This window comes from Equus asinus, chromosome 10 (genome assembly GCF_041296235.1).
Source record: "Equus asinus isolate D_3611 breed Donkey chromosome 10, EquAss-T2T_v2, whole genome shotgun sequence".
Classification (NCBI taxonomy): domain Eukaryota; kingdom Metazoa; phylum Chordata; class Mammalia; order Perissodactyla; family Equidae; genus Equus; species Equus asinus.
The window spans coordinates 43,505,341-43,634,185 of NC_091799.1; the positions used below are offsets into that span (position 1 = coordinate 43,505,341).

A 128,845-nucleotide genomic window follows, 5' to 3' on the forward strand; every position below is an offset into this window, starting at 1 on the left:
CTCCTAAATTCCCCCAAAGCTGCCCACTTCTCACCATCTCCACTGCTCCAGCCGCAGCTCGGGACACCGTCACCTCTCAGCAACATTGCTGCCACAGTTTATTAACCGGTCCATTTGCCTCCAATGCCGCCCCCACAGTCCATTCAGCACACAGAGGTCACAGTGGTCCTTCCAAATCAAAACTCAGTTCACATCCTTTTTAAACTTGATAGATCTTTTGAGAGCAAAAATCTAGATAGTTGTATCTATCTCAATAATAAAAGGATGCTAGCCACAGGAGGTGAGTATTTGACACTCTTTTTGTGGATATAGAGTCAATGCTGGTTTCATGTTTTCCAACAGTGGAAAATGTCGTAATAAGTCCAATTATATAATTTTCCGCCTCAAAAAAAAAAGAAAAAGAAAAAAACTAGTTCATACCCCTCTCCTGCTTAAAATCATCCAGTAGCTTCTCAGAGCAACCAGACATAAACTCCAAACCCCCTACCTTAGTCCTCAAGAGCCAGGTGGCCTGCAGCTGCCTTCTCTCTGTCTTCTCTCCCCTTTGCTCTCGCTCCAGCTCCTACCAGCCTCTTTCCTCCCCTTAGCCACGCCAACCAAGTTTGCATCTCGAGTGAGGCCTTTCCGTTTTCGGTTCCTCCTTGTTGGGACACTCTGCCCCCAGGTCTTTACAAGCCTGCCTCCTTTCCACCCTTCCCAGGTAACAGGATGTGCAATGGGACTGTTCCTGTTGTCCGGGAATTCCAGCTAAAGGTCAGAGGCGAGGACAAAGAGGCTCTAAGCCAAGAAGCACACCACCTGCTGAAGCGAGCTGCCCACCATGGCACACACTGCCTACCCGGGCTCACTAAAAGGTGACCTGCTGTCCCCATCGCTCCTTCCTAATCTGTACGAGATGACTTGGGAAGGAGAAAAAGGGGAGACGGAGGCAGAATCATCTGTCCTGCGGGGAGGGCAGTGTTTGTGGTGAGAGGTGACCTTCCCCTAAGCCAAATACTGGGACACTCTGGGGGTTCTGCCCAGAGAGGGGGCCCTGAGGGAAGGGGAGACTCGCCTTCTGTTCCCTGGTTGGCTATTATTTTCTAATGTGCCCTTGGACTTACCGAAGGAAGGTGGAGGAGAATGGGCACTGTTTCAGGATGGGAATGAGGCAAAGGGAGAGCTCCCTGCACTCCTACTGTTGCCCTGACAAGAAGGGAAGAATTTCCATTCGGGCTAAGTGGACATCGTGGACGGTAGCTGGGCTTGGGCCCACAGGTCCTCCAGAGGACTCACCAGCATTTGAATGTCTGCCTCAGAGGGGGAGTCAGTCACTGTGAGCCCGAAACACAGTAACAGCGGGCCTAGAAAGGACGGCAGCTGTGGCCAGGTGGGTAAAGATACTCTCGTCCAGTTTCCTCTCCTTCTGCCCACCCCAAACACACCAGTGAGCTTTGAAGCCAGATACCCGAGGGTTACCATAGAAATGTGGATGAAGACAGTGGGGACTGAAGTCAGGTTTCTGAGGGTTACTGTAGATATTCAATGTGAACATGATTGCCTTTCACAATTTGCTATTTTCTTGTTTGAGCTGAGGGGTGACTCAGGGGTCATGAGGACCTGTGAGCCTGTTTTGCTGAAGAGAGAACGCCTTCAGGGAGGTTGTGATGACAGGATGATCAGCCCCCCAGTGGCTGTTGACGCCCAGAAGTCAGATTGCCCAGGAGCTTCTCTACAGTGAAAGAAATACGGACTTACCCTTCGTTTCTCCAAAACTCCTCCTGCCAAGCCCCTTGGCTCTGTAAAACGCCCTGCTTTCTTCTCTGGTTAAGGCAGATTTAAGAGAACCTCTCCTCCCGCCTTCTTGTTTTGGTGAATTCAAATAAACCTTTCTCCGTCTCCATGCAGGGAGGGCTCAGCGACTGACCTACTGCGCGTGGGTGTGTGAACTGGAGACTAAGAGGTTCCCTATGGAGCGGGGCCTTGAAGAAGGGAGGGAGGGATAGCTCAGAACCTGATCACGCTCCTTCCCCAGCTTCATTGCTAGCAGTCAGGATTCCAGTTCAAGACCGCTCCATGGAGGGCAGGGGAAAAGGGAGAAGAGGTTTTAATCATTTGAGATTGAAGTCTAAAAGTAGACTGGACCTTTAAGAACCAGGAAGGGGAGTCTTCCTGTGTCTGGCCGGGCCTGTCTGCCCCCAGGGAGCGTTTCCCACCGCTTCCGACTCTGCCCTGCAGTGGGGAGGGGCCGGATCCCCTGAGGCTGTGCTGCCCAGGCCCACAGGCCCGACTACCTGGCTTCTGGCTCCTTTGGTAGGTGAGGGACTGCAAGCAGGAGGAAGGGAGGAGTCAGGCATTTTCCTTCCATCCTCTCCATCTCCAGTGCAGTTGCTGGCTGCCGGCTCTTCTTCTCTTCTGCCTCCAGGCTCAGTGCGGTCCAGCTTTTGCTGTTTGAGCCTCGCCTCTGGGCTGTGGGAACACGTCTTCCTCCATTTGCCCCTCTGTTGATAATATCTGGATAGTCTTACTGTGCCCTGTTCAGCTTCTCAGCTTTTCCATCACTTGTGTAACTTATCATCTGCATCAAATTCCCTCTGTTTCAAATATTTAAAGTGCTTTTTGTCTTTTGAGCGGACCTTAACTCATCTATTTCCCCAGAGGTTTATAAGGGTCTATGCTGTAAAGGACGCTGCTATAAATATCGCAGAGTCGGGGATAGCATTTGTAAGAAATCAAATAGTTTTATATTAATACCTTCATCAAGACATTTCAATAGACTAGTTACAAACACCCCAACTCAAATGTCATCTCTTCAGAAGGGTATCTCAGCATCCCTCACCCCAGTCGCATCCCATTACCTTATTTTGTGTTTTTTAAAGCCGTTTTCAGTACCTGAATTCATCTTATCTATTTATTTGTGTCCATGTGTATTATCTCCCTCCCCTCCCACTGGAAGATAAGATCCTTGAGGCCAGTAACTCTTGCTGTATCCCTATGCGCTCAATAATTAATAACTGACCGGCCAGCATCAGGACCTGGTGAAATGGAGTATGCGCCATCCTGAGACGCTCCACCAGCAGCAGCGGGATGTGATAGTTGTATGTCTCTTGGTTGTCAAATCTTGAGGGGGTGAGATCGTTTTTATTGTATGTAAGTTAAAGCATTCTTGGAATTGTATACATGGGAGAGAGAGAGAGAGGAAAAGAGATACAGAGAGAGAGAGAGACACAGAGAGAGACAGCGTGTAATACCCACAAGGGGGAATGTAATGGGCAGATTTTATTTTCACTTGCCGATTTACCATTTTTTCCTTCTGTAGCATCCTCCTTTTTTTTGAGGAATTGCTCCTATCCCACCCATAAAAATAGCTAAGAATGCAGAATTTGTGGAGGTGTGTAGATTTTTTTATAATCTTTTAAATTTCATTTGTGGTTAGACTCTTCAGATTTTCTGTTTATTTTGGCGTCTGTTTAGATCACTACATTTCCACAGAACATCATCTACTATACATATATTTTAAAATTCACACTAGTAAATTGTATACAGAATCTTTTCAATTTTAAAATGACTCCTGTGTCGGTGGTTTATGGCCTTTTGCATTATAATTTTGTACCTATGTGTTTTTCTTTCTTTTGCTGGAGGTCAGCTTGCCAGGCTTGCTAGAGGTCTGCTTAGATTTGCTTGTTTTCAAATACCCAGCTCTTTGTTTTATTTATCAGTTTTACCATGTTTTGTAAACTTTGATTAATTCATTTTTACTTTTTATCTTCATTAATTTTTTCTCCTTCTGATAGAGGATCAAAGATATTAAGATGTCACATTTACTGTTGCTGCCATGACTGAAGCCGAAAAGCAGCACAGAACCGTGCGGAGGGTGGGCCCTGACTTGGACCTGCCTCTAAGGAAGGGGTGAGCCTGGACTGCTGAGTGGGGGTGTAGGAGCTGCCTCTGTGTCTGCACCTTTAGCAGCCCTCTAGCCCATCTCTGACTTCAGCCACGGCTGTGGTAGGCAGTTTCACTCTGCTTTTGCTGCTGGTGTTCCACCTGCAGACTCATGCCACTTGTCTTTCTCCATTCCACACTCAGACCTTCTCCCAATGCCCGGAAGCTTTCTGGGCTGGCTTGCAAGCCCAGCTCAGAAGTGCAGAGGAGTTAATACCCTATAGGCAACCCTCAACCAACACAGAACGGTGGCTGATGGACAAATGCTCCAGCCTCCAGTCCAACAGGTGGACACTTTCGGGAGATATTCTGCACACTTCTCAGAGGTCCTGGTGGAATTGAACTCCCACCGCTGACAGTAGTGACCTCAACAATGCATCCATAGATGAACTCTCCCCTTCTCTGTCTCACTCCCCCTGTCCCTTCACTCCTGCTTCCTGGGATCACCTGTACCAAGTCTTGTCTCAGGCTCTGCTTTGGGGGACACTACAGTCTGGGAAATGTTTGATGTGGACACAAGCAGGACTAATGGTGGAACTTCTAAGTTAGCCTCCCTCCTGCATGTGGGATGCCTTGAAGAAAGCTGCAGCGTAGATGAAAAGGAAACGCTATACCGTCTAACAGCTGGGACACCGGAGACCACGCGGTTCTGCTGCAGGCCCCATAACCACCGAGGACACTATGAGAAGCAGCACCCTTCCTCGAGCTCTGAGAAAGCACCCCTGCTTGGACCGACTGAGACCTGTGTCAGCGACAGCTGGGGCGGTGTGGGTGACAGGACTACCAGAACAGGGTGATCCTGTCAGAGCCCCTCTCTTCAGGACTGCCATGCCTTCAGCACAGCTCTCAGCAGCTCCAGCTCTCCACTAACAGCCAATGGAGCGCCGACCAACACCTGGCAAGTGAATCTGGCTGCGGGGACATCCCTAAGGTCCCCTCCCCCAGCAGGTGTCCACAGAGCAACGCTGAGTAGGACTGATTCCTGGGCAAATGTAAGCAACCCTGGAATATTTGAAGGTAGAATTATTGAAAAATATTTGACCAAGACAAGGATTGGACTTTGTGCTAATTTGACACCTAGCAGATCAGAGCTGTAATTGAGGCTTAAAAAGAAACGTGAACCCATTTTATCATCACAAGTTGGTAAAGTCAGGAATGTATTTTACAACCACTTTATCAACATTTACTCCAACATTTCCCAAAACTCATTCATTTGCCTAGTATCTAACAACTTACTATCTGTACTATTCGTTACTTAATATTTTTCTTTAAACCAAAACACTTTTTCAAACTTAAATATCCAAGTAAGCTTCATACTGAATGAAAATTAATGTGGAATTATGGATCTGGTGCTACTTATATTTTTCTAACACATATGAAAACAAGCACATAACTATTAGAAAAATCACCTCAATTTATATGTGGTATGCATATTTCACACTGGGAAACATCGATTAGCCATGACTATAAGTTTTCCTGACTTTGTTTCTCATTAGATTGCTAAGGTATTACAATGCTTTTTGCTTTCTGAGATCTTAATTCTCCGTGAATTTTCCTTTGGTCATAATTGTTCCGCAAAGGTTGTTTCTCAGAAAGAGTACTTTCGATACTTGACATTCCTGAAAGTATCTCTCTTTTGTTCTCAGTTTGCCTACTGCAAAATTTTAATATCATAATTCTCAATCTACAGGATTATTTACATATTGCCCCATTGTCTTCTAATTTTTAACATTGCAAATGAGAACTCCAACGCCAGTTTGAATCTCTTTCTGTAGGAAAGTTTATAGGATTTTTACATTATCCTTGAAATTCAGAAATTTTACCAGCTATGTCCTTGGGTGGAATTTTTGCAGCAATTCTGCCCAGGACTCAGTGAACCACTTCAATCCATAGATAAAACATTTTTCAGCTCAGGAAATTTTCTTTCGTTATTTTGTTAATTGACACTTCACTTCTACCCATCATTCTTACTTATTCTAAGACTCCTGTTATATGAATATTGGAACATTATATCCATCTCTCTCTCTCTCTCTCTTTTTGTTTTTTTGAAGATTAGCCCTGAGCTAACATCTGCTGCCAATCCTCCTCTTTTTTGCCGAGGAAGACTGGCCCTGAGCTGATATCCGTGCCCATCTTCCTCTACCTCATATGTGGGAACCCCGCTACAGCCTGGCCTGTCAGGTGGTGCTTAGGTCCACACCGGGGATGTGAACAGATGAACCCCAGGCCTCTGAAGCAGAACGTGCAAACTTAACTGCTATATCACCCGGCTGGCCCCACCTCTCTCTTATTTTTTATCTCATGAATTTATCTTTTTGTCTTTGTTCTGAGAAGATTGTATTAATTCTTGTGAGTTTATCTGATAATGCACTCAGTCAGTTTTCCATAGTATATATGCATTTCTGTTTTATTTTGGGGCACATACAATCATGTATTTTATTTTCAAGGACTGTTTCTTGTTCTCCATTTCATGCTTTTCTTCTCCTCTAACAATTCACTGAGATACAAATGCTGATGAGGATTTTAGGCTGGGTAATTTTAAAAAACTGCAGATGAGAAGCAGGCTCTGAGGACTGGAATTTGCTTGCTCTTTGAGAGATATTTGCATTTATGAGGGAAGGGGGGATGACCTTGTAGGGACCTGAAATTGGCCACCCCAGGATGTGTCTCTTTGGCATCGGGATTGTTTTGGGCTGATCGCTTTCGATAAACTGGGACAGGGAAGGAGGCTCTGGGGAATGGAACTTGCCCTTCTTGGGACACATTTATGTTTGTAAGGTAAATCTCTATCTGTAAAAGGTGCCTCCCTCTCTGTACCAGGAAGAAGAAGGGAGATGACCTTGTCCCTAGAAACTCTTAAAGGGGAAGGCAAGAACTTAAGTTGGTTGCTGTCTGGCAATCTCATGTAACTGATTTAGGGTGGTGGCTTCTAACCTTTCTAACCTTTACTTAATCCGATTTGATTCTTGTCTAAAAGTCATGGATCACCCAATGACCAGACCCCACCTGCACTGATACCATTGTAACTTTTGTTCATGTTCTTTCCTTTGTCTTGTAAAGAGATGACTCACATGCCCATGCCTTATAAAATTAGCCCTAACCCTCAACTCGGGGCAGCAGCGGCTCTGCCTGCCCATGGGCCCTGTCCCCATGCTATTCCACACTATTCTCTAAATACAAGAGCACTACTGCCAGATCTTGAGAGTCCAAGAAATCTTTCTTTCGACTCCTCGGCTCACCGACCCCGCATCAATGCAAACTTTTTGAAAGTTAGCTCCTGCTGTCTGTAATATTTCTTTTTAATTGGCTCTGATTGGTCTGCTGGTTCTCGTTTTGAGGCTGCTTAATCTCTTCAGATGACTAACTGGTGCTTGTTGTTATTCACTGATATTTATAAATACGACAGCCTATATTGAAAGGGATTGAGAGCTCTTCTGAGCGCTGGCAGCAGATGCACAGGTCACTAGGAGCTCTCCTCGCTGCTCCCAGCCCATCTTTGCCTCCAGCCCCTGCTGGCAGTCACGTGGGCATCAGCATCAGGACAGATGCACAGGCAGGCCCTGCTTTTGCTGTGGTTGTCAGATATCCAGTCATACTGGGTTCACATCTTCCAGAAAGTTCTTGAGGTTTCTGTCTAGTTGATGTTCTTCCTTTTAACAGTAGTGTTTCAGGGCTTTTTTCCCCCTTATTTTTATTGTTTTCATTATTTCAGTAAGATTTGGGAAGTTATTGTAAACTCAGATTGTTAACTTGAAATGAAGCCTGCGTGACTTCCCATTAGATTGAGTCAGATATGTGGGTTCTGCAGCACCAGCCCATAGACCTCCAACTTCCCATTGCTAGAGTCTACACCTCTTGGCCTGAGAGCTTTTCCTGGCAGCCTGAGCCCACTCTGCCTGGGCATGGCGGGTCAGAAGTACCGGAATTTAATGCACTCCTGCCTTTCAGCGACTGGTGGGAGTTGGTGTATAAATATCATGGCTTCCCAGGCTCCTGGATGGGAAACTCTGAGGTGCTCACTCCGCACCGGCTCCCAGAGTTCCCGAGAGGAGAGTGTGATCTGCTTACCGACATCAGTGGTGGCCAGATGCCCCCTTTAAAGCCTGCCCTCCCTTCTCTGTCTCACTTCCCCACCTCACTACCCCTCCTGGTTTGTCCTGGGATCACGTCCCACATAAACTACTTGCAAATGAATCCTCATCTAAGGGGAACCCAAATCAAAACATCAACAGAGTGTGGCAGGCTTTTTGGAAAGTTCTTCCTTCTGGTGTGGAGAGGGAACTGGAAGGGAGAAGCTGGAGGCCAGGGGATCAGCACGGAGGTGTGAGCAGCAGGCCCACAGAAGGTCAGAGAGGAGCCAGCTCCCCTTCGTCTCAAAGGAAGACCAGCACATGCAGCCAAGCAAGAGCGTGCTGAGATATTTTTTAAGTATTTTGACATTTACAAGAGTAGAAGTGACCATGATGGAAATATCCAGACTTTGCTGAACTTCCTAGCACTTCCTTTATTTATTTTATTATTTGTTTTTATTGTTGCTGTTGTTACTATTACCAAGGAAGCGCTCAATCAATATTTGTTGAATGAATGAATAAATAAACGACTCCTAGGCTTCTGGTTGGCTGGTGGTACCATTCACTGAGAGAAGGACCAGAGGAAAAGGAGCGAGTCCGGAAGGAGAGGTAGGGTGGGCAGTCTCCTCTAGGAACATACCAGATAACAGGGCACTTCAGAGCCTGCTTGGAACTCAGGGTGCAGGGCAGGCTTAGGCAGGGGGACAATCAGACTATATCACAGTCATTGTGGCATGTGCTCCTGTCAATCAGAAGGAATCCAGCCCCAGTGCCAGAGCTGAATCCTGGAGCCCCTATGGAGCCAGATGACAACATCTTAGCTGTTGGATTACAAGGAGGATGAGCAGAGGGGCAGGGCAGCCAGGGTCTTGGGACAGTGGATATTCACCAACAATAGGTTCAGCTGCACCAGTGTGTACAGACTGAGCCAGAGCCCCGGCTTGGAGACAGGCAGAGAAACCAGGCAGACTGGAAGACACCATCCGGCAAGGCTGGAGAAAGGACCCCCAGCTCCTCCCAAGAGACGACTGTGCAGGCCAAGGATAGTGAGCACTTTCTGGATGCTTACTCAGGGTCAGAACCCCATTCCTAAGGCTTCCAACAAATCAGCTCAGTGGAGAACAGTTTCCATTACTATCTATTTTACAGATAAAGAAACTGAGCTGCAGGGAAGGGTTCAATGTAGGGGACAATTTTTGGTAACCTGGAGATTTTCAGTAACTTGCCTATGATTACACGGCTAGTACGTGGCAGAGCCAAAATTCAAACCCAGACAAAGAGCTGTCTACACTTGACTTCCCTGTAAGTTGGGATTCAAGGTGGAAGGCAAAGGGGGAGATCAGTCAGGGCCGATCAAAGAGCTTTGAGGAGTCTCAGTGGTGTCTTGGTGACCCAGGAGCTCAAGGAGTTACACAGAAAGGTTCTTCAGCTGCTAAGTAGGCAGGGATTACTCACATATACTTGCCCCAACTGGTAAGGTCTCCGAGGAGTTGGGGGAGAAGATATAGACGAGATTTGAAACAGTCCGTGGCATTAGAATGGACTTGGTGGATTCGAAAAGTGGGAGCATCATTTACCTCTGTATCTCCAAATCCAAACATAGTCTTGCGTACGAAGTCATTATTCAAGAAATATTTCTGAGTGGATGAATCAAAAAACAAAAGATCTGCTTGCTCTTTCTCAAACATGGCCCTGATTACATCTCTCACCTTTTAAAACCTTCCTAAGGCGGCCCACCAGTTGCAGGATAAAGTCCAAAAGCCTTATCCTAGAATTCAAGGCTGGTGTGATCTCTCCTCTGTCTATCATCCACCACTACATCCCCCACACTCAGCCCTTCCCTGCTGCTGTGTGTGGCAGATTCTATTTTTCTGGTGTTCTTAACCTCCTGAGCTCCCATTTTCTGGTCATTGCAAATGCCCTCACATTTGGGTGGAGTAATTGTTCCTTCCATATATCTCATCTCAGGTAGGGCTGCCGATCACAGCCATGGGCACACAACACAAGTGGGACCAATTAGAATCCCTTTCAGGAATTAATATAATCCCAAAGGGGAGCGGAAGACTTCTATTTCCTCTGTGGCCACTCTCTGGGGTGGCGGAGCGATGGAAGCCTGGAGTTGTCTGCAAATAACTCCTTGGTTGGAGGCAAGCAAGTCATATACAGAGAAAAGCAGAAGCAAGACAGAGAGAGAGAGGGAGAGAACAGACTAAGCGACCACGCAGCTTGAGTCTCTTGCATTCCTTGCCCTTCCTAGTTTCATGAGCCAATATATTCTTTTTTTTTTTTAGCTTATGAATTTAACTTGTGTTTCCCTTATTGACTGATACTTAGCTGCTCTGCATTGCTGACACTTCCCTGAATTCCATATTGTCTCCTACTTGCACTTCCTACAGGTCTAAGCAACATAGTTCAAGCCATATAGAGTCCAGAGTGTGTGCGGATTCTCAGGGTGGCTCTTGTGATCCATTCTCCTTGTTTTCTTGGTTCTTCTTTAGGCATCACCATGTGGCCACGTCCAGGTTGGCAGAGAGCATCCCCTGGACCTCCTCCTTCATGCTCTGTCTCCCCCACCTCCCATACCTTCTCAGTCCCTTTGCTCCTTTGTGCCTTTCAAAGTCCACCTCCTCGTGGGGCCTGGCCCCTTGATATGAGTTGATATGGGACAGCTGCTCCTGTCCTCCTTGTTCTGCTTCTGGATGGGGGATCTTGGCTGCTTCAGGCTTCAGAACTTGAGGGTCTTCAATATGGACTCAGAGAAAGTACCTAAAGACCTCTAACACTGTAAGGATTAACCACATGTGGAATATCTTCCCTCACTTATTAATGTTCCCTGACACCATTAGTCATCGTTACAGCCTTAAGGTACATTCAGGACTTCCAAAGAGGGGTGCAATGGAGGCCTGGAGACCTTTCCGGCATCGTGTTCCAACTGTGTGACAAGATCCAGGTGTTAAACACACCAGATGTTCAGAGGAGGAAGCATGACAAAAAAGTAGGCAGGTTCAGGGGAACGGGGGATATCCCAGAGGAAGCAGAGTCAGCATTGGCTGTTGGCAAGAGGGCACGGGTGGACCTAGAGTGGTTAAGGCTTTCCCAAGATGGGGCAGGGCATGGACGACAGCCTGGCAGAGGGGCCTGGGTGGCTCACTTAAGTAACCATGAGGACATCAGGCTGGTGACCTTGGCAAGTGACAGGAAAGCCGATGTTCAGTGAAAGGTCTTGAATGCCAGGCCCAAGGTTTCACTGTCACTCTCAGTCTGAACGGGGCTGTGGCTGACTCAGGGCCCCTTCTGGGAGAGCCGGTTGGTTATGGCCTCCTCCGCTGCACAAAGAGGACTGAGAAGCCTGGGCGTGAACCTCAACCCCCCGCCTGCAGGGAGCAAAGGGGTCTCTCCCTGAACCATCCCCTCTACCTGCCCCTTCTGTGACCAGAGCCGTGGTAGGCTCTGACTAAAATGGACAGCAGCTTCACTTCACGACCTCAGGACCAGAGAAGGGGGAACCCCTTCCCTCAGTTCCGGTCCATGCCAGGCAGCCCCTCCCCCAGTCACTCTGTGGGTGGGCTGGCTCTCAACAATCCACCTCTGGGGCTTTCCGCCCTACAACGGTCTTCATTCCACGACTCATTAGAAAGATTCTCTCTGCTCTTCCATTTAGGAAGCCCCTAAGTGGAGCTTCTGGCTGCCTGCTTTTTTTCTCCTCAATTTCCTTCCTACCTCAGGGACTCTCAGGGTGGACTCACTTGCCAAGTTTCTGGGCCCGGCCAGCTGAATGGGAGGAAGTATCCCAGCATGCCCCTTGCCTGGTGATTCTGTTTCTCCTGGAGGGTCAAGCCAAGAGCCAGAGAGTCACACACGAGGAGCTGGCAGGGAGCAGATAGGCAGCCTCACGCAGTGGTTCCTTGAAAAGATTCTGGGCATTGCAGCAAGACTGACCCTGGGTCTGAAACCAGCCCCACGCTCCCCAGCCGTGTGACCTGGAACAAGTGACTTCCTGAGCCTCAACTTTTTTTGTTGTTCATTTGTCAAGTGGAGATAAAAATACCTACCTTGCAGGTTATGGGGAAAGGTAAATAGGACATATAGTGATGTCAGTAACTGGCAGCTGATATTAGGCTTATTTTATCCCAACCTCCCTGAGAGAAAAAGGCAGACTTGTCCAAAATCATGCACTGAGACTGTCAGAGTTCATCCTGTCTCCCACTCTGGGTTCTTCTGCCCTGCCCAGGCTGCCCCCACCAAGTGGGAGACAACAGGCAGGAGCAGATGAGCATGATGGGAAAATCTTCCTGCTCTCTGATCATCTCCTGCGGGCTATACAAGTAGCGGTGACAGGGTCAGCAAACCCGCCCCAGGGCCACTTCCACATCAGCGGTGGAGGACAAAGGAACTAGGGGGAAAAAGTCAGACAGAAGAAAGCGCCTGGAAAAGATGTTTTTATGTTCACTTACATGGAAAAAAAAAATCAAAGTATACAGCCTGAAGATATACGTGTCTCAGAAAATTCGTGCTCATGAACCTGCTTGTCCAATCGCAGTGATAATTCAAGAGTTGCCAAATGGAAGTCACAAAATCCGGGGTGGGGGCGGCGGGAAGGGCCGCCAAGGGACAGGTGGGAATTATGTGCTACTTCTTTTCTAGTTTCAGATAATTTGGAGTTTAAACTTTTCCAGCAAGTCAAAGTTATATAAACAGATGCCATACTAAAATATGATTGTGTAAAAATATAAAACTCCTAGAGCATGATGGCAATAATATTTTAGGAAAAAAAAACATCGAAGTCTGGTAGTATCAGAAAATACAAATAGGATCATTTGAGCAGTTCTGTTTCTCTGCATGAACAGCAGTTGCAAATGATAGATGTGTATCAAAGAATAAAGCAGTCTGCACATAACTTAGCAAGGGGGAACGTTTCTAAACCGAGACTTTGCGTGAAAACATGAAGGATGTCTTACACTCAACAACGATGGTTAAAAGGAGGAAGTTACTTTCTGAAGGATGCAGTGGGTGGAATGCCAAGGCCTTTGTTTCCAAATCGCTCTGAACTGTGTGGGATGTGTTCACACTGCCCGGGGTTTCCTGCAGAATCTAGCACCAATATATGGATCAGATTTTATCCTTTATCTGAGTCCTTTACGTCTTCAGTTTTGAGTGTACTGAGGTATGTTTCCTTTGGTTGCTGTTGTGACGAATGTGTAATAAAAAACTAATATTTACAACATTTAAACATTTTAGATTTCAGTGTCAACTTTTCACGTCAGAAAAATTGGGAAACTCTTTAGGAATCGTCAGAAGGTCATTACTTCCTAGCGTCTGTCATGAAACTGTTTTCGATACACAGAACGATGAGCCTATTAGCGCAGCTGTACGTTTTCTGGTCCAGGATCTTCCCCGTGCTCAGCGGGGAGGCCAGCCCCGTGACTGCCGTGTCGGCGGTTCGCCACGCTTCACAGTACTTATCCACAAGACGCACGCCACGGGGGCTGGAGCCGTGCCAAACGGCCTTCTGGGGCCTAAAAGGGAATTTTGCGACATTACTTTTGGGAAGGACACTGCTTTGCGGCATATCTCAGTGAGCAAATCGGCATAAGTCTAGCGAATCCAGTCAAACTCCCGAACCCTCCACGGTCTGACCCACAGCAACTCTCCATCCTCTTGGCTCTTTCCAACCAGCTGAACGTGCTATATTCAACCACACTCAGCTTGCACGTGTTCTCACATCATCCTCCCCGCTTTCCTGAATCTGAACCTTTGCCCCCGAGGCCCCTTAATCTGGAGTGGCCTCTCTTTCATTTTCAGACCAGCGATTCCTTCCCATCCTTCAAGGTCCATTAAATGCCTCCTCTTAGAGAAAGGCTTCTTGATTCTCACCCCCAAGTAACGATGACTATTTCTTCTGTGCTCCTAGCAACTTATCTGTTTCTCCATTTTACAATGACAATATTCTGTCTAGAATAACAGCTAGCCTGTGTCTGTCTTCCCCTGTAAACTGTGAGCTTGTAAGACTAGGGGCTGCATAGGTTTATTACTGTGCCTGCCAGGCCTGCCACCGAGTGGACACTGAGGAAAGTTTGCTGAGTTGTTCCATTCTGAGGAGTATATATAGTTTTCAAAGAATTAGACTGCAGCTCACAGCATAGGGTTAAAGGATCACCAAGAATAGCATTACTTATCACTTATTAAGTGCCTACTGCATGCTAGATGTTCTCATATTTATCATTTGATGCTCACAGCAATCCTATGGTATAGATACAATTATCTTGCCCATGTGACAGGTGAGGCAGCTGAGGCTCAGAGAGTGGGAGCGCCCTGCCCAAGGGCCCATATTAAGGTACTGGAGTCAGGTCTCCTGGCTCCAAGGCCAGGGGTCTCTCCATGGCCCTCGGCTGCCTCACTGAGGCTTTATGCTGGCAGCATCCCAGGGGGACAGCTGATAAAAGCAATCCACTGTTAGAATGTCTCCTAAAACCGTCCCTCGTGCCATACACTTCGAGGGCTTCCACCCCGACTTACCAAGAAGGATCTGTCATTACGTCTCGGCCATCAAAGGAATATATCGGAACATGGGTATTGAACTGACCTCCATGGCCAGAAAAAACTGAGTCCCAATTATTAAAAAGCACTTGGCCCTGTGGAGACAAAAATGCCATGTTAGAATCATTACAGCACCGGCCTGCAAATGGACCAGCTATTTATTCATTCTTCAAAGCCCAAAGGCAACCTCACACCGAAGCCCCCGGTCCTGATCCCAGAGCCTGGACGGAGTGGGGACTCAGGAAATGTCTGCGGTTGATTTATAACCCATCCTTGAACCCGTCTGGTTTCATGTCTTATTTCTTGAGGTAATTTCTCTTATTATATGTGTATAAAGCTTCCTCCTCATCAAAAGTGTGTTTTAGGTCTTTATTTTATTATTGTTATTTTTAAAATTTTATACATATATACCGAGCTTTAAATTTGTGCCAGGCCTTGTGCCAAACTACGTTGTAGGCGATATGGAAATGAATCTCTTACTCCTTTCCCTGAAGGAGCCCAGTTTCTTTCAGTTATCTGTATTCTAAGAATACAAATAACTTGAGTGGGTGAATGTGGTGGAAGAGAACCTTGGGAGAGGAGATGGAAATGCTGGGTGTGGGGTCTGGATGGAACTTGCTAGCCTCAAGGCTCCAAATTCGAGTGCTGGCCTCACAGAGACCAAAGGGTCTCACAGTACCTTTGAGAGCCAGCTAGAGGTCAGAACCCAGGATGCATGTGAGCAGTAACAGCACTGTCCCTCTGTAGGGACCTGGCATAACTGAGGGATCCTATGAGACCCTGCCTTGCAGGTAAACGAGGGCAGCAAAACGTCTGCCAGCCGTTGGCAGCTCAGATGCGCAGAGAGCAGCAAACCAGGGTGCAGAGCCAGGTGGTCTGCTCTGGGACCAGAGCTCACCAGCTGTTCTCTGGTGCCACTCAGTCCATGCCCTGTAGAAGGCATCCTGGGGTGGAACCAAGAGCCCCAATGCGGGAGTCAAGGAAACTAATTCTAGTTTGTAGTGACTTCGAGCAAAGTGCTTTCTCCCTGTGGGCCTCAGTTTCCTCATCTGACAAACTGAGACAAAAAATAACTCCCTTTTCTATTGTAAGTATTTTTTAAGATAATGGATGTAAAGTGCTTTGTAAACAAATTTAAAAGCTATGTAAATGAAAGAGGTTATTATGGCTCCTCTTGTCTGCTCTAAGAGTCATAAGCCATCTGAGCAGGAAGGGCTATGGTAAATATAAGGGAACTGGGCCACAGAGAGGGAAAGTGACCCACCCAAAGTCACACAGTGAATCAGGGCCAGGCTGGGTCTCGCACCAGCACACTTCTAATGATGTCAGGATGTGGCACCTGCCTACAGTCCCTGTGGAGATCAATGTATGCGGGAAGCACTGGGAACAATATTTATTGGTACCTTGAGGTTCACTATCGGAAGGCTGTATCTCTCTGCTTTTCTCACGACTGTGGAGAGATCTTGCAAATGGGAGGATAAGAACGCTCGGTAGGTGGACAACAGGCCCGCGGCCCTGGCCTGCTGGAAGCACTGGAAATCAGCTCGAAGGTCCCCAGAAAATGGCGTGTTCAGAGCAACCAAGTGCAGCTGGAAAAAGCAAATGAGAGAAAAGACAGAGCAGCTAAGGAGGTAAAAGTAAGTCCAACCCCACAACCATCTCACGCTCCCAACAAGACCCCAGACTCCTTGGGACGGAAGCACACTAGATGTCACCCTGTTCAACCTCTACCTGCTGCTGGAGTGCCAGTCCCTGCCTGCCCATCTCCAGGGAAGGAGAGCTCAGAATTCCCAAAGCAGCCTGTTTCCGCTCTCCGAGCAGAGTGGTAGAAATTTCCTCCACACAGGAGAAAACAAAACAAAACACTGGACAAAATAAAGCATTTCAGAGATCTGAATGCAGCCTGCAGGCAGCTCATCTGTTGGAGACTTCTGGGTCTGCCCCCAGTTCCGTTTCCAGTACAGTTTTAGCTGGCTTTGGCCCGGGACCCCAGAGCTATGCCCAGCTATCTGCCAGCTGCCTTTTCTTCCACCTCCCAAAGGGGCCTGGGCCGATGGCGAGGGGCCAGAGGGAACAGGCATGGAAGGAGAAGGTCATGACGTTTAGTACTCAGACTGCTGGGAGAGACCCTCCGGGAAACTAGGGGTCCTGCCGTAATTCTGCCACCCTGGTCAGCAGCCCAAATCAAAGCCGTTGTCTAGTCTGTTTTCTCCCACACTTTCCCTCCCCAAACTCAGCCCTCCCTACAGCCTCCTCTCCCGGCCCCGTCTGCTGCACCCTCTGGAACACACGCCCGATCAAGGAGCAGTGGCCCTCCTCCTCAGCCTCATCTCAGCAGAACTTTTATCTCGTCAGCGTGGGGCTGGCCGGGCTGGTGCAGGACCTGGGCCGGAGTCTCCAGAAAAGAGAACATTTTGAACCACAGGACATGAAAGGAGCCCCACGTGGTGGGCAGGAGGTGGTAGTGCTTCTCTCCCCATTTCCGCACGGCCTTCATGTCCAAACAAAGTCTGTGTATATCTCCAGCCAGTGGGCCACAGCTGGCCGTGAACCACAATGTCCAGACTGCCCGGTGCAGTCCGTGCACTTCTCTGCACATTTTTCTCCATTTCACCACCCCTTTCCTTCCCATTCTGAAGAGGACAGACTCCAAGCCTGCTACCTCCCCCAGTTTCTTTTTTATTCATCCCTGGCTCTGCCTTTATCACTGTGCTAGACAGAGGTCCAGCACCCCCCCACCCACTGAGACGAGGCTTCCTCTGTGGCCCCCCCAGCAGCAGCACTATATGCGCCTACATTCCCAGCCCTTAGCGTGGGCCGGGGGCGTCAGCACACTGCTCACTCATCACGACCACTTCCAAGCCACCAGACTTTGAGCCCCACAGACAACCCTGGCCCTCTGATGCCCTTGCCGCCTGGTTATACCGCTCTGCATTGTATCTACAGACTGCAGTACCCAAGGGGAGAGGCCCTAAGGTCTCATCACCCTCCAACCAGTGTGCTTCCGAGGGCCCCACCCAAGGGCCGTCACAAGGAGCCTTGATGGAACGCAGCTTCCCCGACAGCAGGGGACACCTGGGAAAGGCGCAGCGGGAGGGCACGGCTGCCCTGCCTGCAGGTCCACCATGCCCACCTCTCCTTTAAGGAGATACAGAGAAACGGCTGGAATGATGGTCCTTTCTCAAGGGTGGGCTCAAGAGCATTCGCGTATTCGTGGTTGTATGTCTCTCACTGCTGGAACATTTTTAGAATGCATAGGTATCATTTTTATAAAGACGATAACTTTTCAACAACCAAGTGTTAAAATGGTTATTGTGTGGATGGCTGTGGTTTTGGAGAAATTAGAGGAGATTTACTATTTTCTTCTCGATTCTTTTTATTCATGGTCCAAATTTTCTACAATGAATATATATTACTTTAGAATTTATGAAATACTATTGTAAAATCCTTTAGCTACTGCCCTCATGTCTCCCCTTCATAGCTAAGCTTTTTGAAGAGTTACCTACACTCGCTTCTCTTTTTCCTCACCTCCCACTCACTCCTCGACAACTAGAGGCTGGTTGGCGGCCCCCTACACTATAGGAATGCCTGTCTCTACATTCTAAATTTGAAGGACACCTTCTAGTTCTTTCGATGGACCTCGTGGCCGCATTTGACCCTGCTGGCTTCCACCTTGCTTGACATTCATTCTTCCTCTCTGGCTCTGGCCTCTCAGTTTTCTTCTCATATTTCTTCCTTCAGTTCCCTTTTGTTTTCGCTTCTCACGGTCCAATCTCCTCTCACATGCAGATTCTCTTTAGGGAACCTGACCACCCAGCACAATTGCCACAGCTCTGCTGTAGATTCCTAAGTCTAGATCCCCAGACCAGACCCACTGAGAGGCTTCACGCCTCCATATCCCACTCTCTCCTGGCAGTCTCCACTCAGATGCCCCATGGGTACCTCTGACTCACTCCGCCCCAAGTGAGTTCCTGCTTGGTGAATGGCAGCCCTACAGGAAATGTGTTTCTGGTGTCTGCCAAGCCCATGCCTTGTTCTTGAAAGTGCCCCTACAACACTTGCTAAAAAGAGTGGCCTTAGGCCATTGCATCTCATTCTCTTGGCCACTTTTGATTTGGCTGGGAGCGGGCAACTGTCCCAAGCCGACCCACATAGACTCTCTCTCCCGAGACTCTGAACTGAGTCAGGCGGTATTGGGCTCTGCAGCTGGAAGGCCCCATAAGGCCGGGGCCAGGATCCGTGCCATGGCCACCCAAAGGCGTGTGCAAGCTCTGTAGATGTAACCTATGTCTGGGTGATGGGGTGGGGGTGGAGGGGAGGACAGAGTCCACAGGCCCTGTTGTACTTTCTGCAATTGAGTTCCATGAGCTTCCTGCAATTATTTGAACAAGATCTTCACTTAAGCTAGCGAAAGAACAGAGGGAGAGTTTCTAATCCCAGCAACAGAACGATCCCTGCAAAGGAAACCATCACCACTCCACTACCCCAGCAGAAACCTGAGCATCCTTCCTATCTCCCTCACCCTCACTGCCCCACATGCAATCAACGACCAAAGCTGTCACCCCTGCCTCCTTAACTCTCTCGCATCTGCCCGTCTCTACATGTTCACTGCTGTATAATCCTAGGTCACACAGTATGGGAGCCACCTAACCAGTCTTTGGGCCCCTGGTCCTGTCCCCTCCCATCCATTTGTGCACTGTAACCAAAGCAATTTCCGAAATGCCAATCTTATACATCCTTTTCCTGCTTAAGACCCTTCATTACTCCCCACTGCCCAGTGGAAAAGGTCTAGGTTCTCAGCTTAGCTTACAGGCCCTTGATGACTAGGCTTTGACCTCTGCAGACTACACTTCTCCCTTCTCTGCCTTCAACACATCTCCTTCAGCCAGACTACAACACCTGCAACTACAGACCTGGGCAGCACTTCCCCTTGCCTCCCCATGCCTCTGTTCCATGCTCCCTCTGCCTGGAATTTCTACTCTCTTCCTCCCTCCTGGCTCACACCGGCTCTCCACTGTCCTTTAGGTCTTAGTTTAAGGGTCACCTCCCCTAGAAGGCAGATGTCCTTGACCTGCCTCACACCCCAGCATCCGCTGTCTGTCTCTCCTAAACTTGGCACGCTGTATTGGAACTGTCTACTTTCTGCCTGCATCTTGAGGGTAGGAACTGTGCACAAGCACGGGGCCTGGCACGCCGTAGACACACATCAGCCTTTGCAGAATAAATGCCTGAACTGTACTTACTGCAGGCCTCTCATAAGTGACACTGGAAAAAGACGTCAGTGGAACCTGAGGCTGATGCGGCTGTTGGGTAAAAGAGGAAAACAAACAGTTCTGAACACGCATTCCAGCTGTTCTTCAGGGCACAGGGAGCTGCAAGCACAGGTTTCTTGAGAAGCTACTTTAAATAGTTTGCCATCGTCCTTGGGCCACTCTTAATTGAAGAGTTTCAGGCTCAAATGAAAACGTGATCCTCAGAAAGGGAGGGGATATTCTCAAGTCTTTTAGAAAGGGCACTGAAGCAAGGAAGCAGAAGACCCTTGTTTTATAGCCAACTCATTCACTTAATAGAACGAGTCATCTCTCCAGAGCCTCAGTTTCCTCATCTGCAAAATGGGGATGACAGTACCTGCCTCAAGGGGTTGCCATAGGGTTAAAAAATGGACATTGTAAGTTATCAATGTTCTTCTCAGGCAAAGAACTCCTAGAGTGTCAAAAATTAAAGGGTTCTTCGAGATGGCTTATGCCGACCAAGGATTTCACAGATGAATAAACTGAGGCCAAAAAAGAGGACGCCCCTTGCCCAAGAGAACTCAGCTACAACATGGGAACACTATGTCTCCAGCCTTGGGGTCCAGTTCTCCCTCTACCCTGTTGTGAGAACGTTCTGTTGGCACTTGGTAATTTCTGGGCTCCCACTGGATACTGAACCCTGCAGAGCTGGCTGTCCAGAGACTGGGGAGCTGGGTGCTGGATACCAAGGGGGCTCAGGACATGCTGACGAAGGAGCGAGAAGCAAGGCAGGGAAACCACTCACGTTGCTGGAAAGCGCAGGGGGCGGAAGGCTGTCGGCTGGAATGGGGATCAGTTCTCCCAGCTTTAAGGAAAAAAGTACATTGAAAATGAGACATCAGCTAGAAACTGTTTGGCTAGTTTCGACAGAAAAATGGCATTTACGGGAGTAGAGTGTTATTTTTAGAGGGCATCTGGAGGCAGTTTCTTAAAGGAAGTTTAAGAATTACCTGTAATTTTTTCCAACCATCTCTGACACGAATGAAAAACTCAGCGCTGTCCTTCAGGTAGATGAATGTCCCTTCTATCACCAAATGCGCGTTCTGCAGCATGTCATCCATGCTGCTAAATGCTGTAACCTGCCAGACAATTGTAAATCCCAAATACTGCAGGCATCCTTAGAGAAGTGGTACCATTTGAAAAACTGGTCTCTTTGTAAAGTCAAATACGAGCCATGCCTTCATAGTCGATGAAAAGGCTCACTGTGCCATACAGAGATATACCATTTCATTAACGCCCGAAGGCCATTCTCTTTGACGGAACAAAAGCATGAATTATCTTGAAACACAAATCTAAATTATAATAAATGAATTAAAACAAAGACGATAATATTCTGCGAGTTCAAGGCCATTTCAAACCCGTAAACAGAGTTTGCTCTGTTGGGTGTTGGATTTGGCAAAATCACCGGTAAGTTGTGCCCACTGCCGTTTTTGTGAGCAGCTCGGTGGCAGTGACATTGTTAAATGGGTTCTCTCACGCTGCTTCTGAAAGAGTTTCACATTTGCTTTCATTTGGAATGAGAAATACAAGCAAATGAGCAAGTCTACTGGGGTCTTGAATCTTTTTGCCTAGCTGGGTCGTCCCAATATTAAATACGCAACGAAAATGAGGGTCTTTAATTTTTCTGTCTAGAAAACCACCAAAGATTAGACAGCCATCTTGGCCTATCCAGGAGCAGACATGAAAGCTGCAAAAGTCTATCGAAAAGCATCAAGTCTCAAAGAAATACCAGCCAAGAGAGCTTTTACTTTTCATTTCAACTGAGAAAGATTATAAAAAATTAATTTTCACCTAGCCTTGAAGATAATGACTTTGTGTATCAATATGGCTTTGAAATTCCCCAAAGGCACCAACCATCAGAATTCATCAACCACTGGATGGTTCTTCATTTGGCAGCCGGATATCCAGCCAAGACCAAGGAGCGTTCCTAGGACTCCTGACATCCTCGTGAGGCATCTGTCCCTCTTTCTGTGCGTCAGAAAAATCTCTGCACGCTACACCCTGTTCGAACGATCTGCAGGGTGATGAACGTACAAGAGACATCCTTCGGCAGAATGGAGACGGCTGAACCACCCAGGGTAGATCTGAACAGCACACGGCCCGGGGTGCTATTTTCACCCTCCTTGGCTTATGTTTTATGATGTTAGATGATTGGTTCTTGTTACGGTTTAGTCAATTAAGGAATCACAAATAATTTTGTATTCTGTATCTTTTTACTTAATAAGTCATCCAAAAAGATAATAAATACTCTCTGTTTGTGGAACTGGACCAATTCTATTGTCATGGAGATCTAACTCCAACAGAAAAGATGTGCCAGCCCCTAAACACTGTAGCTGAAGTTCTAAGGAAACCCATCCAAAGCAGAAGGATGAACACACACTGACAGTAATACTGACCAGGTTTCTGGATCCGGGAAGTCCTGGCTGTCCTGGAGGGCCAGGCGGGCCTGGAAGTGCCACGGCTAAAACAAAGCAGAAAAGGGAAGTTACAAAAAGCACGCTCTGACACATGCCTCAGGTGTCAGCGGTCCCCTGAGGGGGGCGGGCGCAACCCCAGTGCAGTGCCGCAAAGCTCACACCTTGCGGCCACGTCTCGGGAGCTCTGGGCCCAGCAGGACTCAGTCACATTGGCTGGTTCGGGGAGGAGCTGGGATTCCTGCTTGTGGCCTTGGATCAAGCCATGCCTAGGACTCTCCAGTTTTACAAGTGAATAAATTCGTGTTGCTTCAGTGTTCGTATAAGCCAGTTTGAGCTGAGTTTTCTGTCAATTGCATCCAAAAATGTCCTGAATCCTACAACCTCTTTCACCCAAGAGCCCAGGTGAAGTAACCACTGCAGAGAGGTGAGCACCAGCAGGCTTAGGAAGGGGCTCAGAAGGTAAAGGGGCGGCTGCAGGAGGAGGGCAGGGAGTGCAGGGACAGGAGCCTGGCCCAGGGGCCTGGAGACATGGACTCAAGTCCCCAGTTCGTCAGTTTCCAGCTGTGTGATCCTGGGGAAAGAGCAAGCTCTCTGAATCCCGGTTTCCTCCTCTGTGAATGTAAGCAGGCTTTTCTTCTTCACTGAGAACCGAGTAAAATAACAACTAGGAAAGTGCTTTGCAAATTGCAGGGCGTTCACCCAGGGTTCTGAGCTTTTGAAGAGTCACAGCTTAAAGAGTTCAGCTTAAAAAGCAGGTCAACGCTACTGCCCTCTCCCCAGTGTGCACGTGCACATGTGCACACACACGTCTACAAAAAGTGTCAGTGGGATGAGAGATCCCTGAGGCACGTCCTTGAGTTCTGCAGGAGTCCGTAGATCCCCAACGAAAGGCCCTCCCTAAGGCCAACGCGAAGAAGTATCACTACACCTTTCCTTTGCTCTCCTCCTTCCTCTCCAGTCCCCTGTCCCCTCAAAAGCTGCAAAGCTCTTGCCAGAGTTCAGGGTTTTTCCAAGTCCCAGTAAAATTAGGATACGAAAATTTTCAGGTCAATGCAAGCAAGTTTGCAGTTCCAGCACAGGGCTTGAAAACCCATAGGTAGGTGGTGAATGTCTAGGGCATAGAGGGTCAGAGGACTTAGATTGGGACTCTTGCCATGTGTCCTACTAGCACCATGACCTTGAGCAAGCCTCTTAACCTCTCTGAGCTTCAGTGTCTTCATCCGTGAAATGAGTTTAGAGTGGTACCCATTTCACCCCCCTCCCAGGGTTGCTGTGAAGATTGAATAGGATAATGGATATGAGAGTGTTTTGTACACTATGAACTGCTACATACATCACGTGAGAGGCAATCCTTTTCAGTGGAGCAAGGAGTCCTGGGCCCCCAGCGTAGGGTTACCGTGGGCAACAGATTCCCTGCATCCTGTACTCGCCCTGGAACGTCCCTCCACCTCCTGCAGTTCCCACTCATCCCTCAAGGCCACGTGGGCACCTCTGGTTTTAATCCATCCAGCACCTTCTCTCTTTGCAGGACCAGCCCCTCATCATCTCTTGGGATCCTCCCCTTCACCTCGACAGCCATTTGGTTCCAGAAGGAGCTGCCATATTCTCATGTGACCCTACCTCCCGGCCACAGGTGACCAGTCCAAGGTTGGGCATCTGGCCCAGGACAGGCCAATCAGAATCCTGCCCCAGCACCTGCCCCACCCCGAGACTTTTCAAACTAACGCTGAGAAAGAAGGCCGGAATTTCTCGCTGACGGTGGGAGCTGTACCTTGTTGGTAAGCTTCCTTCCCGCCGTGCAGAGGATGTGGTCTGTGGCGAAGCAGCATGAAGCTAGCATACAGAGAGAAGCGGAGACGAGAGACGGCCAGAGAATCCTCGCAGGGGATGAATCTCTGGTTCTGGCTGAAGCTGAGGTCCCGCTGCACAAATTGATCCTCTGCTTCACATCCAAGAAATTTCCCTTTTGCTTGAGCTAGGTTGAGTGACATTTCTGTCACTTGCAGCCAAAAGATCCAAGACTAAGTTAAAGCCCCAGCCCCAACGTCACCTTCTGTGTAAAGTTCTCCTGATGCCCCAGACACTGGAGGTCTCCTCCCAGGTGTGCTTCCACCACATCTGGCTCATGCCAACCCAAACAACAGGAAATGATGCATTCATGCTATTATTGCTGCTATTATTATATCCCACCACTGGCATAGTGGAAAGAATACAGGCTTTGGAGCTACACTGATCTGGGTCCTAATCCTGTTGGTGCCACTTATTAGTTGTGCGACTGTGGAAAGGTTCCTAAACATCTCTGGGTCTCACTTGCCTCATCTGTAAAATGGGGATACTAACACTTTCCTTGAAGGGCTTTGTGAGAATTCAAAAAAATAATGCAGTGAAGTGACTAGTAGAGTGCCTGGCAGTTGGTAAATATTCAATAAATGGAGATTTTTCTTCTATTTCACCCATTTCTCATTTGAGGGACTGTGGCACCAAAGAGTGAAGAGATTTTTACATAGAGAGCCAGAGTCAGTGCTGATCCTCAAGTCCGTAAGGCCCAGGCATCAACAAAGCAGCCAAGAAGTTTCCATCCACATGTGAAAAGATGCTCAACATCATTAGTCATTAGGGAGATGCAAATCAAAACACAATGAGATATCACTTTGCATGACTAGGATGGCTAGAATAAAAAAAATATAATAACAACAAGTGTTGGCGAAGATGAGGAGAAATGGGAAGTTGCATATACTGCCAGGGGGAATACAAAATGTTGCAGTCACTTTGGAAAACAGTCTGGTGGTTGCTCAGAAAGTTAAACATAGAATAATTATATGTCTGACCGACAATTCCACTCCTACGTCTATAACCAAGAGAACTGAAAATACATGTCCATACAAAAACTTGTACATTACTGGAATGTCCATAAGGTATATAAAAAGGAATGAAGTATTGACACACTACAACATGGATGAACCTTGAAAACATCACGCTAAGTGACAGAAACCAGACACAAAAGGCCACACGTTGCATTATTCCATTTACAAGAAATGTCCAGAAGAGACAAATCCATAGAGATAGAAAGTAGATTCGTGGTTTACAGAGGCTGGGGGGAGGAGGAAAAGAGGAGTGATGGCTCATTGGAATAGGGTTTCTTTTGAAGTGATGAAAATGTTCCGGAATTAGATAGTGGTGATGGTTGCATAACCTTGTAAGTATATTAAAAATCACTGAATGGTACACTTTCAATGGGTGAATTTTCTGGTCTATGAATTATATCTCAATTTTAAAAAAGCAGAGGAAGAAGCCTCCAACCAGGAAACAGCCCTCTGTCACTGTGGCTCTGACATGCCACCCAGATGTGGTGACCCTGAGCAGAACAGCAGGGGCTGCATAAAGGAGGGCACCACCCACAGTACTAACCTGCTCCCAGGATAGCCGGAGGTCCTGGTGGCCCTGGGGGTCCCGGTGGCCCAGGGGAACCAGGTCTTCCAAATCCAGGTGGCCCAGGCAGGCCAGGAGCACCCGGGGGTCCCTGGGGCCCGATGACGGTCTCCCCTTTCTGGCCCTGTCAAGGCAAGTGCACAGTAGCAGAAGAGAGAAAACAGCATTAACCACCAGAAGTCCTGTCCATTCTTTATGAGGACATTTGTAAGAAGTCAATAAACACCAGCTATTGTTATCATTATCCTCAATCCTGGGCACAATTCAGGTGAGCAGCAGCTCAGTCATTATGTTGAATGACACTCCAGAGAACCCCAGAGAACCCTGGACTCAGAAGGGCCCTAGAGATCACCTAGTTTAGCCTTTGCACTTCACAGATGAAGAAACTGAGGCCTAGAGAGGAGAAAACTCTCGCCCAAGGTCTCAATGCAAATTAGCAGCAGAACCGGAAGTGGAACCCTGGTCTGCTGGCTTTGCTGGGTCTACCCGCAGGGTGAGCTCTGGGACTAGAGTTTGCTCGTGATGCCTGAGGGTCAAAGATCCCGTCATAAGCTTGTTGGAGGCATAACTTGCATTTCTCTTTAGTGACCTGGAGAAACTTCGCATCCTTAGAAGACGGAGCCTATCTAGGGACTCCTTCTCTGATGACGTTGCAGAAGAATCAAATAGCCCCTCTAAAAATATCTCCCACACCTTCCCTTCTGCCTCCATGATCTGATGTGCTCACCATTAATAACTCCTCGTGTTAAGGGAACTGTCCACCATTGACATGAGTAAGGCAGTGTGGTTAATGACCTGGTAGTCACCTGAATGGATATGGTCTTGGCCAGCTCCTTTCCTCCGTGGGCTCCAGCCAAGCTCCCCATCAGTAAACAAGTATGGGGGAGGGAGGCTGAAGCCCAGGCCTGCCTCCAGCTATGGTGCTGTGACTGAACCCTGCTCCCCATCTGCCTAGGCACCTCAGGGGGCACCAGGGAAAGCCGTGACTCATTGAGGAAGACGACGTGGACGCGTCACTACTCACAACCAGGCCTGGATTTCCCGGCAGGCCAGGAGGGCCTGACACCAAGAAGTCGCCATTAGAGTCTCCTTTTTCTCCTTTGAGCCCCCTGTCTCCATTCTCCCCCTGAAAGCACAGAACATTCAGGGAGCCCAGGATGAACCAGTCTCTGACATCAGCCCAAGAACCTGAAACACAGGTCAGATGTTTAGTAGAGAAATACTCACCTTCAAGCTGTTCAGAAAATGTCTCAGGTAGGCTGGATCTACTGGAGGGCCTGAAAAAGAAACACTTTGTAAAATTCACAGTCATAACCTCAGAAATTTAAAATAAAAGTTGGCAACCAAGTCAGCAACCATGATTATTTCCTAGCGGAAGTGCCCCTGCCTTGGTTTAGCTAGCAGAAAGGGCCCTGGGCTTGGAGGCAGAACCCACTCCTGGTCCAGGCCCCGAAACCCAGACACTGTGGATCCCAGGCACATCCCCGGCCCTCTGTGGGCCTCGTTTTGGATGTGAAGCATGAACAATTGGAACTTCCGGGCTCTCCTGACGATGCTGCATCCTGGGCGCTCACTGCCCGTGACTGGGTCTCTCTAGAGCTCCGTGGAGCTCGCAGTCGAGGTCATAATGTAACCGGTCTTACTTTCCGGCTCTGTTGGATTTCTCAGGAACAAAAATCAAAGGCAAGACCCAGAACAGGAATTGGAATACCTGGTGGTCCCTGGGCCCCCTGGTCGCCTTTTTCTCCTTTTGAGCCAGGAAGACCCCAGGATCCTTTCTCTCCTTTAACACCTGCCACCAAACACATACACATTTAAAAAAAAGTTAGTATAAAATCACCTTCATTCCATATAAAACATTTCTGAGACACGTTTTCAAACTGAGCCCCTTTAGCAAAGTGCACTCGACAAACAAAGGCCTATCAGGAAGTCACAGGGTGGAAAATCCCTGCTAAACGGTGGCGAGGGCAGAGGCAGATGCGCAGACAAGTCCTGACCTTGAAAAGCTCGGTCTCATTGGAGAGACAGACCCAGCGAAGGGCAATGAGAGGCAGGATGGAGTAAGCCTCTCAGATACCAGCAGTGTGTGGTGGGAGCCCAGCAGAGGCTCCGGTTACTCTCTCTTGGCTGGCTTCATGCACGTAGCCTGAGGCTCAACACCAAGTCAAGCTTCTGGTCCCATCTCAACTACGCCTGTGCAGCACGGTGTGCAAGGCGCAGAGAGGAACCTGCCAGGAGTGCCCGCAGACGACAAATAAGGGGGCTAAGTGTTCACTTACAAAGCTGGAAGAACCCCATTGTGCAGCACCCCCACCTCCCCACAGGACTTGTGAGGAGCACTTTCGGCAGAAACGGCATTACGGCACATCTGCTCTCCTAGCTCTTTATATGGGAAAGGGGCACGGAGGGAGGGAGCCTTCTGGGAGTCCAGTGTTTGGGAAGGGAAGTGACCCCCTTTCCCCACCTCGATGGGTGGGGTGGACACTAGATCTTTGAATTCCTGGTTCCCAAGAGGTACAAGAGACCAGCGACCAGCGCTCGAGCCTGGAGATGGGGGCACTCAGTGCAGACGAGGTTGGGGGTTCAGGCTTCTGCAACGTGGGAGAAGGAATGGGCGTATCAGAGGCATGATGCTGAGAGATGCAATTGTACCTGGCGAGGCCTCACCGTCACTGGGGAGCATGTGGAGCCAGGACTTGGACGGGGGGTCAAGGGGCCTCCACTCACCCACAGGGAAACTACAGACCATGCCCAGAGAACAGGATACTGAGCTCACGTGGCTGCTCGCCTGGAGCAGGAGTAACCACCCACAAGTAAGTGGGAGGACAAAGGCTCACAGAGGTTGTCTCATCCAGAAGAATCTGTTCCCTCTGCTTTCCCCCAGAGAGGCCCACAGGGAAGGAACCGCTGGGGATGTGAGAAAGCAAATCCAGCTGTTCCCCCTCTCCCGAAGGTCCACCTTGCACCAGGAGAAGGGAGAGCCTTGAACTGGATCTGAGCATGCAGTGTGAGAACAGCCTGGACTTTGTAACCAAAAGCGATGAGAAAACCCACCCATGGGGCCAGATATCATGAGGGAGAACCACCCCTTGGCCGGCCGGGGGTGACAGAGCCAAGCCAGGAGTCAGTATTGGAAAAAAGAAGACCCTCCCCTGTGGAAACTACAAGTGTTCAGACTCTTCAATCTAAAGGGGAAAAATGGCGTGACAGGGTGAGTGGGGGCGGGGGACCAGAGCAGGCTCCTGTCTCCCGGCCTATGCCCCTCTGATGTGTGGAAGATAGGCTCCTGCAGAATGTGCTGAGCAAACTCACTAATCAAAAACCCAAAGCCAGTGCCTCTCACACTTTCTGTGCACACACTTCAGCCGGGAGCTCGTTAAAAAGCAGCTTCTGATTCAGGTCTGCACTGGGTCTGAGATTCCGCATTTCTAACAAGCTTCCGGGAGATGCTGATGCCGCTGGCCCAGGAACGCTCTTACGCAGAAGTCTCCTGAGCTCCCATGGCCCTCCCCTGCATTAGCTCATTACATCATAACGATTTTTTAAATAGTTCCACGTAACAGAGTGTAAGGACCTGGGTGGCAGGAACAGAGTAGGATTCATCTTTCTCAGCCCAGCGCACAGGACAGCACTAAGCAAGGTGAAGGAACCAGAGGATGCTTCATGAAAAAACTGACAAATGAACAGACAAAGTCAGTTCTTCCTGATACCTACAAGGATGAGCCAAGATCTGCTAGCTAGGAGGTTCGGCTAACATCAAGCAATGGGGGCACTGAGCCTGAGCCCCTCCACCTCGTCTACACTGTGCGCCACCATCTCCAGGCTTGCGAGCACTGGATCTCTCACACCTCTTGGGAAACAGAAATTCAAAGATCTACAGAGGTGCCTAGTCTCACAGCCTTGGCTCAGCTTCCATCGCTCCCGCCACACAGAGTGAGACCTTCCTGACCACCTAGTCTATGGTACGCCCAGCACTGGGCAAATAGAAACCACTTTCTGCAGAGTCACAAGGCTCAGGAAACGTCCCAGAGAAACATAAGGTGAAGAAGGGAGTGTGTACCATGAAAGGTGATGAGTTCTGAATTCCCAGGATGAGTGGTACCAACCTGGAGAGAGAGAAAGGCAAGGTCACACATTGCAAACATGTTCAGGTGTGCACGTAGCCACTATCCCCTGTCCGGGGGGGTGGGGGGGAGCTTGTGGCAGGAGGGGCAATGTCATGGAGTCAAGTCTTCCTTTAGTTCTGGAGTCCCCAAAAGCCCTGAGCTCTCCAGCAGCCCTCAGCACACAAGCATTCCAGGCCCTCAATTGGGGAGCCTGTCTGTAGCTGGGCAGAGTGGACAAACCGAGGCCTCTTAGCTGAATAGCTCTGCAAAGGGGAAGCCCAAAGCTTTAAGACAACCAATCGTGGCAGTGTTGGCTTGGTCAACCATGAGCATCCTCACCTCCTTTCTTATCAATTAAGACTGATTCAGGTGAAAAGTCAAGCACCTGAGCCAGTAACGTATCCAGCCATGAGGCTGAGTCAACTGTTAGCTTTGCTACTGTATATAATCAAGGATGAGCATAATCAAGAGGAGCTGGTGGTAGTGGTAATTAATAAGGGGGGGTATCATTAGATTGGGGCACTATTTTGGACTCCCCATTAAGTGCCAGGGGTCTGGAGTCCAAGCTGTTCAAGATAATATTCCTTCCAAGTTCATTCCCAGATTCCTGCATTTCTTTATCTATTAAAACAGAGCCACCAGTGACTCTGCTTTTAATAATGCATCTTCACCTTTTCCCAGATGATATGTGGGATCCAAATGAACCCTCTGGGGCCAGGATCTTCCTATGCTTTTGGGTGGAGGGTCTCAAGATGCTGAAGGGGTCAGCAAGAGAAGATGGGAGACGGGGATGGGAATGGTCCAGGAGAAACATTTCTAAGTTAAGGATGAAGGCTGCAGCGCCAAGCTGGTCTTTTGCAGCTATGCTGATAAGGTCCCTCCACTCCAGGCATGAGCTGTAAATTGTTACAGTGCTAGAAAGGGGCTGAAATAAGAAGGGGCTTATGAAATGCTGGATGTAAGAGGAAGCATTTGTTTTTCAAGTGTCCATTTTGAGAGCCAGCCAAGACATGTCCATGCCCCGGTCCCTGTGGTGTCCAGCTAGGCAACGTGAAATCAAAAACCCACCAAAAATGCTCTGAGCTCATCTTTGGCTTCTTTTAAGTAAACTCATGAGCCCTAAAGGCCATGGCTACTGCAGAGGGTCCTAGCACAGCTCATGGTAAGTGCAGCAGCACTTTCAGGACCCTCTCAAGTTTGTCAAGAGCTGTCCCCTGATGCCTAAAATCGCGTTAGCTGGGAGCTTCCGGCACTGACTCACGGTGGGACCTAGGGGGGCCCTGTGCCTCTCGGGGCTGCAGTATCTCCTTCTGTACGATAAGGAGGGGGATGCAGCCATCTCGCAGAGGGGTCCTCCGGCACTATTTTCTGTTTCCCTTCGGGCCATCGACATCAGCATGACCCAGGTTGCTGTTGTCCTCACGTAGATCTGGGAGCCAGCAGGCCCGTGGTCCCGTCACACAGGTGGGTCCTGTCCTCTGCCTTCCAGGGCCTGGAGGCCCTGGGCCGCAGGGTGCCTCAAAGTTCAGACGTGACAGATGTCTAGGCACATGCTCAGCCAAACTGCGTCACTTTAAAGCCTCTGACCCAAGCCTCATCCCCCACTCCCCCAGAGGCATCAATTATGAACCCACTTCAAGGAATCTTTCTAAACTGTAATTTGCAAGCTCCTGAGAACAGAGGCCACGCCTGTCTAGTTCGCCCTGTGTCCCCAGGGCCCAGCAGAGTACTTGGCACTTGGTAAGTACTCAACAAATATTTGTTGAATGAATGAGACAACGATTATGCACAATTCTGTGACTAATGCCCGAGCACAGGGAGAGGGCCATCCTCCCCGGGTTTCCCCACAGAAAGAGGACACTTCTGATACAGAGGAGACCTCAGGGACAGTGTTACTGACTCGCTGGGCCACCGGGCACGTGCTTGACCCCTGGAGGTCACAAAGCCCCTCCCTGCTGCCCGGAGGCCAGGGGACTTGAAGGATGGTCTCAGCTCCACCAGTTGCGTGACCTTGGAACAGCAAACCTATCTGAGTCACAGCTTGCTTTCTCGGTATGAAGAGGGAGAGAACCCCTGCCTCTCGGGGTCGTGTGCTGGGCAGGAATAGACAACTGGGGAAGGACAGCACATAGTCAGTTTTGGGTTTTAGCCCAAATTTCCCAATGCAAAGAGCACTGGCTGGAATTGCTGGTTCTTCCCCATCTATATTTTTAAGGGGTCTATTCCCCCCTTATTATACTGCTCCAAGCACGAAGCTAATGTGGTTATGATAACAAAAGACACTGCTTTTTGGATTGTGTTAAAAGAAACACTCTGTCAGCATGCGCACCCTTAGAAGATCCAGCATGTTTCACTGCCATGGTGTGTTATCCAGAAGCTTCTAGTCACGGAAGGGTCTATGTGTAGGTGATAGAAGACACCAAGAGGACACTGACAGACAGAAGGGGCTCAAGACAAGCACTGATCGTCTTCTCTGAGTTGCCTTTTGTGCCAAACCTGCTCTTTAAGGTGGTGACTATATGCTACTTACTGGCGTTTTGCAGTGTGGCCGGATTGGTATTGGGAAGACAGCCTGTGGGAAATGACAAGAGATGAGAGGCCATCAGGACACCTGACTCCAGCTGAGGCCAGTCTGGGGCCCATTCCCCGCTCCCCACGAAGGTTCCCCCAACACCCCAACTCACTCCTTTGATGTTAATCACAGCTCCAGGGGGGCCAGGGGGGCCCGGAGGACCAGGTAAGCCAGGTGGGCCCTGAAGGGAGAAAGAGGGCCATTCCTGAGTTCCCACTGTTGTGAGCATGGAACGGCTACAGGATACGTCCCCCTGGGTCTGGGGACACCATGAGGAAACGAGGGTCCTCTAGAGCCAATTAGCTTCTCCCATGGGTGGCCAGTCCCTTCCACAGAACACGTCTACATCCGTGACCAGGCTGCATCTTCACAGTGACCCATGTGGGAGACAGCAAAGCAAGTACTACCCCTGATTTACAAACAGAGATAATGAGGCCCAGAGAGGCGGAGGGACCTGCTCAAGGTCACACAGCAACTTGCAGCAGAGAGTGGAACCCAGACTCTGACTCCCAGAGCAGTGCTCAGCCGGTACTGAGCCTACCACCTCTCTATCAGCGCACCCCTGGTGTGGAGGGGCGGGGAGGGGAGTCCTTCATGTGACAGGACCTGGGAGAGTGCCTCATAAATGCAAACATAAAAGCAAACTCTTGCCAGATAGCAGAGTGCTTTTCGAAGCCCGGCAGTCTGGCCTAACCCTGTGTAGTTTTCTCCCCCGAGCCCAGAGCCCTCACAGGACCTTGCAGCAGGAGGGCTGAGGCTCCAAGCGCAGGAATGAGGAGTGCAGCCACGTGGAAGCCGCGCTGACCGAACTAAGGGTAGGCATTGGGGGCTGCCCCGCGAGCAGCTCCAGCGGGCACCCCGAGTGTGAGCCAGCGCCCCTGCCTCCGTCAAACTGCCTTTCTGGGTCTCTGGTTATACAAAGTGGAGGTGGTGTGGTGCAGACAGAAGCGGCCAGACTTAGAGCTGCATTTGCATCTTAGCTTGGGGCCTATTGACTGGGTGACCTTTGGTGGTCACTTAACTTCTACAGGCCCCAGTTTCCTCTTGCACAAAACAAGGATCCCACAGAGTGCCACTCAGGATAGCTATCATGGAGACGGAAATCCTGTTCTTCAAGGCACTTTGTAGAGTGTCTGGCAAACAGCAGGTGCTCAATAAACACTGGCTTCCTTTTCTTCAACCCTGGACCCTGCTGATGCCCCGGCATCTGCCACCTTGGGAAGCCCTCCCTAAGCAGCTGGTCTGGCTTGGACACGCACTCCCAAACATCTGCTGAGACCCCAGTGATGTGCGAAATCGCTGGGACACGTGACGAGGGAAGACGGGATGTTATCCTGCAGTCTGAAGACGTGGGGTTTGAAGCCAGATTTCCTGAATACGCCCCGATTGCCTTGCCCCCCTCACCCCCCGCCCCCCAGGGTCGGGAGGGGGAAGCTTATGCCCCACCAAGGTGCCTCTGGTGGCAGGGACCCTCCGGAGAGCCAGCCGGAGGACAGGGCCAGGCTGGAGGATCTTTGGAAGTGGCAGTGGAGAAAGAGGAGGAACATTCCTGAACATTCCATCCCCCAGCCCTGCTCCCTGGACCCGGCACTCTCGTGGTCCTCTGGACACCGGCCGCGGGTGGTGCGGGGTTGGGGAGAGGGCGTGGCACTCACCGGCATCATGAGCCCTCGATCGCCTTTGGCGCCCTTGAGGCCATTCAGTCCCGGGCGACCCTGAAACCCACAGGAGACGCCTTAGTAAACCCACTGCCCGCCGGCCTGCCTGGCCCACCTGTCCTCCCCTCACATGCAATCTGAGGAACGCCAACACCTACGGGTCGTCCGGGAAGGCCAAATTCCCCTTTGTGTCCTGGCGGTCCTTTGGGTCCCTGGAGGCAAAACAAATACCAGATTGGAAAAGAACAGAAACTCAGAGGTCAGCGAGATGGGGGCCCCAGCCTTTGTGGGTCGTGGTGACAACGAAATACTGACAGGAGGAAGGAGTGCAAGGAGTCATTACGAAGAATCCACCTGCTGGCTCCTTGTCTCCTGGCTTCTCAGCTCTCAGCTGGAAGCACCTGCTCAATGCCTTACCACCCCACACCTCCTGCAGGCTCCAGCCCATCCCAGACTCTGGATCCAACTCTCCCAGCCAGACAGGGCTAACAAAGGAGAAGAGGTCAGCAGTTCAGGGCCTCAGCTCCCAGGCAGTGGGTGCTGGGCCAACTCAGAATATGGACCTTTGCTCCACATCTCATGTCCCAGGGCTCTGCACACCCCCCACTGGAATAATGCAGCCCTGCCTCTGCCCTCATGCCAGCCCAGCCTAATGACCTGCTCCAGGATTTGGTTCCTAGAGCCTAAGACCAGCATCTTGGTCTGGCACCCCAGTCCTCCAGAGGATTCCCTGACCACTGGGCCCTATTCATTCCAGGGCTGGCTTTCCGTGTCCACGTGCTTCCAGGGCCACCGACCTGTTCCAACCTCCTACAGGAACCCTCATGCCTTCTGGCATCCGGGATGCATACAATGCCCTAGCTCTTCCCAGAACAAGGTCCACCCTCAGCCTACACCTTCCCACTCCTGTGGCTGGGTCTGCCCTGTCTCCTGGTGGCGTGGGGCTGAGGGTGGGGAATGATGGCTTAAGCCTGGGCCCTCCAAGTCCCTTCTTCTTGCTGTCATTGACATATACAGCCATGCCCTGGAGAATGGCAAATAAAGACTGAGTTGATACAGGCTCTGGATGTAAACTACCCAGCCCATGTTACTCTTAGGGAAAGAAAAGCGAGAACAGGTAACAGGGCACAGGCCACTTGGTGGTATGGTCTAGTGCAGAGCTTCTCAAACGGCAATGTGCACAGGCATCATCGGGGACCTTGTCGAGATGCAGATCCAGTAGGTCTGGGGTAGGGCCTAAGCCTCTGCATTTCTAACAAGCTCCTAGGTGATGCTGACAATGCTGATCCACCGGCCGTGAGTCACAAGGCTCTAGTGAGTTTGTATGGAGTTTATTAGCTATATTAGTCATACTAGTCATGAGGGCCACAGCTAGCCCATATGGCATCTTTATGAAAATTAGAAGGAGGTGCCCCCTTACTGTCTGTGCTTGGCAAGCTGTGCACAGCCGAGCGTCAGTGGGAACACCCACCACGGCCATGTGCAGCAGCCCGCTGGCCACCACTAACAACTCTTGGCGTTACCCACGGCATTGGATGTTAGTAAGTGGTTACCCAGTGTTAATTCAAGACTCTCCCCCTCTGCCTTAGCCCTCAGCTCCCCCTCTCCAGGGCATCCAGTCTGCCTGACTGAAGGGACCAAAGGCCTCAGAAGGTCCTTTGAAGGATGCACCTTGGAGGTTATGGTCCACTCATCAAGGGTTGTGTCTTTTAGAGAAATGTGACGTCTTTTCTCCCAGGCCTGAGATCCAGCTTCACCCAAAAAACCCCCTGTTTCTCCAGCCCAAAACGTTCCAGAAGAATGACATTGTTTATTGGAGTCAGTGAGGCAAGGTGGGAAAAACCTGACAGGCTGGGTTCAAATCCCCCTGTGCCACTCACAAGCTGTGTGACACTGGCCAAGTTACTTCACCTCTTTGACCTCAGTTTGCTCGTCTATAAAATGGGGGTTCTGAGATCCACCTCTTAGGGCAGAGAGGATGAAAGGAGATGATCTGAGTGAAGCATCAGTAGGGCATCTGACCCACAGGGGATGTCCTACGCCTGAGTCCCCTTTGTTCTTCGGGGAGGAATAGATGACGGGGAAGTTCAGGGTTCAGCCCGGAGAGATCAGGCTTAAAAACTGTTCAGCAGCCCAAATGGGTTATAGACAGAGCAGGAGGCAGGATGGCCCTATCATATCATCAAGCACTAATTCAACACCCTCATGTACAGATGGGAAGACAGGGCCCAGAGAGAGGAGAGAACCTGCTCAGGAACTCACAGCCACTGAGCAGCAGACCCAGGGCCAGAATCCGAAAAGCCCAGAGAAACTCTCTGGGGTTCCTTTAGAGGGGTTCCCTGGGCAGTGGCAATCTGCAGCGGGCAGGACCTGCGGTGTCACCGTGGGTGCTTACCACCAGCTGGCTCTCCTCTCCTTCCTGGACATGCAGCTAAGCCACGTTTCTGAGCACCACCCCTAGACATGTGAGTTCTGGACAGCAGAATGTGCTAAAGTGATGGTCATCATCCTCGTTGGTCTCCCCTCACTCCCCAACCTCAGCCTGCCAGCTGGAAGATGCCAGTGTGGCCTGGAGTCCACCAGATGGCCAAGTCACAGGATGCAGGCATCCTGGGTCCCCGAGGCATTGCTTGGAGGGGAGACACCCAAACAATCACAGTGGACTCTGCAAGAGCGAGAACTCAGGTGCTACTGGCGAAATCACTGAGATGTTTCCTTAATTGCAGTTAGCCTACCCTAACATGCTCACATTTTGCCACATCCTTTTGAGTCAAAGTACGACAAACGCTTCAAACCCCAGCCCAGTCCCAGCTGGGCTTACCATTGGTCCCGGGGCTCCATGCGCTCCAGGTTCACCCTGAAACAGGAGATATGGACTTGTCACTCAGAGGAACACAGTTTGTGGCAGAAACAAAGATGGGACACCGAAGGAGATGTATGCTTTCAGAGTCTGGTGACATAATTACCTTCATCCCCCTCAGCCTTTCCAGAGGAACGTCCCCGGTCAGGATGGTGCCTGGCTCGCCCTTCTCGCCCTGCAATTCAGAGAACCTTTCAGTCAGGTGGGGCCTCCTCCTCACCCTCACCCAGAGGCTCACTAGGGCCTCTCGGTCCTACCACGAGGATTGCTCCTGCCTTCATCCCACCCTCCACCCCACGGTTCTCCATGACGTCCGGCTGGATGCTCCAGCAGCTTCCTAAGTGCCTGGAGGTCCTCTGGGCTGTTCCTTCCATGCACCATCAAGCAGCTCTCCGAAAGAATAGGCCTGCAAGTGCCTCCAGGGCTCCGAGTGCCAGCAGATGGACATCCTCACTCTCAGCCCTCCAGGAACCAGCCCCTACAGGGCCCTCCCCACCTCCCGCTCCGCAGCACCCTCCGGGAGCCTCTGGCTCCTGACATATCTGGTGGCTTGCTTTCCTAACAACTCGACTTGACTTCTGTTCCCACCAAGAAGCCTTATTCTTGTTAAAGCATCTGGAATTAGGAAAGAGATGAGAATATCAACTCTATGGGCCTCTCTCGACACAGGGGCCGTGTCTCCATGTGGAAATTCGCCTCCAAACTCCAGGCTCCTGTGCGAACACCTACTTCATCGGGGAGAGTTATCTCAGTTGTTGGGAATAGAGAGATGGGTAGACTGGTAGCAAGGACACAGGATCCAGCCCGAATCCTGTCCTCAGCAGAGCCATCTACTATTCCAGGATAGAAGATATGTGTCCAGAGAAAAGGTCAGGCAGAGGAACCTTCTGTATCACTCAGAGGTTTGGCCCCACCCTCCAGGGCTGGCGCCTGGGGTGCTGGGCTGGACCACCCTCAAGTCTCCCTTCAATGAGGGGCCAGAAGCAGCCAGGGTGGTGGTGCCAGAGCAAGCAGAGCAGCCTCTTCTCCTCATCCCCTAAGCCCACCCCTGATATGTGGATCTTACCACTCCGCTGGTGAGGAAAGGCAGTCCCGAGCACGCCAGCAGCAAGAAGCAAGCACAAAAGCATTAGAGGCAGAAAGAGAAAGCATGTTTGCCGCGAGGGCCGGAGCAGAGCCACCTGGGCACCACCCCAGTTTTCAAGGTGGCAAGGGATGAGGGGCAGGGATGGCACGCAGGGATGGCACACATGTCCCGCTAGATCCATCTGAGCTTGATACACAGGAAGAGAGCATTTAAAGCAAGAGCCACTCTTGCTTCAGCAGGCCTCCCCCCAAACCAGAGGTGCTGCTTGCCATAGGTCCATGGCAGCAAAAAGCATCCCAAGATGTTGCCTCTTGTGGCGCCAAACTTAGACTCCTTCGCCCAGCACACTGAACCCCCCCCCACCCTCTGGAATTGTGGTCCGACAGACACTGGAGCCTCTCTCCTCTTTCTTGGGGGCCAGTGTGGAATGGTGCGGGGAGGGAGAAAGAGAGCAGCCTAACACTTCCTCCTCTTGGAGACACACCCACCTTCCAACTCCCCAAGGCATGTGCAGGGGTTGTGTTCACTGGCTTTGCACACACCTCCATTACCGCAATGACTATGCTCTCTGTTGGCTCTCTGTGTGACTGTTCCTCCTATCTTATTTCTATACCCCTGGTGCCTAGTACAGGAAACTGGCTGGCATACCTGAGGGAATGGATATAAGATGAATGAGTACATAAAGGGATGGTAGAATACAGTAGTCCAATCCAGAGCCTCTGCAGTCTGTTTCTGGATGTCACTCTCCCCCGCATCTATAAAACCCACTGGGAAGTTAATTCCAAGAGGCAAATATGGGAGGGGACAAGGTCAGTTCAGTGGCCTGGGAGCTCTTAGGAAGTGCTCTCCATGCTAAACATTGACTCCAAAGATTTTGGGCCAAGACTGCCATCCAACTGCAGATGTCTCAACTCATAAGTTCTAAATATTAGCATTCATTGGATTCACTAATTATACATTCTTTCATCCCATAAATGTCTTCAGTGCCATTTGTGTACCAGGCCCAGTGCTAAGTAATGGAGGAACAGAAAAGAAACTGGGGTGCGGCCGCCCCAGGGAGCGCGCACCCTCATGCACTCTCACGGGGGTGCCCCAAGGCAGCAGATAAAGCATAGCACAGCATTCAGTTGGGTTGAGTTTTTTTCAAACTATGATGAAAATCAATTTCTCTCCCACAACCCACCTTCGCCCTGGAGGAAACCTGAGATTATAAAAGTTGACAGCTGGGGAGTGACTGCTCCTAGGGAGTTGCTTTGGGGCATGAAGAAAATACTCTAGAACCAGGCAGTGGTGACGGTTGCATAATCTTGTGAATATCCTAAAAATCACTGAATTTTACAATATAAAGGGGTGGGTTTTATGGTATGTGAATTATATCTGAAATTTTTTAAAAAAGGGAACAGCTACTTTTAGTCAATTTGAAATATTAGGTAAATTCCAGAGCACGATCTCACCAAATACCAGGGTCCCGCTCACCTGTTCTCCTTTTAGTCCTGGAAATCCAGGCACGCCAGTGTCACCTTTTGGTCCTCTAGGGCCCTGAAGAGAATCATTGGAGGGTATTTTTTTTGTTTGTTAAGATTAAAATGCTTTAACCAAAGGGAAATATTTTTTTCAAAAAGTAGAAAAGTAGAGAGTGCCATCCCTCCAGTGGTGGAAGTCACAATTAGCCACAATATTGCCTAACGTTAAGGGGTCCAGAAATGGAGGTCTGGTGGAAAGAGGACAGCACTGAGTGTCCGGAAGCCTGGAGGCCCCCACGCCTCTTTGGACTTGGGTTCCTCCAATGGGCTTTACTGGCCTGCTGCCTCTGCCTCTGCCTCTGGGTCGTCCGGGCCAACCTCCAACCACCTGCACCTCCAGCCTCCACCTCCTACAGCCTGCCTCCACCCACCACTCACCGTCCACGACTCCCACCCCTCCTGTGGCTCCCCACTACCTCTGGGGTAGGATGCAAACATCCCAGCCTGACACCCACACCCATCCCAGCCAGCCTCAGCACCACCTCTCCCACCGCCCGGCACATCACGTGGGCGAGCCTTTCCCCTTCCCCGCTCCATGCTGTCTGCTGCCTCTGCACTCCTGCTCCTGCTCACGCCATTCCCCATGCAGGAATACCCACCCACCCCTCTGCAGAGCGGAATCCTGCACACCCAGTCAGAGGTGACCTCTTCTCAACTCCACCAGACTTTTAATACCTGTGACAATGACCCACACAGCCAGACGTCTGCCCCCAAAAAGCGTTTCAACACTTGATTGCTATTTAGCTTTTCACAAGTCCCTGTCCCGTCTTCTGGGTTAAAGCAGTGGCCTTCAAATATTTGTTATTCTTATTTTTTAGCAGTGAAACTCTTTTCATTCCTTTTTTTCAAATAAAATCTTAAACAAAAGCCCAATATATAAAATATGTCAAATGGAGCGTCCCTGATGGGAGGTTGGTGGCCCGGATCCTGCCCTCTGGCCCCCTCCTCACTCCCTGAAGTGGCCCTGGAGGCTCCCTCAGGACACAGAACCACTCATTTAGAGGAAAATGCGTTCTGGAACATGCCACCGGTTTGCAGCAGCCAAGCTGGGGCTGGAGCTCAGAGGTCTGGCTTCTTCTCCTCCTAACTCAGAGGTCTCTGCGGCTGCCACTCTCACTTCTGTTTTTTAAGGTCTAGTTCACATGTATTTTTAGTGTCAACATAAGATATGCTCCTTTTAGAAAATGTAAAAGTTCAGAAAAGTATAAAGAAATAAGAAAAGAAATCACTTATAATTCCGCCATCAAGAATAAACGTCTATAGGGGCCGGTTCCATGGCTGAGTGGTTGAGTTCATGCGCTTTGCTTCAGCGGCCCAGGGTTTCGCCGGTTCGGATCCTGGGCGCGGACCTAGCACTGCTCATCAAGCCACGGTGAGGTGGCGTCCCTCATAGCAGAACTAGAAGGACTCACAACTAAAATACACAACCATGTACTGGGGGGCTTTGAGGAAAACAAGGAAAAATTAAAAAATAAAATAAAATAAAAAAAGAACAAATGTCCACTGCATTTTTGATAAATTCCCTTCATGTACCCTGGAGGCAGCACATGCCACCCATGAGCACGAGGCCTTCCAGAGCTGCAGCGTCTTGGAGAAATCGTGCACATTTCCCTCTGGAGTGAGGCCCTGGGCTTCAGCACAGGCTCCAACTTTCAGACAAGACTGATCGCTGTCTCCAGAGAAATGCATTTTCACCTTCCACATGGAAGGCCCATAGTGTGGTGCCCACAGATGATTCGTTACTGGACTTCTACTCTATGGTTCCCCTCCCCCATCCTCCATCACCACCATCCTTTGATCTAGTCTTTGATCTACTTGGACTGTATCTACTTGAAATGCTTGACTCATCCACTCACATTCATAGGAAGCCAGCCAGCTCCGGCCGGCCCCGAGGTAGAGAGAGATGAGTAAGACCCAACCTCCACAAGCTGTTCACAGTCACAGTACAGGTGAGGAAAAAAGGACCAGAACACAAGTAACTGTTATTCAAGGCGGAAAAGAACCACAGCAGAGGCGAGAATAAAGCTCTGGGGGACTCAAAGACGGGAAGGATCACTCCAGGTGGGGGGCAAGGAGGAAAGGTCATGTGAACAAGATGGCGCTAGAGCCTGGTCAAGCAGATGGAGGAAGACAGCATTTCCAGGTGGAAGGAACAGAATGAGCAGAGCCACGGGGCACAGACAGAAGACGGTTACTGTGGTACTTACTGGAAATCCTGGCAGCCCAGGCATGCCCTCCGGGCCCTGTGACACACCAAAGACAAAGCAGGCGAGTTAGGAGCCAGCAGGAACACTGCGCCCCAGGGGCCCGCTCCCTCCCAGCACCTCCCAAGGGCGCAAGCACGTCCCCACACTGTGGGGCTCATAATCCATTTTACGGAAGAGGTGCTGAGGCCCCGGAGGGGAAGGAACCGTGCAGAGTCACACAGCTAGTTAGTGACAGAGCCAGAAACTGAGCATGGGAGCCCAGAGTCCCGCCCCTGAGCCAGAACTCTCTGCAGTTTAAGTGGCAGCCTCCTCCTCTGTGAAATCACTCAGCATCTGAAAGCGCTGGGGCAAGGAACGAATGCAGCACTGGATGAATGCTCTCGGAAACACGTTCCCTAAACTCCAAGCGAGCATTTGGGGGTGAAGTGCAGGCGCGCTGGTGAGACTCAGTTCTTTTCCCGCAGTAGGAGCAAGAATTGTTAAGAATCAGCCATTACAAAGGCCCTGGGACACACAGGGTCTGTGGTTCACTCCACACGGGGCCAGGGCTCTTCCTCCTGCCAGCCCAGACACCCACAGACCCATGAAAGGCGTATGAGTTTGGCAGAACATACACAGAGAGGGAGATGGCTGGGCGGCAACGAGTTTCTCCATGTCCTGCACGCACAGCAGGGTGGAAAAGCACAAGGGTGTGCGCCGGACTCGAGCCCTCTCAGGAAGGGGACGGCCTCTGAGGAGCCAAACGACTGATCCTCCATTAGGGATGAAGGGGACCCTTGGCCTGGATTCTCCCAAGGGGAGGCCAACAATTTGGAAGGAAAGAGGACTCTAGGGGTGGGGAAGAGAGAGAAGGTGGGGAGCACAGCAACGCAGGTGGACGAGGCTCAGGGACTCAGAACAAAGACGCTGAATCCTCTATTTTAGGCTGTCACCGTTTTGCTCTAGTATCATCCTATCTAACACCAAAAATGTTAGGGGAAAAGTTTGGGGAAAACCAATACCCTCTGAAATGACTTTTGCTCCTTAGCTGGTTCCCGTTAGGGTGTGAATATTGGGGTGTTTGGGATGATTCTGGCCAAAATCAAGAAGAGGGAGCCCCATTGGATGTAGTACAGAAGAGAGGGCGGGTCAATCCACCAACAGAGCTCTCTCAACAGGAGAAACCGGCGCCAGAGGAGCCTCCCAGATATTTGCAGAAGGCTTGGGGAGGGCACTGAATTTTCCCAGGACGAAGGTGGGGGTTCAGGCCAACCTCCCTGGGGACAGCAGGGGTAGGTGGTCCCCAGGACATCTGGATAGCACAGCTGTGGAAACGTAAGCCTCAGTCTCCATGTTGGCCTATACAGAGTGCCACAGTGGGCATCCGTCATGTCCTACAAGTCGCCCCTAAAGCTAGCGAGGTGTTATCGGGGAAGACGCTCAGAGTGGTGTGCAGTGCAGACGGGGCTGGAGCCCAAGGCTCCGAAGAGCAGAGCTCCTTCCCCTGTCCTCAGCTGCCGCCAGCAGATGCTAGAAGATGCAACGGGGATTTATGCACAGGCTGCAAGAGGAAGCTGCCTTCCTCTCAGGTCCTGTGGTGCCATGGACCGACTCTGCGAACTTGCAAAAATAACGTAGCTTCTTTGCGAGTCCCAGATCTCTAAAACGGGGCCAGAAAGACTGGAGCAAGCCACACCTCCTCCTCCTGCACCCGTTTTCCTGTCAGCGCAAGGAGGGGTCTTTCTAGGCTCTTCCCGTTCTGTGAAATGAGATCATGTAGATAGAAGCAGGCCAAAAGCGGTGCACAGACGTCAACTGGTTTGTTACTTAAGATTCTCTGATCTCCATGACACATATTTCCGAGGCATGGGACTGGAAGCTTCCAAGCATTGGCCAAAACTCCCCACATGATCAAACTAATGTGATAGCGACTTCTCAGAAATGCAAAGTTCTCTTTCCTTGCTACTTTGACATGTTCCAGCTCCATGCTTCAGGAGCTACAAGGATTCCAAACCAACCCAACTGAGTTTGAACAGGGGCACGTGGGCCGGGCAGCTGGGGACACACACCGGAGGCCCCATGAGCTCAGGAATGTCCGAGAGATTCTTGAATCCGTGGGTGATGTTGATCAAAGACTGAAAGAGAAAAAGCAGACAGTGAGACAGAGGCTGGCACGTGCTCCACCTTGTTCCTGGCAGCAAGGCTGTCAGTGAAGTCACCCAGCATGCAGAATTCGGGCAGACACGGATAACACCCTGGACCCACTGCCAACACGTCCCGCCCTCCCACTTCTCACGGAACAGCTCTGAGCTGCCTCGTCACTTTCCTCTTTTAATTAATCTTAAAGTTGTGCAATATGTGAATGCCTTCTCTCTCTTAAATTTTTTAAAAAAATTTAGAAAGCACGTTGTGTTGTTGGTATGTGTGTGTCTGTCCATGGGGTTATTTCACACACGTGGCATCCCAGGCTATATGTATCATCCTTCAACTTGCTTTTTTCACTTAACCATGTAGCGTGGCGATCTTTCCATGTGGAATTTTTGGGTTTGGATGTTTTTAATTTTAACAGAGCTGTCCAAAAGGGCCACGACCCCTCCTCCAGAAGCACCTGAGATGACCTTTTTCCCTCAGCCCTGACCCACCCTTGGTACTTTTTAATCAGAATTTTTTACTAGTCATCCTTTCTCCAGTTATGTGAGCCTGTCTGTCATCTACCAGTATGACATCATTTCTCTCAGAAGGGCCCTGATTTTTCCAAATGTGATGTCCTAATATTAAATGGACCGTGATCTGGTCCCAGCCTACATCCCACTCTTCTCTACAAATTTCCATTATTCTCCATGCGCACTCCCCTCCCCCCCGCCCGCCCATGGCCATCAGCTCCCTGTGCCCTAGACACACCATGTTTTTCTACTCTGTGCTTTGGCTCAGAGTGTCCTGCCACCTGAAGTCCAGAAGTCCTGTCCTCCATGCTTACCTGGTAAAGTCCTTCTCAGCTTTCAAGTCCCTGCTCAAAGACACTTCCTCCAGAAAGTCTTCCTTGATTTCTCATATCCCAAACTGTCTTTCCTACCTTGTTTCCCCCACATATATTCCTTTGCCTCTTGGTTACAGCTCTGTTACAGCCATTCCTCTGACTGTAACAGCTGCCAATCAGAAGAGAGTGTTCCAGAAGCACTATGTGAGAGAATAGTGGTACTGGGGTAGGAACAGACAAGTGGGGCATGCTGACAGGTAGGCCCTCCAATGCCAGATGCCGGCTATGTACCCCCTGAATAACCAGCAGCCCTGAAGGCCCTGAAGTTGTGGACAACCTTCTCTCTCCTTTAGCAAAGGCAGAAAGCACACAGTCACACTCTGACATGGATGATACTCACACTAGGCAAGACCTCGATGCGCCCCGGTGGCCCCCGGGGCCCAGGGGGTCCCACGATGCTGGCTCCATCCATCCCTCTGTCACCCTGGATACAGCAATGAGAGCAGAAAAAAGTTCATTGTATATGGATAATGCTCCTAGAGCCAGACTGGAAATATCTCCCACCCCCACCTCTGATCCGTGACCTCACCTTGGGTCCCTGGTCTCCCTTCTCTCCTTTGGGACCCTGGCAAAACAAACAAACAAATCAATATTCTTTGGTTTTCTTCTATTCACTTTGCTCACTCTCCATCTATCCTCCCATCTTCCCATCTCTCCCTAAGCTCTTTCATGGGTTTTGTCCCAGCCAATGGGAGCAAAAGATGAGGGGAAAATTCCTCTTCCAGACTAGGAAGGAAGGAACGCTTCACCGAGAGCCAGAGGACCAGAGGCCCTCTCCCAGCACAGGGTGAGTGTCCTCTTGACCCTGCATCTCAGAGCCTTCTGCATCTGCGGGATGGGGGAGGGTCCTCCTATCCGATCATGGATGGGGCTGTGCTGGGTCCCACCGCGAGACTCTGCCTGGCCTAAACTGAAGTGCTCAGCTCTGGATCCCACGAGACAAAGATCATGAGATCCCGGGGGCTGGTCCTCTTGAGAGCAGGTATTACAGCAGAAGATGGACAACGCCTCCCCGGGACTCGACACCAAGGGGGACGGGCACCTGTCAGGAGCACGGGGTTTGGAAACGGGCAAAGTATGAGTATTGAATGGGGCAGCAGGAAGGAGGCAAGGAAGCAGAGATGCTTAATGGTAAGGGACTGGAGAGGGAGAGATAAAGATGATTTTCAAGTTCTCCCACATGATGTTTTGTGAAAAACTTGTGTGCTGCTGCAAAGAAACCAGCTGTGAAGAGCATCTGGACTCCCCATTGCACAGCTGGAAGCAGGAGGCACAGAGAGGGTGAATTCTGAAAGGAGCAGAGCCAGGAGGGCACCCCACAGCCTCCTGACTCCAGCGTGACAGCAGGACAACCCTCAAAACAAAGATTTCAAAAGTCAACCCACACTTGAAGCTGTTGGTCCAGAGATTCTGGGTTCATGCAACAGCCTGATGCTCCCAGAGCCTTCGGTATCCTAGGGAAGGAAGAAGAATGGGAATTTCAGGTCCAATTCCTGAGTACCTCCTTGAGCCAGGTATGGCGCAGGGGGCCAGGGCTCAGAGGGAAGTGGGCGCGGTCTCTGCCCTCGGCCCGGCGGGCAGTTAGCCGGTCCGCCCAGCAGTCCTTCATGCACACGGTTCTTAAACCACAGAAAGGGGGCAACGTACCTCGAATCCAAGTCCCGTTGCACATCCAGGGCCTGGGGGCCCAGGGGGTCCGGGAGGCCCTGGGGGTCCCATGACCCCAGGAGTGCCCACTTGTCCATTCTTCCCGGGGGGTCCTGGTAAGCCTCTGCTGCCAGGGTCACCCTGTAAGGAAGGGGACAGGCTGACTATCCGGGCCTGGGTTCACTCATGGAAGGAACAACATACACGCCTGAGTCAGAAAATCGTTCTCAGAACTTAATTAGATTGATGGATTCTCTGATGGGTACTGCTAATGGGACTGAAACAGCTGTCTGGCTGACTGACGTCTCACTCGGAGAGACGCTGACGCACCCAGCTGAGCGCGTCTGTGAGGAGGTGGAGGGGGAGGACGCATCGCAGGCTACTCGCTCCCCTCCACCTCCAGCGGCTCTGCCTTCCCTGAGCGGCTCCTCTGAGATTCGTTCAATCCTCCAGCCCAACAGTCCAATTACAGTAAACCCAGGGAAAGGGGAGGAAAGAGGAGAAAGCTCTTTCTGTTTTTTTTTTTTTTTTTTTTTACCTTTTCACCAACTGAGCCATTAGGCCCTCTTGCTCCCTGAAAACAAAAAACAAAAAAACAAGAGCCAATTAATATATATCTCATGAGGTATGTTCAGAAGAAAGCGCAGAAGTACAGACTCTTAAGTGACAGGATATTAAGATGGGACTCCCCGTCCCAGCTTCGGCGGGTGTCTCAAAGCTGAGGACATTACAGGAGTTTCCAGTTTACTCGGCAGGCCACGCTGAAGGCTTGTCAAAGCCATTTGTCAACTGTTAGCTCATTACCCAGCTCAAGAGTAAAAAGGAGAAGCTGAAGATTAACCAAGGAGAGACTGTGGAGGAAGAACGCCCTGGAGAGCTGTCAGTGTCCCGGGTGGTCCCTGCCCCGCCCTCCCACGACAGAAGTAAAGGGCTGCTTCCCCTACTCCAGCCAAGGGAAGGGGCTTCGAGAACTTGATATGTGTTCCCTTGGCTTTTAGAGATATCTAGAAAGATGACTGACGCCTCTGGAAAAATTCTAAAGACCAAAAGCTGGCTGGAGTGGCCTCAGAATGGGGGGGTGGGCGCTGCTCTAAAGCAGGTTACTACGGGCCACGGTACAGGTTTCCTAGGGGATTCAACATGGATCCCACAGGAAGAAGCCAGCTGTGAGCTCTGAGCAGAGGGTAGGACCAATGAGGGCTGATGGTCAGGCGTGGTCAGCCCCAGGAGACACTGCCCCACATCCAGGGACTGTGGTTGGGGACCCCCAGCTGGGGAATCTGAAGACACCACAAAAGCACCTGCAAGAGAAGAGGCCAGCATTGCACGGCCACAGAGAAGGCCCTGACAACCGGTTATTATGTATCAAACGCACAGAAATGACAGAGCAGATAATTCCAAAATAGTCATGCTCAAAAACAAGATGGTGAGCGACCCTGAACCTGAGATAGAGAGGAATGCCAAAGGAAAAACGTGGGAAGCTGAAACCCGAGGCTTCGGTGGTGGAGAGCAGCCACAGGGAGAAAGCATCCTGCAGAGGGTGGTGGCAGCCAGGAGCAGGGCTTGGCTCTGACAGGGAGACAGGCGGACCGTTCTGGAGCAGGACAGCCCTCGGGCCCTGCCCATCTGCCCTCACCTCCCTCTCCCACTCCTAGCACAAGAACAACAGTTGTTTGTTGGCACAAAGGGAGAGGGTGGAGCCACAGGGGGCTAGGGGATCCTGGGAGGTCCAGGGCTACCCCAAGCTCATAAGATCAGCTGACGAGGTGCCCTGCCTGATGGCACAGCCCACTCCTCCCACTTCCCTCCTGAAACCTGCAACTCCCCAGCAATCTGTACAAACAGAGGCAGAAGACAGACTGAAGAGGGATTCCAACGAAAGCAAACACACAAGCAAGAAATACCGCACATCTGCGGGCAGGCACGGCAGTAACAACAGCAACACGGACTGGACGCCTGAGGGAACAGAGTTAAGCAGGCGTCCTAAGTACGCAGGATATAGTCTCAGAGAGAAAAGGAGGATCCTACAGCCACGAAACAAGGACAAACTCCTATGAAATAGGAACAGCGCTTATGGAAAAGAATCAATTAGAGATCTTAGAAATAAAAATATACAACCATTTGAAAGGAACAATTCTGTAGAAGGGCTGACTAACAGAAGAAATTCTCTCTCACCTGAAGAGAGAATTACAGAAAGAATCAGGCTACAGACGCCCTGGACATTATGGGGCGGCAGGAGGAGAAGGGATGCTGGCAGAAGGAAGCGGTGGTGGCTGGGCCATCACTTCCCCGCCTGCCCGCTTGACCTGGAAGAAACTAAGCGTGACCTTCCCCCAGAGCAGAGACAAAAAAATCGGGTTCCAACTTTGCTGCCTAATCCGGAGGCTACAGTTTCTGTGTCTGCTTCTCTTGAGTGAGCCAGCCACGCTGTCGTCTGCTGCCTGTCGCAATCTGACCTCGAAGGAAGTGCCAACCTTATGCTTCTTTCCAGTAAGAAGTCAAACCACAGTCACAGTTATTGTAAAACAGAAGTTAAATTAGCCTCGTCTCTTGACTTCTGGACTCTCCCCTCTGAAAATTTTATGTTGTGTTGCCATTTGACCCTGTTAAAGAAAATCACGTTCATAAAATGAAAAACTCTGTTTTTTCAATTAACTTCCTGACTCCTTTCAAATCAAGAGCAGGTCTTGCAGCAGTTTCAAAGGAAGTTCTAGATGTTTTGGACCTTGAGTCATCTGTTTCAGAGCAGATGATTTTATTCAGCTTGTACGTGTGAAGACATAGTATTGGGACCCATTCCGCTGGCTCACAGATTTGGTGGCCATCATATTGCAACAGGAGCAGATCAGCTTGGGGATGGAAGAGCTCATCTTATTGGAATTTACATGAACAGGCAGAGTGAAAAGTGGGAGCTCCAATTAAAAGGGTCAGCAAAGATCTCGGACTCCCGAAGTGGTGATGGTAGAGGTGTACTTCATGCCTCAGTGACAGAATCACGGTGCAGTGGGACTACCCACCATCCTGGAGTTCCAACCAGCAGAGCTGCTAGTCTGGCGGTGATGAAGTCTGGAGAGATCAGTTTTACAATGAAAATGCTGTGAAAGAACGAGTTGTAGGAGAGCTGCCTGCTGTAAAATCATGGTTGAGAATTCATTAGAAATTTCTACTCGTTACGGTAACTGGATTTGCTAAGACCATCATTAGACTTCATAATGCAGGAACATCAAAAAACCTAATAAATACACGGATTTTTTTTTCTGTTGCGGTATCTGAGATGGCGCAACTTATCGCCTTGTGGATGTCTGTTGGTTTTGCTCGTGATGCTTGTTACACTGATAACTTCAATTTGTTACCATTACAACAGACTATGGTCTATTCGGTTTATTGAGGTCTATAATGCAGATTTTGTACGAAATACATCTGATGATGATGAAAGAAGATATAAAATAGGAAACCAGGCCAATATTAGAACATGTAATTGAAACAAGTAGTCACAAGCTCTCAACCCATGACTGGATCTTACTTAGCAGCTCCCAGCTCAGATTCTTAAGGGGTACCCTGTTCTTTATCATGCAAGATTTAGAGAATTGCTCAAAGCCAAATTGAGATTATGTGGAGAAAAGGAAGAAGATGATAATTTACTTGTATTTCTCTTACATCTCAGAGTAAAGACAGAAGCTGGTTTTCTGATGTCAAACAATGACATTTCGGCAGCCGGGTGAGATTACTCAAACCGGTTACTGGGAACTCAGTGTTCCTCAGCAATTCTGGGAACTGAAGAAAATGTCAAAGTATGAACTCTCTTCTCCCTGGGTGTCCTGGCACCTTTTGAGACTGAAGAATACAGTGAACGATTCAGATTGTAAAGGAAGGAAAAGAACGACGGCTGTTAATCTTAGGTAAGTGCTGAAGAACTGGACGGCATAGTCTGCAATGGCAAGAGCAGAAAGGAATTCTGCAGAGGTCCGTCCCCAGCACATTCTTCAGCATCCTTTCCAGAAGCATCCTGGAGATGAGCAAGCAGGAGACACCTCGCCTGTTCCTTCATGGCTAAAGATCTCAGAGTAGCTGCTCCTCTTAATTTGGTGAAAATAAATTGAGGAATACTTCTATCATCAAACCGAACATAGAATAACTTATTTGACAAATGCCTAATGACCACTCACATTTTGATGACAATCCCACCTTTGAAAATAATGATTACACATAATATTTTCTTCCAGTCAAATAAACTGGACCTCATTCCTTAGGGAAAACCCCACTTCAGACAACTGCCCTGACTGGTCAATGTGTCTTGCAAGTGAGAAGACAGGCTGATTTCCCTGCAGCCTGAGGTGTCCACGCACCCATGGGAGGCACGGCCTAGGCAGGGAATGAGCCCCTTGTCACTGGAGGTGTGCAAGCTGAGGAAGAGAGACTATGGAAGGGAGTCAAGGATCAACTGTATCCTTGGATCTCACGTGCTGTTACATCCCTGCGATTGCTCGATTTTTTCTTTGGCACTTTGTTATTTTACATCTAGACCATGCTCCTTGGTTTACCTTTTTATTTTTTAGGTAAATGTCAAGTGCAAGATTTCCCTCGAGCTCTGCAGATACAAATTTCCAAGTCCTTCTGGAGTCTGCTTTCACTTGACCAGAAAGCATAGCAAATTTCAGGAGGAAAAAAATGTGACTTTTCTCCAACAATTACCCCGGGCAAGCCTGCCGATCTGCGCGCGCCTTTCTCAGCACTTGCAGAGGGAGTGCGCCTGCGCGGGTGTCCCTGCGCTGATGTGGGCGTGGGTATTGGTAAGTAAGGGAGGAGCATGGGGGGCAGGGCGGGTGGCGCGCGGAGGAAAGCTGGTAAGAGCAACCAGGAAGATGAGTGTAGGTCTGTGATGTTTCCTGCAAAATTTAATTTCTCATGAAATAGTTGGTACATGTAAAATGAGTTCTATAAAGCTTGACAATTGCTTTTGTCCTTTTTCTGAGAAATGAGCTTTCCACGAAAATTGAGTTACTGTTTCAATTAAAATAAGCACACTTGAGAGCTGATGGAAACTGGAAATTCAGTTCAGCTAAGACGGTGTTGTCTAGGGAGCAGGCATTTTCCACGACTTCATCCAGGTGGGGTAAACAGAAAGCCCCCCAGCCCGCTCCCCATCCCAGCTGGGAGGGACCTGCCTCCTCTGAACCCCAGCAAAACCCACCCCACATCACTAGCCTGAGTCTCGCCTTATCTTTACACCTTATCTTTATCGGAGCCCTTTGGGGACACAGCTTATCTCATCACCCAGGCTGGGAACACGTAGGGGCAGGAACCCCACCCCCACAGCACCACCGGGGGCTTACAGCCAGGAGAGGAGACAGGCTTCAGAGAACGAAGAGAGGGAAATGGAAGATTAAAAAGGCTCCTGAAGACGTTTCATTCATTCATCAAAGGCTCCCAGAGGCCCCGCTAGGTTCTAAGGATACTTGGAGAATGCCAGGCTCTGTGTTTGTCAGGGTGGGGTGGGGGCAGACAGGGGGGCTGACAGCTTTAGTGTCATTGGCTAAGAGGGGTCCCAGCAGAACAAACAGTGTGCTAATGGGAAATGGAGGCAGGAGGGGGGCTTTCTGCTCAGAAAGAGTTGGGAGAGCTTCCCAGAGGATACATCTGAACTGGGCCTTGGAGAATGAGAAGAGGGAAAGGACAGCCAAGACAGAGAGAAAAGCATGTGCAAAGGACAGGAGGCCGCGGAGGAAGAGCAGCTCAGAGCACGTCAGTAGGGTGGGCTGGCCCGGAGGCCATGGGAGGGAGCAGTGGGAGATGGAGCTAGAAAGGGTGGTCAGGAAGGGCCTTGAAGGGTTCTGTCCTGCAGGCAGAGGGGAGTCCGCAGTGACTGGTGGGAGCCTGCTGGAGGAAGATGGAGGGGGCAGGTGGGTGGAGGCTGGACTGCGGGTGGGGAGAAGGGGGCACCGGCAAAGAGCCTGACACCACACTGTGGGCGAGGAGCGATGACTGTCAGATCAGAGTGAGAGAGAGGTGAGAGGTGGACGTCAGATCGGCCAGTCTTGGCAACGGGCGCATCATGGCAGGAAAGGAGAGGAGGGAGGAGTTAGAGAAGACCCTGTTTTTGAGTCAGGTGACTGGGCAGATGGCAGCGCCATCCCCTGCCGCTGGGAAGATGCTGAGCACAGGATTAGGTACAAAGAGCCCCAGGACGGGGACATCCAGCAGGGAGGACCAGGAGGGGATTAGAGAAGGTCATTCACATAAAAGGCAAGGTCAGGCTTAGAGGTCAGAGAGAGGCAGCGTGGGCCGCTGGCTCCTGTGTGTTGAAACCCTCCCGCCTTCCCCGTACCTTCTCCCCTTTCATCCCAGGAAGGCCGGAGGCTCCATCGAGTCCAGGCTGTCCCTCAGGGCCCTGGGGAACATCGGTGACAATCAGCTCACAACATCCCTGATATGAATTAAATACAAACCCTTCCTGGTCAAGAAGGACCTGACGGGAGAGGCCAATGGGTCCAGGGCCTTGTGCCAGGTCCATGGCAGAATGCCAGTCCCTGGCCCCAGCTCGGCCACTGCTGGCCATGCACCTGGGGACAAGTGTTCTTCAATCCCTGGACTGCATTTTCTCCTCTGGGGGGGAGCCAGCGGCAGGGCTGGATGAGATGGTCTCAGGGTCCCCCGCCCCAGCCCAGCACTGATGTCCTGTGATTCCAAGATTCTACATGAGTCTGTATTTCCTGTCCTGACTAAGACAAAGCAGCAAAACACTGTGTGGGAAGATCTTTTTCTTGGCTGCTGCTTCTTATGAGTCTTAGCAATGACTGGGCTGAGGAGGAGATTTATTTACAAACGTTAGCTGGCTGCTTGCTCCCTGTCTCAAGCCTTAGGGCTGGAGTCTGCAGTCTGTGTGCCTCCCCCTGTGGCCACAGAGAGGGGCAGATGACTTCAGTAGCTCACCGGAGGCCCAGGTTCACCAGCAGCTCCATCCTCTCCAGGAGATCCAGGGGGGCCCATGAAAATATCAGTTCCTGGTTTTCCTGGAATCCCAGGTGAGCCAGGTGGGCCTGGGGGGCCTGGGGGACCCTAAAAAACAGATGCTCTGTTAAGAAATAGTGGGGGAGGGGATAAATGTACACTGAGCATGTATGTTCCACCCATTCTCTCCATTCCTTCCAACAACCCTCCAAGTAGAGACTGGTGTTCCCACTTAGCAGATGGGGAAACTGAGGCTCAGTGAGATGACGTGACTTGCTCTAGGGCTCACACACTCACAGCTAATTATTAGAAGAGCAGGAATTTGAATCCAGGTCTTTCTGACTCATTATAACCTGTTTTCTCCCAATAAAAATCCAATTCGTTGGAATTTTCAGAGGAGCTCTAATTTAGTTTTCTGATTAATGAAGAGGTCCATCAAAAACCACCTGTTTTTGACCCTTGTTAAAAATCTTCCTGCAGTGGTCTAGCCTTCTCAGCCTGGCGCCTGTGGCTGATCTCAGCAGCCTGGAAGACCCACCTGGCTCCGTTCCACTCATCGAGTGGGCCCAGAACCCTCCAGCCCTGTCATGCCGAGTGGGCAGAGGGGCAGCCGAGGGGGGCCTGCTGGTTGGGGATCCAGCAGAGGGGCTGCAGAGGAGGGGCTGCAGAGGAGGTTGGGGACCCGGGGACAGAGGCACCAGCTGCAGCTGGAGAAGGGAGGCGCTCATCCGAAGCCAGGAACTGGGGGGCCCAGCTTGGGCAGGAAGGTGAGCAGCAAGATCACAGAGGGAGAAGGAGTGGTCTTAGAAGGTTGGGAGGGGGGTTGCCTCAGGGTAGGGAGGATTTCAAGAAGGTTCTGAATGCCAAAGTGTGAAATGGCACCTAGAGAAGGGGCCAGCAGGTCTCTGCAACGGTTAAGGGGTGGAGGGGGATGGGGCATAAGCTACGTTGTAGAGGTGAAGGGCACGGGCATACTTGCCGTGGAGCAGCCTGCTGGAGAAGGCTGCCAGGGAAGTGAGGCAAGTGGAAAATGAAGGTCCTGAATATAAACTAACGGTCATACTCACTCAAAACAAAGCAGAACTGACCAAAGGGGGAAATGCCAAACATACACAAACGTAGAGTGAAAGGCATAATGAACTCCCAGGAGCCCGTGCCAGCCTCAACAATCCTCAGTAGTAGCCACTCCGGTTTCCCCTGGCTTCCGCCCCACAGCCCTCCCTCAGGGACTATTATGAAGGCAGCCCCAGGCCCCAGGCTGTGCATCCTTCACACTCACCCTCAACAGCTCCTCGCTGCGCACCAGGTCGTCAGAGCCAGAGCCAGAGCCGAGGTCCAAGCCCCAGGCCAGGCCGGAGCCCTCAGCCTCCGCTCTCACCTGCAGAGAGAAGAAATTCTCACACCCTGGTTTCAGTTGCCGCTCTCCAAGGACAGTCATGTCACCAAAAGCTTTCCCATTTTCTGCAGCCCCTTGATTGCTGCTGCCAACTTTCCTTCCAGCCTTTTCTCCCACTCTCCTCTACAGCTACCCTCCTCCCCCGCCACCTCCCAGCTGTGCAGCCAACATGCAGCCAGTCCTCAAACATACGACACTCTTCCCCATCTTCTCTTCAGCCTCCTTTCCCGCCTTTCAAATCCCTAGTCATCCTTCAGGGCCCAGTTCCATGGCCACCTCCTCCATGAAGCCCTCCCTGTCCCACTTTCAGGCGGAATTCCTCTCTCCTTCTGCTGAGGTCTCGATTTGGTCCCAGGACCACCTGACTTGACGCTTAGTAGATGTGTGCCTGTCAGCCCCTCTGGACTAGGACTCCTAGGGGTCTGGCCAATCCTGCGACACCCCTGGGTACTCCGTGTCCCCCACAAGATCTGGCACTGAGAGGCACTCAGTGCGTATTCGGTGAAGGTCATCACCTCCTCCAAAGAACAAAATGGACTTTCCAAAAGCCCTTTCTGGTCGTGAATTCCTGAAGACAGGAACTAGGCGAGGCCTAGTCGGTCACGGAAGGTGTGTGGGGAGCACGAGCTGAGAGGCTCCGCGGCGGAGCTGGGTTAGGGCTAGAGCTGGCTTAGGATGGTGGCAGCGCATCTAGGGGGGAGAAGGGAGGCGGGGAGACCAGTCGGGAGGCTGTTGCCATTGTCTGGGGGACAAGGAAGCATTACACAGCCAGACTGGGGACTCGGGGACTGACTGGATGGGGGGAGGACCACCCGAAGACGTTTCCTGGTTCTCTCTCGGTGGCCGGCCAGGTAGATGGGGTGCCGTTTCAGAGATGGCAACCTGCAGGAGGAGAGGGCTGGGGCGTGGCGATGAGTCCAGTTTGGGACAAGTTGAGTTTGAGGGACCCATGGGCCATTGAGAGCGCAGGATATAAACAGGACGTAAACAGATCCTGCTCCTGAGCTCCCTGAGGGCTCTGAGGAGGCGAGAGCCCTGAGCTGACTGGAAGGCACTCTGGGCCGACAGGAAGAATCCGCCTGTGGCTGTTTTCCCGCATCCCCGGCCCCTGCTCACTGTGCGTGTGATGAGTCTGGGTGGGAATCTCACCGTGGGTCCGGCAGGCTCAGCAGTTCCAGGGGGGCCAGAAAGTACCTCCTCAGCTCCACCCTAAAGAGAACAAGACGGTCAGTGGAGCACTGGGCACCGCCTCCCACTGTCCCTTCTCCTCTCTGTAGAAACCGTGCTCATCTCTAAGATCAGGCTTATGCAGAGGTAAAGAGGGCACTGTTCTTTATGAGCCAGCCCAGGGGGTACCATGTCCCACTTGGGACTCAGGAACCCCACTGAGTGATTCCACATCACACTGGTGGGGTGGACGGGTATGGTGGAAGGAACGGAGCAGCATGAACAGTTGTTGCACACACACCCCTCTTGTCACCGGGGACTCCCCCCGGATCCAGGTCCTGCTGGAGCACTGATGTCCACGCCCAAGATGGTCTCCATGGAAGCCCGCCCTGGCCACCCCACCCCTCCCACCAGCCCTGTAGCCTTTCCGGGGCCTTTATTGCTCAGAATGTGCCTCCCGGGACCGTGGCCCCTGGAGGACAGGCTCGGTGCATGAGTCAGCTCCAGGTCCCAGCGCCTGGCCCAAGGCTGGTGCTCAGGAAAGACCTTCCAGAGTGACAGGACCAGCCATTTGGAAAGGAGAAGGAGACGAAAATGAGAAAGGTGGCATCCTGGGGAACTCTGGCTGTCAAAAAGGGTCCAGAGAAATGGCAGTCCTGACAAATAAGGTGACAGAATGGCCCGAGCCACTAAAAGGAATGGAAACATGGACAGTGAAACCCCATAAAAACTGTGTGGTGTGATGCCCTCTCTCAGACACCCCTTCTGTCCCCAGCACCCTGCTGGCATCTGAAGGCCACAGAGGCGGCCAGAGTGGAGAGACCCCCCTCCCCAGACCCAGGCCTCCCCTCCCTCTACCCCACGGCAGCCTGGTGAAGCCCCAGGGCTGGAGCACCCTCTGTCCCCGGGACAGCCTCAGTGTAGCCCTGGGGGGGCGGTGAGGAGGGCAGGGGACCAGGGCCAGAGTGGAGATGGGAAGGGTCCCCTATGGCCAGAGCAGGCTCCGGGGTGCACTGCCCAGGATGTGGGGCTCCTGGGGGCCGTGGCCCAAGTGGCTGGGGGCACATCCCCTCGGCAATAGTTTCATGTCACCAGTTGCTTCAGTAGAGGAATTTGTTATTTTTCTGCAGTGACAGACACCAGACAAAGGATGTCCACAAACATCACCTCATTTCATTCCGGCTACTCCCTCGTGGGGTCGTCATCGCCACCCCCATTTTACAAGTGGAGAAACTGGAGCAAAGAAGTGGTAAAGACCTTTCTGGACTCCTACAGCTACTAAGAAGCAAACCCCGGTCTGCGGTCCCCTGAAGCTCCTGCCTGCCCACTGCTTTCCCAGGGAGAAAACCAGGGGCAGAGCCAGGAGCCTAGACACAGAACGCCAGACGTGGAAGGACCCTCTGATTACAGATAGGAAACTGAGGCCTGCAGAGATCAAGGGACTTGACCAAGGTCACCAGTCCATAAGAGTCTTGACCGGAACTGAGCCCCGTGCTGTTTTTGCGATTCTCCCAGACTCTCCATTCCATCTCTTCTGAGCTCCGTCCTCTTACTGCTTCTGCTATTCCCTTGATCAGAATTGATTCAATTAACCCCAAACAACATGCCCAGGGCACTTTATCAGAGCCAGTGTGTTCTCCAGAATGGTCACAGTGCCAATCTTTTCTCATTTGGGCCTAACCTGTCGTTTCATCCCCATACGTCCTGAGCCTAAAACAAGAAGATGTGGTTAAAACCTGGCCCATGGCTTTGGGACATGGAGCTGCTCTGCTCTGATGAGGTCCCTGGTCCTGGTCAGTGAGCTGGGCATGAGGGGGCTCGCTCTGGGCTGGATACAGCGAGCCCCATGAAGAGAACGATGTGGCTATCTAGTTGCTGCTAGCCGCCTGCACCCAGCAGATATAGGCTCTTGCTAAGTATTTGCCAAATGACTAGTGGGAAGACCTTAGAAATGGCATGAGCTCATTTGGACCACGTGGGCTTTGCTGACCAACTTCTGGCTCATGTCTGAAGATGGGTGGTTGTGGATAGTGCAGAAAACAAAGGGAGAAAGTCCAGACACCAAGGCACTGACCCCTAGTTGACTCCTGAATGCTGTGTGACCTTGACTAAACTCCTAACCCTCTCTGTGCCTCATGTACAAAATAATTCTATATACTTAATTGGTTGAGTGTGTACTATATGCTAGCTAAAGTGTTCCATGTATTAAGTCATTTCATCCTCACAAGCAAGAGGTAGGTACTATGATCTTCATTTTATGCATGAGTAAACTGAGAGAGAGAGGTGAAGAAACTCGCCACAGGTGTGTGGCAGAGCCAGGCCTGGACGCCCCTCTCACCCACTGCCTTGGGTGACTCTGAGATTCAAAATGACCCTGAAGATACTCCAGAGTGGGTGCTCTCTTGACTGTCCCTGCTGTGCTTTTAAACCATCTGCTCAGGACAGGGCATCCATTTCAGTTCATCGCAGATCCCTGACACTGGCACTTGGGAGATCTGTGGTCCTCAGTTCTGTGCCAGGATGAAATACCGTGCGTCTGTCTCTCCCTTCTCCTTCCTCTCTCTCCATCTCTCACTCCCCATGGCATCCCCCACCTTAGAACATTGAAAATCCCACTGTAAAAGTGATGAGCCCCCATAGTGGGGACACCAAAATGCATTAGGAGCCCACCAACCCCCACAGTTCTACCACTGTGAGGACACACTGCTAACATTTAGGGAGGGCCTTTCCTTCCACTGTTTTTGTATGTGTCCATTTTTAAATAGCTAAGGACTATTTAGGACACAATATACTCAACTTTAAAACCAGCTTTTTTTCACTTAACATTATATGCTTTTTCCCCCCATCATGAAATACTCCTAATAAGTATAATTTTCATAGCTACAGAAGGTTCCATTATTGAATATACTGTAATTCAGTTAAACCCCTATTGTTGGCTAGTTAAACCACGTCCAGTCTTTTCTCTTATGGACAATACTGAGATTAGCACTCTTGTACACAAAGCCTTTTTACATAGCAGAGCATCTCCTTTAGGTTCGATTCTTAGAACAGAAGTTTCTGGGTCAACAATATGCAGTTGGGTGGTTGTTAATATGTGTCGACAAAGAACTTCTCAGAAGTAGGAAGCCCATCGGCACAGAACCCAGCACAGCTGGTCTCAGCAGGCGCCAACTTCTCAAAGCAGAAAACGCAAAGGATCCAGGGACACTGACCCAGTTTCTCCAACAGATCAACGGCAGAAAGAGAAAGACGGGGGGAGACAGTCAGAGACTGAAAGAGACACATCAACCCAACGCAGTGGGTTCAAACCAACTGTAAAAAAGGCGTGGTGTTTTTTTATTTTTATTTTTTTTAACAACTAGGGCATTAGATAACATGGAGGAACTGCTGTGAACTTTGTTAGAGGGATAATGACATCCATCATTAGCAGTGATGGATGACCTTGTGGCTAAGGATGAAAAAAGGTCCCAGATCACCCTTTCAGCAATACACATGAAAGTATTTATGAGTTACACGATCTGATGTTTGGGATTAGTTTTAAAATACTCCAGCCTACCCCTCCCCTCTGCTCCAAAAAGATGGCGGTAGCAGATAGAACAGATAAAGCATGATGCGCATAATGTTGATAATTGTTCAAATTGAGTGATGGGTATGTAGGGGGTTTATTATACTATTCTAAGTCCTTTTGTGAATTTTTAGTATTTCCATAACAAAAAGTTCTTGGAGAAGAAAGAGGAGAACTGGCTTTATGTAAAGATGCGTGGCCAGCCAGTACTGCTGCCCGAGACATGGCGTCAGCGTGGGGAGACGTGGTCTGGGGGTTTTGCACATCCATCGGGATGAGGAGCAGAAGAGCAGGGAGTCAGTTTCGGAAGTCACAGCGTGTGAGGCAGTGCTCAGGCATCACGGCCCGCCGGGTGGATTCTGTGTTATTGCCCAGTAGAGACTCCTGGGCAGCTGAGCCCTCGCACTAGGGGCTCCCTGGTTGGTCTGGCAGTGGCCTCGGCCACCTGCAGTGTTAGGAGCTTTCTAGGTGTCTCTAAGATGCAGACAGCGTTAAGAACCAGAGCTCCCGCTCACCTCCCTCCTTTGATAGATGGTAACACCGGGACTCAGGACACCACAAGTCAGTGGCACCCCCACAAGGGGGACCTCGGCCGCCCGGCTCCCAGGCTGGGGCCTTTCCACCAAATCACACTCTCAGGGAAGCTCGAGAACATTAGCCCTGCAGGCCAGCATGCCTGGGTCCCACTCCCGGCTCTGCCTCTTGGAGGCGGGCCCCGGCGGGCAGCTTTCTTTACCTCTCCAAGTCTCACTTCCCTCGCCTGTCAAAGGGAGACCATTCGCCTGGTACTGAGAGTGGTGGTGTGAACAGAATCAGGTAAACTTGCAACACGGTGCTTAATAAATGTCAGTGAAAACAGCTTATTTGCTGCCCCTCGACTGTGAATTCCTTGGGGGACAGGAGCGAGGTCACATTCATCTCTACCTCCACGTGTCTGGACGGAGGCCCTGAGCTGCTATGCATCAAGTCAATGAGCAAGTCAGTGAATGAATGACAGCTCTACTAAAGGGACAGGAAGCCATGCTGGGTGACTGCTGGGCCCCTGGAAGAGGGGCATTCAGGGCTCCCAGGGGGCTCTCTGTGTCCCGTCCGCAGCCCCTCCCCTCACGGGTCAGCCCTGGAGCGCTGTGGCTGAGGGACCGCATGCCTGTAGCTTGAGTCAAGGCTTTGAAAGCGCACACAACCAAATGTTACTAGGGGAACCGACGTGCCCAAGCTGGTACCAATGGAATATTTTCCTTTAAAAATACTGATATTTGAAGGGCAATTTCATTCTCTGGTTCACACAAGCCCATGCTAAGGATCAGCTCTGGGTTTCCTATTCCTAAAAGACAAAGCTATAGCCCTTAAGTGGTGACGGCCCCGTCACCATGTACAGAGCTCTCCAAACCCTCCCTGACCTGCACACTCTCACCCTCCTCCAGACAGGGAAACTAAGGCCCAAAGAAATGAAGGGATTTGCATGAGGTGGCATAGGTGCAGCCCAGAATCACAGAAACTCATGTAGAAGTGACGTGAAGGTCACCCCCACACCCCTTGATGCTTCCGTTCCCTCTGTGGTCCCTGCCAAGTCTGCCAAGGTCCCCTCCAGGACGGGCGTCCTGACATTTGAGGATCTGCATCATTGGACAGTTCTGCCTGTTAGAAAGTTCTCTTTTCAGTTCCAGGGCCATTTGGGACACAAAGCCAAGATCTAGGTGCCCCAGATTTTCACTTCCTGCTTTTTCCTCTACAAACTGCAGCTTCTTTGTGTGTTCCCAAGTTGGAGGCCCCTCAAAAGCCCAAAGTGGGCATTTTGCAAAAGAAAAATGAAAACCCACCTCTGAGAAGGCCAGGGCAGGCCCCTCCCAGGACTCCGGCCTTTCTTTCCCTGGTCTGTGAGACAGGCCAAGTCAATCTTCACGCCTCGACGCCACTTACCGGAGTGACCCCTCTTTCAGGAGCCACTGTGGGTATGGGGAGCGGAGGCCCCTCCGGCAGGGCGCCGCCCGTCTCCTCCGCCCCCGCCGCTGTCAGGGGCTCCTCCGTCGTGGCTGCTGCCAAGTCTTCTTCATCACCAGGACCCTGAAAGCAAACCAGCAAGAGGAATCAGGTCCCCTCACCCACGACACGATGTGCACACGGCTGCCGGTGAGCTTTGGCGACGGTCAGTTACATGACGCCAGCCAATTTCAAACCACTTTCTCACCCACAACTGTCATTGCCCCCAAGACATTCAGGGAAGCACAGACTCGCGCATCCCCTTCTGAAACACGAATCTCCTTGATACCCCCCTCCCCCAGCAACACCTTCTGACTTTGGACCACTCTCTGAGACAGCTCTTCCTGGACAAAGCTGGGAGGTAGCTGGCTCAGGACAGAAACCTGATTCCCTGGGCCCTGTCACGCTCCTCCCTTTGCATCCTGCATCCCTCCAGTCGGGGCCTACCCAGACATGCGCTCTAACCAAGCTGAGTGTGCACTTGCCTCCGGGAAGGCCCGCAACTGCTCCTGTCATGACCCTGACCTCACTCCCCGCTGTGAGCCGAAGAAGACGCTCGGAGACACTTACGGAAGGGACCACTTGCTCAGAGGGCACCGTGGGTGTGAGGGGAACCAGGCCATCTGTGGGGACCCCGCTGGCCTCCTCTTCCTCGAAGGTGCTGAGGGCCACTTCTGTTGCAGCTACTGCTGTTGTCAAACTTTCTTCACTGATTGGACCCTGAAACAAAACTGGGATGAGGGCTGGCGCCGCCTTGTCCACAACGCTGGTTCAGGGGGCCCGTGGCTGCGGGGTAGAAACTGCGCGGCCATCAGATGACTGGCGTTGCGAAAGCCCCCCTCCCCTTGTTCTTTGAAGCCCACGCCTCAGCCCGCAGATTCTGGACCTCCAGGTCAGAAAGCACCTCTCAGGTTAGAATGCACCCTCCTTGCCCGAGAGTCCCCTCCGGCACATCTCTGCTAAGTGCTTTGGCCTCAGCTTGCACACCTTCAGTAACGGGGAGCTCACCACCTTCACAGGCAGCCTTTCTATTTCCAGACAGCTCTGCTGGTTAAGTTCTAGTTTCTACTGAGTCACGACTTGGTAGAACTGGGAGCTGGTGCCTAGTTTTCTCACCCTGTGACAAGTTCTTTGCCTTTAAAGAAGTGTGTGTGTGTGTGTGTGTGTGTGTGTGTGTGTGTGTGTGTGTGTTGGGGTGGGAATGAAGGACAAGGATGAAGGATGAGGGATGAATGATGAGAGATGAAGGAGAAGGAGGCTGAGAACGGGGTGACGGCCACTTTGTTAATTAAAATCACCTATGTAGAGGCTGGCCCGGTGGTGCAGTGGTTAAGTTTGTGCGCTCTGCTTCGGTGGCCGGAGATTCACGGTTCAGATCCCCGGTGTGGACCTAGCACCGCTTGTCAAGCCACGCTGTGGTGCCATCCCACATAAAATACAGGAAGACTGGCACAGATGTTAGCTCAGCAACGAGCTTCCTCCCCAAATAAAATACAAGAATCCATGTAACTGCCAGGGGGCCTGGAGAGCTGTCAGCTGGTCAGGGCATCCCCTCCCCACTGTGAGGTTTCCCTGGACGGACGTCAGCCCGGAGGTGAAAGGCTGGGAGCAGGTGTGTGGGAAGACCTCCGAGGCCAGTGCTGTTGACACGTGATGGCCGGACAACCCCCACCCTTCGTCCATTCAGCCACTGTCCACTGAGTGCCCACCACTCGCAGGGATGAAGACAGAGCGGTGAATAAGCTGGACACAGTCGCTGTCCTCACAGAGCCCACAGGCTGGCAGGGAGCCTGAGGTGACTATTTACCAAGTTTATCATTAATTACAACTATGAGGAGGGCTGCCGAGGAGAAGTTCGAGGAAGCGTGAACGTGTGTGGGGAGACTTCACAGTCCGGGACGACACCTCCTTGATGAAGTGGTGTCTGAGCTGGACTCTGAAGCACGAGCGGGAACTAGAGGGGGCAGGCAGGAAGAATGGGTTCAAGGCAGAGAGCAGAGGGGATAGGAAGACGCTGAGGCAGGAGGAAAGAGGCACATTCAAGAAACTGAAAGAGGGGCCGGCCCCGTGGCTAGTGGCTAAGTTCACGTGCTCCACTGCCGCGGCCCAGGGTTTCACCCGTTCGGATCCTGGGCGCGCACATCGCACCGCTCATCAGGCCATGCTGAGGCGGCGTCCCACACACCACAACTAGAGGCACTCACAACTAAAATATACAACTATGTACCGGAGGGGCTTTGGGGAGAAGAAGAAAAAAAAAAAAAGAAGAAGAAGATTGGCAGTAGACGTTAGCTCAGGTTGCCAATCTTAAAAAAAAAAAAAAAAAAGAAACTGAAAGAAGGGCAGTGAGCTGGAGCGCTGAGAGCCGTGGAGACAGTGGCCCAAGATGCGGTCAGCAAGGCTGGCCAGGCGAGACCCTGCAAGGCCTTGCAGGCCAGGTGGGGGAGCAGGATCTTCCACACACAGGGCTGCCCCCACCAGGAGGAGTCAGGGGAGAGGACGGAGGCAGCCAGGCGGGGCCCTTCGCCACCTTCTGGGCTGGGGATGCAGTGGCTCAGTCCAGGGGGCCAGCACTCAAGAAGGATAGAAGTGGGCCGGCCCGTATGTGTTTAGGCAGAAAAATCAGAAAGACTCAGCGCTTGATGGGATGTGGGAAGTAAGGAAGAGGGAAGAGAGTTCTGGATTAGACAGCTGAGGGTGATGGTTCCATTCATTTGAGGTGGGAACGCAGGAGTGGAAACGAGTGTCGGTTTGAATCAGTCGAGTCTGAAGAACTTGCAGGACATCCATTACAACGACATTACAGGGACAGACTTGCCAAGTGTCCTGGAATACTTTCGTACTGTCTTCAGGAGCTGGGAACAGTGTCCTCACACTACCTAAGGAGAGGGCTGAGAAGGGCTGGCTGTGCCCCTGGACCTGCTGGAGCCTGCCTGCACGCTGACCTGACCCTCCACTGCCCTCTAACAGCCTCTGCCCGCTCCCAGAAACAGGCCGAGGCTGTGCCCTCCATCCCCTCTTCCACCCACACCCCCCTCCCCCACCCCGCACTCCTCCACGCTGGCTCCCGCCTCCCGCATCAGCCCTGGGACTCACTCCCACCTGCCGATGCTGCACGCACCTGCCCTGGGCCGGCTTCCCATCAGCCTGCGCAGCCCCCAAGTCTCCAGAGGCTTCACCACGCGCTTGCCGGGGTCTTGGCAAACGCGACCTCTGAGGGAGTATTCGGTCAGAGAGGTGCCCCCTCCCCATCCAGGCTCCTCTGGATTTGCTGGACAGAAGGAAGACTGGCCTCTGAGAAGGCCAGGATCTGCTCCCAGCCACGACCTCAACCTTCCAGCTCTTTACAGTCCTCACCAGCGTGACCCCTTCCCCGGGGTCCTGGGTGGACGTTGAGAGGGTCGGTCCCCCGGTGCGCACAGTGTCGGCCTCTACTTCCCCGGCAGTGCCGACGGGCACCTCGGCCTCCTCGGCTGCTGTTGCTGCCGAACCTTCCTCGGTGTCCAGACCCTGAATGGAAGATGTTGCAAGGGACCACGTCAGTGACCCACTGCACTGTGGCTGGAGGCAGCAGGCAGTGGGGCCCCTCCTGCTCCTGCATCCTGTCACTCCCTCATCCTCAAAGCGCTTGTACATCCAAGACCTCCCCTCACTCCACTGTCCCCAATGTGGCACCCACACAGAAACATGGACCTTACACACCCCCCAGGGTGCAAGCCCCTTGTCACCATGCCGCATGCGCAGTTCATCCGGCTGCTCCCTGCCAACCTCAGTGACGTGGTGCTCACCAGCAGTCCCTGTCATCCTACATCCACTACTCCCGAGGGTGGAGCCTGCACTGGGTGTCTGAGGCGTGGTGCTGGGACAGAACCCGGGGCCTCGGAATGCACAGCTGTCTTGTTGAGGGGGTGGCTGGCCTCACGGACCACTTGCTGGCCTCACTGGCCTAGCTCAGTGCTCTCTGGCTTACACCCCCCACATCCCTAAAACTGCCCTCCCCAAGGTCACTAATGGTCATGGTGACAGATCCAATGGATGCTTTTCAGGCCTTTACTCACTGGAACTCTTGACAGGATCTGACATTGCTGAGCACACCCAGAGGGAGCCAACACCAGTCCTCGCCCAGACCCCAACACAGCCTCCAAACCCACCCCCTGCTTCCAGGCTTGCCTCTCCCATCCTTTCTCCACTCAGGAGGCCAGGCGATCTTTCTAAAATCCTACTCTGACTATGTCACTTCTTGTCTACCCCTCTTCAGTGACTCCCCATTTCTGCTGAATATGCTCAAGCTCCTCATGGCTTCCGCGCTCTCAGAGGCCTCTCAGGCCAGGTCTGCCCGACCCTCTGCTCACCCCTGACCCCGCAGCTCTGCTGCACTTCTCTGGGCTTTGTATGTTCCCACTGATGCCTCCAGGCCTTTGCTCCTGCTGGCCCACCTCCCGGAACGCCTGCCTCACTTCCCCCTGCTAGGCTCCTTCCAGTTACCCCCTCCGTCTCGCCCCAGCATCCTTTCCCCAGGAGGGCTTCCTGGACCGCTGAGGCCAGTTCTGGGCCCCTTTTCTGTGCTCCCAGAGCATCCTGTGCTTCTCCTATCGCACCTCTTACCGCTCTGTCCCCAGGCAGCGGGTCTACCCTAGTTCCCCAGCGCCTGGCACAGCACAGCGCTCCACGAACACCTGCTGAATGAGTCAACACGTGCCTCAGCCCCCAAATCGGTGTCCGCTTGGACACGGCCCCAGGATGTCATGCTGAATTTTGCAGACAGATGAGGAAGGCCAGTGACAGCTCCCACCCAAGACGCTCACCATCTCCCGGAAGCAGGTGAAACAGAGCATGCGCTCTGAGCTACTTACTGGAGTGACCCTTTCCCCAGGGTCCTCAGTGAAGGTGGAGAGGGTGGGTCCCCCAGTGGGCACACCGCTGGCCTCTGCTTCCTCGGCAGTGCTGACAGGCACCTCGGCCTCCCCGGCTGCTGCTGTCGTTGCCAAACCTTCTTCAGGATGGGGACCCTGGAAACAAGGGCATCACGGGGGACCATGTCAATGGGCCCATGGCCCTGATCAACGTGCCTGTGGCTGGAGAAGACAGGCTGTGCACCCCCCATCAACTTGCATTTCCGTAACTTCTTTCCCTCAAAGCACTTCCTTATCTGTGACATCATCCCAGCTCCACGACAGTCCCAGAATCACAGAATCCCAGGGGCAGGAGAGACTGCAAGGCACCCGTCTCCTGTAAGATTTCAAGGGCCCGTCTGCACACGCCAGTGACCAGATCACTGTCCCGAGTCAGTCTGCTCCAGCTCCAGAAACTTGTATCCAGACACGTCTGCCTCCCCGCAACCTCCCCTAGGTGCCCATCCAGAAGCTATAAGAACAAGTCGAATGCATCTGCCCAGGACGGGGCTTTGGAGATGAAGAGGGAGCAACCCGTCCTCTCAGCCTTCTCCAGACGGGACACCCCTGCATCTTCACCTTCCCTGTGACTCAGTTTCCTCGGGAAATGCACAGGCAGATTCTCTGAAGGTTACACAGCAGATGTGGGAAATGGCAACAGAGAGCAGCCTTTGGCTGCTGGTGTCACCTAGCTGACTATACTTTATTTCAGTTTTCCAAAGTTTTTTTTTCTTAATTTTGGGTTTTTCTTTTTTCCAAAAAGTAATTCTTTTTGATACTAAAAAGGCTAGGGTGATCAAAGTTGGAGACAGATTTCCTTGCTGCAGGACTTCTCAGAGCCTATAATAAGAGGAATATGGACTGGAACTTTTCCCAAACTTATTTGACCACAGAACCCTTTTGTCATATAACCTATTAAGTCCTTGCAGAATTATCCCCCTAAAATAGAGAAACGATGATATCACAGGATTTTAAAATGAGACTCTTTCTAACTCAATGTCAACTAAAGCCCCAAAGGCAAGAACAACCCCACAGGCATCAGGTAACCTCCAGATTCTAAAGAAGGAGCCAGACCACCTGGGTGGGACTTGCTGAGACGTGAAACAGAATCGCCTCCACCAGCATCAGCCCATCACCTGTATCCAGGCCATGTAAGAAAGGGTGAGGTTCACTCTGAGCTTGAATGATGAGAGGATGAATTCCTTCGGAGAGACTTTTCTGTGAGCTGTGGCTTTTCCTCTCCCCTCTCCCCACTACAAACCATTTGGTGAGCTGGATATGCAGTCCTGGGAATTTGGGACACAAAGGGACTGGTACCTGATTCTCTCCAGGGAAATACAAAAGGTGAAAGCAGGAGCCATCTAGACCCAGAGTGGAGACAGAGACAGAGACAGAGAAAGAGACAGGTCAGTCCTGCTGCGTCTTCCTGGAGTTAGACCAGACATGACACCTCCAAAGGGAGCCAGCTAAGGCCATCTGGAAATGGACTCTACTCAAGGGGCCACCTAGAAGAGAAGGGTGACCAGTGGGGTGGACACCCAGGCAGAAGCTAAAAGCCAACAACGGAACTTGGGTCCCAGGTCCCCTGCAGGACGACCTCTGAAGAATCACAAAAGCCCCCACGAGAGAAAGTTCCAGCAGGAGGGGGCTGGGAAGGTCATGAAAGGGAGGAAAAAGCAGTAAGAAAATAGAGAGGGGCCTGGTCCTGTGGCCAAGTGGTTAAAGTTCTATGTGCTCTGCTTCGGCCGCCGGAGTTCGCACCTTCGGAACCCCGGGCACGGACCTGCTCCACTCACCAGCCACACTGTGGAGGGGTCCACATACAAAATAACAGAGCAGGATTGGCACAGATGTTAGCTCAGAGCAACTCTTCCTCAGGAAAAAAAAATAGAGAGGAAATCCTTAACCGTGCCTCCCTTCCCTGGCTGGGTTGCACTTGTATTTTTATTGATTGATATTATGCAGGACTGGACTTTGAAAATACTTGTGAAAACAGCCTGTTACCAGAGAGTGATGGGGAGAGTATAAGTGCCTGAGTTTTCATCTCAGGAGAGTAGAAAGAATGAGCTGACACTATGGGTGTTTAGCAGAGGCCCTGGTGGGAAAAATGCACTTGCTTTAATGTGGCACCCTACTGTGTCCACCATTTAAAAAAATTGGCTTTGCGGATGAAAAGCCAATTACCGAGAAACAGAGTAGACACACCTGCTGTTAATCTGCTCTGTGTGGAAGGGGCTCTCAGGGCGGAGAGGCTGTGCATCTTCAGAGGCAAGCGGGAGGGAGGCGATGCTATGCTGAGGACAGACGTTCATCCCCAGGCAGGCGTGAGGACCAGCTTCTGCTGCCTCTCCTCCCCCTATCCTGGAGCATCCCTGGAGAGCCAGTGGGGCCCTGGGACCCCTGCCTCCTCTGTGCCAGCAGGAGAGAGGCAGTCTCCATGATGTTCAGCTAAAACCCTGGGGGTCCTCTCAGTGCCCAATACAAGTCCCCATCCAGCAAACAAATCTACTACTGACCAGTCAGATGACATGAGCACTGACTCACCTCTTCGATGACATGAAGGACGGCTCCGTCTCCTGAGCCGACGTCTGTGATGGGGGCACCGTCCACTGTCTGAGCTCCTTCCAGCGTGTCATTCATGATCTCACCAGAGCCTGTGGGAAGCGGATGTTCTGTAATTAATAACTGCATTTTGCAGTCTTGAAAAGAATGAGGTATCTCTTCACCTATTGACTTGAAAAGATGTCCATAACACAGGATTAAGAGGGAAAAACAGCTACAGAAAAAGAGACGTGGAGAGGCAGGTCGCTTAGCCTGTGTCTCGGGTTCCTCACCTGTAAATTGGGGCTAATAATTCCTACCTCATCAGGTTGTTTTCAGGATTATGTGTCATAAGGATCAAATAAATCAATGCAAGAAAAGCATCGAGGACGGCCCCGGGCGTACAGTCAGCCGTCCAGGAATGTTCCCTGGCAGTGCGGTTCCAAATTTGTAAAAGGGAAAGAACCTATATATGAATACACATATTTTATCATTATATATACAATTATATAGCCGTATGTGTTACGCAACAATTATTACTATATAACATATATAATACATACATATATATGTATATACGTGTGTGTATGTATATGCTTGGCTAAACCACAATGCTTAAGATTGGTTTCCTCCAGAGGATAGGAGAGGAAAAAACTATATTTTTGGTTCACACAACTCCGCATTGATTGAACTGTTATCACAAGCAAATATTTCTTTTGCAATTTAAAAAACAAATGCCATCCTAAAGCAAAGAAGAAATTATACTAACACGAAGGCTTGCATGTTCCAGGGGGGCCTAGGCAAAGCACGGCCCTGCACCCCTCATTTCCTCCTCCTGCAGCCGGCTGTCGCACCTACCAGGCCTTTGGCATCAGCTTGCAGCCAGGGGGCAGAGCCAGGACGGAAACCCCATGTGTTCAGTCTCCCTCCGTCACCCCATGGAGTGCGTGTCCTGCTCTGATCACATATTAGCACCTTATTATTTTTAACCTCATTTTGCAGAAGAGGAACAAGGTCCCACAGAGAGTAAGCAGCTGGAGGGGCCCTTTCCACCCAGGCTGTGTCACGCACGTCGCACAGTAAGGACAGCGTCGGGAGGAGGCGCTGAACCATACAAGAGAACCCACACGCATCTGAAGGACTTCACGCCCAGGAGAGGTCAGCCCCTCACGGCCACTCCCTCTCGTCCTCCCTATCCTGACCGCCAGGGGCTGCTGTGCAAGCAGCCAGCAGGACCCCAGGCCTCCAAGTTCCCACCCAGTGGGGGACGGTGGGGGGGTGGCGTGTGCCCTGGGCCGAGATGGTGTCAGTGAAGCTTGGAATAAAACTTTCTGGGGCCTTTCCCCAGCCAGGGACGGGGCTCCGGCTCAGGCCCCTTCTCCTCATCGTCTGAGCTGTTGACCCAGTAAGAGCAGGAACGTTTCAGCCAGCTCTGTCATTTCCGGTTGGCCTTTTGTGTGCCAGGGAAGGAGGGTGGCTGATCCCAGGGAACAGGCAAGCTGTGCTTAGATCTGGGTCCCAGTCTGCACTTGGCTCCCACCTCCTCTGCTCTCAGCCCTCAGCCTAGGAGAGGCCCCCGCCCCGCCCTGCAGCCTCTGCCCGCTCCTCGCCCCCCTCAGCGATGCCAGGTCCACCCAGGAGGACGGCATTCACGCTTCATAAACCACTTTCACATCCGCGCTGGCCGTGGCTGCCTTCGGTCCTCCCATCCCCGGGGGGCGGGGACACTCACAGGGCACAGTGGAAGAATCTAAAGCTTGGAAATGTTAAGCAACTTGCCACCGACGGCACCTAGGTGGCTGAGCAGGGCTTCCAGCCAAGCTGTCTGTGTTCCCTGCAGTCTTTCCACAGCAACACCCTGACTCCTGGTTTCATTATGACTTTAATAAACTATTATACAATTTTTCTATTCAGTCCTGTATACTTTCTATCACCCACAGACTTCCCAAGTTTAGCTGTTAAGATAACATTTGTTTACTGATGGCAGAAGTAAAAAGAATAACGATAAAGCAGAAGACTTATAAAATACAGAAGTACAAAAAAGAAAAGAAAAACCACCCAAAATCCAACCGCCCAGAGATGACTACTCAGAGCATTTTGTGGTATATTATTCTAACACACACACACACACGTTGCTCTACACGGCTATAGATAAACAGGGACAGATAACACGTATTCAAAATTAGATCAGAGCATACACACCACTTTGAAATACGCTTTTTCTCGGGAGTGCACCCTGAGCGAGGCCCTGGGTCACTGAATCCTCTGCACCACCAGTTTCTGGGATGTACATATGAATGACATGCAGTTTGACCAACCAATCTTTCCTGGGTGGCTGGGTGGTTTCCTGACCTTGTACCTAAATCTCAGTGCTCTCATGTTGGCTATGACTTCCGTCTGAAGGGCTGCCCCTCTGATAAAGGGCAGAGAATGCAGCCCATCCCAGGCCTGGGGCACACGTCCCCCTGTGGCCTGAGGGATGATATGGGACACTGGCTTTTGCCAGGGCTCCTCTGCACGGCTGGAGGGACAATGGGCAGAGATGAGAGCCCCAGATGGGGAGCCAGCACCCCCCAGGGCCTGTGGCTGACCTGCTGGGTGCCTGCCCCTCTCTGGCCACCAGTTTCCCATGTGTGCCCCCAGGAGTTTAGATGACATGATCCATCCTGAGAGTCAGGGTGTTGTGGCCGAGGCTGGGAAGGGTGGGCACCGGGTCAGGCCACCACTCGCTGGCTGTGTGACTATGGGCACCGCAGTGACCTTCACAAGCGTCCCCTTTTCCATCTGTAAAATACTGGCTAATAATAGCAACTAGGAGATGTATCATCAGCATTGGAGGTGAAGTATGTAAACACCTGACAAGGAGGTATTTAATATGCAGCAACAATTATTAGAAGCTTTTCTGTTGAAGCTCAGCCCCTTCTGGAGGGGCGGAGTCCGGGGATTAAAACTTCAGGGGTCTGAGATCAAAAGCAGTTCTGCCATTTACAAGGCGCAGAGCCTCGGTTAGGTGACGTAACAGCTCTGTGACTCGATCTCCCCATCTGGTCTGTAAAATGAGGATGGGATAATTCCTTCCTCAGCCGTGCAGAGGAGCCCTGGCAAAAGCCCAAGCCAAAGGTTGAATGAGATGCTCTATGTTCCACCCATCACTTGGGCTGGGCATACAGTTGTCACTCAATACACTGCGTACAAAGGTGCGCCGGGACTTGCCTTGCTCAGGGCTGCTGTGCGGGATGACGCTCAAATTAGTGGTTTCCGGGGTCCCCTCAGGTACAGGCTCACTCAACTTGGTGGTTTCCAGGGTCCCCTCAGGTACAGGCTCACCGGAAAGCTCTGCATCCTCAGACGGAGGGGATAGAGTTGGAGGTGTGCTTATGGGTTCAACTTTTGCTTCTTTAGACTGAAGGGAGGAAAAATGAAACCGAAAGGATTTACTTAGCAGGAAAACAGAAAAATGGCAGTGCATATCAATTGGAGAAAATCATTTCCACAGAGCGCTGAATATACCCGGAAGAAAGCCCGGCCCTGTCCCCCGTGCCCCTGGGTAATCACTGAGCCTCCCAGGGCCTGACAAAGGCGCACGCTTGGCGTCACTAAGTTCTGTTCAGTTTGTAGCGACTCTGCTAATGTTGGCCGAAGCTCTCTGAGCACAGGGACCCCATCTCTGTGATCCCTGCATCCCGGGCCAGCACAGAGGAGATGCTCAATAAAGATCTGTTAGATGAGGGGGTGAATGAATGAACAAACGAACGAAGCAGGCTGCGCTAAGTAAACGCTGTGTAAATCCAGGCCTGGATGTGCGCTGGATGCCTATGAAATGAAAGGTGTGTCTGAATCTTTCCAAGGAAACTTCAGGATCCGTGCAGCTTTTCCAAAGCCAGTCAATGTCTTAACCAACTTTACCAACTAGAGAAAAACGAAGAAACAAACAAAAAACCCCAAGAGTTGAAAACACAGAATAGTTCAGAGATCTAGGGAAAAATCTTGACCGGGGGCCACCAAGGCCATGACGTCACCCCGAGACGCAGGACCAGGAAGTACCTCCTGAGCCCAGAGAACACAGTGTCGGTGTTCGGACAGTCTCATCTCTGTCTGAGCTCAAGGAGTGGGGTGGATGGAAGGCTCCTGCTGACCAGTGTTGGACCTGCAGTATTCACTGGAAGTGACTGAGACCTCTTGGCAAATTCCCGGGAGGCAGCCACAAGCGCCCCTTCAGGGCAGAGCACGGATCTGGCGAGCTGACCCTCGGTGGGCAGGGCCTGTGTCCTGCCTCCAGCCGGTGGCTGTTGGTTTTCAGGAATGAGTGAGGATGGGGAACAGTGTGGCCTGTGACCAAACGGCAACGTCGAGTCCTAAGACTTTCTATTAAAAGTGTCCTGATTTGCTGAGCCCCAACTCGCATTCACACAATCAGATTTACTCATTCAACACATATTTCCTGAGGGCCTACTGTGTGCCAGGTCCTTGGCTGATCCCTGGGGATATAGAAATGAATAAATAAGACATGGTGTCTGCCCTCAAACTGTGAGACTGTCGGGAGACACGGACCCAGACCCAGACTCAGACACAACTGTGACTGAACGTGACCCGTGAGAGCAGAAGTGAGAGCCAAGTGCGGGGAGAGGAGCTGTGGCCTCCGACCTGGGGCTGTGCGCTGGGTCCCGAAGACGGAATTGGCCAGGCAGACAGAGGGGTGGGGAAGGGCCCTCAGACAGACAGAACTACGGGAACCCAGGCATGGAGAGATGCTTAATGTGTTTGGGAAACAGCATTTGGGTGTGGTTGGAAGACAGGTCCCAGCTGTGGCTCTGTGCAGGGCTCCTGTAAGCACCGAGTCTAGGACCTCACTCCAGACCCACCGAATCCGAATGTCCAGGTATGTGGCCCAGGCAGAAGTCTTTCTGAAGACTCCCCACCACTGTCCCCGCCCCCATCCACGCACACACGTGACTCTGATGCACAGCCAGGGCTGAGAACCACAGGACTGTTAATTCTAACTCAGCATAAGATAGAACTTTCCAGAAATGGAAAGGTGTGTCAGCAGAAGCTGACTTAGCAGCAGGAAGAATGGAGTAGCAGAGACTCCTACCCTAAATGGGGAAGGAGGTGAGGAAGGCTGGCTTTTTAAGTCCTTGCCAGCGCAGGCAGCCCATGATTCAGTTCGGCTGCTCATGGCTTGTGTCTTGGCCAGTGGCAGGTTGGAAAGGATGAGGACAGGGAAGTGAGAATCACTCCAAGAGAGAAGCCAGACAGAGAGGGGAGGAGAGCGTCTGGGAGAAGAGGGTAATTCCCCTGTCATGGAGGGATGGCCGTGCAGGGAGCCACGGAGCCCTTCCAGTAGATGCTGAGGGAGAAGTCCCCAGCTTGGGGGTGACACAACTGACAGCGCCCTGGACCCGGCCCTGGCTCTGCCACCTCCAGGCTGGGCAGCCTTGGGGACAAAGCCCTTCACTCCATGCCTCAGTGCGTGCTCTGGGGAATGAATGGGAAAACACTGCCCCGCAAACGAGGCCAGGGGACCGAGAGCTCTGCAGGGCAATGCCGGGAACACTAGGAAGGGATTCTGACCTCAGGAACAGACAAGCAGCGTCAGGACCCACAGCCCCACAGCCTTCCCACAGGGCCTCCAGGCCCACAGCCAAGCCCCAATGGGAATTCTCTCAAGAACTGAGGGCAGCCACAGGGGTGCTAACCAGGAAGCAGGTGGCAGGGAGGGGACTCCAAGAGGAACGGGGCATTCTAACACACCACCTCTCCAATCCTCACAATGAGCCTGTCAGTCAACAGTAACAATAGCAAACGTTCATGGAGAGCTGCCGCACGCCAGGCACCACCCGCATGTTTCACACGAGTCAATTCACCTGACTCTCAAATGGACCTGAGGATCCAGGCACGCTCCATCTGAACAGACGAAGAAACTGAGACTGGAGGGGTTAAGTTACTGACTCAAGGGCAACAACCAGTAAGTGGCCAAGGTGAAGACACACTTGGTGGGACTCGGATCTGCACCATTCTCTCAAAACCACTGAGGAGAGCAGGCTGGGGGATCCAGGAAGGTGGCTGGGGTGCCCCGAGTCTGCCAGGTCCATCAGATCACTTTTCACTTCCCCAGACGCTTCGGGAACTTATTCCTCAGCCCCTCCCAGCCGCAGTACCCTCCCACATCTGGCTTGCATCTGCACTACTGTGGCCCAGGAGGGGAGGCCCAGGCTCGGCTCCTGACTCCGCCAGTCACCCTGGGAGCCGGCAAAGCTACCCTCCCCCCGAGCCTCGGCTGCCATCTCCCTTGCAAGGCTGTTGCAAGGATTAAAGTCAGCACCAGGCGCACGGTGGGCATCTAGAAATGCTAGTCCTCTTCCTTCCTCTCCCATTGCTCTACCCCTGTCCAAAGCTGTCCGGCTCCAATGCCCCCTCTGCCAGAAAGCCCTCCCTGATCAACCCATGCCCCCATGATCATCTCATGCTCTCAGACCCTGCTCCCCTTTCCTGTCCCTCTCTCAGAGTCCTTCCCTCTGGGGTTACAGGCCTCTGCCTGAGTTGGTCTGGCTCCCAGCTGTGAACTGGTGCTCCAGGGGCAGCATCAGGCTAGAAGGCCCAAGGAATCACTGCTCTGTGCCCTACTGCCCTGCACCCTGGAAATGCCGAGGGGGTGGCCAAGAGCTGACTGGCATGCAGGATTGCAACAGTGCCAGAGTAGCCACCTCCCCAGTCAATGCCTAGGCGGCCACCCTGGACCCTTGACTCCTCCATCCCAGCTGCCCAAGAATTGGCTGTGGTCCTGGGGCTAGTCCTCTGCAACACTGCCCACACCAGGAGCACAAGGTCATGGCCTAAATCCTGGAGGGGGCAGCCAGCCACCTGTGTTCTAGCCTCAGCTCTGCCCCAGTGCCCTAGGCCACTCTCCTCCCTTCTCTGGGCCTGTCCGCCCACCTGTACAAAGGGCGGGTCTCCGTGCACCTCTGTACAGAAAGAGGTGACCCTTAAGTCCCTCCAGCACTAACAGACCACGGTCCTCTCCTGCCCCACCACACCGCTGTCCCAGAGGGCTCTAACTCCTAGCCTCTGCCTTATTTGCACCTCTCTCTCTTCTACCAGAGACGAGTTTATAGCGTGAGACAAGTTGAAGAAATTGCTGGGGTTTTTGTGTTCAATGACTCACACACTGCTGGTTGTTTCTTTAGAAATGGGCTCCTGGTGTCTCCACGGGTCTGACTCAGTGCTTTCGAAAGCACTTCCTTGTCTCGGCGACCGGGCACATTCCCAGGAGGGAGGAGGCCGGCGCCCTGGGAGGACGGCTGCCTTTCCCATGGGGCCAGAAGGGAGCTCCTGGGAAGACTCTGCATCTCGCAGGAGTGGGGGCCGACTTCCTGCTCAGAGCCAGAGCCTTGAGCAAATGTGACAACAGCCACCGTTCAGGGCCACTTCCCTCATCAGGCACCAAGCTGAGACCTGACCCTGCACTGCCTCACCGGACCCTTGCAACAACCCCACGAGATAGGACTCTGATTATCATTGATGGAAAAGGAGCTGAGGCTCAGAGAGGCTGAGTAAGTCACCTAAGCTCACAGAGCTGGGAGACAATAAAGCACAACATATGCTTCTTGTGGCCTCAGCACAGGGTGGCACGGAGGTAACCGGCATCCCAGCGCACTGGGGATTTTGCAAAATGCCCACCGGCCAGCACTTTCCTGACCTCCCAGAGGAGCCGACGATCGAAGTCCTGGATCTGAGAACAGAGACGTCAGAGCTGGGGCTCTGGGTACTCTTCCCTAACTCTCATTCCCACAAAAGCCGGTCCAGACGACCGGCGCAGCTGCCAGCACTCACCGGGGCTTGGGTGTAGGTGACGGCCTCCAGGATCTCAGCCACTCCGTCTGTCTCCTGGAGCCCGCTGGTCTCTCCCGACGCCTGTGTGGGGACAAACCAGGCGGGGCAGAGAGGGAGCAGTTTACAACTTGGAGAGGAGTCACAGAAACTCACACTGGAGGATCGTGTGCATGTGAGAGAGAGACGACAGAGACAGCGGACCGACGGGCCAGCGTGTGAACGGTGCGCATGCCGAGCTACTCTTCTGTTCCTTCCACATTGTAATGCTCAAGTAAACAAAAAACTACAGTCAGTTTACAGGCTCTCTAACAGACCTACTTTCATTTTGTCCAGGTTCCCTCAATCTCTGTCAGAAGGCTCTCCCAATCCTTGCGTGGCTGCCACTGGAGTCTGACGTCGGGAGCCATTACATTTGAAGTATGGCTTCCTCGTGCTGCCTAATCCTCATAATTCAGCTTCCAGTGGCAGCCCAGGAGCCTGGGTGCCGTGATTTTGTGAACGATCCCTTACTCGTGGACTCGGGTTGTTTCTGCTTTTTCAATATTTACAGCAAGGCAGAGATGAAGGGATCGATACAGGAGGTTTCCCTTCTCTCGGCTTCATGTGAACGCCAGGCCGGGGCCACAGCCTGAAGGAGCCTGAGCATTGTTACAGAGCCACAGTCCACCTCTGAAGGGCTTTCCAACGAAATCGGCGGCATTTTTTACTAAATGAATGAAATCGACGTATGTTTTGTTTGGGGGCTGACACCCCCCAAAGAGCCCCAGCAGCTCTGGGAAGATGCCACGCTCTGCTTGCCTCTGACTCTGCACCACGGCCTCTGTCTGGAGCGCCTTTCCTCCTCCCCTGGCTAACGCTCGCTCGTCACTGGACAGGCATCAGCTGCCCCCGACCTGCTCCTGGTCCCTCCTCTTTCACCTTCTTGCCCCACCCGGCCCGCAGAGTCTGGGTTTGAGGAGCTCCCCCGAGTTCCATCACACCCAGCTAGCTCTGTCACTGCATTTGGGTGTGCAAGTGTGTGTGAGCAGCCTGAAGATGGGACAGTTCCCAGCTTATCCCTTTATCCCCAGCATCCCCACAGGGCTGTCGCACCGAAGGTGCTTAGTAAATCCCAAGGGGGGTCAGGAGGAAGAGAGGGAGGGAGGGAGGGGGGGAGGGAGGGGAAAAAGACCCATCTTTCTTCCCTGCCCACCACCCCATCCCCAACTTAGGAACTGATTCATTTGCCAAGCATAAAAGCTAAATTTAGGTCTGTTTTTGTAGGAACTCATACCACCCAGAATGTCTTCAAGTTTTAACTTTGATTTTAGAATCCTGACACCCTCTCTTGGCAGGAAGTCTGGAAACCAGGCCATTGACTGGCACAGCCACGGAAGAACCTAACACCTTAGGAGAAACACAACCCCTCACACCACAGAGATGGCTGAAGCTCTTAAAAAAAAATAAAGTAAAGCCAAAAAGCCCAAAATAGGACTTGAGGCAGCGCTTGCCAAGATAAGCGATTTCAGAGGCTCCATGACGTTGGGGATAAAGAATTGCCTGGCTCCCAGCCCTTCCGGTCAGTCGACTGGCTGCTGGGGCTACAGGGCCCACCGTCAGGGTGGGGGGCTGGCGGAGATGGGGGCTCACCGAGGATTCTTCAGCTTCACACAGCTCCTCAGGAGTCCCGGGGTCCGGGTGGACAGTGAGCTGCTGTATGGAGCCCTGGGGAAAAGCAGAGGGGTCAGAAGCCACCACTTGCATGTCTACAGCACGACCACCAGTGGGAAACACGATTGTTTTTGTAGCAGAGACAACAGGGTGTGAGAACGTGCTGCCTGTGGCCTTGACAAGGAGACCAAGCCACCTCTTGGCCTGCTCTCACTTAGGCGGCTCTCCTTGGGCCAATGTAACATGAGTCCTAGAACGAGCAAGGCCCTGGGAGAGTACTGTGTTCGAAGCACAGACTAACACAACAGCCTCCTCACGGGTCCCCAGACCCCCAGCTGTCAGCGGCAGGCCCATCTCCCTCTCCCAGAAAGGGTTTCCCCTGCAGCTCGAAGCTTCTGTGCAGGAAGGCCACATCCCAAGAAGAGCTGCCAGCCGGCCTCCCTCCCTCCACTCTCACCTCCTCGCCTCCCATTCGTCAGTTCATTCTCCACCACTCTCCCAAAGTGAGTGTTGAAAAATCGTTAATCAGATTTTAACTTCTTAAAATTCACTGTCTTCAACTGTACTAGAAATAAACCAAACTCTGCCCCACGGTACTGCCTCGTGTCAGTGAAGTAAAGCGCCAACAAGGACGTGTGCTCACTACACGAGCAACTACAAGAACATATGGATTTTCTTTCGAATGGCTTATTCATAAGAGCGCATTTTGACAGCAAAGTCAGTTTTCTGATATTTTTTCAGGGCACACTGTCCAGAAGGACAGAGAGAAACTACCTCTCACTGAGGCATTCTAGCTTATTCTACCTTGGCAGAAATTACCAAGAGCAACTGCCAGCCATCGCCAAAGATAAAATCACTGAAGGTTGTTAACAGTCGTTACTCTTCCTACAGTGCCTTCAAGTGCACACGGTGCTCTCACACGGGCTGTCTCACTTGACTCTATGACCCCGTGGCGTAGGTCTTCTCCCCGCTTACAGACACTCAGAGAGGATCGGAGAACTGGGTGGTGTCTAAAATCATCAGGCTACACAGAAAACTTAAGACTGGATGTAAGTTTTGCGTTCCGAGGCTCGCTTTCTTCCCACCACACACACACGCCTCTTTGAGGACACAGAACAAAACAGTAACAAGAACAGTTGCTTGGGTTTGTTGCACGGTGTCCAGCGGCCTCCCTGACGGCAGGATTTGGACTCACCGTGAATCTCTCCAGCCCCGTGGCTCCTGCGTTGCCCACGAAGATTCCCGCACTGGGCTCGAAAGCCAAGGGCTGCGAAGACCGCTGGAAGGGGACGGGGCTGTGCTCCTCGCAGTCCACGAGGAGGCTCACTTCTTCGCCTCGGACCATCACGGCAAAGCGGTTCCACCTGTGGGTCATCACGGGCACCAGGAAGGCAGCAGCCTCGTGGGACACTTGGGAGCCGGGCTCCGTGTAGTATAGGATGACCCGCTGGTGGCCATCCTCCGCGCCCGAGAGCCGCAGGCCCAGGTAGATGACCTTCTGGAAGGCATCGGTGATAGCAAAGAGCACACCGCCTCGGGCACTGTTGGGTTTCACCGTGACGCTGATGGCAAAGTCCCTGAAGAAGGTGGGCGGGATGAGGGTCCTGGCTGGGCGGCCGACGTTGGCGCCAGGCCCAAAGCTGTAGGCTGGGAAGCCACCATAGCCGGTGACAAAGGACACGGACGAGGGCAGTGGGACGCCAATGAGCTCCGTGAGGTCCAGGTGGCCCTGGGAAGCCGATTCTGCAGAGAGGAACAGAGATGCTTCATGTCTATATTCTACTCTGCTTGGAAATGAGGAAGAAACTAAAAAAAAAGGCTCAAACGAGATGGGATCCCTCAGCAACCCCACTGTAGTTTCCTATTTACTGTTTTTCAAACTTTTTTGACAAAGACCCACAATAAGAAAGGCATTTACACTGCAATCCAGTATGCACATTTAGGTAAATATAAATCTGTAACACGGAAACAAATGTTTCATAAAACATATCTACTTTTAATACTCACGAAGTATTCTGACATTTTCCTTTCTATTTAATAATTATTTTTCTCTTTTATTAAAAATATGCTGGAAACGATCCACTAAATTGATTTCATTACCCACTAACAGGTCATGACCTGCAGTTTGCAAAACATTGAAAAAGATTTCCTAGAATATTCCTAAAATATATAATGTTCCCATCAACTTGGGGATTTTTTCCCCCATTTCCTTCTAAAAAACTGGGTAGGTTTGTTTTGTTTTGAATGAGGTCTACTGTTTAAATGCCTTTAGGGTGCAGGGAAAAATCAAGGACCTTGTGAAGTGTTCCCCAACCTCAGGACAATTGAAATTTGTATCACTCCATGCAAATGTCATGGCCCGCTGTCACTGTCATCACCATCATCGTCATGTCCATCATCATCTTCATCTCCATCGACACTCCCGGGCTCTCACTTTATACCAGGCTCTGCTCTAAACTCGTCACATACATAAGCTCATTTATTCCTTACAACAACTCTGCGAGGTTAGGTACTATTATTCCCATTTTATTTTGGGGGAAAACGTAGAGAAGTTAGGAAAATTTCCCTAGGCAGGTTCCAGCCAGAGTTCAAAGCCAGAGCATCTGACCCCAGCTGTTCTTAACCACCACATCTGGGGGGAGAAATAACAGAGCTCCACTGTGGTGGCCTGGAAAGGACCCCAGGCTTGGGAGCCTTGGTCCACCCAACCATCCTCCCCAGGGAGAAAGCTGGGGGCTGGCTTGTGTGATGGGCACCCACTCCCGAGATAATGCCCAAGGTGCCAGCAGTGAGACAGGAAGGCAGGCCCCAGGGAGAGGTGGACAGGACCCCTCAGGCAGGACCATGGGCAAGCAGGGCCCTTTGGCCTCAGAAGTAAGGCCGGATCCTGAGGATTCAGCCAGATAAGGAGTCCTGGGCTGAGTGAGGGTCAGAATCCAGTAGGGTCCCCCGCTGGAGGCTCACCTGGTGATGGCCTGGGCTACAGCCGAAGGCCAGAGGACCCTGAGAACCTGAATGACCTCAGGGGACTTGGTGGTTTGGCCTTCAGAGAAGACCCAAGCCACTTGAGGGCACCTCGAGTAAAGTCCCACCTGATGAATCAGCCTGCATCCAGCTTACCAACTTGCCCCTGTCCTACCAGACAGCTGACTAGCCACGTGACTTCGAGTGGGGTCAACCACTCCAAGGCTGTGTCTTCCTCTATGACATGGGCTCCACGAGAATGAGTAAATGAGACCATCCGTGTAACCCCAGTAACACAATAAACATTCACAACTCTTTCCTTTTATTACATCCACTCAACAAGCCTAAGAGGTTGATGGGCAGGTCTGCTGCCCTCCTGTGCTGATGAGGAAAGGGAGCCCGAGATGGGGGTGGACATGTCCTGCCTCTGTGCCCCTGACCTCCCCATAAAGAGTAATAATGACCAGGTTTCTCATACACGATTTTACTTAGTCCTCACAGCAGCCTTGGGAATTATTGCTGTTACCCCATTTTACGGATTAAGAACGAAGGCTTGGGAAATGAAGTGTCTGGCCCAAGGTTACACATCTAGTAAGTGGAGGATGTTTTCGAGACCCGGTTGGTCTGACCTCAGGTCAGTTGACTGCTTCAGTCTCACCGAGAAGGGGGCTCTCTTCCTGGAGTTCTGAGTGGCGCTCCACCCAGTCTGCCTGCCATGCCAAGGACCCTTCAGTGGCAAGGAGGATGCAGTCGAAACTCTGGGCGGCCCAGGCACCAGACTTCCCTGGAGGATGGGAGAGAGCCACCCTGACCCCTGTGCGTCTCCCAGAGCACCACAGAGAAGGCTGCCCGCAGTCAGCACCAGCCTCTGCATGTGCATGTGTGTCATAAAACTATCATGAAATATTTAGGACATAGAAAAAAGTATAAATAACATGACACACATAAAAATGGTTAAAATGGTGAATGTTATGCATTTATATTTTACCATAATTTTAAAGAGTACTTACATGAGAGGATTAAATGAAACGATACAAGATACTGGCATATGGCAAATGCTCAGTAAATGGTGGATATTACTAACATCATTGGCATAATCATCCTCCTCATCACACAGACTTTCAGGTTCAGAAAGGGAAGCTCAGAGGTCACGTGACACAGCCTCTACCTGAAATGGGTTAAGCCTGCACTGTCCAGTATGGTGGCCACTAGCCAAGTGTGGCCACCCACTGAGCACGTGAAATGTGGCTTGTCCGAGTTGAGATGTGCCATAAGTGTAAAACACAAACTGGATTTTGAAGACCTCGTTTGGAAAAAGGAAAGTAAAATACCGCATTAATAACGTTTATATTGATTACATGTTGACACAATAATTGGAAATATTGGGTTAAACAGAAATATTATTAAAAATTTTTTTAAAGAGGAATATGAGGAACAGGCACGTGCCCGCCACTCTGCTTGAGAAAGAAAATATCAATTCAGCCGAGGCTCTCACGAATTCTCCAATCCTACTCCTCTGCCCATGCCAGAGGCAGACTCTCTGGGGGATTCAGAGGTTAGCACCCCCATGCACGTGTTCGTATGTTTACTACAAGCGTATGCGTCTCTAACAGAATGCAGAACCTCGTGCACGTCTCTAAGCCTCATGTAAACGTCGGCTCCTGCACGTATTCTCCTGGCACTTTTTTTTCCACTCAACATTGTATTCTGGAGCTTTATCTTTGTCGATACATGTGGCTCTGGGTCTTATATTTTCACAACAGTGCTCAATGGTGTAAATAAGTCACAATGGGTTTTCTGCTGATGGAAAGTGAGGTTTCCATCACTATCAAAAACACTACTGCCACGGACTTTCTTATGCACGTCTCCTCGTGCAGGTAACTCCACCACCTAGGGGTGGGATTATTGCATAATAGGGGGATGTACACCTGCAATTTCAGCAAATGCTGCCAAAACGTTCTCTGAGGCAGTCGTGCTATTTTTCATTGAGACATATTTGACACACAACCTTGTGTAAATTTAAGGTGCACTACATGTTGACGTGATCTGTTTACCTATTGCAGCGTGATGACTGTCGTAGCTTGGCTAACACCTCCCCCACGTCACACAGCCATCATTTCTTTTTTGTGGTGAGAACATTGAAGAGGCAACTGTGCCGTTTTCCACGCCCACCAGCAGCGTATTCTCGCCAACATTTGCGGAGGCAGGGAGATGCAATTTGGGAGCGGTCCACGGGGCTTTTCAACTCTAGTGATAATGTTTATTCCTTAAACTAGGCGATATTCAAAAGAAGTATTCATTGTACTATTCTTTACCAAAAATGTCATGGAAAGTGTGTCACAACATTTTAATGAAAACAATTACCCGTCTTCAACAAAAGAACAAATCTGATTGTGTTGCTGCCCTGCCGAGCAGTCTTCCACGGCCGACCATGGCCTCAGCTCAGCGTCAGGCTGCCGCCACCTGGCCAGAGAAGCCTCTGTGGTCGGACACCGGCCCAGAAACAGTCCCTGGAGGGCCCCAGGCTGTCGCAGGTCCTCCCCCGCTACATCGAATGCTTGCCCCTCGGCCACCCAGCCCACCTCACCTCACCCAGTGACTTTGCCAAAATAACCCCTTCTCATCCTTCAAGATTCAGCCCCGGCCCGCCTGCCTTGCAGTCCCTGTTTCACCTCCTGCACCCACACCCCCCTCCCCTCGCTCCGGGGGGCTACATTAGATGCGCCCTCCATACACTGGGGTCCTCCGTCACAGCCTTCAGCACACTGCATGTCACTGCTGGGTCATCGTCTCTTCCCATTGGACCCTGAGGGCAAGGACCGCAACATTCATCTCTGTGTTCCCAGTACCCAACCCAGTGCTGATGAATGAAGGAATGAACGAAGAAATGAATGAAGGCCAACCCCTCATTTCATAGAAGGTGAACTTGAAGTTAAAAGAAGGAAGGGGTTTGCTGGCTACAAACTCAGATCTGATTCTCAATCCAATGCTTTTTCTCTCCAGGTTGCAACTTGCATTATAACAGAAATTAATTTTAAGTATGACCAAGCCCAGAAGGCATAAATAAAAATATTGATAAATTTGGTTAAATTTAACTACATAGAAGTTTTTTAAGTTCTGCATGACAACAACAAAAAAATCCCCACAGTGCCAAATAAAATCCCAAACTAGACAAACATATTTGCTACATGTATCACAGACGACAAGCGAATTACCCTAATACACAAAACAAATGAATAAGCAGGAAGGCGAGAACTCAACAGAAAAATGGAGGAAGACTAGGAAATTTTTTCCACAGTGAAAGAAATAAAAATGGCTCTTGAACAAATGAAAAGACACTTAACTTCACTCATAATGAGAGAAATACAAGTTAAGACTACAAAAAGTTACCACTTTCCCTATCAGACTGGCAAAGACCAGAACGTTGGGTAATGTGCTGTGCTGGCAAAGGTTTGAGGAAAGAGGCCACGTCAGGCATGGCTGGTGGGAGCGTCAACCGGTGTAACATCTGGGGAGGCACCTTGACAATATGTAACAAAACTGCACGTGCACACGTACTCTATGACCCAGCAGTTATACTTCTCTGAATTTTTTAACAGATCGAGTCACACATGTGAAACACAAAGCATGTACAAGGATACTCATTGCAGCATTGTTTGAAAGTATCTAAATGTCCATCTTTGGGAATGGTTAAATAAATATCAAATTTTGAAGTCTCCATACAATGAAATACAACGCAGCCTTGAAAGAGGTGTGATTCCTCGGATATTGACATAAAACAAGATGGACTGAGTAAAAACAGACAGATTAAAAAACAGGGTGCAGCAGAGAATCTCCATCAGTTGGAAATACATACACTAATACATACTAAATACATAATAACATAAAATATATTTTAAAATATTTATTAAACTATCTCTAGAAAAATATACAAGACAATGGGAGCAGAGCTCGTCTCCAGGGAAGGGAGCTGGTGGCTGGGGAAAAACAGGGGACTCTTCTCACTGGATACTCTTTTGTATGTTTTGAATTCTACACCACGTACATGGTGTGAAAAATAACGACATTTACATATTTTTGAAGACATTAACTCCTTCCACCCCCTTTTAGAAATTATAACACCTTTTCGTCTTGCTTCTCCTGATTCAGATACAGCCCGTCTTTGTATAGCAAGAAAGAAAACAAGTGAAAAGAAAAGAAATAGAAATAAACGCAAACATCTCACTGAGATTTCTTTTCTTCCCTCCATGATTTCAAGATAAGAGCAGAACGAGACCAGTAGCGGCCTGCTGCAAGCCGCGCCGTCCCGCCTTCCCGATCCAGGGGAAGCTCTTCCTCCAGCTCCTCGCTCTCCTGCTGAGGACAGGAGGGACGCCCCTTCCGGTGGGACGCTCCAGGTTTGGGGGTGTGGTTCCACTGGGGGCAAATGGGCCAGAGCCCCATCTGGTGGCTGGTTTGCAAGTGGTGTCCAGGGGGTTCCAGGGAGGGGCTGAGAGCTTGCCCCCGAAGCCTGCGTAAACCAGCTCTGCACTGCCAAGGTTGGCACAGCCCGGGCTTCCATGTGGCAATCTTGGGAATTCTCAGTCCCAGAAAAATTCTGCTTAAAGAAAAATCACAAATCTATCAACCTGCTTGTTCTGTAGACAGAGAAATTGACGGTCAGGCAGAGAGTTCCAGGCAGGACCAGAAAGACACAGCTGGGAAGCGGCAGAGGGAGCCAGGGAGCCAGGATGGACAGGGGGAGGTGTGGTTCTGCCTTGGGGTGACTTGGAATCATAGGTGACCCAGAGCTGGCGGCCCTCCCACGAACCCCGGCAGCCCAGCCCCTCCAGGCACTGGCCATCAGTCGGCCAGCAGGAGAGTGGGCAAAGGAGGCAGCCTGCGGCGGAGAACGTTCTCGGGGTTGGACAGCGCTGGGCTCAGACCCAGCCTTTGCCATTTAGCAAGTGCACAGCCTTTGGGCAACGTGGGGACGTCCCGCCCATCTCACATGTGGGGATCAAATGAGATGATGGCGTGCAAGCACTCGACAAATGGCAGCAATTGCTCTTCTCTTCAATTCAAAGGTGTAAGCTCAGCCAAAATCAAAGTCTGCAAAGAGATCCCCTCCAACCGGCCCCCGTTGCCCAGGCCTCGGGCGTGTGACGGAGGACATGCGTGCAGGCGTGGGCAGCAGGCTTTGTTTCCTCTGGGTCGGCCACAGAGAGGGCCAAGCCACAACCAACAGGAAGTCCATGTCAGCCCAGCCCTGCTCTCAGCAACCCCCTCGCGCATCGTCCCGAGCATGGTGGGGAGCGCCCCCCGGCCTGGAGTGACCCCAGCTCAGGGGCGCGCCTGGGCCTGCTGGCCCATTTCCCCTTGGCCTCTAGCAGGAGGGCCACCTGCTCAGGCAGCCACCAGGGAGGGGAGAGAAGCCAGGGAGCCAAGACAAACAGGCCCAGCAGCTTGGTCCACAGGCTTGTCCTGGGATGGCTCTGTGCTGGGCGGGGGGGCGGGGGCGGGGGTGGAGAGCACAGCTGGTGGGAAGACATCCCACTGTCCTGGAGGGGCAGGACTGGAGGGGGCAGTGCTGAGGTGGGGCTCATCATGGAACTCTCTGGCCTCAGGAACCTCAGGGCCCATTGTGGGAGGGGCCATACCTCTCCACAGATAATACCTATCTCACAGGACAGTTACGTAACTTGAGTAAAATAATATCCCCACGATGCTCAGCACACAGGGAGCGCCTGGCCCAGAGTCCGAGGCCCTGATGAAGGTTAGTGGGGTCAGGCTGGGGTCCCGCAACCAACAAGGATCCCACTGCATGCTCACTCATCACCTGCAGATCCTGGCTCCCTCCCATCTCCACAAGGCGGGGTGTATGGGCCCAGGGAGTCCCCCAGGGCTGCACACAGCCATGGGGCAATGAGAAGCCCAGGTGGGAGGGCGGGCCTCTTGAGTTGATCCCAGTTCTTCATTGACTCTGTGCTCTCTGGCAAGCTGCCTCCCCTCCCTGACCTCAGCTTCCCCATCTGCACATGAAGGAGTTAGACAAGATGAACTCTCAGAGCCACGTCCCCTCTGACACATTCTGTGCATCTTCACTGCCTTCAAAATACCTCCTGGGGCCGAATCTGACCTCAGCCTTAATCTCTCATTTCATCAATGCATAGGGACGACTTCATTTATAATGGGGGTTTCCAACCCACTTGTCCAGTTCATGAGTTTATAACATTTATAAAGCCCCTGCATCATGCCTTGTATGCTGCTGGGGATACAGGGCTGAACCTGGATGCAGGCTCTCAAGAAGCACGTGATCTGGGTCTCGGTTAGCAGTCCCTGTTGATGCTATTCACAAGCTCCAAAGCCTTCAGTGGCTCCCTAGTGCCTTCAGGATCAAGTCAAAATTCCACTCAAGACACTCTCTGCTTCATCTCCTCATTCTCCCCCTTTCCCGGTCTCTGTCTTTGCTCATGCTGTTCCTTCTACTGGTAACACCCTTCCTCATCTTTCATAGCCCCATCTTTCTAAGCTTGCTCAGCTGCACCCCAAGACACCAGAGCCCCACCCCCACCCTATACACAGGGCTGCAGGCATCAGCGCCCCCTCTGAACACCCACATCAAGACATGGCCCAGAGCAGGCACTCAGCAAGGTGGCCTGAGGAAAGGGGACAGACAGATGCCACTGGGCCTCACTCCCCTGGAGTCTTTGGTTCAGGCTCCTGAGCACGACCCTGGGGTGGCCGCTCCCGAGGGCACAGGGAGGAGGAATCAGACGGCTTCAGAGATGGACAGGGCAAAGGAAAATCTGAATATCACCACAGGGTGCAACTTTCCTCGCAGGGGTCCAAAGCCAGTTTCCATGGAAACCAAGGCAGAATCCTAGGGATGAAGAAACAAACACGGCAAGCTCAGGTTTCCTTCCACAGAGAGGACAGCGACCTGGCCAGAGGCAGCAAAGAACAGGAACCCTTCCGGCTCCTCCTCTCAGCCACAGGCTCCAGGACATCCGGCCCCGCTCCTCCCCAGTCAGCCTCAGTTTCCCCTTCTGTGCAATGGGCTAGCCCAGCCCTTCCATCTGTGGGGTCCTAAAGCAGTGCCCTGGGCTTCAGAGCCTTGCCTCCCTAGGGAAATGTATCTGGCTTTGCAAAGCTCCGTCTCACAGATGATCATCTGGGACCTGAGCCCAGTGCTCGCGCTTGTTAGCATTTAAGGCCCGAAGCGGCTGAGGAGCATTCCTCTGGCTCCAGGTCAACAAGGGCTGCGGAGAAGCCAGACCCAGGCCTGACCGGAGGCTGAGGACACCCCAGGATCGTGCGAGGCAGCGGCCCCTGGTGGCCACATAGAGAATGGCGCCTCCACCCAAGGAAGGCTTCCCGGGCTGCGACTGCCAGGGACACTGTCTGTGCCTAGAGAAAGTGGGAGAGCGGGGATGCCAACAACAGAATCAGAGGCAGAGGTCTGGAAGGCACCTGAGAGCAGGTGTGAGGTCACACAGTGAGCGGTGGCCCAGATGCTGACCTCCCATCCTCTGCCCTGGTCCTACACAGGCTGCCTGGGAAACCAAAAGGTGCCCCCCGCCTCCCTCACCTCCACCTGTGGCTGTGCAGACCCACGGACCACTTCAGCCAGCTTAACCCGGGACTCAGCTGCCTCCTCCAAGCTGGTCGGCGTCTCCCCACCGGGGGCAGTGCTCAGGCGGTCCACATGATCCCATGTTGCTGAGGCCTGGGGCTGAACCCAGCAGGCTAAGGGTGATTGGTAAAGTGGGGTGACTGCCCTGGGGACCCCAGCAGGGGCCCTCTGCCTGGATTTTCCTGCACCCAGACCCTGGGGAGAGAGGAGGTCCCCAACACCTCCCTCCTCCTTGCTGCTTCTCCGGCCATCTGCCTGGGAGGGGACATCCCTGCATCTTCTCAGGACTGTTCTTTCCCTGCCCTTTGGATACCCCTCCAGGGAGCTGGCCCCTGTGGACTCTGGGTGTATGGAAATCAGACCTCCTGGCCTGTGGCTTCCCTTCCTCTCACCTCCCTGGAGAGACAGGAAGCTGGGAGTTGAGCAAGCCACAGAATGCGCAGAGAGAGTACAGCTCACCGTCTGGGGAAGGAGGTTCCTCCACCGCACACCCACCGAAAGGCCATCTGGGCTCTGCTTACACATCTCTATTTGGGAGCTAACACCCCCCCGCCCCCCAGCAACCCTGACCACTGCTGGGCAAGTCTAGTCTTCAGAGCTCTTTCTCCTGCTGAGCTGAGGCAGTCGCCCTATGGCTCCCACTGGCCTGGCTGGGCCTAACTCTGACCTCTCTGGGACCACACACAAGTCAGCCTCGACCTCCCCATCCCGGCCCCTCAGATGCTGCACAGGGTAGTGGAAAGGCCTGGCGGGGGAGACAGACTCTGCCACGATCTTGAGCAGGCCCTTCTCCTCTCTGAGCCTCAGGCTCCTCACATGGGAGGCTTGGACCAGACGATTTCCAAAGGCCCCTGCCAGGTCCGAGTGTCTCCAGTTCTGCATCCTCCTCGTCTCCCGTCTGTTTTCCAGTTTCTCGAACTACCCTTAACTGCCAGTTCCTTCCGTCCACAGCCTTTAGGCCTGGAAGGAATGACTCCGACAGGGACCAGGACAAATCCAGCCCTCCCAACAGATTTCCTCGTCCTTGGACAGCACGACCTGGCCGGAGGCAGGGGGTGCTGTGCCCAGGAAAGTGTCACAGCCCTGCCTGTGAGGAAACATCACCCCACCCAGGCTGGTGACCCCAGGGGCCCTGCTCCACCGCCTCCCTTCCCGGGGAAAATGGACACAACAGAATTCATGCTGCATGGGACCCGTCCGCACACAGCAAAGATGCAAGAGGTTCTTAGAAAAACCTGCCGCCAGTGCATTTCTTAGAAAAAGGACTGTTCCCCTGCCAGGGGAAAAATCCTGGCTCAACTTAGAAGGGGGACCTGGGCTCGCCAACAATCAAAGGCTTCATTTTTCTGAATCACAGAAGAGCATTTTCTACATGTAAACTTAGAACGCCTCCGTCCCTTTTCCGGTTTTCATATATAGCATAGGAATTTCCCAGCTCAATGAAGTTACTGTGTGGGCGCTCCTCCCTCTTTTTCCCTCTCTCGCTCTCAGACCTCTGGCCTAAACTGAGGAAAGGATGGTTTTGAAGGGGCCTGGAGGTGGGCAGAGACTGGCACAGCGTGGCAGCTGGAAGGAGCTGGGCCCAGCCGAGACCCCCAGCAGAAAGGAGACATCCTCACCCACCCAGGAGCCTCTCCGGTCTCCAAAGCCTCTCTCACCTGTTCCCTCCACCAGGAAGGAAGCAAGGCAGGGGTGACTCGCTCATTCCTCAGGGGAATCAAGCCCCAGGGAGGGGAAGTCACTTACTGGAGGCCCCAGTGCAGGAGCCAGCATGGAAGACCTGTTGCTGGGCTCTGGCCATGACAGCCCACTGCCTTCCGAGCTTCGCCTGTGGCTCTCCCAGGCACACCCCTGTGTGTCCCCACAGCCCCCATCCATTCCTCCACCCGTACCCTCACCTCTCTGCGTGCTGGTGGTTAGTTCCCTTCCTCCCCTGACATGAGTAGACACAGGCTCCTGGGCGTGGACCATGTGGACTCATCTCTTGGTCCCCAGCGCCAGCACAGAGCCCAGCAAGGGTGGCCTACGAACGAAATGAACAAGATGCAATCCCATCGGCAGCTAAGATTTACTGTGGGCTTGCTGCGTGACAGGCACTGTTCAACCAGCTTTCTTTCCACGAACTGTTTCATCTTCACACTTGATTCTCGGTGAGGCAGATAATATTACTGCGCCCACTTTACAGGTTAGAAAACTGAGGCTTAGAGAAGTTAATTACCGCCCCAAGGCCATGAGGATAAGTGACTAGAGTCAGGACTGAAACCTGAGTAGGTGGTATAGCATGGTGGGAAGGGTCCAGCCCAGCCAGACTTCAGAGTCAGCAGGGAGCTGCAAAAGGCAGAGGTGCACCCTCCTGGGCCCCATGGACTCAGTCTTCCAGCCTGCTGCCCTCTCCCAGTTGGCAGCCACAGGTGAGGGTTAGGCCCCTGGGCTTTGGTATCAGAGCTGCACTTGAGCCCTGCGTCTCCACTAACATGTGTGAGCTTGGGCAGGCCACATGGCTCCTCTGAGCTGCAGACCTACTCTGTAGCACAGGGCAGCACAAGAGACTGGCTCCCAGAGTCAGCGTGAGAGTGGACAACACAGTGAGGACTCAGCGTGCGTCCTAGCCAACTTGCCTGGGGCCAACTCGGGGCCAGGGACTCACACCACATGGGTTCCCCTCACAGCCCCCTCCAACTGTTAGCCATTAACGAATTAATAATATACTTGGATAAGTTGGCCCAGCAACTGAGGAACGGAGGAGTTTCGTCTGGAGAATGTGGTACGACTCCCTCAGGCTGTGACCCAGGTCTGCTCACCACCACCCACTACACGCTCACTCAGTCACACACTCACACACACAGACACACCCACACGCCCCTCGGGCTGGGCAGAGCAAGAGCCACATGCGAGCCTTGGGAAGCCGCAGTAAGGGCCTTCAGACCCCTCCTCACCCCTTCCCCAAACCTCTGTTCCGGGACCCTTGGCTCATAGCTGCCCAGGGACCACGTGCAGCCGGCGGCCCGGCGAAGGCCGGCAGGTGGGGCAGGCGCAAGCAGCTGCGGGCATCTGGGAAGAGTCTTGCAGTCAACTCCTCTCGCTTTATGGACCTTCCTTCTCCATTTGGGGAACAAAGGCTCTCTGAATCCTGAGGATGACCTCAACTGCAATGAGTCACCACTGCCAGCAGGCAGCTGGGGAGCACTCAGCCCGGGCTCTGCGAGGAAGACTCACGGAAAACGGGCGTGGAGGAGAAGGGGCCTGTCGGGGGCACGTGAGGGGCACCGGGTGGGAACACGTGGGGACCTGCTGGAAGCGGGCGCCCTCCAGCCCACAGCTCCTGACGACCGCCGGGCTCGGCACAGACCCAGGGCTGGCAGGGTCAGAGCAGACAGGGGGACCAGACGCTTCCCAACTGCAGGGGATGGGGCCAGGGATGGGGCGGGGCACGGAGGGAGGGGCAGAGAAGGGGCCACTAGCAGGAGGAGGGGGCGGCAGAGAAGGCCTGCTGTCAGCCCGTAACGTACATGCACAGTCACACTCACACGCATGCCCTCACCTATTCACAACACACACCCTGATACAGACATTCATACACTCACCCACCCTCACACACACGCGCACACCAAAGCAACTCAGCCTCAATTTGTTTACTATGTTGGGTTCCGGTTACAGCCTCATTTGAAGAAAAGCTTCTGCAGCTGAAATCCAGCCAACCAACAAAAACCCCGCCTGCAGGCCTCACTCGTGGGCGCCGCCGGAGCTGGGGGGTGGCGGGGGGTCTCCACGCAGGGCCCCGGGGAGCCACGCGGCCCGCTCTCCTCGCCGCCTCTCCGCAGGCCTGGAGAGCTCTCCCGCAGCTCCCCACACGGGTCCCCTGCTGGCGGCCCACTTTCCCTACGTTCCCCCTTGTCCGCAGAGCCTTCTTCTCAGAGCATCAGCTTGGGGTCCTGTCTTCACAAAGCGTTGAACCCGATGACCTCGCTCTCTCGGAAGCAATACTAGAAACGGCTGATCAATAAATACGAGCACTGACCTGCACAGCTGACACCGGCGATTGCCACAGGGCCCAGCACAGGTCGGGGTCCCCTACTGGTCTCACGAGTGTCTGCGCGAACGCAAACGGCGGCTCAGGAGTACGGAGCCCTTACTGTGTCCTGGCACCAAGCGTTTCATGTGCACAGCGGTGGCTCCCAACCCTGGCTGCACAGCGGAATCAGTGGGGAGATTTGGTAAAATCCTGACGCCCGGGCCCCCTCCCAGAGAGGGGGATCCGGTCGGTCCAGCTGTGGCCTGCGCATGGCAGTTTGCACACGCTCCCTAAGGGATGCCAAGTCACAGCCCCTGAGTCCTTCACAACTCTTATTGTTCCCAATCTACAGATGAGGGAACAGAGGCACAGAGAGGCTAAACACCTTGCCCAAGGGCACACAGCCATCAGGCCCCAGAACTGGCGATGTTAAACTCTCATCTGTCCGAGGATAGAAGTTGAGCCTCCGTCTGCTCCTTTCCAGGAATGTCACTTCAGTCCAAGGCTGACCCCCTCCAGGGAGCACACCCTGACTGTTCCAGCCCTCAGTGGCCTTGGGCCTGTCTACCTCTCTCTTCCCACAACCTCCTGCCTGCCCCATCGCTCTTAGCATCACCCTCAGCACCCTCACACACTCACACACCCTACCAGCTACCGGGAGCAGGGCTCTGCTGCCAGCCAGCCAGTCTCTCATGGGCTTCATCTGCTGAGCAGATCTGGGAGGGCGGGAGGCTCTGGTCCTCCTGGCCACAGTGCAGCCACTGCTCTGCTTGTGGCTGACCTGACAAATTTTCAGAGCTGGGAGACAGATCTCCAAGCAGTATGGTGTTGGGGAAGATGACAACCAGCTCTGCCTTCAAATACCAGCTCTGCATTTAAAAGCTGTGCAACTTCAGACAAGACACTTCACCTCTCTGAGCCTCAGTTTCTACATCTGTAACATAAGAAGAATGCCACCGACTTCAGGAGAGAGTTTTGAGAATGACCTGAGATAAGAGACATAAAATACTGAGCAGCAGGCTCAGCAAAAGCAGACATTTAATAGAGTGGTTGTGGTTACTGTCATTACCATCAACGACATAAGCCGCCTTCTCTCTCCCCTGAGCTATTTTCTATAACCGCCATGAAAGGGAGCTCTGGGCAATTTTCCTTCTGGGTCTCAGTTTTCCTACCTGCAAAACCGGGCGACACGACCTCCTTCACTAGGTTGCAGTGAGGGTCAAGTGGCTCTGAATGTGAAAACAGGAACAGTTATCATGGACCAGGACTGCTGTTTTTCTCAGATCAGTGAAACTTGAACATGCTCAAATGCTGTAACGTGGCCAGTGTCACTTCATAAGCAGAATTTCCTGCCCCAGCCTGGGAACGGCTTGAGTAAAATGGGGCCACTGGAGAGGAGCTGAAAGCTGGAAGCTGGTTTAGCCCCCGACTCCTTCCCCCACCCGAGGGCAGGAAGCCAGGGTCAGGCCTAACGCAGCTGCGGGAGGAAACAACTACACAGTAATAATAACGGCCCATGTTCACTGTGGTGGGTTGAATGATGGCCTTCAAAAAGTTATGTCCACGTCCCAATTCCTGGACACTGTGAAGCCAACCTTATTTGGAAGAAGGGTCTGTTGTAGATATAACTGAATTGAGGCTCTTGAGAAGAAGAGGTCACTCCGGATTATCCAGGTCGGCCTTAAATCCAACGACAAGTGTCCTCATAAGAGACACAGGGGAGAGGTGACAGAAGAGGGAGGGCACTGTGCCCACAGGGGCAGAGACTGAAGTGATGCAGCCACGAGCGAGGGAATGCTGACAGCCACCAGAGGCAGGAGGAGGCAAAGAAGGATTCGCCCCAGGGTCTCCAGAGCGGGGCGGCCCTGCCAGCACCTTGATGTTGGACTTCTGGCCTCCAGACCTTTACAAGAATACATTTCTGTTGTTTACCCCTGGATTGTGGTAATTTGTTACAGCAGCCAAAAAACCCAATACATTCCCTGTATGCCAGTCTGACCTGGACTGGGTTGTTTAATGCAATAAGCCAGCGAGGAGGGGCTTATTATCATCTCTGTTTCACAAAAGAGCAGACTGAGGGGCAGCGGGATTAGGTCACACAGCAAGGGAGTGGCAGAGATGAGACGTGGACCCAGACAGCCTGGGTTCGAGCTCCATAGCCATCTGTTTAACCGGTGGCTCTCGAAGTGTGGTCCCTGGACCAGCAGCTTCGGCGTCACCCAGGAACTTACTAGTGCTACAAATTCTCTGGCTCTGCTCCAGACCTACTGAACCAGACACCCTGCGGTGAGGGCCACGCCCTGTGTTAAACCAGCCCTCCAGGGGACGATGCACACTCAAGCCTGAGACCCCCTGCCCCCACACCGAGCTGCAGAGGCTAAGGCGGTGGCCTGAGACTGGATGGGGGGCCAGCCGTGGGGATCACGGAGCAGGAGAGATGAGCAGGGGGCCAGCAGAGGTGAAGTCTGCTGCCGGGCTGAGACCTAGCCCAGGGCTGAGCGGGACTCCAGCCACTGCTGCTAGGGGCAGACCCAGGCAGGGCCCGGGCGAGATGGGGCTTGCCTCTGACCACAGCACAGCAAATGAGCGGCTTCCCAGCCAGGCTGATGGGAGGCTGAAGCCCCTGAGAGATGCAGCCACTGGCTGACATCAGAAGGGCCTAGGGCCTGGGCCGAGGTGGCCAAGTGGGCCCAGGCTGGGGATAAGCAGGATGCAGAGGGGCTCAGGAGCCCCAGCCCGCAAGCCTGGGCATGTCGGGCGAGGGTTCTGCAGCTGGGAGGAAGCTTGTGGCTTCCCAGGAACTGTTCCCCAGGGAAAGCCTGTCCCAGCAGCAGGACCCAGGCCTTCCCGGAGGGCCGGCCACAGCTCCTTCCCTTGCCTCCCCGGGCCCTGCATGGGGCAAAAGGAGCCTGAAGACATCTAGGGACGGCCGCACTGGGAAGCTGGGCCTCAGGGTTGACTCTTCCTAGATGCCTACAAATGAGTCACCCCATCTTGCCAAAAGACCCTCCCTGGGTGAGTTTCCCAGGAAGCTCCAATTTCCCGCGACTCTGTCATTATCTGCTGACTTGCCTGTGTCTCCTGCTGGCCTGAGAGCCTGCGGGGAGCAGACATCCTGTTCCAGTTTCATCCCCATGTTTCCCAACTTCACCCCTGCCCCTCTAGCACAAGGCCTTGGGTGGGGTGAGCAAAAATTGAGCATTGACAGAGGAATGATGAATGAATGAACAAATAATGCACACGTGGGTGAATGCATGAGCTTAACAGACTCTGGAGAAGGGTTCCTGCATGCTGGTCTTAGCATATCCTACCTACTGTCATCAACCACAGAGAATTCTAACGAATGCCAGCCGCTGTCAGGGTAATCCCACCAGCACCATTTAGCTCAACAGGCACTTAAGACCTGAGCTCTCGGCCGACCCCACTGTTGAGGTATAATATAGCATTAATAGCCACACAGACCTTGTTGTTACCTTTCCTGAGGGCTGCAATCTTCCATCCTCTTCACTGACCCCTCAGCAGGAGGGCCTTGAACGACCAGCTTCTGCAAACGCCCGCCCTTGGCTCTCACCCGCCGAACACGGTGGGAGCGCCTGTCTTCAACACACTGGCCTCTTAGACTTCAGACTAAATTCCACTGCCTCCACCTTCCCCTCCCAGAAACGAAGGTCTGGGTGGGGCCATGAACAACAGATGTGCCCTCCTCCATCCTATGCTGTTAGGGTTTGAGGTTTGGCTGGAGGCCTCACGGAGGAGCTAGGTGTTAGAGCTGGGGCCACTGGACAAGACAGGATGGGACAGGCCAGCCCTCGAGGTCCCGGGGAAGAGTGACAAGATTCCTGCTTCTCGCTGCATCCCCCAGCCCCAGCCCCAGGGATGTGAGGCATAGGGGGTGGGGTGGGGGGGCATCAAATGGTGAGAGCAGCTTGAAAGAATATTGTAATTCGGGTGCTTTCCAAGTCTCTCCCTAAGTGAGGCATGTCCTTGGTGTTTCTTGAGTTCTCTGGCATGGCTGACACCATGTGGGCAATCAAATCTCTTAAAGAATTGCTCTCCACATGCCTCAATTCAGTCATAACATGCATTATCCCAGCCACAAGGGAGAATGGATCCCTGAAGGGGAGGGCGGGGTGGGCCTCCCAGTCTTTCTCTCTATCCTGGTACCCTAGAGGGTTCTGGCCTTGCCCACCACCAGTGTCCAGTGGCCGACCTCATCTGGACTTGGGCCCTGAGCTGGACTCTGGAGATTGTGAGGACCCAGACTCTGGTCCCCAAGTAGCTCTCAACCTAGTAGAGGGGGCAGGACACCAACACATGGAGCCCTGATGCAGTGGCCTGAGCTGAAGGACAAGGCATCTGGGATGGGCCTGCAAGCTTCGCACAGGTGAGCACGGTGGAGGGAGCAGAGCACAAGCTCACCCTCAGAGTCAGGAAACCCCATGCGAGTGTACGTGAGTGTGTGAGTGGTTCTGGGGGACAGGAGCAATGGGACCCTTAAATAACCTCCAGCATTAGAGCAGAAAGGAGAGAATACAAATCCAGACAAATACAGATTCAGACGTGTTAAACCGACATGCATCAGCTCATCTGATCTCCGGACAATCTGATAGGTGGGGACTGTTGCTCTCCCATTTGGCAGATGAGAGGACTGAGGCTGAAGGCGATCAAGGCCACAGAGCTGCTAACTGGGGTGGTTGGGACTCACAGGTGGGTCATCTGAGGTCCTTCCCAGCTCCTTCTGCTCCTAATCACTTTGTCATCTAGGGGACTGGAGCCAGGCTATGGAGAGCCTTGAATGTCAAGCCAGAGACTAATGTTTATCCCACAGGCCACAGGGCACCTCAGCAGTTTCTGAGGAAGGCTGCAGCTGACCATTTTAGGAGCCTTTCCCACTGCACCCTAAGCTGCCGCCCCGGCCCTCGGGCCCCCTTCGTCTCCCCTGCCAAGGAGAGGGTGGAACTGGGCGATCTGGAATGTGGAGCGAAGGCGGTCGTTTGGCAACAGCTGGAGACATACTTTCCTGCAGCCTCTCAGCACTTGGCATGTTACGCCCCGGGCAAAACCAAGCTGCCCTGGGAACGGCCCGGGCGTCCCCCACGGGCCGGTGTGAGCACAGCCAGGGCAGAGCAGCGGCCAGCAGAAGGAGCGCATGGCTTCAGCAGGCGCCGTGAAACCCCTGCTGCACCGCCCGAGGCCGAGGGGGGCCTGGCGAGCTGGGGGAGCTTCAGAGCTCAGAAGGACCTCAGGAAAGACCCAGCGCAATGTCCCCAAGGTGAGAAAACTGAGGCCCAGACTGATGACATGACTCGTCCAAGCACCCACGGCATGTCACGTTCCCACAGCTATCCAGGCCACTCTCGCTCGTACCCTAAAGAAGGCGAGGCATGGAAAGTGCCTCATATAGTGCTGGTACACAGTAGGTGCCTAATATGGGAATGGACGCATTCAAGTCTGTAGAGGGAGGCTGGGGTCCACACCAATGACTTGGATGCTGCTGAGTAGCAGGCAACAAGTGCCATAAGAACTTTGTCCCACAGCTGTTATCAAACACACTGCTGCTTTCCACAGACCTTTCTGCTCCACTGTGCAGAGACCTGCTCCCTGCAGGATGCTGGAGCCCCATCTGGCTCCAAAATGGGATTTGAGTTTAAGGGAACAGTCAGAACAGATGGTGACCCTGAAGTCGTATTGTGAAACAGGCTGACTCTTGTTTAATCGAGATGAAAGTACAGCTTGGCGGTCTCCAAACGCTTGCTGCAGGAAGAGCCTGCGCACCACCACAGGATGGGCGGGGGACCCGCATCTGCCAAGACGAGCACCCAGGAGATGCCCCCAGCTGGAGACCAGAAACTGAGGGTGACCTCAGGAGGACCCGAGGAGGACGAGCCTCACCCAGCAAGTGCAGGGGAAAGGACACGCAAGCCAGAGAGACCTGCATGCAAGTCCTTGCGCCACCAACTACTAGCTGGTGACCTTGGGCCAGTTAAGTTCCCTGAGCCTCAGTTTGCTGTTCTGGACACAGAGCTGACGATGGCTAGCTCTCAGGGTGCTGGTGCAGCGCAATGTCGGGGCCACTAGTGCTGGAGATTCAGGGTGAACAGGACAGACGTGTCCCCTGCCTTCGTGGCATGTATGGTCTAGGACTGAGCTCCTCATCCCTTCAGGGGGCAGGAGAATCGCCTGAGGGCTTTAGAAGACTCATGCCTGACTCCCACCCCAATTGGATTCTCTGGGGATGGGCCCAGACCTCAGTATTTTTTAAAAGCTCCCGGGGGTGCTGTTGTGCAGCAGGGGGAGGTCCATGGTCCAGGGGAGAGCCCTCATCCCCTGAACACCTGCTGTCTTAAGCTCCACCCTGAGCACTCCTCAGCGTTACTTGCAGAACGCCTCCCCCAGCCTCTGGAGGAAGGGCCGCTACTATCCACGTCCAGATGAGGAAACCAGCGCTCTTTCTGAGCAATTTGCCCAAGTCACATAGCCAGAAAACGGAGGAAGTGGGATCTGAAGTCCATCTGATGTTTCCAGAGCTCAGCTCTAACCGTGCGCTGCCAGGCACATAAGAGACCTCAGCATACGTGACTTCCCGAGCCCCATCTTTCCTCCCACATCCCTTAGGATGGGACAGACTGACAACGCAGCTACAGTCCAGCAGCACTCAGGAACTTCCAGATGGTGTGAGCCCTACCTGGACATCAGAAGACCCAGTTCTAGACTCAGTTCTACATTTTAGCTGTGTGATTCTTATCATGTTCTTGGCTTCTCTGAGCCTCCATCTTCCCAGCTGTAATTTAGGAGAGCCAGAATAGACGATTCCAGAAGTCCAACATTTTCTGGGTCCTCAAGGTTCCCAGTGGGTTTTGACAGAAGTGAGGTGTTTGGGGACTGCAGGCCCTGTCAGAAGGGAGCCCTTGGAGCCCCAGCTATCCAACGGGCGTGAATGGGTGAACTGTGCCTTCTCCACAAGGAGCCACTATGCACATGGACCACAAGGGTAGGAGGCTGCCTCCAAAGGGCGATTCTTAGAAACCTTGAACTTGAGTGGGCCTGGCCAGTCTCCCACATGCATATGCATGAGCAGCATTTTTCACATTCCGCCCAATCTTCCCATGCTAACGCAGGCCGACTCTTATTCCTGGAAAGGTAACACAGATCGGGAGAGGAAAGCTTCTGGTAGCCATCAACACATACACTTCTATTCATTCAACCAGCATTTATTGAGCACCTGCTGTAAGACAGGGACTGTTCTAGGTGCTGGGGACCCAGCAGTGACAGAGACAAGGTCCTTCCCTTGGGGAGTTCACAGTTCTAGTGCAAGAGTTTTGGAGAGCAGTGATCTGCATCTTGTCAATAGCAAGAAAGTGTTAATGGAGCCTTCCACAAACAAGTGTGTTAGCTGTCTGTGGATGGACAAAACGTTTACACAAGAATGGGTCCTGGCACCCGCTACAACAATTCTGAGCCTCGTCCACAAGTTGGAGACCTCAAATCTATACAGAACGTCATCTCCACTAAAGCACCCTACCATCAGAGAGAAGGGACCCTCTGCCTGAGGGCCTGGGTCAAGCCAAAGAGCCCCCCAGAGCTGGGAAATTTAACTTAAATCTCTTGCTCTATCTTTAAAAGCACTTAAGTTTTGCATTCCACTCTATACTATATGTGTGCTGGTTCTTTTTAATTAATATAAAAATGTTCTAAATTATTCCCCAGTTGTTACTGGACTCCCCATCCCCCCCCCACCCCAACTTACCAACCACTGAGTAAAATGGATGCGGGAAATAAACAACGCGGCTTTGCATCCACTGTCACACAGCCAAGGACTGTGAGCACACCCAGTTGGAGAAGCAGGTCTCAAGGAACAGCTCGGACAGGAGGGGGTAATGCACCATCCGCATCCCCCCATTTCTAAAGGAATTGCTCCCCTATGTGAAAACACCCAAAAACTTCCCACCTGCTATTCCCTGCTATTCCCTCCAAGACCTGGTTTCTGTTCCCTAGTGAGAGAATTCTGCATTCCGTTCATGGACGCACATTCTGAATACAGAGATCCAGAGAGAGACAAAAATCTAAAGAGATAATATCAGAGCTGGTCTAACCCCTTCGTTTCACAGACAGGAGGAAGCTTCTCAAAGCCAAGACTAACAGGAGTCTAACTACAGAGAGCAATTCTTAGAATCCTTTCCCCACATGACCTTCACGACCTCTCGGCCAGGCAGCTGTGACAGTCTGCGAGGCTCTGGGTGGCCGAGGCAGGACCAGAGACTTCGAGTTGGCTGAGGGCTCTCACTCCAGCCCTGTTCCCTATCATTTTCCTGCAAGTCTCTTAAATACACTTCTCTTGGGCACCACAAAGCTGGCGACTCTTTGCCCCCCCAAAGCAATGACCTCTCCAATAATAAGTTGAGGCAAGAGCAGAGCAGGAAGGAGGACCCAGAGGCCCTCAGCCCGAGGACCCCTGGGCTATGAGCCACGATGCCCACCCAGGGCCAGGCTCAGAAAGCAGCTACTGGATGGAGGTTCTGCTCTCATCCCGGAGCCGCCGCCCGCAGCCTCCCCTCCCTCGCCAAGCTCAGGCCACACACAGGCTGCTGCTTCCACCCTCTTCTCATTCTGTTCCATCTGGAACAATCTACTCCTCTTCTAATCCACCAGCCCCACCCCCCTTCTTGGCTAAATCTATTCACCCTCACATCTCATCTTCAATGTCACTCCTTGGGGAGACTGTCCTGACACCTCAGGACAGATGAGAGGGCCCGGGGCTGTGCTCATGGCTCCCTGTACTTCTTCACAACATTTTCACCAGTTAAAAATATTGAGTTTTTTGTACCATCCTTTATTTAGTGTCTATGTCCCCCAGTAGACTGTAGGCTCCTGAGGGTGGGAACCATGGCCATCTTGTCCATCATTTTGTGTCCAGCACATGCCCACGGCCCTGTACAGAGGAGGCAGTCAATAAATATTTATGCAGTAAAAGTGAGTGAGCAAATGAATCAGTGAAAACCTACTAGGCTATGACAGGCAGGATGGCGACATCTCCCAAGGCCAGAAACTTTAGGATTAATTCTAGCCCACCAAGCCCCCTTGCAAAGTCCTTGCGTAGCTATCTTTCACTTTTCCCACTTCGGAGTATGGTTGCTTACGTCCCTCCAGCAGAAGGTCAATGATTCCAAAGATGAATAATACTGTCCCGGCCCTCCCCGTCCTTGGTGAGCTGGATTGCAAATGAATTCTGACCCCCGATGGAAGGAAACAGGTACAAGCAATGCTGAGAGAGGGCCAGGAGGGTTTAGGGACCATGTCAGCTGGCACTGAGGTTGAACCTCATTACCGTGGCCATTACTGAGGGTTTAGCATGTGCCAGGCCGTGTGTTAAGAGCTTTAGGACATGATTTCACGAAGTCATCACAAGAACTCTGGGATAGGTCCTATTATCTCAACTCTACAGATAAGGAAACTGAGGCTGGAAAAGCCAAGGATCGTCCAAGGTCACCAGCTAGTTGTGCAAACCTTAGAACTGAACCAGCTCTGTCTGACCCCATAGCCCCAGCACCTCAGCATCCTGCCGCAAAGGCCTGCGGCTCATGCTTCCTCATGCACACTTGCCACCCGGGGCCTGGGTAAGGTGCAGATTCGATGCAACAGGTCTGAGGCAGGACCTGGGACCATGCCTTTCTAACAAGCTCCCAGCGATGCTGCTGCTGCTGGTACAGATCACACTTTGCAGAGCAAGTCTATAAAGGAGAAAAGACGAAAGAGGATCGCAGTAGGGCAGGGAGAGAACTCCATTCCGCAGGATGGCACTGGCCAAAAGCTGGGAGAAGGGAACACACTCACGAAATTCAGAAACCAGCAAGTAGTTCCTTGTGGCTGGAGCAAGGGCATGGCGAGGGGAGAAGAAGCCTTGAGCTCCAACCCTGGGGTGTTAAATTTAAGGTGCTGTAATAGAAAGCACAGTTTTAGGAGGAGGCACGACATGATGGGACCTGTGTTTTGACGAGCCACTCTGAGGGCAGCGAGACCATGCACCAGAGGGTAGAGAGATGGGAGGTCCTGTTGGCAAGGGAGCCGCTGAACAACCATTAGACAGCCTGACACACGCCTGAACCAGGAGGGGCACACAGATGCCAGGGACAGACTGGATGCAACAGACATCCAGTGGCAGAGTCAATTTCTTTCCAACAAAGCTACAGGACTCTTTCCAGGTGCTAAAAATGTCTCAGGCACGCTATGCACTGGAGCAAAGGTGCAGAGATTACAAAAGCTGATGGCAGAGAGAAATTTAGGCGCTACGTGTCCAACAAAGTCCCAAAGAGAGCTACTCTTAGAAATGGGACCCACCAACCACTTCTCCCAATCCAGCCACACAGTCGCTGCGGCAAGCCAGCCTTTTCCTCTCCCTGCAGACTAAGTATCTGAGTCCAAGGGTGGAAGTGACTTGGTCAAACTCTTATGGCTGAGCCCAGCTCCGAGGAATCCTACTGCTACAGCCACGCCCTGCAGCTCAGAGGACGATCCCAGCAGAAAAAAGGAAGATATTCAGCGGTAATTTGATATCAGCCCACACTTGTAAATATTAAATAAGCAAAAACCACTTCATTTCTTAAACTGGAAGCTCATATTCTAAGAGGGGAGGGATATGACCCTGAAATGGAGCCATCTACTCCAGACAGTGAAACCTGAAATAAAATTAGAAAATGTGTCACATGGAAAAACTGCAGTGAGGAATGATTTCCTTTTTCCCCCTTTTTCGTTCTGCGGGAGAGTGAGTAATGCGGCATTTTAACCAGACGGGGAGAGAGCAGCCATGGTTTCTCATGGTTTCTCATGGTGTCTGCGTGCGACACACACAGTTGTTGGACACAGCTGTGGATCCTGACTGGTGGAACGGGACGCAGTGAGGGATGTGAACAGAGCCGAGCACTGCTGAGTTCAATCACTGCCCCAAACTGCCTCAAAGCTTGGCCAATCTGAGCTCAGGCATCCTAGAAGGTTCATGCTAACGGTGCCGTTAGGGACTACGTGGTCCAACCCCTTCATTTCCCAGATGAGGAAAGTGAGGCCCAAAGGGAGATAGAGATTTGCCCAAGACAAAAGACGGAATAGGGGAACATCAAAGCTGAGCCTCTGGACAAGTCTCCACCATGTCCCCCTGTTGCCACATTTGCTCTGGCATACTGGGGCCCTTTGGTGGCTGGTAGTGACCCGGATGTAGCTGGCTTCCACTGGGTCATTCATTCAACAAGCATTGCCCGGGCACTGGCCCAGGGACAGGCATGGTGCTAGCTGCTGGAGGTACAGGAGAGAATAACCCTAGTGTGGACCGTCAGGGTGGCCCTCCCCACCTTCCCGCCACTCTGGGGGCTGCATGGTTTGAGGTCAGGCTGTGAGGAGGGTTACTCTGGGAGACGAGGCCAGAACAGCACACTCGTGGGACTTCAGAGGGTGCCAAATGCCACGCTAAGGAGTTATAATCGGTTTCCATGGCTGCTGTGGCAAATGACCACACATTTAGTGAAATACATCAACACAAATTTATATCTTACTGTTCTGTAGGTTAGAAGCCCAACACAGGTCTTATTCAGATTAAAAAATAAGGTATGAACAGAATATGCTCCTTTCTGGAAGCTTTAAGGGAAAATCCATTTTCTTGTCTTTTCCACCTTCTAGAGGCCACCCACATTCCTCCGCTCATGGCCCCTTCCTCCATTTGCAACAGCCGCAAAGAGAACTGATCAAGCCCTTCTCATATTGCACCTCTCTGACCCGTCCTGCCTCCCTGTCCTACTTTTAAAGACCCTTGCAATTACACTGGACCCACCTGGGTAATGCAGGGTCCTCACCCTCTTTTAAGGTCAGCTGATTATCAATATTAATTCCATCTGACACCCTAATTCCCCTTTGCCATATAACCTAACATATTCACAGGTGCGGGGATTAGGAGGTAGACGCCTTTGGAGGGCCACTACTCTGCCTACCACTGGTGGTTAGCATGGAAAGACGACAAGCGGTGTTAAGGTAGGGGTGCCATAATCAGAGCAGGTTTTACAGTGCGGCTCAAACCTGGGTCTGTGGGTGGGACTGGAGACGCTGCATTTCTACTAAGTTCCCAGGCGATGCTGATGCTGCTGGTCCCTGGACCACATCTGAGGGACCAGAAGCTAGAAGACAACCATAGCTGTAATATGGGGGATGGATTGCAGGGTGGAGAGAATGGAGGCCAGGAGACAGACCTGTATGCTGAAAATAAAGACAGAACTAGCCAGTCGCTAAGACTGCGTGGCTGGAAGGGGCAAAGCAGCTGACCCAACTTCAGTCGGAGTTCTGTGTGACATTGCTGACACTGCATGAACTCAGGGTCAGCGCGTCATCCGCTTTTGCACATCTGTTCTACAGGATGGAAGGGTTACAACTTTCCAGCACCTGAAAAGCATACCTTCACTTCTCTTTCACGACACATGTTCTATCCCCTATGTATCTGTCCTACCTGGGCCCTGCTCCCACCCCCGCTCCAGCCCCTCCACCATCTGCCACGGCGGATGGCTGTGGGTGGTCTTCCAGCAGGGGTGGAGGCCCACACAGACGTTGCTATGGTCAAGGGTTCATAATGCTGGGTTTTCACTAAGATCTCCACAGACGCAGGCTTTGAAAGATTCATTCATTAGTGCATTCAAATGCTCACTGTGTCCGTGTGGTGCCGTGTCAGATGCTGGACAAATAGGAGTTCCAGCCCTCAAGGAACCCACGGCGATGTGGCAGCAGGGAAGGAAGGCGGTACTGGACCGGTCACCAATCACAGGCCCGTGCTTATCTCATTGCTCCTTGCAGCAGGAACTGTCCCACTTTACAGATAAGGAAGAGAGCCAACTGGCCCCGGGTCACTCAACAGGAGGCCGCAGAGCAGAGATCTGAACCCAGGACCTGGGGTCTCAGAGCTCAGGGGCACGAGCTACTCCCCGAGGCTCCCTCTGGGGCCCTGTGCCAGCTCTGCCATACAGTCACCTGTGCTGCGACACGGACAGGCACCTTCCTCTCTGGACTCAGGATCGCTACCATGAGTGGAGGCCACTGGCCTGCACTGGTTATTCTCAACCCTGGCTGCACCTTAGAATCACACCGGGAGCTTTGAAAACCTGCCAATGACCGGCCTTCAGTTCCCATGAATTAAGAATCCTGGAAGGCGGGAAGGACTGGGCATCAGCCTCCTTCGGAATCCTTGAGGCGACTCTAAGGGGCAGTCAGGGTTGAGAACCACGCAGGTCCCTGGGACCTGAGCTCTCTCACTCCAACTTCCCGAAGAACCCTCTTCTCGTCTAGCCCTTACCACAAGGCGCATGCAAAATGGATGAAGGAATGGGGGAGGGGGAGAAGAGGGGAAGGGTTCCCCAACCCCATTCAACTAAGGACAATTTGGAGCAGTGATGCTGGTGCTGTCCCTTGAGCTGTTGTCAGCTCTCCTTTCGGATTAGAGAAATAACTCAGCAGCAGCGGACAGAGGTGGAGCCAGCTGGGTATTCTCACATGCTGTTGCAGGCAGTGTAAATTCCTACTGCTTTCCAATGAACGCAAGGAAAGCCTTCAAAATGGGCAGGCCCTGGACCCAACAATTTGTTTAGGCGTTTGTGCTGGGAAATAATTGCAGAAAAGGTCAAATACAGAGCTACAAGACTAGAGTCATCACCATAGTGTTTATAATAGTGAACAACTGGAAACCACCTAAAGGCCTAAAGGGGCCTAGCTTAATTACGGGACAGCCAGAGAATGAAGTACTATTTCAATTTTCAATTACAAAGGATGTTAGGAAGAATATTTAGTGTTCCAGAGGAAGTGTCTAGATGATCAAGGAAAAAAACGCCAAGCAACAAAATACAACGTACAGAACGATCCATTCGTACTATAAGTGCGTATTTATGCATGGAAAATAAACTCGAAAGATGGCCCACCAAATGCATGCAGGGTTTATCTCCGAGTCACAAGATAATATGTGACCTTTGTAAACTCCTCCCTTTTTCCCCACCTACGATTACTATTATTTTTATTACCAAAAAGTGTAATGTTATTTTTCATGTTAATGAAAGAGGAAAACGAATTTCCTCCCGCGAAGTGTGCTCAACTCCCTCCGCCTCTCCCGTCTCCTGGTGGCATGCTCCTCCCTCGTCGGCAGCACGAGGGCCTGCCTACCCCTGTAGCAGGACGATCAGGACGATCTCCCCAGCATTTGGGCCAGCTGCTGCACACTGCTCTCTCCCACTGGACTGTGGGTCCCTCCAGGATGGGCCCGGGTCCAATGCAGCTCTTCAGTCACCCCGCCACGCACCCCGAGGGCCTCAAGAGAGCAGGCAATCAGGAGATGGGGGGGGGAAGACAGAGAAATACAACAGCAGCCAGAACAGGGCAAACAGCTTTGACAACTTCAAGAGATGTTCACTTTGGGAGGAGGCTAATTGTAAAAGACCTCCTGGGGGTTGGGGGGGAGCTTTTAAGCTTAGCCCCATTTGAGTCCCTCAGCGACAGGAGGGTGACTCCTGGAGAGACTTAAGGCAGGGCTGCTCTCTACAAGCCAGACTCTAGTCAAGCTGCTCAAACCCAGGAAAGGTCTCCCCCAACACCTGAAGTCAGGGGGCCCTGCTCACTTGAGAGAGATACTAGGGTCCTCAAAACAGTTTTCTGCCCTGTCCAGTCCCTGAAGTCATCCATGGCATGCAACAAGTGTGAAATGGGCTGAACTGGATCAAGTTGGGTTGGGTTGGACTGGACTGGATTGGGTTGGGTCGGGTTGGGTTGGGTTGGGTTGGACTGGGTTGGGTTGGGTTGGGTTGGACTGGGTTGGACTGGGTTGGACTGGGTTGGGTTGGGTTGAGGGATAAGGGGTGGGTTGCACGCATTAGGTGGCCTAGACTTCATGTCTCCCTCGCTAGATCTTGCCTGGGAAGGATCGGGACCTTCTCTCAGGTTCTGTTCTAACCCTAGACTCTTTCTCTCTTGAGTTGGGGTGGAGCAGAGGAAGGTGGTTGGTCAGCAAACCTGGCTCCTCCCAACACCTCTGACCCATCTCAGCTCCCCTGGACTCTGAGTGGACAGCAGTAGTTCAGGCCCCACGATCTGCTGCTCTGGCTTTGAAGCCTTTGTTGCTCATCTGTTCTCCTTACCGCACATTGATGTCTTCAACTGACACTTATTGTAAGACTGCCTCCCTTTTTATAACCCTCACCTGCCCACCACCACGACGACACTCCCAGCATCCAATCAGAGCACAAGGAAATTATGTGATAAGTCAATCTATACCAAAGAATTTATGGCTTAATGAAGAAGGCAGGAGTGGCCAGATTTTAAAACATAACTGCATGGGTTGTAATTAGTCTTTGGGTGGTGAATATGATGTTATCTACACAGAATTCAAAATATATTACGAGGTACACCTGAAAATAAAACAATTGCAAAGCAATGATCATCAAGCACACATGAAATTTTTAAAAAACACATATGCACAAGAAAGTGACCAATAGTATAGAGATTCTAGAAAAAATTTTCTATCTTTAAAAGAAAAAATTTTAGCCACAACTAGAAGGACCCACAACTAAAATATACAACTATGTGCTGGGGGGATTTGGGGAGAGAAAGCAGGGGGAAAAAAAGATTGGCAACAGTTGTTAGCTCAGGAGCCAATCTTTATAAAAGAAAAAACTTTATATGATAACCAGAAGCAACAAAATGAGTGGGGAACAGTTCTCATTTCAATTAGCGTTTTGGAGAATCCTGGGTACCACTTTGGAAAAGAACTGACTGCAGATTACTCCCTATGTAATCTGTGCAATTCACCTGATCTGTGGTCCGTTTTAAATGGATTGAGCTGTAGACATTAAAAGACAACTGGGAAATCAGCTCATCTATTTAGTTAGGAGAGAAAACATAAATGTACAACTTTTGACAAAATGGAGGCTATCGGGAATAAGACAAGTGGGGATTAGCTAGAAGAATTATTTGTAAGATTAGATGGAATTAAAAAAAAAGATGAAGAGTAAAGTAACATTAGTGTAAATTCCAGCCTAACTAGTTATGAAAGGAAAGAAAACTAAAAGCCCCACCCACAGTTGGCAGAGCCACAGGAGAATGGGGATGACTTACACACCGCAGAGGACATGGTCAGTTGGCGCATTCTCGCTAGGCCACAGGCTGGACCCACCCCTTCATCCCTCTTTGATTCATTGAAACAGTCTGCGGAGCCCCCACTCTGTGCCAGGCCCCCACTCTGTGCCAGGCCCTGTGCCCGGTTCTGGGACTCAGGGCTGGAGAAGGCCCAGCCACCGCCTCTCGAGGCTTCCCATGTAGTGGGGGAGGCAGACGAGTAATCAAACCAGTCTAAGAAGCCCTGTGACTGACAGACAGGGGACAGACAGTGCTGGACCAGAGGAGAGACACCTAACATGCCTGGCAGAGCAGGAGGGCTTCCCAGGGAGGAATCTTAAAGGATGAACGGGGCAGTGGCAGGTGGATGGGGGGAAAGGCACTCGCAAAGAGGGACTGGCCTGTGCAAAGACACAGAGGTGGGACATTGCACAGCTCGTTCTGAAACCTGCCGGTGGTTCGGTGGGAGCCCAAGTCAGGAGGGGCTCTGTGTGAGCAGAGACCCAGAGGCAGACAGGGGCCAGACCATGAAGGGCCCTCTGGGGGAAGGAGCACGACTCCATCCTAGGTACAATGCGAATCCAGCGAAGGCAATTAAACCACGGAGTGGCATGATTAAATTTGTACCTCAGAAAGATCCATCTGAATATATATCCAACTAGTTCTGTTCTTTGATGGGTGAGTCCGTTTGGGGGAATCTAGTCAAAGGAAATAATCCAAAAAGAAAACAAAGGCCACTTGTCTGACGATGCTCCCAGGAGCACTGTTTATCATAATGACAAAATGGCCAAAGGCCAAGTGACCAGCTCTGGACAAATGAGGCATGACCCACACCCCCAAGGTGCTCCCATGGGAAAGAGAGAGGAATAAACATATTGATAGTACGAAGGGGACCGTGGCTGGTGCCTGGAAAGACAGATGAAGGGCTGTGGGGGTTTAGTGATGAGAAAGTTCAGCTGGAGAAATCAGGGAAGGCACCATGGAAGAGGTGCCATTTAAGGTGGTAGGTAGGATTAGGCTTTAAAGAGAAACAGTGAGAGTGTAGTCTAGACGGGGAGATTAGTTCACACCTCGTGCAAAGTCAAGGAGCTGCAAAATCCCAAACATCCTTGGGGAGCTGTGAGCGGTTCAGCGTGCCATCAGTTTGCTGTAAAACACACCAGTGGGACAGGATGCTATCACAGGCCTCCCAATTTTAGACAAAACCAAAACATTTAGCCAGTCATTAAAACACTACAGTCATTTTATTCATCACAACTTCTAAAGGTGTATGAGCAAGAGCAGCTCACTGCAGGCCAGGGCACAGGTCAGGCAGGTGACTAGTGATGCGAAATCTCAGGTGGGACGTTTACCCAGTTCTCTCTCACTCAGGAAAGCACGTCAGACTGCCGGGGGGCAAGGGTGAGATGCTCAGAGGGAAAACCTGAACCTGCTCTGATCAGGATCCAGAAGTTCTCCAGAGAAGATCCACAAATGGCCAATGAGCACAAGAAAAGACGCTCGAGGTCATTAGACATTAGGGAAATGCAAATCAAAACCACAATGGGATACCACTTCATGCCCACTGAGATGGCCATAATAAAAAAATGGAAAATTACAAGTGTTGATAAGGATGTTGAAACATCAGAACCCTCGCACGCTGCCGGTGGGAACGTAAAATGATGCAGCACCATGGAAAATCATTTGGGAGTTCCCCAAAAACATAAGTATGGAATTACCACATGACCTAGCAATTCCACTGCGGGGTATATACCCAAAATAATTGAAAAAAAGTACTCAAATCTTTGTACACAAATGTTCATAGTAGCACTATTCGTAATGCCCCAAAGGAAGAAACAATCCACATGGACACATCAATGGAAGAATGGATAAACAAACTGTGGTATACCCATACAATGGAATATTATTCAGGCATAAAAAGGATGAGGTTCTGACACACGCTACAACATGGATGAACCTTGAAAACCTTATGCTCAGTGAAAGAAGCCAGGCACACAAGGTCACATATTATATGATTCCATTTATATAAAATATTCAGAATAGGCAAATCTATAGAGACAGAAAGCAGTTAAGCAGTTTCCAGGGGCTGCTAGGCTGCAGCTTGGGGAAAAAGAAGTGCTGCTTAACGGAAATAAGGTTTTCCTTGGAGTGATGAAAATGTTTTGGATCTAGACAGAAATGATGGCTGCACAGTGTGGTGAATGTACTCAGTGCCCCTGAATGGTACACATGGAAACGGCTGGTTTTATGTTAAGTCAATTTCACCTCAATACAAAAATTCAATCAGCATATCCAAATGTCCAATAAACATATGAAAAGGTAATCAACTTAATAATCAGGAAAAATTGAAACTACAGTGAGATTCTAATGCATATGAAAGGCTGACATTAAGCCCAGCGATAAGACCCAGTGCTGGTGAGGATGCAAAGAAATGGGGACTTTCAACCAGCTTGGGGGCCGCATGCCTTGGTACAAACACAGCAGAAGGCATGCTGCCATTGTCTGTTCAGCTAGAGGATCTGAACATCCTGTCACCCAGCACTCTACTCCTAGATATAGGATCAAGAGAAATGCGAGCACGTGTGCACCGAGAGAAATGTACAAGAACGTTCAGAGCCACGCTACTGTATTAGCCCCAAGTGGAAAGAACCCAAACATAGTTGGAGAAAATGGGTAAATAATGTATGGCACATTAAGACAGTGGAATATTATATAGCAATGAAGATAAATTAACTACAGCCACAGGCAACAACAGAAATGAATCTCAAAACTTAGTATTTAGGGAAAGAAGCCAGACACCAAAGAATACATCGTGAATGCATAATGTTCAAAATCAAGTAAAGTGGGACGTTAGGATTTGGGGATACGTGCTTAGGTAGTAAAGCTATTTTTAAAAAGGAAGCAATCACTGTAAAAGTCAAGGTTATGGGAGGGAGGGAATAACCATAGCCAAGGGGCACAAGGGAGCTGGTGGGGGGCTATGCTATTTCTTGACCTGGGCTTTGTGGATGTTTGTTCCGTGATAAATCATTGCACTGTACTTTTTGCGTGCACTTCTCTGAATGGATGTTGTATTTCACGATAAAACAGTTTAAAGACAAGCAAATAATTTGCACATATCAGCACTTTATTATCAGGTACAAGTTACTGGCATACCACTGCCCCTGCCCCTAAAACAACCTCCTTGTCCTCTAAAATTGCAAGTATTCCAATGACACTGTAACTTTACGAGTTCAGCCCTGACCCATCAGGGGCACAAGGGTGGATGCGGGAGACAAGGGCCCCATTGACAAGGTCTCTTTAAACAGGGTGGGCCAGGAAACCCTCAGGAGATGAGAAGCCTTGGGACCTTGGGCCTCAGTTTCCTCGTCTGGAGCACAGAGATAATAACAGCCCCAGTCCCCTCCTCCCGGAGCGATGATGAGAACTGGATGAATGAAATATGAACTCGCTCACACCTCTGCCTGAACATACGACATGGTTTACAAGTGTTGGCCTTATTAAACCGCATGCAAAACCCGGTTTGCAGGAGGACAGTTCATGCATCTAAGAAGAGAGGCTTCAGAGTCCCAAAGAGACACTGAGTACCCATCCGTTGGCATGGCCATCCCCGGGCCCTGCTCAGCTCCTGAGCGTTCCCTGCCACTCCCTTTTAACACGAGGTATGGGAACAGGACTTCCTCTGTGTTAGAAACAACAGCCCTGACCTGACATCAAGGAATCCAGCCTAAAAACGCGGCAAGGGAAGAAACACAAAAGTTCCTTTCCCCAGACCCCTCTTTCTTTTGGGGCTGGGGGTTGCAGCCAAGTTCACAGAAGACCACAGAATCTGCAGCGGCCCTCTGTGGCTGAGTTGGCAGTACCCTATATCACATGCAAAATTGCAATGTTCCAGCAGGGGCCAAAACTGTGCTCCAGCTGCCCTTCGATCTGAAAGAAATGCCAGGCTGTATGCTCTGGCAGGAAAAGCTGTCATCGCCTTTGCCTCTTGCTCCCAAAGAGACAATGGTCTGGGCTGTCCCAGGCATCCTCAGGCACACAGTGAGGCCACCCACTCAACCCCCATTTCCTTCAGGGGAAACAGTTTCCTCCGCCTTCTCCCCACACACTTCTTCCACCGAGGCTGTGTACCCAACTCCTAATCCAGAAGGGGTCAGAGGCGACCACTTGGAGAGTGTGGCTCTCCTGCAAAACTGCATGAGAAATGGGCCGAGCGAGGAAGGACCCGACGGAGCCCACAGTCTGGGTTCAAGTCCTGCCTTTTGGACTGCCCACATCCTAAGCCTCTCTCACCCTCAGTGTGCTGCTCTGTTCAAACGCCTGCACCGTTTTCTAACAGAGCTATTGCAAGCACCAAACCCTAGCTTCCATCACTTACTTAGTGCCTAGCATGTGCCAGGGTGTGGAAAGCATATTACTTCTAATCTCTCTTTTATTCTTCATAGTATCCCTAGGAGGTAAGATGATCTAATTATTCCTCTTTTTCGGATTAGGAAACTGAGACTCAGAGGGGTGAAATTCATTAGTCAACGTCATCTAACCCAGCGACAATTCAAACCCAGGCAGCCTGACACACCTTAAGCAAAATCTGTTTTAACTCAGATCCCACTTTTCATCCAACCACCTTTGGGTCCTGGAGGGGAAAGTGAGACGCAGGCAACAGAAGGGACCAGATCCCCTGGCTACCAGCCCTCAGCTCTTCCCATCACCCTTGGCGCCACCGCCCACGATGGATGTGACTCCCCAGGTAACTCAGCGCTAAGTCAGGCCTGGGGCAATTCAGTCCCGTTATTTCCTGCGCCGCGAAAGCGCCAGGTGTCTCTGCCGGCGGTCGTGCATCCGCACCTGTGCACAGAGAGGGCAGCAGACCTGCCCGCACCGGGAGCCAGCGGCGCGCACGACCCGAGCGCGGGCGCCGGGGCGGCTGGAAGTAACTGTCCCGCAGCCGCTCGCGCCGTCACTGCTTCCAAACCCCTCTCTGCCCAAGCCGGAGAGGCCGCGCCTGGCTGCGACCTCGCGGGCGCCCAGACAGCGCCGCGCCCGCCCATGCCCGGGGCTCCGGCCGCGGCCGGGGAAGCGCGCAAGACCCGGGCGCCCGGCGGCGAGGACTCCCTTTTATGTCCAGGAATGAGGCGCGCACCGCAGCCGCGCCCGCCGCCAAAACCAACCTCCCAGGGTGCAGAGGCGGCCGGTGCCACCCTCAGGCCGGGTCGCTTACCTGTCGCGGAGCGGGTCCGGGTGACAGCGGGGAGGAGCGCGGAGACCGCGAGCAGCAGCAGCGGGCGCCAGCACGGCCCGTTCCTCCTGCAAGAAGCGGCCGAGGGGGAGAGGTGAGGCGGGCGGGCGGCCGCGGCGCGGGCCGGGGCGCGGGGAGAGGGTCCTACCTGGGCGCCATCCCGCGGGTCTGCCGGGGCGCCGGGCGCGCGGAGGCGGAGTGGCGCTGGTGGCCGCTCGCGGGGCTGCAGGAACAAAGGCGGAGCCGGGCGGCGGCGGCCCGCGGGAGGCTCGGCCCGCGCCCTGACTCAGCCGCGCTGAAACCCGACTCCGCCGCGCCCCGCGCTCCCCGCGCGCCCTCCCGGCCGGCGGCCGCCCCACGCCCCACGCCCCTCTCGCCCTCGACGGGCGCGCGCTCCCGCCGCCGCGTCCACCCCGCGCGGCCTTATGTAACCCTCGAGACAGCCCCGCGCCCGCGCGCCTGGGGCAGCGGGCCGCCGCCGCCTCCCGCCCTCTCCTCTGCCCCGTCGGGGCTGCCCCGCGGAGCAAGCGCTCTCCTTTCACCGGCCAATGGAAGCCTCTCAACGGCCCAGGGAGGCTGGCATCCCGGTGACCTCCCTAATGACAGACGGAGAAACTGAGGCTCAGAGAGATGGGGCGCGTGTCTCAAGGTCACACAGCTGGACTGAGCTCCTGACCCCTGTGCCCCGCCCTGCACGCCTGGCCCGGGAACCCACGGAAGGCCAAGGAGTGGCCCGGGCTGGGGGGTATAAGTGATAGTACATATAAATAAATGCAGCAAAGATAATCCTAATAAAAATTTTAAATATACCCACTATTCCAAGGTTTGCCTCGCTATACCTTGCTTGCACCCCTCGCCCCCACTGGAATGGAAGCCCCAGGAGGGCAAGAGTTTACATCTGTTTTGTTTTCTGCCTCAGATAGTACCTGGTAATAGGATTTGCCAATTTGCCAACAAACTGGGTGAATGAAGGAGTCTTAGGTGAGACGCCACTCCAGGCCCTGGGACATGGGGGAGGTGAACCAGTTGGAAAAACACCCGTGGGAGCTGGGGAACATGGTAGACTGCCCCCCTGTACAGAGCCTAGCACAGAGCCTGGCACTGGCTAAGCCCTCAAATGGTGTCTTTTTATGATGGTGATGATCACCAGCTCAGCAGTGTAAGATCTTTGGTCACCCACTGAGACCTAGACAGTTCTGAAGCCGGACGGGCCCCAGGGGCCTCTCTTCCTGATGCCCTGAGGAACCACGGGCCGTAGCTCTGGCCATTCCTGGTTTTCATTTCCAGGGGGCAAGTCCCCACCTGCCAAGTGACAAGGTGATCTGAGTCAGCCCCTCAGAGATGGGATGGGGGTGGACGTGAAAACTAACATTAGTTGAGGGCTGATTATGTCCCAGGCCCCGTGCTAAATGCCTCACCTGTGTCCCCTCGTTTAATCCCCACACCACCGCTGGAAAGGCAGTGCTGCAGCCATGCTCGTTTCACAGCCGGGGAAGCCGAGGTTTAAGATGCGCCCAAGCTGCTGCATGACAGGTGCCACCCGGTGCTCTGCACCTCTCGGTCATATTACCTGTCCGTGAACGAGAGGTCTAGACCCACTCCCTACCCCCAAGAGCAAAACTGCAGAGTGGGAGCAGTCAGGCATGAAAGGGCTCATGTCAGCGCTGGCGGGGAAGGCTCCGGGGGGAGCTTGGGCCTCGGGGTCAGGAGCCTGGGTTCCAGTCCCGTTCTGGCCCTGGCTGCAGAGTGAAGCTGGGAAAATCCTGCCGTTGTCTGATTTTTTATTTCTTCGTCTATATAATGAACGTAATGATTCTGACATGGGCAGGTGGCTGTGGGTCTCGAGGAGATGGCTTGCACACCACGGTGCTCTGTCCCCTGTAAGGTGCTAGAAGAGATGTGAGGGATTGGGTCTGGGGGTAATGCAGTCTGCAGAAAAGGAAGACATCAGCATGGCCTGGAGAAGCCAGGAGAGGTTTCCTGATGGGTGTGAAGTTAACCCAGGCTCTGGGGTCTGCGGAGGGTTTGGGGGAAAATAGGAGGGAGGGGAAGGCAATACTCAGAGGCAAGCACACCCAAGCAGTAAATGGATCAGCACACCCTGGGCTGGAGAGGAAACCAGCGGGCAGGGAGGTGCTGGAGTGCGACGACCTTCAGTGGCAGGCCGATGGATGGGTGCACACGTGGCCTTGAAGGCCTTGGACATCATTGGTGTTCCCAGAGTATTTTGGAATCCCAGAACATTTGCAATGGACAGAGCCCTGAGAAGCACGGTCCAGCCATCTCCTCCCAGCCCCATTTTATTGATGGAGAAACTGAGGCCAAGAGAGGACATACAATTTACCAAGCCACCAGTCTGGTAAGTGACAGACTGAGAAGTCCCAGAGCCAAGGAAGAGACACGATAGAGAAGAAGGGATTGGGCAAGGTCTTCGAATGTTGCAGAGTTCATACCGGGTCAGGAGATCCTCACAGGTGGCGAATTCTCTGTCACTGGAGAGACAGATCCGTTAACAAACAAGGGGTGGCAGAGAAGGTAGGAAGACGAGCTTGGGCTCTGGGTGAATCTTGGCTCTGTTACGAGCTATATGAAATGTGGGCGGATCTCTAAGATGGAGATGACACAGGTTCCTTCCTCCTACGTTGTTGGGAAGATTCAAGGCGTCACTGAGATAGAAAGCATTGGTCAGAGGGTCTGGTACAGGACAATGCTCCCTGGATGGCAGCCTCTGTCATTGCTGGTGGTGGTATTCTGGCAAGAGGGAGGCAAGACCCCCAGCCCCATCCTCAAGGGGCTGAGGCACCAGCAGCCAAAGCAGCTCCAGAGCTGGGATGGCCCACATGGAACTAGCACACACATAACAAAGTACATCCTAAGAAAACTATCCGCTTCAGGCTCCTTTCTTATTCTGTTCCTGTTCTCTGCGAATATGAATTCTCTCCCACTTGCAGCCATTCTGTGCTGGACATACCCTATTTTATTATGAATTATGAACCGTATGGAATTTGCTTGCTTTTTTTTTTCAGAAGATTAGCCCTGAGCTAACTGCTGCCAATCCTCCTCTTTTTGCTGAGGAGGACTGGCCCTGAGCTAACATCATGCCCATCTTCCTCTACTTTATATATAGGACACCTACCACAGCATGGCTTGCCAAGCAGTGCCATGTCTGCACCCGGGATCCAAACCAGCGAACCCCAGACCGCCAAAGCGGAACGTGCGAACTTAACCGCAGCACCACTGGGCCGGCCCCATGGAATTTGCTTTGTTAGTTCTATATTTCTCTATTGCTTACAAAGTACTGTATCAGCTAGGGATATAACTGACTTTCTTAGAACTATATTTCTATATTGCTTAGAAAGAACAGCATCAACTGTGATTATATAATAATTCTTTGGTTCTGTTTGACAGTTAAAACCAGAGGCTATAAACTGGTGGCCATGACCTCAGTTTGGCCCACAGATATGTTTTATTCAGCCTGTCTGCCTGGTGTCAATCTCCAAATTAAATTAGCAATCGTTGATACTTAGGTGAGTTTATATTAAAATCCAGATTTCTGGCTTGTTTTTAAAACTTTGGAAAACCTGGCAACGTGGCGCTTGCATTCCCTGTGCCGACGACTGATTGGCACTGAGAAGGGGCTGCTGCCTTCAGTTAAGGCAATGTTCTCTAGTTTGCCACAGTCCCCAGCACTCCCTATTGTTCTCCAACACCAAGGCCATTTATCATCACACGTGCACTCTGCCTTTTCTTATAAGAAAGAAAAGTGGAATAGATTGAATGTTCATGTCTCTGTTAAAAATGGGTAAAAAATAAGATATATAGATAGAGAGAGAAAAGGGGAGCCATGTTTCAAGAAAGATGTGAAAGAACATGTTTCTATGTGTTTAACATACACATAAAGTGTATCTACATTGAAAAAAATAAAAACCAAGATGCTATTGTGAAACAAACCTGATGCCCGCAGTTATGTGTGATACCTGAAGGATGAAGGAATAGCTGCATTTTGATTGGTGGGCTTGATTGTGGTCCAGTTTATCTGTCTAAGATATGTATGCGGAAGGCAGCAGTTTCCTCTACACTCTGGCAGGGAAGTCTTGTGTGCACATATCATATGTTGTTGGTTCTGTATAAGTATCTGATAACGTCCAATTTCCTGGAATCTAAAGATGAAAGTCCCCAAAGCACATTTTTCCCCTACAAATGACTGGAAATAGATATGCATTAATATTATTAATTTTGTCTCGATTTCACCTGGGAAGCCAGACCACGTTCACAGCCAACAGGCTCTCATTTTGGAGGTGGGCCTGGAGGTGGAAGCTGTGAGCCCAGACAGACGGAGGACAGGGAGGGTGTCCGGCCTGGGAGCTGGAGGCGGACCAAATGGCCCCAGCTGCAGGAGTGGGAGGGGTGGGGGCAGGATGCCAGGCAAGGCGTTTCGCCTCCTGCCAGACTGTGTTTTGAGGGTTTAAGCGATTTCCTTCCATTCAACGTGAAGTAGTAGAAATAGCCAAGAGGAAGCTTCGTGTCATACCCGAGCTGGTCTAAATTGTTTACCACGGCTTCTGCACGGTCTGAGAGATCGGGCCGTGTAGAGACGTGGGGATCTGATGTCCTGGCTCTTCCAGAACTCAGCTAAATTAATGGGCTGTTCCATTTGCCTATAATCCGCCCAAGTGTCCCAGAAAACTCAGCCTCCAAAAGCATTCTCCAAACTGTCTCGAGCAGCTGGAAGGGGCCCAAAGATCAGTAAGCTGCATCCCAAATTTTGTCTGGGGAAGAAGTGACCAAGCACATAGGCACGTCTTTCTGAACCTGTTTCTCTGGGATGCGGACGTGAGGTCGTGGTGAGAAAGTTCACAGGAGGCACTCAGAGCTGGCATCCTCATCGGACTTCACGAGCAGGAAAAGCAGAATAGACTTCACTAGCTGACTAGGAAAGAATTTACTCGAACAATCAGAGAAGAGGGCTGCCTTTTGGGTAATCAACTGAAAATGATGACAATATAGACCCCCAGCTGCCTTCTCCAAGGACCGTTTTGTCTGATGAGCACCTTGATGTGTTTGCATAGGCAAAGGGGAACCGCGGGCGGAGAAGAGCCCATTTTTCCACATAAGAGAGAAAGATGAATTGGGAAATCTGGCCATCCTAGTGGGAAGAGGACAAGAAGAAAAGGAGGGAGAGTGTGTCAGTCACCTCTTAGGTGCCACCGTCAGTGCCCTGTCCCATCCCCTCCACCTTTATCATTCATGCCAGCACCTGCTTCTCTTCACCTGAGCACTGTCTCTGGCTCCTGGAGCCTGCTCTGCCCACAGCACAGCGGATTGGAAGTGCTGGGGAATTAACACTGAGCCCCCCGCCCCCACAGCAGCAATCAACCATTGACTGGCAGGAGCTGCTTCCCCAGTTGGTGTGAACCCCTGGGCACCCGTGAACCCCTGGGCACCCGTGTCCCCCTCACAGCCCCTTTCCCCGTGGTCACATGGAGCACCTCTCGCTTCCTGCCCCAGGGCCTCCCTGTAATGCTGAGGTCTCACACGCTGCATGATCCATTCAGCATGAGCAGCCTAGAAGTGCAGTGGAAATGACATGCCGTGAAGCAGTTTTAGCCCATGGAAGCCTGCAAATACGTTTTTCTCCCTTCGTCTCCCAGGTGCGCTGTCCTGGGAAAGTCATGTATAAGGCAGCTCAGAAGATGGGCTCACAAGACTGAGTAATCAGTTATTTGATGCCTCTTCTTGGCTCTCCCTCCTTCCAGCCTCACTCTCCTTTTCTTCACTTCTGCATCCTAGGATGGACTTCCATAGAGACACCTAGGACTGAGCGACCCAGAATGAGACGGGTGCTGGAGTTATCTCTCACACTCTCCCACTCACGGATCTTAGCAGGGTATCTAGGGTCCTTGCCACTTCCATTTTACCATGTCCAATTAGCATGATGACACCAATATGGGGGACCAGCATTATGATCTGCGGCATGTCAGGATGACAAGGTCCCCATGGACTGACTATATTATAAAAGAGACAGGAGAGTTAACATAGCCCTGGGGCAAAAACATGGATATGCATTACTCTCCTTGCCATATGAAAGCAAATTGCTTTCAATTTTCCCCAGTGACAGAGACTGACTGCATTTGCCAGATCATGTCGCAGCCCAAGTTCAAGGGTTGTGTTGATATATTCTAGTGAAGCTACCATATCTGGCATGGCAGCTGCAGTTGAGGCTGCCATCTGGCCAAGGTTATGACAATCCACTGTTATCCACCACAAGCCGTGTGGCTTTTGCAAGGCCATACAAGAGAACTAGTGGAGAAGTAATGGAACCCGCCACCCCTGCACCATTTAAGTCTTAACAGTGGTTCTAATCTCCGCAATACTTCCTGGGAGGTGGCATGGCTTCTGATTTACTCCTGGAGATACAGAAAGGGAGGTAGTTTCAAGGACTTCCACTTGACCTTCCCTCCCAGACTCCACAAGTCAAGTAGCTAATACAAGGATTCTGCCAGAAGCTAACTTTATCTGTCCCAATAATATATTTGAGAAAAGCCCGAAATAGATCTAGAAGGCTCAAGGAAATTTTGTGAGCAGGTGGCCCAGACATCCGCGTCACCTCCAACTATGCACCAACACCCCTTCTGCAGCTCACACTTCTGGCTTCATGGGTGGTTTCCTACAACGGACAGAGAAGGAAAAAGCTTGGGCTGTGTGACAGGTGAGTCAGCGTGATGTGCTGGTGCTAGTTGAAAGGGACTGTCGCTGCACTGCAGCCGTTTCAAGGATGGCCCCAAGGGACAATCATGAAGAGAATTCCTTCCAGTGGGTAGAACTATGAGCAGTAGACCTGGGCAGCCACTTTGATGGAGGGAGCAGTGGTCTGAGTCACAGACATATGTAGATGCCTAAGCAGTGGACAAATGTCTCGGATGTTGGCCAAGGGCCTGAAAGAGAAGATCGGATGGGACAAAGCGATCTAAGGAAGTGTTATGTGTATTGACTTAGGGAAACGGGCACAAAATGTACTGGTCTTTGTAACTCACAGTGCTCACCAGACAACATCCACACAGAGGGGACGTTCAACAACCAGGCAACAGAATGTCTCATCCTGTGGATGTCAGCCAGCCTCTCTCCTTGGCTACCCCAGGGCTAACATGGTGGAGCCTTAAATGAGTGACAATGATGGCAGGGGTAAATACTATCAAAGGCCCAAGAGCACGGGCCCCATCCCTCTACAGCAGATCTGGCTGCTGACACTGTGGCATGCCCAACCTGCCAGCTGTGGAAACTGACACTGACCCCTCAGTATGGCACCATAGCTCAAAGAGACGAGTCACTCACTTGGTGACAAGCGGATTTCTTCAGACTACTTCCTGAGCACTTCTTCCTCAGCAGCATCGAGACCTATCTGGATACAGGTTTACCTTCCCTGACCAAGTGCCTTTGCCAGTACCACCAGCCAAAGACTTGCAGAATGCTTGATTTGCCAGTATGATGTCCCATACAACACTGCTTCAGATGAAAGGACCCATTTTTACGGCAAAAGAGGTATGATGATGGGTAAATGTCCCAGGAACCCAATAGTTTTAGCATACACCAGGTCACCCAGAAACAGCTAGCTTAATATGATGGTGGAAGGGCCTGTTAGAGGCTCAGCTAAGGCACCAGCTTAGGGACAACACAGTGCAGGGATGTGGCACTCTCCTCTAGAAGTGGGATCTGTGGTCAGTGAATGGTGCTGTGTCTCCAGGAGCTCGAACACTTGGGTCTGGCAGCCGGGGGACAGTCGTAGGACTGAGCCATTGCAGCCTCTGTCCCAGTGATCCACTGAACCCCTAGGCTCTTCTGGGGCAGAGGTGCTGATTTCCAGGGGAGGATTCTTCCAGCAAGGCCATGGAACTTGAAGTTGAGACTACCACCTGGTCACTTTGAGCTGCTCACGCCAGTGAGCCAGCAGACAAGGAGCAGAGTGGCTGTATTGGTGGGGGTTAGGGACCTGATTACCCCGAGAGGTGTAACAGCAACTACCTTATGGGGGTAGAGAGGCACTCAGGCAGTTTCTTGGTGCCTCCATATTCCATAATGATGATAAATGGGCAAATGAAACAATCAAAGCAACTAAGCAATCAGACCCTTAAAGGGTAAAGGTCCAGGTCACCTCACTAGGTGAGCAACCCGGACCATCCTAGGTGTGGGCCCAAAATAAAGGAAGCCTGGAATGGGCCGTGGAGGCGGGAAAGGGGACTGGCCGCCACCGGGAGACTGTGGCGTGTTTCACGGACTCTCTCGCCTAAAATCTTTCAGAGATTTCCATTGGCTGGGATCTTGAAAGGGGCTCGGATTGATTGGACTCGCACCTCCCTTCTTAGAAAACAGGTGAGAACATGATGTCCTCACAAAATTGAAGGCCTTCTATCGTAGTATAGGAGCTGAATCTATGGGGAGATTATGAGCAAACCTCAGCGGTCCAAGGGGTGGACTGTGTAGTGTCTAATGCACTGCTTCAAATCCTCTCAGCGTTACCTGCCTCCAGGCGGGTGTTTGTTCCTGCCACAGCCACTGCTGCAGAGGTCAACTCAGTACAGACTCCAGCCAACCATGGGCACAGCCTGGCGTGCCTCAACGTACACCCGTGCTGTGGAGCTGTCTCCTCCTGCTTCTGGACTTCTCCATTCATCCTGAGACACGAGATGCTGCAGGGTTCATTCAGCGCCCGCACATAAGCAGCTTGGAAATGCAGAGGAAATACTATGTGGCAAACTTTTGAACCATGGGAGATGGAAACTAGTGAATAGATACTTCTCCCTTCCTCTCCCAGATGAACCACCCTGAAAACCAGCTTCTCAAAAGAAAATCCCGCAAGGACGAGAAATCATTTACGTGTGATTCCTCGTATTTGCTCTTCCTCCTTCCCCGCCTCGTTCCCCCGCCCTCATTCCTGGGATTGTGCTCCTTAAGAAACTAGCCCAGAAGTCTTTGCCTCACGCTCTGCTTTCTGAGACCCAGGCTGAGACAGGGAAATATGAACTTATAGGCACCATCAAGATAGATGGCAGAAGCTCTGTATGACGAAGCAGCTGTGGAAACCTCTCCCGCATGGGGGTGGCCCCAGAACGTTTGAGAAGTCAGACATCTAACGGTCTGCATGGAGCTGTTTGTGTTCCAGCAGTGGGCATCCCTCTGGAAGTCCCGTCCCCCAGCAAAACAGCAGAAGCTTTCCATCAGGTTTACCAGACACACAAAAGCTTTGTGAAAATGGGGTTTTCAGCTGTCAACCAAGAGATTACTTCCACGTCTTGGTCAACAGAACAGAACAAAGTCTGCTCATGTGGGATGCTGTGATGAGCTGTAACCAGAACTTCACAGAAACAAGAGCTCAGCATCAGAAGCAAGCACGAGAACTTGAGCTTTCTAAGATTTGCTTACATATTGAGGGACTTTGGGTTTCCAGAAGTCATAGAATGACGGGAGGCAAAGGTCGTTTCCGAGGGACAGAGAGGACTCCATTCAAGGTTTGACATACGAGCAGTATAGAGTATCCAAAATAAGACTGTATAGGTTTAAATTCTTGGACTGCCCCTTACTGGCTGTGTGACCTTAGGAAAGCTACTTAACCTCTCTGTGCTTCTAGTGTCATGAGTTGAGAAACAGTTATAATAATGCAGAGTTGTGGAATGCATCAAATTAAATGACTCAAGTGCATAGCATTCACTGAGCAGTCTTCTATCTTGTATTATGTAGTGCTTTGGTGTGTCTAATATAAATAAAAGCCCCAGACTTATAGTCGTAGAATATCAGATCTAGAATTGTGCTCAGAGATCTTCAAGCCAACCTCCACTCATGCCCGGAGAGAGCAGGGGCTTACTCAGAACCACAGGTATCCAGGGCGAAGCCGGAGCCCGGTGTCCTGCCACCTGTCAGCGCTCTTTTCTCCACCTTTCCGGCTCCTGCCCAGTCCCCCGCACTCCAGAATCGAGACCATCACAAACCAGAAAGATCGTCGGGAACGAATGCTTCATTCTGACACTGTCCCAAGGTCCCTGCGCACTTTGCTACGTGCTGCCCTCAAGGGTTTCACTGCCAGTCGGCGTTGGTCAGCCTCGGTCCAGAGCGGTGTTTTCACCCTGTGACTGCATGCATCAGACTCGTGTTTGGGGAGGATGTCCGAAGTGCAGATTCTGAGTCTCCAGGCCACGCTCACCAAATCGGACCGTCTGCGGGCAGAGCCTGGACTTGTTGGAGTTTTAAGAGGCTCCTCTGGTCCATCTGACACGCAGCAAGGTTTCACTGCCATCGGCCTGAAGGTCCACGCCTCTGTTTCCCACGGTGCCCAGTTCCCGAGCTCTAGCTCGGCGTTTCTAGCATCAGGACGCTTTCCCGCTTGGGGGTAACCTCCCACATGACGCATTTGCAGTTTTAGCTCAGACAGACTGCCAGGACTTCTCCTGGATTTCACCACACCCTTGAAAGAGCAGGAGACCCTGTGTTCTCCTGAGTGAAAGCCTTCAAGATCCAAGGTTTGGGCGAGAAAGCAGCTCAGCACTAGGAGGGCCCTCGCATCTGATCCCAAACCCAGTGCAACCAGAGTCTGCGTGCAAATTTAAAGAAATAAGACAACTGGGGTCCCCTGGATAGCACCAGGCCAGAGAAGGGGGCCTGTCCACGAGGACGTGGGCAAACCCCACACCTGTGCGGTGTCTGCCTCTGTCCTACCCCCACCCTGTCAGTAATAGCTGCCACTTCCCCGTGTCTGCGAAGAAGAGCCTGCGGAAAGTGGAAGCACTCCATTTAACGGCTATTTTTGTCTCGAGGATGAGAGTTGACAAACGTGTCCTTGCGATAAACCAGAGAGGGCCGACGTGAAACCTGTCCAAAGCGATAGGAGCTTTACCACTGCTGAAGGACTGACATCTCCAAATGGCAGGGCCACACCTTGCTTTGAGAGTGACCAGTGGCACAGCTTAGGAAAAGTACAGCCTGTCTCTCTCTGCCTGCGCCTGGGCCGCACGCCTCCCATCCGGCTCTGCTGGGCTTGTCTGCAAAGCCGCAGGAGTGGCCTGGATCAGCAACAGGCGGCAGATCCCTCTTTTCTCGACCCTGTAGCTTCGAGGGTCTGGTCAGCGGCAGCCCTCGGAGGTGTGTGGGAACGTCCAGGGAGGGGCGTTTCTCCTGTCGCAATGAATGAGGATGCTCCTGGAGTTTGGCAGGCGGGGGCCAGTGACGTACTCTTCTGCAGTGCGAGAAACGGTCCGCCCAAAACAGGACCATCCACCAAAGCTCCAGTTGTGTCCCACCGAGAAATATCAGTGGATTGTGGTTTTCAAACTTTTTCGACCAAGACCCTTATTCTCACAATCCCATAAACATACACTTTGAAACAGTTTCATGTAGCAAAGCCTGCCCTTACTTACTGAGTGTAATAAACTCGGGTGTTTTCTACTCTATTCTCTTCTGTTACGTTGGGTTAAATAAAAGGGGAAAAAAAGACAGAGGATCAAACCTATTAAATAGATTTCATGATCTACAAATGGGCCACACCCCAAATCAGGGTGTGATCATTTCAAAACTCTTCATTAGCACCAGTGGGTGGGAGTATGGAGTGACTCTCACAAACGGTAAGAAGCGTTTGTCTGCTCTCGCGCACACTGCTGGACTTAAACGTCTCAGGGCCACAGTGACTTCTGATTAGCTAAACTCGTCTTTCTGTCTCCAGAAACCAGATGCCCGAAGAGAGACAAACAGCTGTTGAACGCTGAGGCCCAAGGGTTGCACGGGGCCCTGCTCCGAGGCAGGCGGCCGTGTGTTTCGCATTTCTGCACAGCGCGGGCGGATGGATGCGACCCATTCAAAGCCTCCTGCACCACAGTGGACAGTGGAAGTCGACACAGTGGGAGTGGGGTGGGGGTGGGGCTGAGGACCTCGAATTGAGCTCAAGTCCTTAAGAGACTGTTTCTCACCTTCTCTGAACCGCAGCCTGGTTCTCCAAACCCATCCCCAACTTCCCTGTGGCCGTGTGCAAGCAGACCCGGTCATAATATGGCAAAAGAAGTGCGAGAACAGATGCCGCTCAAGAGGCCGAGGACAGGGCCACACTCGAGGGGGGCACTTGTGACACTAGTTGGTGGGACAACCAGCCACGTTTTGACCACCTCCTGACCACTAAGTCTGTCACAAACAGTAATCTGATCCCTTCCTCCAACTGCTTCCTCTAATATTTTTACCACACTCTTGACAACCGTCATACCAACAGATTACTTTAAATGGTTGAACAGACACCACTTTCAGAAACTGTGGCCCTCCCCTGCCTCTCCACGGACACTCCCTCCCAGTCTTGGTCTATGCTGTTCCTGCTCCCTGGATCTGGTGACTCGGCGTTCTCACATGCAGAGCCCTTGCATAAAGGGCCTCACTCCTTCTGCAGGACCCCAGGGCCAGCAAGGACTCAGAAGCCCCCTCCAACCCTCCCCACCGCACTCCAGGCCCCCGGGAGGCCAGCCCCATCAGGGCTCCCCTTCCTGATGACACGTGAGATTTCCCATGTTCCCCAACCAAAGAGCTGACAAAATGAAACACTGGCTTGCACTGGCCTGAGCGGTCTGTGTCCTTACGGTCTAACCAAGAACCAGTATGTAGGGGCCTTTATGGAGATCACCACCCACCTCCTGTGATCATCACGGCGTCCCTGGACATGTTGGGCACATCTTACTGTCCCCACCTCAGAGACGAGAATACTGGAACCCAGAGCGGGTAAGCGGCTAACTCTCCCAAGGTGGGCAGGTTAACCGAGGGCAGAGCTGGAACTTGAACGTGGGCCTTCCGCCCCCACATTCTTGCTCCACTCACAGCCCACTTCCCTCCACCGCCTCCGGGAGGCGCCGGGCTTTGTTCAGGACGCCGGTCACCTACTTCACCATCCAGGTGGTGCATGACAAGACCCCTGTGGGTTTTTCACCTTCGCGGGAGCCTCTGGGATTCTGTGGGACACGCAAAGTTCTGACAGCAGGGAGAGGCCAGGGAAACCCTGGCCGCATTTTCTGCCACCTCCACATTTGAGCTTCGCAGATGACACTGGCCAAGACCTCGGGCTGAGGGACTATTACTGACACAGGTGCCCTGCCGTGAGGTTGGGGCCGGCCCTCCAGACCCCCAATTCCAATAGCTGCCTGTGGTCTGTGAATAAAGAGGAAAGTTCAGAGCTGGCGTTGGCATCTTCAGCCAGACAAGACCGGGTCCCAGAAGGCAGCAGCAGGCCAGAGTCGCCAGCCACGCGGATGCAGAGCTGCGAACCTGGAGAAGGGGACACCCCCGTAAGAGCCCCGGTCTGGGGCTGTCTTATGAAGGAGCGAGCAGCCTCTGCGCCCTAGAAATTCCTGAGGGCCAGCGGGTATCAAGCCCAGGGAAGCAGCTGATGGTCATGCTGGTCACGTGAGCCATCAAGAAAAGGTTCAAGTGAGCTTTGTGGGTTCTTTTTAGAAAAGCTCAGACGTGTAAAACATCTCAGGAAAGACTCTCATCAAAATCAGAAGTTACTTTTTATATTTTTTAATTTAAAAGGGCAAGCTTTAATGACTTAGAAAATTATCAGAACAGCTCTTTGCCCACATTTTTACATATATGTGTTACAAGGCATTTTTTAAAGCCAAATTTCCCCTTTCATGTTTGTGAACCTCATGAAATAGAACACCTACTTTCTTCAAAAGATACTTTGAAGCCATAAAAGTGTTCATACACTTTGACTCAATAATCCCCTTCTGGGAAGCTAGCCTAAGAAAATACCCTGAAATATGGAAAAAGCCATATGCAGAAAAATATTCATCAAAGAGTCGCTCAGTGAAAAACTGGAAGCAGCCCAAATATTCAAAAGCGGGAGGGCGGATGGTAAAATAAGTTATGGTATAAGCCTTGAAGAAATATTCTATAACCATTAAAAATGATGGGTATGGAGGTTATGAAGGATCACAGAAAATACTCATGATAAAGTACTAGGTGAAAAAAGTTTGGAAAAATATTTGCACATAGATGGTTTATAAAAACAAGAAGGGAGCATAAAAATATAGTTGTCACTATATCAAAGTGGTAGGCTTATGGATCTTTACCTTGTTTTCAAATTTCTCTAATGTTACTATTTCTCTACTTTTTAAAAAAGTTCAATCCCTAAAAAAGAAATGGCAATAGATGCTTTTAATGCTCTAACCAGGAAGAAATATCATTAGCTGAGGTAAAGTTAAGTTAAAATGAGAAACTGTCCATCAAATTATTGTGTCTTCAGAATGCTTTCATGTTTTATGAAACAAATATAAAATATATGCAAAAAGCATATATAAATTTTAAGATGTAGTTTTGTTCAAGGCACAAAAAACCCAAATTAACTTACTGCAGAAATCATTCAGGGTTTAAAGATTCTCTTATTTGTGTGCTTTCAGGTGCTATGGATCCACTCACAGGGGACTTCTCGTCGAGGAGTGTTGAAATGGCGCTTAGTCTCTCCACATTCCTTGTTTCATTTGTGGCACTTAATGTGCCATAGTCCGCTAGATATGGGTGTTGGATTTAGAAAACAAACCTCATTTTCTCCCTCCACCATCCAGGACACGTAGA

At 51.8% G+C, this 128,845-nt stretch overlaps 1 protein-coding gene and 2 long non-coding RNA genes across 4 annotated transcripts in view; 2 read left to right on the top strand and 1 right to left on the bottom strand.

Moving 5' to 3' along the window:
• The window catches only part of LOC106842926 (uncharacterized), a 3,557-nt gene extending 1,672 nt beyond the window's left edge, over positions 1 to 1,885 (top strand). Inside the window, exons 2-3 of the long non-coding RNA XR_011506320.1 lie at positions 701 to 854; positions 1,109 to 1,885. This is a non-coding gene — a long non-coding RNA (uncharacterized lncRNA). The remainder of the gene's footprint in view (positions 1 to 700; positions 855 to 1,108) is intronic.
• Positions 1,886 to 2,937: 1,052 nt separating this feature from the next.
• LOC139046365 (uncharacterized) lies at positions 2,938 to 4,204 on the top strand. Its single transcript, XR_011506321.1, has 3 exons — positions 2,938 to 3,077; positions 3,774 to 3,888; positions 4,066 to 4,204. It is a non-coding gene; the product is annotated as an uncharacterized lncRNA (long non-coding RNA).
• An 8,211-nt stretch (positions 4,205 to 12,415) lies between these two features.
• COL15A1 (collagen type XV alpha 1 chain) lies at positions 12,416 to 114,621 on the bottom strand. Of its 2 annotated transcripts, XM_014859723.3 has the most exons (41): positions 114,405 to 114,621; positions 114,239 to 114,324; positions 79,506 to 80,053; positions 78,290 to 78,364; positions 76,661 to 76,741; positions 72,044 to 72,233; positions 68,834 to 68,943; positions 66,251 to 66,406; positions 64,755 to 64,907; positions 61,968 to 62,117; positions 61,338 to 61,481; positions 55,835 to 55,894; positions 54,569 to 54,667; positions 53,272 to 53,397; positions 52,667 to 52,729; positions 46,880 to 46,915; positions 46,342 to 46,482; positions 46,080 to 46,148; positions 45,224 to 45,259; positions 45,035 to 45,118; positions 43,727 to 43,792; positions 41,679 to 41,714; positions 39,425 to 39,487; positions 36,968 to 37,036; positions 36,823 to 36,858; positions 34,160 to 34,213; positions 33,999 to 34,058; positions 32,456 to 32,524; positions 32,302 to 32,343; positions 29,726 to 29,771; positions 27,377 to 27,457; positions 26,893 to 26,942; positions 26,690 to 26,791; positions 25,645 to 25,789; positions 22,216 to 22,280; positions 20,770 to 20,898; positions 20,565 to 20,624; positions 19,772 to 19,831; positions 15,932 to 16,117; positions 14,508 to 14,623; positions 12,416 to 13,507 (listed from the first exon to the last, which is right to left on the bottom strand). In XM_014859723.3, the coding sequence occupies exons 1-41, from the start codon at positions 114,413 to 114,415 to the stop codon at positions 13,294 to 13,296; spliced, it is 4,167 nt and encodes a 1,388-aa protein (XP_014715209.3). In that variant the 5' UTR covers positions 114,416 to 114,621; the 3' UTR covers positions 12,416 to 13,293. The 2 variants fall into 2 exon arrangements, with proteins under 2 accessions (XP_014715209.3, XP_070375233.1); XM_070519132.1 differs by lacking the exon at positions 19,772 to 19,831 and having other exon boundaries at positions 114,405 to 114,577.
• Positions 114,622 to 128,845: the final 14,224 nt, after the last annotated feature.

Bases quoted from the DNA above. Each gene is read 5' to 3' on its own strand.
- COL15A1 (XM_014859723.3), bottom strand. The intron at 41,715-43,726 runs GTGTGTGTCCCC...GGTGTGTCACAG, and splicing joins CTGAGCTCATGGGGCCTCCG to GGCCCGGAGGGCATGCCTGG. The intron at 19,832-20,564 runs GTGAGTGGTTTC...TTTACCCAACAG, and splicing joins CCCCTGCGCTTTCCAGCAAC to CCGCATCAGCCTCAGGTTCC.